The 117919-nt window shown below is 30.2% G+C and overlaps 17 protein-coding genes across 27 annotated transcripts; 9 read left to right on the forward strand and 8 right to left on the reverse strand.

Annotated features, from left to right (window-relative positions):
- Positions 1–15505: 15505 nt before the first annotated feature.
- On the reverse strand, positions 15506–34793 carry LOC119671821 (synaptic vesicle glycoprotein 2B). Its single transcript, XM_038082618.1, has 5 exons — positions 34707–34793; positions 16867–17391; positions 16386–16809; positions 16095–16321; positions 15506–16033 (listed from the first exon to the last, which is right to left on the reverse strand). Exons 1-5 carry the CDS (start codon positions 34747–34749, stop codon positions 15684–15686), a joined length of 1569 nt encoding a protein of 522 aa, XP_037938546.1. The 5' UTR covers positions 34750–34793; the 3' UTR covers positions 15506–15683.
- Positions 17909–31428, forward strand: LOC119671822. Of its 3 annotated transcripts, none has more exons than XM_038082620.1 (2): positions 17909–17996; positions 30038–31428. In XM_038082620.1, the coding sequence occupies exons 1-2, from the start codon at positions 17957–17959 to the stop codon at positions 30742–30744; spliced, it is 747 nt and encodes a 248-aa protein (XP_037938548.1). In that variant the 5' UTR covers positions 17909–17956; the 3' UTR covers positions 30745–31428. The 3 variants fall into 3 exon arrangements, with proteins under 3 accessions (XP_037938548.1, XP_037938550.1, XP_037938547.1); XM_038082622.1 differs by lacking the exon at positions 17909–17996 and adding an exon at positions 24821–24892; XM_038082619.1 differs by lacking the exon at positions 17909–17996 and adding an exon at positions 27954–28249.
- A 1571-nt stretch (positions 34794–36364) lies between the features above and the next one.
- LOC119671823 (BTB/POZ domain-containing protein 17) lies at positions 36365–38777 on the reverse strand. Of its 3 annotated transcripts, none has more exons than XM_038082625.1 (6): positions 38532–38777; positions 38355–38463; positions 37972–38292; positions 37239–37920; positions 37015–37172; positions 36365–36946 (listed from the first exon to the last, which is right to left on the reverse strand). In XM_038082625.1, the coding sequence occupies exons 2-6, from the start codon at positions 38445–38447 to the stop codon at positions 36689–36691; spliced, it is 1512 nt and encodes a 503-aa protein (XP_037938553.1). In that variant the 5' UTR covers positions 38448–38463; positions 38532–38777; the 3' UTR covers positions 36365–36688. The 3 variants fall into 3 exon arrangements, with proteins under 3 accessions (XP_037938553.1, XP_037938552.1, XP_037938551.1); XM_038082624.1 differs by having other exon boundaries at positions 38527–38777; XM_038082623.1 differs by lacking the exon at positions 38532–38777 and having other exon boundaries at positions 38355–38518.
- Positions 38778–39928: 1151 nt separating this feature from the next.
- On the reverse strand, positions 39929–42100 carry LOC119671824 (thioredoxin domain-containing protein 5 homolog). Its single transcript, XM_038082626.1, has 5 exons — positions 41705–42100; positions 41108–41363; positions 40891–41043; positions 40459–40814; positions 39929–40398 (listed from the first exon to the last, which is right to left on the reverse strand). The coding sequence occupies exons 1-5, from the start codon at positions 41869–41871 to the stop codon at positions 40137–40139; spliced, it is 1194 nt and encodes a 397-aa protein (XP_037938554.1). The 5' UTR covers positions 41872–42100; the 3' UTR covers positions 39929–40136.
- Positions 42101–53128: 11028 nt separating this feature from the next.
- LOC119671825 (solute carrier family 25 member 40-like) lies at positions 53129–54843 on the forward strand. Of its 2 annotated transcripts, XM_038082628.1 has the most exons (6): positions 53129–53296; positions 53359–53518; positions 53574–53737; positions 53801–54304; positions 54361–54442; positions 54501–54843. In XM_038082628.1, the coding sequence occupies exons 2-6, from the start codon at positions 53401–53403 to the stop codon at positions 54728–54730; spliced, it is 1098 nt and encodes a 365-aa protein (XP_037938556.1). In that variant the 5' UTR covers positions 53129–53296; positions 53359–53400; the 3' UTR covers positions 54731–54843. The 2 variants fall into 2 exon arrangements, with proteins under 2 accessions (XP_037938556.1, XP_037938555.1); XM_038082627.1 differs by having other exon boundaries at positions 53129–53518.
- Positions 54844–55835: 992 nt separating this feature from the next.
- LOC119671827 (zinc finger protein 791-like) lies at positions 55836–59298 on the forward strand. Of its 2 annotated transcripts, none has more exons than XM_038082630.1 (6): positions 55836–55974; positions 56307–56574; positions 56906–57209; positions 57269–58045; positions 58176–58600; positions 58669–59298. In XM_038082630.1, the coding sequence occupies exons 1-6, from the start codon at positions 55965–55967 to the stop codon at positions 58979–58981; spliced, it is 2097 nt and encodes a 698-aa protein (XP_037938558.1). In that variant the 5' UTR covers positions 55836–55964; the 3' UTR covers positions 58982–59298. The 2 variants fall into 2 exon arrangements, with proteins under 2 accessions (XP_037938558.1, XP_037938559.1); XM_038082631.1 differs by lacking the exon at positions 55836–55974 and adding an exon at positions 56071–56145.
- Positions 59299–59926: 628 nt separating this feature from the next.
- Positions 59927–60639, forward strand: LOC119671828 (coiled-coil domain-containing protein 86-like). The gene is made up of 2 exons (XM_038082632.1): positions 59927–60196; positions 60249–60639. The coding sequence occupies exons 1-2, from the start codon at positions 60039–60041 to the stop codon at positions 60538–60540; spliced, it is 450 nt and encodes a 149-aa protein (XP_037938560.1). The 5' UTR covers positions 59927–60038; the 3' UTR covers positions 60541–60639.
- A 181-nt stretch (positions 60640–60820) lies between these two features.
- Positions 60821–61398, forward strand: LOC119671829 (UV excision repair protein RAD23 homolog A-like). The gene is made up of 2 exons (XM_038082633.1): positions 60821–61186; positions 61244–61398. Exons 1-2 carry the CDS (start codon positions 60913–60915, stop codon positions 61258–61260), a joined length of 291 nt encoding a protein of 96 aa, XP_037938561.1. The 5' UTR covers positions 60821–60912; the 3' UTR covers positions 61261–61398.
- A 927-nt stretch (positions 61399–62325) lies between these two features.
- On the forward strand, positions 62326–63035 carry LOC119671830 (coiled-coil domain-containing protein 86-like). Its single transcript, XM_038082635.1, has 2 exons — positions 62326–62595; positions 62648–63035. Exons 1-2 carry the CDS (start codon positions 62438–62440, stop codon positions 62937–62939), a joined length of 450 nt encoding a protein of 149 aa, XP_037938563.1. The 5' UTR covers positions 62326–62437; the 3' UTR covers positions 62940–63035.
- Positions 63036–63273: 238 nt separating this feature from the next.
- LOC119671831 (ubiquitin receptor RAD23c-like) lies at positions 63274–63781 on the forward strand. The gene is made up of 2 exons (XM_038082636.1): positions 63274–63572; positions 63630–63781. The coding sequence occupies exons 1-2, from the start codon at positions 63299–63301 to the stop codon at positions 63644–63646; spliced, it is 291 nt and encodes a 96-aa protein (XP_037938564.1). The 5' UTR covers positions 63274–63298; the 3' UTR covers positions 63647–63781.
- A 770-nt stretch (positions 63782–64551) lies between these two features.
- Positions 64552–83100, reverse strand: LOC119671832 (heat shock protein beta-1). 2 transcript variants are annotated; one of them, XM_038082638.1, is made up of 5 exons: positions 82778–83100; positions 70939–70974; positions 67775–67856; positions 66802–66897; positions 64552–65434 (listed from the first exon to the last, which is right to left on the reverse strand). In XM_038082638.1, exons 1-5 carry the CDS (start codon positions 82951–82953, stop codon positions 65240–65242), a joined length of 585 nt encoding a protein of 194 aa, XP_037938566.1. In that variant the 5' UTR covers positions 82954–83100; the 3' UTR covers positions 64552–65239. The 2 variants fall into 2 exon arrangements, with proteins under 2 accessions (XP_037938566.1, XP_037938565.1); XM_038082637.1 differs by lacking the exon at positions 70939–70974 and having other exon boundaries at positions 82778–83098.
- Positions 83101–85015: 1915 nt separating this feature from the next.
- Positions 85016–94345, reverse strand: LOC119671833 (integrator complex subunit 6). 3 transcript variants are annotated; one of them, XR_005251844.1, is made up of 3 exons: positions 94014–94345; positions 85316–85426; positions 85016–85260 (listed from the first exon to the last, which is right to left on the reverse strand). XR_005251844.1 is itself a non-coding variant. In XM_038082639.1 (2 exons), the coding sequence occupies exon 2, from the start codon at positions 91652–91654 to the stop codon at positions 88361–88363; it is 3294 nt and encodes a 1097-aa protein (XP_037938567.1). In that variant the 5' UTR covers positions 91655–91840; positions 94014–94340; the 3' UTR covers positions 87762–88360. The 3 variants fall into 3 exon arrangements, 2 of the variants coding, with proteins under 2 accessions (XP_037938567.1, XP_037938568.1); XM_038082639.1 differs by lacking the exons at positions 85016–85260; positions 85316–85426 and adding an exon at positions 87762–91840 and having other exon boundaries at positions 94014–94340; XM_038082640.1 differs by lacking the exons at positions 85016–85260; positions 85316–85426; positions 94014–94345 and adding exons at positions 87762–91840; positions 92088–92734.
- Positions 94346–96635: 2290 nt separating this feature from the next.
- Positions 96636–100667, forward strand: LOC119671834 (regulator of telomere elongation helicase 1 homolog). The gene is made up of 9 exons (XM_038082641.1): positions 96636–97752; positions 97808–98133; positions 98189–98395; positions 98452–98866; positions 98921–99169; positions 99227–99372; positions 99460–99589; positions 99832–100092; positions 100307–100667. Exons 1-9 carry the CDS (start codon positions 96706–96708, stop codon positions 100514–100516), a joined length of 2991 nt encoding a protein of 996 aa, XP_037938569.1. The 5' UTR covers positions 96636–96705; the 3' UTR covers positions 100517–100667.
- A 4192-nt stretch (positions 100668–104859) lies between these two features.
- Positions 104860–105911, reverse strand: LOC119675686. Its single transcript, XM_038086894.1, has 2 exons — positions 105827–105911; positions 104860–105709 (listed from the first exon to the last, which is right to left on the reverse strand). The coding sequence occupies exon 2, from the start codon at positions 105612–105614 to the stop codon at positions 105093–105095; it is 522 nt and encodes a 173-aa protein (XP_037942822.1). The 5' UTR covers positions 105615–105709; positions 105827–105911; the 3' UTR covers positions 104860–105092.
- A 1425-nt stretch (positions 105912–107336) lies between these two features.
- On the reverse strand, positions 107337–108479 carry LOC119671837 (protein lin-52 homolog). 2 transcript variants are annotated; one of them, XM_038082644.1, is made up of 4 exons: positions 108338–108479; positions 108197–108271; positions 107775–107879; positions 107337–107717 (listed from the first exon to the last, which is right to left on the reverse strand). In XM_038082644.1, the coding sequence occupies exons 1-4, from the start codon at positions 108363–108365 to the stop codon at positions 107575–107577; spliced, it is 351 nt and encodes a 116-aa protein (XP_037938572.1). In that variant the 5' UTR covers positions 108366–108479; the 3' UTR covers positions 107337–107574. The 2 variants fall into 2 exon arrangements, with proteins under 2 accessions (XP_037938572.1, XP_037938571.1); XM_038082643.1 differs by having other exon boundaries at positions 107339–107717; positions 108197–108286; positions 108338–108476.
- Positions 108480–108811: 332 nt separating this feature from the next.
- On the forward strand, positions 108812–111753 carry LOC119671836 (N-acylneuraminate-9-phosphatase). The gene is made up of 3 exons (XM_038082642.1): positions 108812–109054; positions 110555–111040; positions 111112–111753. Exons 1-3 carry the CDS (start codon positions 108890–108892, stop codon positions 111496–111498), a joined length of 1038 nt encoding a protein of 345 aa, XP_037938570.1. The 5' UTR covers positions 108812–108889; the 3' UTR covers positions 111499–111753.
- Positions 111754–112907: 1154 nt separating this feature from the next.
- On the reverse strand, positions 112908–115681 carry LOC119671838 (MAP kinase-activated protein kinase 2). The gene is made up of 6 exons (XM_038082646.1): positions 115471–115681; positions 115189–115328; positions 114988–115052; positions 113770–113976; positions 113287–113702; positions 112908–113216 (listed from the first exon to the last, which is right to left on the reverse strand). The coding sequence occupies exons 1-6, from the start codon at positions 115639–115641 to the stop codon at positions 113127–113129; spliced, it is 1089 nt and encodes a 362-aa protein (XP_037938574.1). The 5' UTR covers positions 115642–115681; the 3' UTR covers positions 112908–113126.
- Positions 115682–117919: the final 2238 nt, after the last annotated feature.

Raw genomic sequence — 117919 nt, forward strand, 5'->3', positions numbered from 1 at the left:
CAGATAGATACCCCATTCCACAAATTAATGATGTACTTGCTCAATTGGGAAAAAATAAATATTTTTCAGTCATTGACCTTAAGAGTGGATTTCATCAAATCCCATTAAAAGAGGCCGACATAGAAAAAACTGCTTTTTCTGTTAACCACGGAAAATATGAGTTTACACGACTCCCTTTCGGTTTAAAAAATGGTCCTTCGATATTTCAAAGAACTCTTGATGACATATTAAGAGAACATATTGGGAAGATTTGTTATGTCTACATCGATGACATAATTATTCTTGGCGAAGATGAAGAATCCCACATTGAAAATATAAAAAAAGTTTTTCAAACTCTACAAGCAGCAAATATGAAAGTTCAGCTAGATAAAAGTGAATTTCTAAAGCAGGAAGTCGAGTTTCTTGGATTTTTAGTATCTTCCGATGGAATAAGAACAAATCCAGTTAAGGTAAACGCAATCAATAACTTTCCTTATCCCAAAACGGTAAAAGACCTGCGATCTTTTCTTGGAATGTCTGGATTTTACCGACGATTTATTAAAGATTATGCGACGTTAGCAAAACCGCTGACGATCCTTCTCAGAGGGGAAGAGGGACACATATCTAAAAATATGTCCAAAAAAAAATCAATACTTCTTGATAAAAAAGCCATGGAAGCATTCGATAAATTAAAAAGTTCGCTAACATCCCAGGATGTTATGCTCACTTACCCTGATTTTAAGGAGGAATTTCAATTGGTAACAGATGCTTCAAATCACGCAATAGGAGCTGTTTTGGCTCAGAAGGATAAACCAATCATGTTCATTTCACGAACTTTGAGTAAAACTGAAGAGCATTATGCCACTAATGAGAAGGAAATGCTTGCCATTATATGGGCACTAAAATCATTAAAAAACTTCCTATATGGATCAGCAATTGTAAAAATATTCACGGATCATCAGCCGTTGACTTATGCTCTGAGTAACAAAAATACAAATAGTAAGCTTAAAAGATGGAAAGCAATATTGGAGGAGTATAATTACGAGCTAAAGTACAAGCCAGGAAGAGCGAATAAAGTAGCTGACGCCTTGTCAAGGATTCCACAGAATTTACAGATTAATTCCATGACAGTTACGCAACATAGCGATGAAAGCTCTTCACAAACCTTAATATCGTATACTGAAGCCCCTATAAATGCTTTCAAGAACCAAATAATCATCTCTTTAGGAGAAGTTCACTCTTATCAGTTTCAAATTGTTCACCCAACATACCATAGACATTCAATTATAATAAAGCAAGTAAACAAGGATATTCTTGCAGACCTATTAAAACGATATCTTAATCCATCTGTCACTAACTGCATTAAAACAGAAGATCTAATCTTGGGCAAACTTCAAGAAATCTACTCCTCTCACTTTAGTAAGTACAGAGTACAATATAGTAGAAATATGGTCATCGACTTGACCAGTGAAAGTGACCAAGATAAGGAAATTATAAAAGAGCATACCAGAGCACATCGAAATGACAGGGAAAATAAGAAACAATTGCTAGAAAAATTTTACTTTCCACATATGGCAGCAAAAATAAAGAAAATAACCTCACAATGTAGGATTTGCAGAGAAAACAAGTATGAACGTAATCCAAAGAAAACACTAATTCAGGAAACTCCAATACCACAGTTCGCAGGACAGATTATTCATATTGACATATTCATTACAGGTAAAAACGTTGTACTTACTGGTATCGATAAATTTTCAAAGTATGCGCAAGCTAGAATTCTTAATTCAAGAGCAGCGGAGGATATTAAAGAGCCTTTACGGCAAATGCTGATTTCTTTTGGTGTTCCAGAAATACTTGTGATGGATAACGAAAAATCACTCAATTCATCGTCTATAGCATTCATGTTGGAAAACCAGTTCAACATCCAAATTTACAGAACCCCACCATATACTAGTACGTCTAATGGGCAAGTCGAACGTTTTCATTCCACTCTGACAGAAGTCATGCGTTGTTTGAAAGCGGAGAATGGCTACAAATCATTCTCCGAATTGCTAGATAACTCTGTTTTTAAATACAACTATTCTATCCATTCAACCACGAAAAGAAAACCGGTCGAAGCATTCTTCGGTAGAAGAGTGAATACTGATCCGAAACGATTAGAAATGGATAGAAAAGAAAATATTAGGAATTTGACGAAAAAACAGAAAGTAAATCTTACATTCCATAATAAAAATAGAACGCCATTTAAAAACTACAACATTGGACAAGAAGTTTTTGTAAGGATTAACAAAAGGTTAGGCACTAAACTTTCTCCAAAATATAAGAAGGAAATTGTAAAAGAAAATAGGAATAGCACAATAGTAACAGAATCAAAAAAAATCGTCCACAAGAATCTAATAAGAAATTAATTTGTTTACTCTCGTAGGTTACTTATAGTATGGTGTCATGCTGACACACAGTTACTGGATTATTCCAACTCACAACTGATAACAATAGATGCAGGATCAGCAAGAATTCAATCTGGATCATTTAAAATTATCCATATAATCGACTTAATCGAGTACGGAAAATTAATTAATGATTTGGAAAGGTCTATCGAGTTAAATATAAAACCCCATCATCCTTTATACCCCATCCTATCCTTCGAAACTAACAATATAAAAAGTTATTTGGCTAGATTAAAAATAAAAAAAGGATATAAAAGATCCATTGATATAATTGGCACCACATGGAAATGGTTAGCTGGCAGTCCAGACCGCCACGATTTTGAAATTTTAACAAATAAATTAAATAATGTTTTGGAAAATAATAATAATCAAGTTATTATTAATAAATTAAATGTAAAAAAAATTAATGAATTGTCTCAAATAACAAATGAAATATTGAAAGATATAAAAAATGATGAAAATATTGTAAACCAATTGGTCATTGAATTAAAATTTAAATTACAAGCACTTAAAGAAGAACTTATTAATGTAGAATATGCCATCCATTGGGCCAAAGCAAATATTGTAAACTCTTATATTTTATCAAATACTGAAATTAATATAACTGAAAATGTAATAAATAATGAAAATTTTCCTTATATTAACATCGATGAGGCATTAGAATTTGCTGAAATCAGGATTGCCTCTAATGGCAATAATATCATTTATATTGTAAATTTACCAACTACTTTCAAAGAAAATTGTAAAAAAATAATAATTAGAGCAATAAAAATAAAAGATAAGATTAATAAAATTCCATTTAAAGAAATTTTAAAATGTTATGAAAATAAAATATATGGCATTAAAAGCGAATGTAAATCATACAATAGTTTAATTATATGTTCAGACAATGATATTGTTAATATAAGTAACACGTCATGCATTCCGAAATTACTCAACAGCCGTGTAGCCAACTGCAGTTTAATCAATAACCAGCACATTCCCACAGTAGAAGAAATATCACAAGGAATCCTCCTGCTTAACCAGTACAGCGGTAACATAAGCATAGACAATGAGATAACTAAACTAAACGGTACATATGTAGTGAGGCATCATAACGCCACAATTCACATCAATAATAAATATTTCATATCCAACGAAATATTAAACCACCAACCATTACCAGCAATACTTCAGCCTACAGCAAATTTTGGAAAAATTGAAGAAGTCCTTTCATTAGAGATGATGAAAGAATTACATGTAAATGACACAAAATATATTGATAAATTGGATATAGGAAACAAAATAAGTCTTGCTACAAATATGACACTAATGGTAACAGCTTTTGCAGCATTAGTTTTCATTGGCATTAGGACCCTTCACAGGCACAAAGTAAACTCAATAATAGAAGAGCAGACCGAAACACCAATTCCGCAACCAAGGGCAAATATTGATTCAGTCCTAACTCTAGGAATCGAGAACTTACCATGTCAATTTAGAACTACAACGTCAAACGAGGACGTTTGAATTTAAGGGTGGAGGTGTTAACGATAAATAAGCGGCAGCAACAACAATGCCAAACACGCGCAAATTATAATTTGCTGACAGTGCGTCTACCACAGCGTGAGAACGCTACATTCAACATTCACGTGGCAGTGCAACGCGATCACCCAAAAATTTCAGCTACAAACTAACATTGCAAAATTATTAATGTCAGTTCTAATTATTGCCTTAAATAAAGAAGTAGCATAGCTACGAAAAAAAAGTTATTAAAATTTATTTTTTTTTATAAAAGAAATAGGCAAAGAACAAATTTATACTATACTATACTATATTTAATTAAAAAAATTTCTTGTTTTCGAAAAAAAAAAAAATATATGTATATTTGAAAAACAACAAAATAAGGACATAATGTTATTATACCTACATGCTAGAAGAACTAAGTAAAAGTAAAAGACTTAATACAACAACCGATAGGTGCAACACTATATCCTTACCCATTAAGGTAGGTACTGATTTACATTAGTAAAGACTAGTTCCATTTTATTAAATGAAATCCGAAAAGTTTACATTAGTAAAGACTAGTTCCATTTTATTAAGTGAAATCCGAACAAAATAATTATCGCTTGAGATTTTAAATAATAAAGAATAACATAATATAAGTACAGTATATAGAGACATGTCACATATATACACCTATCTCACTGCGTTGATGAAATTAGAACTGAATTGAGATGACTTGGTATTAATGAATAGATTCTAATTGTTATATACTTTAACGTTTGAAAACTGTTGTAAAGAAGGATATGACGACACGTTATTTCATGCCAATGAAGATGGAACTAATTCAATAGTCCTTAATTTTTTTTTTATTGAAGTTTACTACTTTGTATATGTTGTTATTAAATTTATTATTTTGGGTGTTGAAATGTATATTATTATTTTTATTATAAGTATTAAATAATATATTAATTTTTATGTCAGATAATTTTAAAATTTGTGATGTAGTTATTTGCTAAAGATCACATATAAAAAAAAATTAAATGGAAAACTAAAATAGATCAATAGATATGCATATATCCAATAAAATTTAAGATCCTTTTGACACCAAAAATTAAGGGTTATGACTACACGTTTCATCTTTAAAGGTTTAGGTTCTCAAGATTAATTTTTAACAATTTTTTAGTGAAAATTATACAACTAACACTCAAAGGACATTTCACTGTCAACACTTTTTGAATTAGAAAATATAAATTAAATAAATAAAATTTTTGCTTCAATTTAACATTTTTTTTGTATCTCACATTACTCTTATGCTTTTTGCTTTGATCTGCAGGGTAAAGTATTAAGATTTGTTTTATGTAAAGTTTGTGTACAACGTTAAATTTTAATTAAAGACATTAACACATTTTACGCTCTCAAAGTATCTCAGAACATTGAACTGTAAGTGCACGATTTGTAGAAATTATCATTTAAAGTAATGCACCTTGAACGTTCAGTTTTTAACGGAGTATTTTAAGTAAGTACTTTTGAGACGTTCAAATTTGTTTTTTTTTTTTGAACCGCAAATATTATTGCTCATAATTCGCACCTTATTAGCACTTTATAGGGTATCAGATTACAGATGTTAAAACTCTTAAATTTACTAACCGATTTGGTAAAAAATTCTTTTTACCGCAATTTTGTTTGCACTGCAAGAAATATAACAACAGGCTTTTATGATGAAATTATTCCGAAGATAATTGTAATTTCTTCTGTTAAATTACACAAGCACAGAATAGTTAAACTCAGTCTAAGACGTAGTCGTTGGATTAGTTGGATTACTGAGTGGCAGTATCAGTAATGAGAATACTGACGTAGTGCTTGGAATGGATTGGAATAGAAGTTCCACAAGCATATAACCACTTCACCAAAGCACAACTACACCAAGCACTTTAATAACAATAACGAAACAATAACATCAACACTTGTTGTAAAAATTAAAATTATTCAAAGATTGAACAATCAAATCCAGCGATAAAGGCACAAAGTGAATTTCACACACGTGTGAACTCGACGAGCGACTAACGCGAAATACTTTCTTTGGCCTCGTATCTGGTAATAGGTTCATGTTCCCTGGTTGGCTGCGATCTTCAGCATTGAAAAAGCATTTTTTCTGTTAACAACTTATGCCATTAACAGAAGTTAGCAGAGAATACTCGTCGTAGCAGTAGTTGTGGCTTAGGCTGTTTACATTTGAGCCAGTTTTCAACTAAAGCAGCGAGTGGCAAGAGCTTCAACATCACTTGAAACTGAGCTAAACTTGAATATGGAGTCATTGATTCTACAATTCCAGACTTGCTCTCCTAAGTTCTACTTATGTATGTTATTTCTTTATTTTTGAGTTTTTTCTGCTGACATTATTTCGCTAACGTTTTAGATTGTTGGTTGCCATAAAAAATGTTGTATCTCAGCAGATATTGAAGTAGACAAGTGCATTTCTTTGTGATCACATCAGTTTGTGTGAAGTCCAGTCTCGTGAAATGTGTTTGCTGAGGCGGGGAAAAGAGGGGTATTTAAGAAAGTCTGTTCAATTTTACATATCATGGAATGGAAGTTTTGCGCTCAATTTTTTGTTTGGGCTCTGTTTCTGCATTCGTTGAGTTGATGTCTTGTGTTGTGGAATTGGTGTTTTTATTGCGTTTGATATGTGTGGTATAGTTTGTTGGAGCAGCATTGGAGAAAAGTTGTCCATCGGCACAATTACATTTTGCAATGAAGCAACATTTTTTTGTCTCTGTTACGATTTTTCATCGAGCACACTTTAAATCCGGTTGAATTAATCACTTTTTTCATATTGTATTTTGATGACTATTTTGTTTTGAAAAGTTGCTCCTTAAATGGCCAGTTTTAGTTTGCAGTTCCAACTGTAAATTCCAAAATGGAGTTTAATGCTTTTTAATAGTTTTCGCGCTGATAAGGGTTACTATCTTGCAACCTTGAAAATTGTAATGAAAATTTCTGATGTAATTCCATTTGATATCCTCATTCAGCACATTGCGATGCATTAATACTTAACAAAACACATTTTACAAACTGACACTGACAGACAATACGTCACTATAATTCTTAGTAGGGACAATTAAATCGGATAATTAAATCGATTCTATTGAAACCAACTGTTATATATATGCAAACCTGCAGTTCGTGTACTTACTGGAGTATTAACGGGGCACTGTGTCATTGCGTCTATGCTCAAACGGTGGTGAGTTCCAACAAATGGATTATGTAGGAGTTGCCAAGATGAAGAGGTAGAATCTATCAACCACTTCCTGTGTCTCTGTCCAGAACTGCAGATAAAACGACTTCAATGTCTTGGGGATCGCTTTTTCACTGGCTTGAAAGAGATAAGCAAATTTATCGGATATTCTCAACTTCATCTGGAAAAGCAAATGGTTTAACAAGGACAATAAAGGTTAGCAATTCGCCTTGAGGGCATCACAATGGGCAATATATGCCTCTGAGTGGAAGTGCTGATAACTGTCAGCAGGCGTCTTCTGAACCTCACCTAACTGTAATATATTCAAAGACGAAAGAAAGCTAAATACCGAAGTCAGTAGAAGAATTTGTTTCTGAACACTAACATAATCATTAAAAATGCATGAACGAATTCCTTATTATCTTTCAGACTCAAATTCTGACAACTTACAATTAGAAAACTGATTATTGTGTTATTGATGCTTCCTACTTGTTAAAAAATGCATATATTCAATTAAGAAAGTAAATAAATATCAAGAGTTGACTTCCAGAAAATTTGTTATAAATAAACAAAAACATACAATCGGTATGTACGTCAAGATGTTTAGATAATATATATACATATATGTTATATACTCCAATCGAAAAGGGTTGATCTAAAATTTTAAATGGATCTTAAGTATTCTTTATATTAACTAGAAATAGGTGTTATAAGTTGCAGAATACTTGCACCTATAAGTTGCAGATATCATCATTTAAACGTGATCAGTTTAAACTCAATTCCTTACTAGCACGCGTGGAGTGAATCGAAAAGCTGTAAAAGGAATGACGAGTGAACAATGGAATGAATCTGCAACCACAAATATTCCATTTCGCTCTTGAACTTGAACTTCTGACGAATGTAACTCAAACTTGCCACCTGTGAGTGCTTGAGCAAGCCTCTTCAAGACGCAAAATTTTTGATATTTGCTTTCTTCTCGATTCTGTATTTTCTATATTTTTTTATTTATTACTTGCAGTTGTTTTTGTTGTTATAGTTGTTGCTGTTATTGTAGTTGTGTGGTTGGTGTGGTTGTTGTTGTATTACGATTAGTAGTATCACATGCATATCGTGCTGAATCTTACGTTTACTGAATACGGAATTCGTTGGTTTGTTTGCATTCTCGTTTAAGTTGTTGTAACTGTTGCTGTTGCTGTTGTTGTTGTTGTTTTAGTTACCGTTTTATTTTTGTTGTGGAAAATAAATGAATACCGCTAGAATTCGCATTGATGAATGTTTTTGCGCCATGCAAAGTGGTGTTTCTTTGTATGTATAACAATTCCGTAATGGGTAAACATAAATACCTAGGCACGACGAAGCATGCCCGGGTATTTGGACTTGCACTGCTCAATGCGGCGTACTATGAAGCACATACTATGAAGTTTTTTCTCTAAATGACTAGTCTGTGAACTAGGCTTACGTTTAGTTAAGGCAAATCCTCATTGGTCTTAGTCTTTTTTTGGATTTCTTAGAAGTATTAACATTTTGTTATGTTGATTTAAAATTATTTATTTGTCTCGTGAATCTTACTTTTCTGTTAGCGTTCAGAATGAAGCTAAATGCAGTCTGCTTAAATGTCTGACTGCAATTGCTTCATGCGTTTGTACGTTTCTCAATTCTAGCCAGACTTGATTCAAGTCTGGTTGCTCCCAAGTAAGTCTGACACAAATATTGGGGAAGGGGAATGAATACGCGCGCGGTTCATGAATATTGTGTGTTTGAAAAGTGTTTTCTGTTCGATGTTTGACTTTTTTTCAGTTTACTTAACCGATTTAACTGTTCTTCTCATTTCAAATAGACGAGTTCTTTGACTATTTGACTATTCGTTATTGATTTATATTCTTTAATAAAATTTTAACGAAGAAAATCTGGTTATAAGAATTTTTATTTTATTTTTCAAGTCACAATGTCCTTAACAAAATTATAATCAATTTAATTATAAAAAATTATCTTACTTTAAAATTACATATTACATTTTATATATTTATAGCTGATAAATATTCGTTCCGATTATATTTCATTATAATATTTTGTAATCAAAATCTTTTCAAGAACTATTGTAGAGCTTATTATTAAGATATTTTCAGTTTCCGCAAAAGATATCTTCAAAGCGTTCTGTATTATTCAGGTTTAATCAAGGGGGTCAATCCCTCTTTTGACAATAAAATATAAAGATAATAAACACTTTACATTTTTGATATGTATTTGTATTTGTTTAACTTCTTTAATGTTTAGTTTTACTTTTTGAGTATAGATATGAAAGGTATAGTAAAAATATATAAATAATTATATATATGTTAGAAACTGCTACTAACTCTCATGAAATGAATTTAGTTAACTGCAAAAAACATTTTCTATCGCATCCTCTCTTGAAACAATCCAAGATAGGATATTGTTCACAAAACTTATTCAATTCATACTTTTCAGAATTTCCCTTGTCTGAAATACTGAAGTATACTTCAGTATTTACTTGCCTGAAATTTGTAGAAAGCATTAAGAAAATCAAAGATCGTCGTTTATATGTTCAGTCAGTGATAATTATTTGTGCTCAGGAAGCATTTAAACTGAATTTTAAAAAATAGAATAACATATAATTTTTTCGGTAAGCATAAGATACTATGCAAAAAATGTGGATAGATGAAGAAAATGTTATCTATTAATATACTAACCATATATAATATAATAAAATAAAATTTACTTTTAGATTCGTTAGTACTGATAAACATGATGAAGCTAAAAATTACTAAAGACTATAGTCGTTTGCAATTAATATGAATATTGTCACCTCAAAGTTGGGGAAAAAAACTAAAAACAAAAATAACTTCAAAACAAACTCACACAAAGATATAACCAGCCCATTGGCTAAATGACTTAGTTTTAATGCAATATGCTCTTCATTAAGCTGGAGCGACAACTGTTCAACATAAAATCCGACTAAGTTCGAGTCGGAAAATCTGAAATGATTGTCCACTCCACGGTTGCAGTTTCATAGTTGTTAACTTGATCTTCTTCTTCTTATTTTCTTCTTCTTGTTATTTGTATTGCATTCAAAATTTAACTGCAATTTGCGTAGCTTTTACAATTTTACCATTTATCCGCCAATTTTGTGCGGCTTTTAGACTTTCAGCTCGTCTGATTGTGTCTCTACCACTTCATTTGAAACCCATTCATTCAATAATGATATTACCAACATCTCTCCACTCACAGCACATAAAAAAGCAGCACAACATGAAAACAGTTAAATAAATACAAAGAAATTATTGAAAATAAGCCACAATTTGCAACTGTTGTAAAATATCTTGGATTTTCGAATTCGAATTGTGCCATAAACCGCCTATCGCTCTACCGTATCACAAATAAACAACAAACACACGAGTCTATAGATATTTGTGATACTTGTACTTTTTTGTATTTGGCGCACCGCTGGCTCTGCACACAGCCACAACTTAGCCACTTAGCCAGTCAGTCACTCAGCATTAGCCGCATTTCTACTGGGGTTTTTTTCTGTTTAAGTTCTTGGATTTTGCATTTTTATGGACGATATTTTAGCCCACTTTGATTTTGGCATATTTAGTCTTCAACTGTTCCACTAGTTCTGTTAATGTGAAAATTACCACGAATTCTTGACTGGAATAGAAATGAAGTTATGGCTTCTTTGCTGCTATATTGCGTCGCCATTTGCTGAACTCTTTATTTTACCAGGCGTATGGATTGTTTTGTATTCATTGAACTACTATTTAAAGAGATCATTTCGATTTGAATAGAAGTCAGTAATTCAAAATATTAATATAGTACATAATTAGAATAAAACGATATAAGTAATTAATAATTAATTCATAAGTTAATTATAAAAGCATTATATTATTATAACAAATACAGTAGTTTTTCAAAATCTGATACTAACTGTACTACATCTTTTTTTAACTGTTTTCTATAGGTGATCAATTTCTCAAGTGTTTCTAATTTATAGGCTCTTCGAAGGCTCTTCAAAGTATCATGGTACATCCGCACGAATGACATGCTAAGAGGCCTTAGAATAAATTCTGTCAAAAAATACATAAGAGACAGAGCTCTGAAACTATATGCGAAAACCGACAGGCTGCCTTACTTAGCACTATGTAATCTCAGAGTAATCACTCACTGCATGGGGCGGTACGCAGATTTTAGATCAATCATTCATAATAACGAAGATTCTGAGGAATACTGAAATTAGTCAGTGAGATGGGTGGGACTCTGCAGAAACCCCTCAGCCATCATAGAGTAAAAGTGCCCAGACGAACTAATTTGGAAAAGGCTCATCATAAGACATAAGACTATCAACACTAAGGTTAGGTTAGATTAGGTTACTGGGGCCGTCCGAAGACTCACTTAGACCATGAGGTCCATTGTGATACCCTAAAGAATTTGACACCTGTCCCTATAACCACTTGGTATTGGCTACAAAGTCATTGACACGAGCTATGGAAATAGAATCTAGCTCTCTTAGTGAATAGAAAAAGTGCGACCCTAAGTAGGATAGTCTATGTTTTGCGAAAGCAGGACACTGTAGCAGAAGGTGTGTTGGTGATTCCTTTTCATCATCCTCCATGCAATGCCTACAATGTAAGGAGGTCCTGATCAATACTAAAGTATGAAAACAAAAATATGCAAGAATTTTATAATCTGTATAATTTACACTTTTATATATTTCTAAGAAGCAAAGAAACTCAACACAATCTTTGTCTCTTTAAGTCGATTCTGCATGAAAATTAATTCAACTAAGCAAGAAGTCAGAAGAATCTTACTCTTTTTTAATTTCTTATACTTCATATGTCCGAGACCATCATAATAATCATATAATGTATATAATTTCTTTAACAATGTAATAATTATTTTTTTCAAGCGCAATTCTATATTAAAACCTTCAGTTATTTATAGTACCCCATATATAACTAGTATATTAACATGTACAAGACATTTGAAGATTTTAAAGACGATTTGAAATGTAAGCATTTGACAGGAACCAGCGTTCACCCCATGTCTTTATTATAGAAAGATAAGAATTTTATAGAAACAGAATTACTTAGACAATAGGTTATTGTAATTTAAAAAAAATATTTTTTTTTATCTTTTTTCAAGCAATTTATTTCGAATAAAAAATTAGATAATAATAACGAAATTTTTATCCATCATTCGTGATCTAGAGAAACATCTGTTGGTTTTATTGTATGATAAACCGAAGATTTAATCATATGATTAAATTTTTTTTTTCAAATTACGTCGCTACCTTTATTACCCCCATTTGCTAAAAAATAAAGTTTAATAATAAAACAACTAGTTTAAGTAAATAAATAATTGAATAAATATAAAATATTTTTTTATATTTTAAGTTGTTGCAAAAGTATTTCAAATAATATCTCGTATTATTTATGAAAATGGATAAATTTTACCGTTACTCCTAATAGATGTATTATGCAAGTCAGGTACACGTTATTATGTCTTCTTTGTTCAGATTTCAAATACTGTTTTGCCACACATATCGCATAATGATTTAAAACTATTTCAGGTTCCAATTACAATTGCTGGAAGAAGCAAGTTTTAAACATTTGGCTTGTTTGCTAACACTAAAGCTGATGTGACTAGAATAAGGTCGAACACAGATGGGTAACCTACTTTTTCACTATGTCTAGCTATTGCAATAGTGTAATATTAAGAAGCTTATATAGTTTAAAATTAAGTTATAAATATCATTATTCTTATTATAAAGAAATTGCTAAATAATCAAAGTCAATATAGATAGTAGTGCTGCCCGCATTATTTCAATTATGGCATATAATATGCCGACTAGTTGACGAATATAAATATCCGGAGCCCCACCAAATAGATAGAATGGTTAGAATGGCATGTCCGTATTACATACCTGTGAAACATATTGTGTACAAAACACCAAGAACATTACACAGGACTCTCATTGCATAAAATATAACGAAAATAATACAATTGGAGTATGTAATGTGTTAAAATAAGCTTTAGTCTTTTCAAACACCGGTAAATTATTAGTACTGTCATTCAGTACTGTGGCACAAATAATATTGCAGTGTCTTCAGTTAACTCTCAAATGGATTTTTTATAGATTTGAGAGAAACTGTAATGACCACTGGTTGCCCACTGGAGCATTGATATTGCAAACATCTTCTTCCATCATTTTTATTAATAAATTTGCTAACGTTGTCTGCATTAGTAGAAACAACATTGACTATAAGCAAACCAGCGGGGAGTAATATAATTTCGAGGCATCTTAATTCGCTCATTGCAATGCTGCTATTCGCTTCTACTGCCCATAAAAGGTAAAAATTCTTCGTTAGAAAAAAGTAAGCAAAAACTTTTAAAGACGTGTAACATTTTCCTAACAATCAATGATGGTCATCACAACATTATAAATTGACGGTAAAAACACTTAATGCAGCAATTGTGATAATTATTGCAACTGACGACCGCAATTTTACAACTGTCGAAGTACGAGTATCTGGACGAGTATTTGCCTTGAGTATCTTTATTTATCTTTATAGTTATATTCTTTATGTACTGCAGCACATCTTCATATGTTTTCGTTATAACAATAAAAAAAATTATAAATTGTAAAAGTCCAAACCTCAACATCATTGTGCGATGTCACATAAAGCAATAAAATCTTAAGGAAAACCAATCAATTTAAGATCTTATAAATGCGACGAGAAGCGTTAACTGTTCATAAATATGAAGTCGCTTGAATTCATCATTAACAATGTTTAACGAAAGCCTGTCTAGGTATATAAATAAATAAATAAACAAATAAATAAATAATGAATACAAAAAGATTGTCTACTTAAATTATAGTTGAATCTGTCGCCGGAATTATTGGTTTTACAATTGTTGCTGCTGCAGAGTTGCTGTTGATTTCACTTGAATTGTGTGATCTTGACAGTGTAGACTTCAATGCGACGCCCAATATTTCAATTTTGGTGCAGTTGAAGAATTTAATAGCAGACATCAAAATCAATAAAATCAAGAACAGAAGCAATGAGTATCTGCCAGCAGAAATTACGAACAAGTTTGACGCTTCTGTTGTCTAAGCCGTTGGCTTCAGATAATTATTTTTGACTCATTATAATCGTACCACACCTGATCAATAGGTAATAGTTAATACTCTTTCACAACTTTGTTTAAATAATCGTAAATAATATTAGATAAACAGTTGGAGATAGTAAGCAAACAATTCAAATGTTCATTCAATTCTTTCCAAATCTGTAATCCTATAAAAATACTTTATACAGATTCCTTTCACATTTCTAAACATTAGTTGTCGTGTTTTATATTATTTTTTTTTGGATTTAACATTAACCACATCTTGAACCACATCAATTTCCTTATTAGTTGCCGTAATGATAGTATCAGCAATTAAAGGGAATGAACAACATAATCAATAAACATAAATTATCGTAAACTTCAATAATATATTTTAATTATAAGCAGTGTTGTTAAATGTTTAATAATAATAAAATAAATCTTCCGATTCATTTCATTACACCTAAATCAAAATCAAAAACTGAGTAGTAATGGAGAAAAAAAGCCGTGTAAGAACCGGATACAAACCGTGTACAAACCGGATACTGCGTAACCGTGTAAGTGCGTAAGGATATTGTGCACAAAGTAACGGCAATGCAAAACCTATAATGTAAAAATAAAAATAATGTACTGAAAAACGCGGCTTACAATCCTGTTTCTAGAAAATTGAAAATTTTTTTCATTGGTCTTAGAATGTATATATTGAAGTGACTTGATGTAGCAAAGTTGATTACCCCAGTCTTAGAAGTGAAGTGTTAATAATGGAATTGGAAATCAATCGTTTTTACTTAAAAACATATTGAACTCGTTTAAAAAATACTATTATTAACTAATTTCAAGTTTAAACTAACTATAGAGATTTCTCATAAATTACTTAGTTAATTTATTTGTTTATTTGAAAAGAAATGATAATTTGTAATTTATTATTAAATACAGGAAAAGTACTAGATGTTAACATCTACGATTTGCAAATTTAAATACATAAGCTAGTCTTATCTAAAAATTGTTTTATTGAAGAACTAAATTTAATATAGATCAAATAAAGAGAATGCTTCTTATACTTATTTGCTTATATACATACAATTTGTATCATAACTTAAATTATTATTAAAAAATAAAAAATTATACAAAAGGTCTTAATTAAGTAATGAATAAAAATTGAATGTTAACCGAATTTTGTTGTTGAAGACAATATTACACAAACATTAAGATCAATTATTTACTGCGCTGCGGAACTATAAAAAACTATTTATTTTTTAAATATATATAAGCATATCAAGTTATGCTTTATTTCCAGTAATATATAATATGAATCTTAAAACTACAATGTATTCGTTATAATTATAAACATATATTAAAAAAAAGATTCAATACATTAAGAAATCGTTGTTTACACACTAAATCTAATTTTTAAGACCTCATTTCATCACTGATTTCTTATCAGTTTTTCTCTCAGGTAATACTAAACCCATAAAACATAATATGCAAACAATGCCAAGAAATACCCAAAACACTAAATCGCAATAATTAAAAATTATTTGTCCCATAATGTTTGCACCCACCACTGCACCTAAACGTCCAATCATCATTATGAAGCACATGCCCATTGCATTAATATTCGTTGGGAAGAACTCCATAGCAATTGTACTCACAAGACCACCACAATTGCCAACAGCCATTATAAGAGTAATGGCAAAAACACTAATATAGAAAACCGTTATCCAGTGTATGACTGTCATACAGATACCAGAGACTATGAGCCAACATACTTGAAATAAATAAACAATTAATATTAAATTAAACTGTTAGTATATATGCCATTAGCTTACTAAGCAGATTTTTTTTGCCAACGTAATCAATTGTATACGCAAAAATTAAAAAAAATACTGTAAATGCAGCACCGATGACCATTAATACATTGAACATGAATGTATCTACCTCTCCAGCACAAATATCAGTTGACAGATTTGTTGTGAGCTCCATATTTGTGATTATATAACAAGTTGTTAGACCTAAGCCATCTTTCGATATCATTTCATTCAAAATGGTTGGGAACCTGTAACATATATTAAATATTATTTGAGCCGTGAAAGTTCATAGATGCGTAATCAAATTTTTACCACATAAACAATCCTTGAGATATCCCATACACTACAAACATAATGAGACAAATATTGATTGTATGTAAATAGCGCTCTTTGTAGAACAATGGAATAGTTTGGTTCCATATCATCTTAACGGCATCTTTAAAACCATGTATATCGGTTAAGCTAGCACCACCAGTTTCCAATATAATGTTTTTAACAGCGTAATGACTACGTGGCCTGCCTGTATTTCTCTCAAAGATTGTGCGTAACACCTCTAAGGCACCATCATGATCACCTTGTACTAATATATACTTCGGGGTTTCCGGAATAGTGTAAAGTCCAACTACTGCTATAATAGATAACGCAGAATTCACCATTAACAATATACGCCATGATGAAAATTTCATGCCCAAAACTGTGGTGTCAATTTGTAGTGGCAAAATTATAGATGACATAACTGAAAGTTGATACCAATATAATAATTTGATTTATTTCCAAAGGGAAAAATACTCACATGGCAAGTAAATTAAAGCCAGGGGCAAAAATCCGGAAAGTAATGTTACATAGCGAACACGAGTTTTGTTTCCATGAAATTCACCACATAAACTAAAAACGCATGCTTGCCCGCCAGAAATAAAGAAGCCGGTTAGAAAACGAAATACAGTAAGCATCAAAATGTTAACTGAGAAGGAGGATATAATTGTAGAAATAGCGCTTAGAATTAAGGCATAACGTAGAGTGCGTACGCGACCCCAAGTATCTGCAAGAAAACCCATAGCATGTGACGATAGTACCACACCTAGGAATCCAGCTGAAGCTAACATTCCCTGTTCGGATACTGTTGATTCCAGATCACATTTCATCGATGGCATTATTAGACCTACGCCCATAATTTCAACCATCACTGACATGAAACAAAGTCCGCATACCAGTAACAAGAGATAATGGAATTTCCCTATTCCTGTAAGCGTTATAGCATCTTCAAATGTGTATGCTTCCTGCTGTAGTTGTTCAGATTTTTTACTATTCTTCAGAGTATCTGCAAATATTAAAAATGTAATAAAATATGAACAAATTGATTCTTGAAATATTTATTCTTAATGCACCTCTTCTTAAAACTTCAAATATATACAACCAAAAGTTATTATATTTTGAATTTATTCTTGATAATATAAGGTTCAATTCAAATATAAAAGGTTAAAAGATTATATTCAAATATATAAATCTACTAAAATGTTTATGCTTTTCACTTGACATCGGATTTGTCAATTGTTTTTGTCATTTAATCAATATGTTAATCAAATGAATTTATAAGTTCATTGCAAATAAAATTTCAATATAAAATTAGTCTTTTTGCAACCATTGAAGAGTTAAGAGCATGGATCCTGTAACAACTGATAAATCTTCATTTCAGGAGGATGCCGATGAAGAAATTGCAACTGAAGAACGTCTTACTTTTTTTGATTCAAAACTGTTTCGTTGGATATCATTATTTGTATATCTTGGTGGCATAAGTGGTCTGGGCATGACTCTATCATTATATTTTTTAATATTTTTTGACTCCAACATGCCAGACATTCACAAAAAATTTCCTATTTCAATTGATGGAGAAGTTTTACAAAAAGTTCAGGAACGTTTTTAAAGGTAAGCTTAAAAAAATATAATTAAATATGCGTTATGAGTGTATTATTGAAGAAGTGTTTATAATAACAACATCGGAGGAAAAAATTCCAAATTACATAATGACCTGTAGATCGGTTTAAGACCCGCATAAGAGACCATGTTGCATTGGCATTTCATTTCATATAAACAAATTGGAAATATATTTTTTATTGTACTTATGTGCATTATATTTTTTTAATTTAACATTGGTATAATTACTTATTTTAAAGATTTATTAATATATAGTACTAATTTTGCTTAACAATAATAGTTTTTAAATTACATGTGTATGTCGGTTTTATAATTATTATTATTATGGAGCACTTTTACTCTCTATTAACTGGGAGGTTTCTTCATAACCCCTCTCTATGCCTTGACTGTTATATTGTTTATCACATTGTTTATAAGCAATAACTACCCTCAAATCTGCATACCTTCCCGAGGAGCCTATAACTATTCTAAGATTCGGTAACGCGGTGTTGGTAAGCCTGTCAATATTTGTAAATAATTTCAGGGCTCTATCCTTTATATATTTTTTGATCGGATCAATCTTGAGGTCCCTAAGGATGTTATTCGTCCTAATGTACAATGGGGGTTTTAATTAATTGTACTAATATATTTTAAATATAGTATAATTTTTAAGAAATCAAAAAGTGAAAAAAACTAAAAACTTTTCATGACTCGTTAAAAATGTGAATATCACAACTATTTGCTTAAATATTGTTATAGTACAACTAAGACAACTCCGTTGATATTGTAGATTCGTTTTATTATTGCAACTAATATTTTTCTTTAGGCGTACAACCCATGCATTAAGAAATTAAAGGAAGGCAAAATAAAAACTGAAAGTAGCAAGAAGCAAACCATGCGAGTAACTTTTAACCGCAAATATGAGGTTCGCACCTCATTGCAGTTTCATTGCAAGCCCTTTCAGTTCTATTTGAGACATTTACTTAAGTGGACAAAAATAATTTAAACCGCAATAGTTTCTTACACAAATAGTTATATAGATATTAATTAGTTAATTTGAAGTGGCAACATAACGTAAAAGTTATTAAATAATTATGTCATCTGCACCTGCCACACCTGCTGCCGCAAACAATAAAGATGACGAGATTCAAGTTCCAAAATCTGATGATTTCTTTGAGTCAAAAACGTTTCGTCTGCTAACGTTATTCATCTACATGGGTGGTGTGGGTGGTCTTGGTATGACACTCGCTATGTATTACTTATTCATTTGGGACTCGCGTATGCCGCCATTACCAGAATATAAGCATACACATCATATTGGTTAAGGAACGTGTTGATATATCTTTCATTCTATAATTTCTATGTAATGGTAAGTGAAAATGTAGAATTGCCAGATATTAATATTTTTAATTGGATTTTTATAAGATTCATTTATGAATTTCTATACGCAGTGAAATGTTATAAACACTATTGCATAAAAATTAATATTTTATCAAAAAATGTTTAAAATTCTTTTCTTTAGGGTTATTAAAAGACTATCTATAAATTCATAAATCAAAATCCTTATCTTTATAATCTGACTATCGTATTATGTACAAGATTTGGAAACAAACGAGTATTCAAAATTTGTTTACGAATTTGTATATAACATATGCAAACCTATATCTATCTTTAGATAAAACAACTTTTTTTTGAGATAAAAACAGAATATTGAACAAATGTAATTGGAACTTACACGTTTAATCCAAATCAGAAATGCCTCTTCAATTATTTAAATAATTATTTTGAAGGAATTAATATAAGCAATAATAATAATGATATCAAATTTAAGCGATGCATACTAAGCACTTGTGTCATGACGTGATTTCTACCCCAAGTTCTTAAAAACTGTACATAAAGCATATATAAATTTTATATTGTTTCCTTTATCCGATGAAATCTCTATGATTGGTGTAATTTATATTCTATTGTTATGGATGCCTCCAATATCCTCCAATAATTATTCCAATGCCTCTGAATTAAAATTTAAATTTTTAGTTCTTAAAATCTAGTTTGTTTATATTAATAAATTAATACAAACAAAGGTAATTAACAAGATTGTAGAAGTTGAATAATATTAACAAAATAATGTAATATTATAATACGAATATTAAACACTTTTCTCATTGTTTATATAGATAAATGATGAGAACAACAAAAAAACTCACGGTGAATTAAAAAATAATCAAAGTAAAAAAAAAATAAAATATATAATTTTTTATTTGTGTTCACACATTAAGACCAGTTACGATATCTAGTGGCAATTAGTTTATCATTTTATATGGATGACATAAATGATTATTAACACTAATAAGTTGTTGTTGTAAAACTGCTTTTTAAGCCATCAACCCTTTTGTGGGTTAAACCGGCTGGAGTACTGAGAAGACTTCCCAGGACTTAGACAAAGCAAAGCACTGATAAAACCGTACTCAATACAAAACCATTCTTAAATTCTCTAAATGTAATTTAAGGTTAATAACGGGTTTCATTACAGGTCATTATGCCCTGAAATATCATCTCATAAATATCATCATGATTGTCTGCTAATTTGAAATGCAGATTATACCTTGAATATGAGAAAACTGCTATGCATATTTTTTGTGACTGTAAGAGCTCTTCTCTAGATTTAGCTCTGGACTGGAGCTTTACCTTTAAAGCTTACTCAAAGTCCTTACTTTGTGTAATCAATAGCGAAATTGATAGAATAGGACACTTCTGGCCGCAGTACCGACTGTTGGGTGATTTCACGTTAAAACTTTTAATAATAAATAATAAGTTGTTGTTGGTTAATTAAGTAAAAGTTTTAAATTTTACCGCTTCATATGCCGAGAATCATGTTATATCATTGTTGAAAAAATTGATCAATATGTAGAATATAATTTATTTTGTTTTCTATTAAAGAGGATAGCATCCAAAAAATTTCATAGTATGATTTACTAAAGTAATAAAGTCAGAAATTGAAAATGTTTTCATTTAAAAGTTAACTTATAAATACAATTTAATGGGATTGGTTTTTTTAAGGATCTTGGTTAACTCCAGGATTTCCATCAAAAGAGCATTTGGTTTTACTAAAGATTCAATATTGCAACACAATGGACCAATACGCCTAAGTTAATCCTAAGGATCGTCAGTTTAACCTATCCTAACCTATAAATATTTTTTAATTTCAGTTTGATACAATTTAAAACAAAATTGACAACAATAATTTTTAGATTAATTTCAAAAATAGCAAACACTACATATAAAATGCTGTTATCATATATATATGTATATAGATGTATATACATATATATATAGATATATGTATATAGAAGCAAGAATACTCAAAATGGTAGCGAACTGCTAGTTAGTAGCTGCTAATAGCAATAAAAACCGGTAAAATAATATCCCAAAAGTGTCAGCTAACTGCACTAAAAAATGAAAAACATGTGTTGTAAAAAAATTTTGTGAAATTTTGAATGTTTTCCCTATTCTTCCCTGGGCTCCATATGGTATGCCGAAATAATTTTAAATTTTTTTAAAATTTTGAGTTTAGCGGATAATGGTTACGCTATTAACGTCTCAATAAGTCAAATCTTTACACATTCCAGACCTATTTTTCTATTTATTATATTTTCTGTTCGGCACTTTGTTTCTTTTTATTTATTCGTCAATTTTATTTTATTATTGACGGATTAAATTACGCCATGGAAGCACATTTTTCGATTTCAATACTTTCTTTCAACAGTTCTTCGTTGTTTATTTAATTGAATTCGAGAATCAAAAGTGGCTCATATAAAAGTTGACAATGCATTCTGTTGCGACAATTGCGACAATTAATCCATTCGTTTCGTCTAAATCCTGCTCTAAACTATTAAAATGTCCAATTGGCTAAGTACAAAATTCACAAAGTTGACTTTCAAATTTCATTCCCTCACGCGATTTTGATTTAATTTCAATCAAAATAAAATATCGCCGGAAAACAATTGACTAAATATTTGTGTTTTTAATTTAATTTAATTTAATAAAATTTAAAATCTTGTGATAATGCCTGCGGATATCGCTGATATTGTGAATATAATTGAAACTAATGTGAACAATGAACAAAGATTTGTAAGTGACGCAGAAGAGGTAGCAGTAAAGCACTTCTCAACCAATGCTGGAAGTGGCAGTGGCAGTGGCAGTGGTGGATCGATGCGTCTAAGCAAGGATACGGCTGAAGAAATTTTATTTGCCGAACCAACATTTTCGGAACGTTTCAAACGTTACTTAGTGGTTGTGATATATTTTTGTGGTCTATGTGGTTTGGGTTTCTTTCTCTCAGTATATCATTTATTTTTCTGGGACTCAAAAATGCCACCAGTTTACAAACCCACCAACAAAAAGCCAGTACACATTTACTAAATGCAAAATAACTAAAGAAACAAAAGGTAATTCCAAAAATAAAGAAAATGCCCCATCTAATAGTGACAGTAAGAATAAGAATTCTTAAAAATCATTTGCATTTCTTAACCAATAGCAGTGAAACGTGTTTTTCGAAATATTTCATGTTTTCCTAATTTTTAAAGACTTATTAACATAGTTTTTAATAGTGTATTTCAAGCAGGGAAACCCTTCAAGATTGAATCAATACGGATTACAAAAATAATCAATTGACATGTGAATAGGGTGAGTCTAGTTGTCATACGCATTACACAAACATAACAAATGACAACTTAAGAATTTTAATTCCAGTTACCTTAAAAAATCAAATTTAAATTATACAAAAGTATTCTTTTAATTAGAAGTAATTGAATAATGCAACATTAATTATAAAAAAACTTCTTTAAACAAACAATCCATTATTCAATAAACAAAATCAACAAAATCATTTACTATTTATTTGTGAGAAAGCTATATCTGCTGCTTTTAATATAAAAATACTACATATTATCTAAATTTGGCGAAATTTTGGCTTAAGTTTCTGGGGCCCCCTTCTTCAACACACTCGGCGATATCTTTAGCATTAGCCTTTATGAATGCCTCAGGCTAGTTCTTCTCTCTACTACCCACTTTTGCGAGGTTTTGTGGATTCAAAACGGCTTTCCTAGCTAAATAAAGGAGGGCTCGTTCCTCCCACACTAACTAATTATTTAAATTTACTAGCTGTATACAATAAGTTTAACTAAAAAAATAATAATGGTAAAATAGCTGTAATAAATACGCTCAAATCTGATTGGAGCTCCAGAATGTTGAATTTGTAGAAAATTTTATTATTAAATTATATTTATTATAACCAACAAAAGTTATTTTATTTTATTTAATTTATTTTATTTTATTTTGTTTTATTTTATTTATTTAGAAATGAAAACACAGATCTAGTAATATTTTGTAAATGTCCCTAAAATATATAAGCTTCATAGGCTGGTATGTCTTTACACTTCTTTTCTAAATTTGCTTTAATCTGCTGGTTCTGTTAGTTTTTGAATAATTTGAATAGTGTGAACTGTCCATGATTTTTGAAAAGTTCAAATAGCAAATATAATATTATTATAATACATTCAGTGATTTCAAAATGCTTAAGCAGAAGTACTGAAGTATATTAAATCCAGCAATATTTTATATTGTAATGTAAAGGACATTTAAATGATGTTGTATCTCACACCTAATGGCCTGCTTCACCAGAATTGCTGTTATAGTTAGCGATTATATCAAAAGGATCTACTACTGTAAAATGTCCCGTGGATGATATTCCAATGATGTTGAATGTTACTACACATAATGATAAGATTCAAACAATATATTACAGTAAAATTTGATCGAAATTTCAATCGTAAGTGTGTTTTATATACGTTTACTTTCTAAACCATGGATAGTCCTAAATAACCTTGTTTCACTTGTGTAATAAGTCCCATACTTCCCTTCCCCTTTTGGGTATAAAGCCAAAAATAACAAACGGATTGATTTAAGTTGTTTTTCTTTAAGTTTCTTTTCGAAAAATACTTAAATTAATTGAAATTTTTTTTTATCGCCTGATTAAATATCTAATCAAGCCACTAACAAAAATTCCTTGCAAAACTTTTAAATATAAAATAGTTTTAGAAATTCCATTAGTCGAAATTTAACCCAATTTTTTCTTTTGTGTTCGTGTTCAAACTAAAAAGTCATTTTTCATTAGAACGACACGATTCGATAAATCTTAAATAATAAAAAGAGAGAATTTACCAAAAGCGCCCCTACGATATAAATTCAAAAAAACTCACGTCAGAAACTCACTTTTACCGTAGGTCCTTAAATAGTGCCACTATTTGCCGTTCAAGCACAGCAGGTTAACTTTTCCGTTTCTTTGTTTTAGAGGCCAAAAATGCAATACTATAAGGTAATTTGCGCAAAACAAATTTCCTATCTTAAATTTTACTACCACTCAGATTGCTTTAGTTGAAGCCACATTTATATCCACTGCTATTTCCACATTTCCACATCCTTAACCACTTTGTAGGTTTGAGGTAAACACACACACACAATCACGCACAACCAGAACATAAGAACGCTATACTTGTAAGCCATATGGATTTATTTTTCAATGCTGCCTCTCAACCATTCCAGCGCTACGTGCGCCTTGAATGTGTACTTCGGTGAAAACTATTTGCACACTTGCACTCTTCGATATGTTGTTGTCTCTCTTTTTGGTGTTGTGTAAAAATTGCATGTTGTTCTAGTGACCTACTTTCAGTTTATTAACCTCATATTTCAGTACAAATCTGTTTCAAGCGAAAGTTCAGCGTTGCCAACCCACAGCCAATAACAACGACTCACGCCTTCGTGTGACTGTGTATTTTCTGAAAGAACAACAACAAAAAACAACAACACAATAATGAAGCTCAAGGATGAGTTGAATTGTAGTGAAATAGGTAGGTGGATTACATAAGCTCAAAAGTATTTAAGTTGGTAAGGGAATTTGCTTACATTTAAAAACATTTATTATTGGAATACACACACAAACTTAGCACAATTTCTTCATCTTTTTATATGGATACATGAACCACACTAGGTAAATAGGTAACAGGGTTTCGGATATTGGATTGATAATATAAATTTTAAGAAATATCAGATAAGTGAGATTAAAATGAATTATGATAGTGATCCGGAAATAAAATTTTACACTAAAGATTTATTGTAAGAATCAAAGGTAGAATTAAAGTTTTATACTTTAATAGGTCGAAGCTCTTAGTTTAGCAGAGCACACTCACTACAACAGATATTTTGTTTTAAATAGATACACATATACGGTGAGTTTGGTAACACTAACCGAATGAGTCTTGTCTGTACCTATATAACTATTAGACGTATGCCATTCGTCATCGTTCTAAACTTAGTAGAGCATGTTGACTTACGCCTGCATATAATTGGTCCCACTCTTATTAATTAGTGAGCAGAAAATGTTTTGTCATTACTTTTGAACTTCCATTATTTATACTTCCATTGAAGTATGAAGTTGTTTCATTAGCAATATCATTACTTTACAAGTTTTCAGTGTTAGCTATGAAGAAAACAAACCCCTGTTAAATTAAATGTATGATTCTAATATATTATTTATGAATTTTGAATAAAATCATATCAAAACTAACTGCTTTTATTATTTAATATATTATTTTAATAACAAAATCTAAAAGTACTATAAAACTTAAAAAATGAATATATTTCTGAATACCATGACCAGAGAACGAACTCTAATAGAAAAGTTAATATTCAATATAACATGAATTATTTTATAAAGGCATTACCTAAAATAATTAAACTTTTCAGCCAGGGAATTTTTGTAAATGAATGGGAAAGAAAACTCATACTTCCGTCAAAATAAATATAAATAAAAATAATGTTTATATAAATATTTTTAAATGGCTCTGCAACTGTTTAAAATTTAAATACTGCAAAATATTGTTGATTCACACAAATTTATATAGACAATTGAAATTTTATTCTATTTTGACGCAGCAAATTTGATTGTTTATATATTTGGCTCTTCCGTAACTGATTCAATCAATCCCACATAAACAAAAATGTATAAATAATTTATTTAAATTTCGGAAATAAATTGTTCTTTACACAAACAATACGTAAAGTTATAGTACATAATAATTATGAGATTTAAACCAATAAAATAGTTATAACTTTATAAACGCATATATACTTATTGTGTTCTGTTAAATCAAATTAAAAATCAATTAATAATAGTGGATAATAACATAAACTTAAAAATTTGTCCTAGTGAATTGATTTCATTCAAATTACAAACTAACCCACTTCACTCTACTCATGCACGTAGCCTGTGCTCAATTTAGCAAAAGAAAATATATACTAGCTATATATATAGCAAAAAAAACCAGCTAACAGAAGTATTGTTGAAAAGAAGTGATCGTGCACTGCGACCTAAAAGATCTATTGTGCCCCTTAGTGGAATTAGAGTGTTTCTCCAAGTCCGATTTTTTTAATGAAACACAGTATATAGCCTATCTCTCCTAGTCTTGGACCCTTATGATCCATGAAATACCATCCTAGGTGTTTCTTCCGCTTGTGCATCAGTGCCGGACACTTCCCAAGCACATGGTATGCAGTTTCTCTCTCTTCTCTACAGTATCTGCAGTCTAAGTTGCATTGAATTCATGACTTCGATAGGTGATTATTGTGATTATTCAATCTACGGTCAGTCAATAATCCCGCTATAATTCTTAGGTAACAGCAGTAAAAAACAAAAAAGAAATAAATGCAGAAAAAATAAAATTAATATTTAAATATATAGATTAATTATCATTTAAATAATTCCCGTCTTTGATGAAATTTTTCAAGAACGGCCTTCACCGAATATTCACTTTCCGTAATAACTAGAAATAATATCTTATGTACAGACTGTTATTAACGATGTGATCTTAAGCTTGAGGTTTTAAAACACTTGAATCGCGTCCTGTATATATTTTTAGTCTTTTCTTTTACTAAGAACAGTAATAGAAAGTAATTAATTTTTCCTTCCTTGCATAATTTCTGAGAATATGTCCCATCGCGAGAGGTTAACTTGGGGTCAATTAATTTTTTGTTTGCAAAAGCTGCTAAGTTAAGGTTATTTAAACTTCAACTGTGCCACCACCCACAGTCATAATTTTTATTGTTATTTTTTTTTGTTGTTGTTGATTTTTGCTGTTTAGTCTTTTGAGTTTATGAAGAACTGCAAGGAAACATTGCAGTAACAGCATAGCCAGCCCAACAGAACAGATGGTGTGTAGTGGTAGTGGTAAGCGAACACGGAAGCTTACGAGTAAACGAACGATAACGAGTAATTCCTTCGTAATGTTTTGTGCTTTATTCCTACAAAGAATTTCGACTTGTTTGGGATGTAGATTCACTTTAGTTGCAGTTGCGTGCGGCGCCGGAACGTTACCAAACGGCTTGAACAGTTAATAAACAGTCTATTAGAAAATTAGTCGCAGAGTTATTAAATTTTTATAAGTTTTATAAAAGAACTGAACTGAAATAAAATTGCACAAACTGCCATAAAACGACAATAAAATTTTTCAGCACAAAATTAAAAATTAATTGAAAATATATAAACAAATTTAAAAGAAATTTCAAACATTAGTAAAGCACAATAGAGCCAATATAAAAAATTATATATTTAAGTATGTATGTGTACAACAACACAATAAGAAGCATTTAAAAGCAAACAAAAATTAAGTAAACAAATCTAAAAATCTAAAAATTTCAAATAAAATTGAAAAATATTTAACATATCAAAAGTTGAAACTTTGAAGGCAACACCAACGAATTTTTTTTTTTTATTCTTTATGAATTCTAATACTGAATTAAAAAAATTAAAAAAAAATCATTAAAATTTCCGTTACAACGCCCCACTAAAGACAAAAGGCTTCGTACAATAATAATAAAACAAAAGCATTAAATCAAAAACAAAATAGTAGCAGCAACAATTACAACAACAAACACAACAACAAGAGCAAGGAAAACAAGAGCAACCGTTGTATTAGCTATAAAAATGATTTCCAAAGTTGGCTCACTAGAGGAAAAAGTGAAACTCCCGCCGACTGAGACTATAAGTCGTTGCTACCAACCGCCACAGGGTAACCGTAAGGTCATTCGCATTCTCACTGTTGCAGTTTATGTGCTCTGCGTTTCGTTGGCGGCAATAATGCTTTCCTTGTATTATATTTTTATATGGGACCCTACAGTACGACCGTTTGTGACAAAGGCCAATAATTGTGGTAAGAGCACAGTTTGCAATATGTAAAATTAAATAACAACAATACAGCAATTTGCAGCGTTAATAAAATATTCCTACAAAAACAATAAGAACAGCATTTGCTACAACTAGGACAAATCATGCATGCATAACACATGCATACATGCATATAAATCTACATTTATATATACACACATACGCACATATGTATATTATGTATATAGTATATAGTATATGCAGTTCCAGTTGCCAATTGGTATAGTCTGTATTTTATTTTCAACTACATAGCTTCTTTCGTAGTTAATTTAATATATACACATGTATTATATATATACATAGATGTATGTACGTATTTACAGCTACTTATAGTTATTTACTCACACTTTCATTGAAAAATATAAAATGGTTGCAACACGCTAAAAGTAGAGCAAGCCAGGGTAGCGAGGAAATTTTCAAATGCACAACGCCTTTCATATTGTTTTTTTATATATGCACGGCCGTTTGTTGTTGTTCCCGTTGTTAACTTGCAATATTGCAAAACTAATATGAAATTGGGTCAATGGGGTTTCGTGCTTGGGTGCCTTTGTGTTTATGTATAATTCAATTATGTTTGAATGTGTGTCGTGTGACAAATTTTCATATACATACATATATGTTTATATGTATATAGTAATTATTCATATACAATATTAAAGTAAAGGCAGGTGTAGTTGTGCGTTTTCACTTTCATTGCATCAAAACCATAACAAAACTTTGCTCACAAGCTGAGGTGCTCAAATGCTACGCAAATCAATACCAAAATAGGAAGTATTGATAGAGAAGATAAGTTTCGCAACTAAATATGTCAAAAGCCTTATCGACCAGAGTGCAGTATACAAATTTGTTTAGATTTAAGTAATTCGTTATCTATGAAAGTGTTTATAAGCAATCAGGTGGAACCAAGATGGGAGTTAAGATGCTGAACTATTGAAATATGTACTATGTTTTAAGCACAATATCATATGTATGTTAATTCTTAATAATGTAATTAGGTGGGTTGTAAAGAATTTAAAAACTTTTTCTTTGTACAATTTTGAACTAAATTAATAATATCTAATTTACATCAACACTAATCTGATGTGTAATTGCCCGGCTCTCTCCAGAACTCGACAAAAATACTTGAGGGCTTTCAGTTTTACAGGACTGGAGTACATACCTGAGGTTTCTGTTGGAATCTTAATAAATTTTGCTAATGAAACGCTCATCCTAAGTGATGCATACAATCGCTAAAACAAGACTCTGATCTGGTATCGCAATGGACCTTAATGGTCTACGCGTGGCCTTTTTGGCCTGCCAGCATAATCTAATCTAATCTACATCAACACTACTTTTAAAGATATAAAGGTATTAGAAAGGTTGCGCAACTTGATTTTTGTTTAAGCTGCTTTAATGATCTAATTAACTTCAACTCTGACACTTGAAATAAATACTTAGATTTTAATTACAATGCATTGCAATTTTCTGCTCCAATTTCATTCCAATTATTTTGAGAGTATTATATCGGAATCTAAAGAATACTATGTATGTATTGTTATAACAGATGTTTAGATATCTTTTATTCAGACATCAGAGAATATAATCTATGGACCATTTCCCCCTTACCTGGCTTAATATATACTTTTAGGTTGATAATCAAGGAATTATTTAATTTCAGTTTTAATTCATTATATATCTATTATAAAGCCATATAAAATAATTTATATATAAATTTACAATTCTCATATTTTTGGAACATTTTGTAACAATGAAAACCATTTTTGTACCTTTGCAGAGAAAATAGTAATACCCGAAAAAATAGCAATACGACTACTTAATTCCTCAGAAGTAACCGCTGAACAATTTTACAGGCACATCCTGGAACAATATCGTATTTTAAATCAATTGCAACAGCAACGACAAATCTTTTTACAAAAGCAACATTTACAACTACAACAATTGGCCGCTGGTAACAAATTTCAAGAAGTCTTTGCTACTGCTACAATTATACAACCCAACTCTCATGACTTAAATAAGAAACCAATAACACCAACAAATGGCACATTCCTTTTAGAACCTCCACGTCTACCTCCAATACCTGGTATGGATACAATACATGTGCCGATTTTAGATACTACTCCAATGAGATACAGGCGTAAACAACACAGGAAACACTACAGTCATCACAACAGACACAGCGGTAGCACCAACATCAACAACCAACGCCGATCACATAAAAGACCCTCCACAGATATTAATAAGCCCATAAATGAACCACCGCTAAGTCCATCAACTTCTATTGTTAAGGAAATTGCACCCTATACAGCAATGCCGATTCCTCTGATTTTAAACTCACAAGAGGATAAGCGGCCACTTTACACGCAATCTGAGAAGAAATCAAACAGTTTAGCAATGTCACACAAACGTATCACATCATCTGGCTATGATACACAACCTTATTTGAATCCATTTTTAACAGGAGAACTTATTTTTGAAAAGTAATTTAAGTGCTAAACAATACTAAGCAATTTTTTGTTTTTAAAAGCAGCTTACATCTTTTACGTAGATGAAGTAGTTTCAGAATATAGAAGAGAACAGCTATGAGATGAGCAAGACAATGAATTTATTGAAAAGCAGGCAGAAGTATAAAGCCTTACTTATTGCTGGCAAACTCTGACATTTTGCTGTTTAGTAAACTGAGATTTGATCTCCAGAATTATACGGAATTGAGAAAATATATACCTTTTTTGTAATCAAAGCCGACCTTAGAAACATGAACTTTATGGATCATATCATAAGACACATATTTGAATTAGAAATTATATATGTATGTACTTTTAGATATATTAATAGGTTCTCAGCGACCTACAAATCGTATTCAGTTTCGCAATATACAGTTTAAAACAAAAACGAGATAATAATGTAGAATAAAAATGTTAGTAATTTGAGAAATATATATTAAATGTTAAATGAGATCTATATCCATACCTATTATCCACACACTCTCACTAATATATGTATTTACGAAAAGAATATATCACAAGCGCATTACAAAAAATCGCATTATAATATGAGCAATAATTTATATATCAGTTCATAAGAAAGAAATGTATAAAAAAAATAATAACAATAAATCATAAAGGAGATTATATAAGAAAAAAATATCGCATATTTCGAATAATTCACTAAAAAATGAATGAAAGATTTTAAGAACTTTATTTCTATGACTAAAGCGAAACGATCATGTAAACTAATTCGATAATAAAAATAAAAGCTATTAATGTAAAAAAAATATCAATTTTATTTATATTGATTTAAGAAAATGATTTTTTAAATTAAACCTCCCTAATTGTCAATTTAACTCAGGATGTATAGATAAGTAAGTCTTAATGATGCCTCTTGGATTTGGCTGGTAAAAACATGGTCAAAATTTTTAACAAACAATATGGAATATAAACTTTTTAAAAATATTTACTAGGTATTATTATGAGTTCAATTTAGAGCATTATTTTTTTATACTTAAATCATAATGAGAACAAACAAATTAAACTTGACTGGACAAATTGGTCTAGTAATTTCTATATATCTATGCTTATTGGTTTTTAAAAATATTAACCTTCGCAGATTTGAAATATATAAATAAAATTTGAAAGAATACTGCAAAATGATACTAAACATTTCCTAAAGTATTTAAATTCATTCATCTATATACTGAAGATTATCCTACAATGCTTCAAATTCATGATATTATGCTTTAAATATAAATTTGAAGCATAAGTTGATATACTATATGAATATACCTGCCCTAAATACGAGTTTTGAATTGAATGTTAACAACGACAGCAGTTCTCAGTGGAAGAGGTAGTCTGCGATCATAATAGTCTTATTTCGAATGTCTTTTGCTCAAATTGGACATTTACAAACCTAATGTCATTAATATGTTATGTTATAAGAGATCATCTTTGCATCATTGTTGGGCAGAATCGTCTAGATTTAAATAAGGCGATATTCTACAGGTATGGATCTTAAATAAATTATAAAAGAAATTTATTGTACTCAATATATAATATGAAAATTTATTTACGGAAGTTGCGATATCATTATATAGTCCAAATCTTAAATATCATTTCATAAACAATAATACAATTTGTCTGTATAAAGCATTATATTTGTTTAATCTGCCTAAAAGTTTTTGTTTAGATTAAAACTATTGTCATCGCTGATTATTATTATTATTTTTTAACAATATATTTTAGAGTCCCTGGTATTTTATTGAATTCAACTTACATCAAAAAAAACACTTTGATTTGGTCTTTTGCATTTTTTATATCATCTACGTCCAATAATACTCCGTATTCTTTTGTAAAAAAATAGCAATAACTGTTAAATCTTATACTGACTGATTAAATGTAGTTATGATCCATAAATCCTATTAACAAAAAACCACACATAAATATTCAACAACCACATTAATAGTAAGTTTATAGATAAAAAACAGGAAAACTGCACACATCAGGCGTTCTTGACCTACAAAGTTCTACACATACGATGTTACAGATGCCTATATATGCAATGATGACATCTGAACCGATTTGTAAAAGTTAAAGACCCGAGAATGACTTAGCAGTAGAGTGTCAAGAGAATTTATAAAACTAAGTTCAAAAGACTAAAAATCTGCCCTATCTGTAATATCATAAGTTAACGCAGATTAAAAGAAAACACTTATTATAAGGAGTATCATCTTCGAAAAAGATTTCATCGAAATTAGTTTCATTGTGGTTTTGATTTTATATGTTTGTTTTTAAGATAATATCATATCATGTTTTTAAGATAATATATTGCAGGAAAAAAATATAAGGCTAATAAATATAAAAGGCAACTGTTTTCTTTTTACCAAATTTATGCAATAATAATTAAATTTAAAATAATAATTGTGAAATTATTTAACCGTTTTTTTTTTGTTAAATGCGTATGAAAATATTATAAACGCTAATCAACGCAATAGTTTGCTACTCTGTTGCCGTTTGTGGAGATCTTCAACGTTTGAATATAGGGATTATCATATTTGAATGTTAATTTTGAAGATAAATTCATTTAAGATTACATTCTAATAAAAGCGAAGCATAATTTAAATTGTATACTTTTCAGTAATTTTTAATGCTTAAATATTTTAAATTGAAGAAAGCTCTTCTTATATATATGATTTAATGTCGATCCAGAACCCTGTCACAGAGGTAAACAAAATCAGCAAAATTCTTTTACAAATAGTTTCTTTTTAAATATAAATCTTCACCTATTTCCAACCAAATCTTTAACTACTCTTTCTGGTATAAAGAGGTTGCTATGACTCTACTCATTTCCATCAGAGAATTCAGGGCTTCTATTACCACCAATTCTAAAATCGTTACTTTTGTACTAAGGAGTATACTCACTTTCTTCACACTGCTTTATGCCGTAAGCTGTACAGCTTCAATAACGTACTGAAAGTATTTGCAGACTACAGAGAATAAATAATGAGACTATTGGACTCCCACTGCTCTACGAAATATAATCGGATAAAATTAATTCGTGTCAAAACAAAAGACATTGTGAACTTTTATCAAATGCCAAAGTATATTGCATACGAAATCAAAATACTCCGTGTAAACGAAAACAATTAGGTCTTATCGGAACAATTTTTCCTCTCATACTACACATATAGATATTTAAATGGAACTACGTTTAGTCGAGCCCTCTATCCCCATTGTATACATTGATCCCTTTTCACCAAGATTCTCAATGTGGTTAGGTTCAAGAATGTTAATCCACCCACTTTTTTATACTCTTCCCCCTTCTTAATCTCTAATTCTTAAGTGAAATTTTTTCTCTTTATATGTTCTTATTTTTCATGATAGATATCAACAAGTCATACTAAATTTATTCGTTTCGATGATAATTCCGCAATTACATATTAATGAAAAAATGTATTCTCCACACAGATAAACATATTTATAGAATTTATTCCTATAGCAATACGCACATTTCTCAATTTTTTGCGGAAGGGATATGTGATTTTTAGTCCAATTGATTAAACTCTCTTTCGAATTGAGAAAACCACGAGATCCTTTGATAGTTAAAATACAATGAACTATTGAAATAAACTTCTCGCAGATATTTCTTATGCATTCTATCTAAGACATAAAATGTAATACTTTTTATTAATAAATTACATAAGATGTTGGTTAAATAATTTTGTTATATTGTAATAATGTGTATTATAGTATACCATAAATAGTGATTCCCCTTTCCAAAATCCTATTTAAACTATACTTACTATAAATCAGTTATTTAATGGAGAAATTTCTTAAAATTTGCAAAGAACTTTGTTTAATAATTTAAAAGCGAAAACTAAAATTAAATATATAACTAATAAATAAAATTATGTATTTAAAATTATTAATTATAATATAGATGTTAAGCCAAACCTGATGTTTTCTCGAAGTCTATGACATAAGCAGGATTATCCATTTTCTTTTAAACAAAATAATAAAATGGTGTAGAATATATGTAAATAAATTATAAAACACTTGAATTTACAAAATTATTTAATTGAATTATTTAATTTAATTTTATTTCAAATATCCTTCAAACAATATATATCTTCAATGTCCTTTAAACAATTTTGCGAAAACGTGAATTTTACAACATTTTGCATTAACATTTTTCACCGCACGTAAGTGTTGAACCGTCGCGTGATACTTCGAGACTAATTAAAATTTTTTCTACCACTTCCTATTAAATTAAAATTCTTATTCTTATTTTAATTTTATGAATTTATTTGTCTTATAAATGAGTTATCAGATATCAAGCTACACCTTCTTACTTTGAAACTTAAAAAATCATTGCGAATGCTGAAAATCTTTACTCATTTGGAAACAATAAAGCTCTAGTCATGATTGTAGGTAATAGAGATAATTTTATATGAGTTTATATATAGTGAGATTAATTTTATTTACAATAATTTAAACATTTTCATTCGAAAATTTTAAATTTTTGTTGGTACTGACATACTGAAATATAAAATATTGAACACATAAATACTAAAAAAACGGATGCATTGTTTGTAAATTATGCCTTATACAAATAATATTTGAGACTATTGATTACTTTTGCAAGCAAAAAGATTCTGACCTTAAAAATGCGATTTGATTACATTTTTTATATTATATTTATATTTTGTCACATATTAAAGCAAACGGTACTTTGGTGTAGATTTGTATTTTTTCAACTCATATCTGTAAACAACATATGTAAAAATTATTGTTACTAACTGCTCCATTGCGTGAGATTCTACTTTTATTATATTTTTAAATGTTCATAACACATACGTCATATAATTTAAGAAAACAAAATTGAAGATATGATGGACTTATATATTTATTACAAATGAAATTACTTGCTTAATTGCTTCTAAAAGAAACAGTAATTTTGATCTCATACAATATTGTATTAAAAAATTTTTTAAATAAACATATATTGGCATATTATACTTACATATATATATATATATATGCATAATTAAACATGATTAAGAATACAATAAGTTACAAAAATATTAAATTATTGGTATTCAATGATAATTTTTTAAATAATATATTCAAAATAATATTACACGCTTTTAAGATAACTAGATGAATAATTATAATTGTATAATTGCAAGAAAAGTATAACAATAACTATAAAAATTATAGTAGCATATTTATATATTTACAGTAGGAATTAGTTGAATAAACAAAAAAATTAAAGCTATAATTTTGAACTTGAAGTTAACTCTTATCTCATTAAATATTATTACAACAAAAAAACAAAAAAGAATATATTTCGCATTAACGATTAAAATTAGTATATTGTAATTGAAATTATTAATAAATTATTTATAGTAATTGTCATAAACATAAAACTAAATAATTATAAATTAAATTAAATTACAAATTTTGCACAAAGACAATAACTGAATCATTTTAAATTCAAAGTAATTTAAGTGTAATAAAAAATTACAGAATATAAATCATTAATCAAATTTATTTTATTTATGAATTGAACAGAAATTTTTTGATTTATTAAAAAAAAAATTATTGTGAGTTTAATTACAATTAGTCAATGGTTTTTAGTGTAAATATTATTTACGATTATAAGTTATATGTTTTGGCAATATCCGAGACATATGTACGTTACATTCAAAATGAAATTCAACTTATAATTGCAATAAATTTTTTTAGTGTTATCACTAACATAATTTTAGGTACACACCCATTAAAAACCAAACAATATTTAGATATTAAAAACTTCACTATTACAAAATAAAATATTTTACAGTATTTATATGATTAACAAAAAATTCTTACATTCTAGCACAATTTCAGTTCAACTATCTCGCTTATGGCTAATGATAGTACTTCTTAAAATTTTATTTTAAATCAAATGGTGGCACATCACGACAAGTATATGGACCCATTGGCGCTATTATAACTTGTATTGAGAGATTGTTACGTTCAGGCCCAATCAAATGTGGGCTTAATTTAATGGAAGACAAAGCCAGTTCATCGAAGGGTATTAAATTGTCTATATTAAGTACACGCACCTTACTTGAAAAATATTCAGTGCGTTCGTGTACTGTGAGTATATGGTTAATATTGTTCTGTACGCCAGTTATTAAAACCGCTATCTACGAAATTTAGAATGGAACACGCAAAAATTATAATATAAGTTTTTAAAGATGCTAAACTGTCTTACCTTAAAACGCTCCTCTCCAATATTTGAGTGTTTACATGTCGCACGTAAGCGTACAGTATTTAATGAGAACTCTGGCACATCCTCTCCCCAAACCATTTTCGCTCGGTTATATTTAACACCACGTGGAAAGAACTCGACTTCCCAAGTTATTGCATGATCTAAAAACGCGTTTAAAAAATTATTATAAAAAGTAAAATTAATAACTATATAAATATGTTTTTTACCGTCATCTGTTTCAGCAATATTTCTCAAAGAAAAAAAACACGTTACATAATTTTTATATTTTTCAATTTGATCAAATTTATGCACTTCTATGCTTACACTCCATGTGTCATTAGAATATAGACGAGGTGTGAATTGCAGCTTACCATCTCTGGATTTTCTTACTTCCTCCACACGTTCCTCGTGTCCAGAATGATAACTCATACCTATAGCCAATCGTTCAATTATAAAATTTCTACCATATTCCAGTAAAGGAAATAACAACAAATGTGCCAATTCACGTGGTGACATCATAGCAAAACGAATATGTATTACAGTCTGTTCGATTAGCGATTGAAAGCAAGAATCTTTTTCTTCCAACGTTAGTGTGTCATCATTTTCTAATAGCTCCCGACGATGCAGTAACCAACTTTGCAAAATTTTAAACAACTGATATTCACTTATTACAACAACATCATTTTGTTGTAATAGAAGAACCATAATCGATAAGTCTAACTCCACAAAATCTTTTGATTCACTAACTATTTCCAGGTTCCACTTGAGAAAACGCTTAAGAGATTCTGTCAAATCTACATGTGAGGGACTAAACGCAATAGTATATTGTAACCATGAAACTAGATAACCCTGAGTGGCTGCTTTCGCTATATGCTTCATCATATAGTCAACGCAAAGTTCAACTAAGTCCTAAAAAAAATATTCGAAATTATCTGCTTTTTAGTTGTATTGAACACTTACTTTCACATTGTATTTGTCCGCTAACGCCAGCATTGGCATAACAGTCTGTAGCGTTATTTTGATTTGTCCAACGTACAAATACTTAAGAAATTGTGGAAAAACGGCCGTACAACACGGTTCCTCCACAAGCTCAATAACACGCTTGCGACATTCATTCCATTCGGGGTTCATAAGCATTACTTGAAAAACCTCGCTGCTAGCACAGAGAATAACACGATGTGCAGGATATTGCTCAGTGCCAACAACCAATATAATGTCAGACATTAATTGTTCAGCATATAAATTAGCAATTTTCTCAAGAACGCTCTGGGAATTATTCATCTAAACATATCAAATATTTTATTGTATTGTTATTAATCATAATTTTTTCAAATATTACTTACCAAACTTCCGTCCTGACTAATGTCATCAGTATCCATATTTTCTATTTTAGTAAATCCAGGTTTTTCATTGTGACCGCCAGTAATGTCGGCCATATTGGATTATTTTATACTTAAATAATAAATAAAATTACGAATTACTGCTCTAAAATTATTATTTCACAAATAAATATACTTCACTACTTCATAAATATTTTTTGTTATTATGTTTACTCTAAGGTACTTAGATGTGGCAATTGTCGTCTAAAATTTAGGCAGGCTGTTCAGTGTATGATATTGTAAATGCGCTTTGGTGGAGAAAATGCTCACACCTTATGTTATTCAAACACTATTATGTTTTAAGTTGTATAGTATGTTTAGACTTATCTTGTTCTAATTGAATCAGCAATTTTTACTTAAAAAAACTTTAAATTTTAACTTTCAAACTTAGCGAAAATTGAATTTCAAAACAATTTAAAAAATTTTAAAAATAACAAATAAAAGTTGAAAAGCAATCAATTTGTTTTTTTAAAAATAACTTTTCTATACGATTCGCCTCTATATATTGTTATTGTTATAGAGTTAAATTTCTTAGTGTAAATAATAATAAAAAAAATCATAAAATTTTCGATCATTTCTCCCTCTATTTTGATTTTATTGAATAAAATCGTACTTTTATAATAGATCACTTTAGAATTTATTTTGATTATCAATGTTATTTTATCTTTGTGTTGCACCCAAAAGTGTCATATTGGAATTTTTTTAAAGTTGCATTTTATTGGATTAGTAATCCTGCGTTTTTCATGATGATATAATAAATTTCTGTTAACAATACAAAGCTAAGGACGTGTGCGAGTTAGGCTAAGTTGATGCTAAACCAAATGGGAGATTTTTTGGGATTTTTTGCACTGCACACATTTAGCCATTTATCAACACGTATCGACACATCACTATATTATCGGCACAACTTAGTATTTCCCTCATTTAGAACGCAACTTAGCCTAACTCGCACACGACCTAAATATCATCTGCTAACAATGGAAATGTAAACAAACAAAACCTCTCCTAGAACTTTCACAGAAATTTCAGACTAATAAAAGCTCTTTCACATGCATAAATTAACTTAAGCCAATGGAAACGACCAAATCTTAATCTGATTAATCTGGGATTTACTAGGGTATGTAGTATTAAGAACGAAAAATGTAACTGAGTTCCGCATTATAAGGTTATTCCCGTATACCCCATATATACACGTGCAAAGGTATGCGAACCTATTATGAACTGTATAAATTCCCGCGTTATAAGGGGGGTGCCTGTGTTATACGGGGGATTAAAATCATGTAATATAAAAACGCATTATAAGGATACCGCGTTATAGGGGGATTACTGTACTACCTAAATGTGAAATTAGCTTGAAAGCAAAAAGCATGGACAACAGCGACATATTTGATCTTATTAAAGAATAACTATTTTTCAAAAACAGCTGTTCGATTTTTTAGATGTCGTTGGCTATCCCATCACGCTTTTTCGTATAAGGAATATAAATATTACTGCAAAAGTAAAAGATATTCCTTAATAAAAAGAAAACAAACAATTATTTGTTCAAGAAATTATTTTAATAAATATTTTAGTTGCAACTGTCTTAAAGGGGTACCATATCCATTTATAAACAAAATCAAAATAAATATTTTCAAAAACAAGAATATTGAACCAAATAAAAATAATGAATACCTAAAATTGAAAAATCACTCTATCAGATGTATATGAACAACTTTGATGGCAGGAAAAATTTAAAACTATATTAAATTATAGCTCATCATGACCAATCATTTTGTTAATGTAATGTTGTAAGTCAGCAAGACCACGAGCCCCATCATATTCCGGCTGTTTATCTCCATTTTTGTACAAGATCAAAGTCGGATAGCCTGCGACTTCCTGCTCTTGGCAAACTGCTTTGTTTTCTGACTGCGTACAATCAATTTTGGCTATTTTCACATTTTTATTGCTTGCGTGCATTTTGACAGCCAACTGCTCCCATATTGGACCAAGCTTTTGGCAGTGGCCACACCTGCATAAGAAAAAAATTATATTAGAATTCCTAATATATTAATATTTAATACTGGCTTACCATGGTGCATAAAACATTACAAATAAAACTCCTTCATTTGTATGCTTTTCAAAGTCATCGGCAGTTAGCAATACTGGTTTACTATTATCAACGTTTACCACTTCAATCTCTGCGTCATTTGTATTAACATATGCATCCAACATTTTTAAAGTGTAGGTCTTTAAAGTTTCGAGGTCACGAGTTCCTGAGTATTTCTCAATTTTTTTACCATCTTCAATCCATAATAATGTTGGATACCCTTTCACTTCGAAGTCCTGGCAAATAGGACGATTCACAGTACAGTCTATTTTAGCAATACTTACAGAATCCTTATTTTCGAATACTTTGGCCAACTCTTCCCATGTAGGAGCGAGACGCTAAGAAAAAATCCATTATATATAAGTTAATATTTATTTTCGGTTTAATAAAAAATTTCAATTATAACTTAATTACTTGACAATGACTGCACCAGGGAGCATAAAACTTAACAAAATGATTTCCAGTTGATACATGTTTAGCGAAATTTTCTTCGTTAAGCTCAATTAATTTGCCTGTGGACGACAAAGCAGGCTTTACCTCTTCTACCTCTTTCGTTATCACATTTTCCTTTAAATTAAAAATGTTTGTATATAAATACATATAAACAGTTTTTAAATTATTAAAATTTTACATCTTCACGATTCAATTGTTGATTGATAAAGTCTGTAATAGCGGGCATATCTCGAGTTCCTTTAAACTTTATAGAACCTGTTTCTCCACGTTTAAAGAAGCGTAATGTAGGATACCCAGTGACTTCATGTTCATTGCACAAATCTTGATGCTCTGTGCAATCTACTTTCGATATAATCACTGTTGGTGCATCTTTAACGTTCATTATTTCAGCCAGTTGTTCCCATAGAGGATGCAAACGCTTGCAATGCCCACACCTTAAAAAAAACAATTACAAACGTTAGATGTAGTACTTCCATAAATAAAACCAATTTTATTTTACTGATACTACTAATAAGCTGTTTCTTTATCTTAAATAAGAAACTAACTGCTTTATAAATTGACATAAGATAACAATTGTAGAGGCAGTCTTTATTACTTATTACAACTTTCCGCGACCGAAGAATTTAATTATGATCTTGTGTATTTCCTATCATATATAGATAAGGTTTTTTTAAGGAAACATACGGATTAAAGATGTTTTATGGAATATGGATACATATTCTTATTGTATCAAAAATTGAATTAATAAAACAAAAATAACAGAAAAATTACATACCATGGCGCAAAAAACATTACAAAGTGGTTATTTTTCTGCATTTCCTCATCGAAATTTTTAGAATTTAGTGGAACTGCAAAATTTTCCGTTGCCGGTTCACTGCCCTTAGCTAAATGAGCTAATAATATCCCGAAAACGGAAACACATACAAGTCTTCCTAAATTCATGTTTACCCCAATTTAAGAAAGTTGAATTTATTTTCTAAAATATAGTTCACACTTTAAAAATAATATTTGTGTATAGATCAATCACTTATATCCGCTAATATGATGAGGCCGGCGAAAACATGGCTGCACCTAAAGCAGTGCTGTATTTCAGTATAATCGAAACAGTTGCCAACTTATTCCATTTTAAAGTGTGCTAACAAATTTTTTTACAAACTTCAAACCTTAAATTAATATTAATAATTTAAATATTTTCATATTATTATTTTGACTTAAATTATAATGTTGTTGTAATTAAAACCATATATAATCAGAAATAAGGTAATTCGTACAAAAGTTTCAGTTTTTATGTATATATGTATATATATGTCATATTTGAAAATCGCTATAAACATGGGAATATTTCTGATAAGATTTGGTACTATGAATCCTAATTAGGCTTAAGTGCAAGTTTTTGTTTTAGTTGATTTGCTTGATATAATGGGTCTGTTCCACGAGCTACTCGTAGTAAAACTGAAATAAAACACAAGTAAAGTACAAAGTAAGAGCGTAAGTAAGAGACACAAATAGAGTGACAAATTACGCTTTTTAGACAGATTTTCATGAAACAGCTTTGTGTAAAGTCTGAGAACACTAGTGCAGCTCAAATAAACAATACAAAAATTTGAATTCAAACCAAAACTGCTGATTCACACATCAACACAAATTTTACTTGAAATACAATGTACGACTAAAGTTTGTGTAACATTTTTAAATTTCGACAGGGATGTTACGTTCTCTCATATATTCTCATTTACTCGAAAACTTGCTGGTGGAACGCACTTGTGTATACAAAGTTACTACTAGTAGCTCGTGAAACAGATCAAACTAAAAGCTGTAGTAATTTAAAAACCGTGTTCTCTTTTTAGACTTGCTTTATTGATTGTAATATGTTTTTACAAAGTTCATATTTGGAGGAGCAGTGTGCATTAGCATACTGTGAGAATTTGCTGAATTGGCGTCTTCACACGCCAGCCCAAACACTATCGTCAAACGGACGGTAGGGGCTCATATTGCAAGAATGCAATAAAGTTACAATAAATATCAGCATACTTATTTACTCACATAGTGTATGCTTATGCACGCTACACCTCCTGTTTTAAAAAAATAATGTAATAAAATTTTAAACAAAATTTTATGTAATTATTAATAATTGTATATATTAATGTATTATTAATATATTGCTTATATATTGCATATAAAAGAATTTTTTTTTTTTTATTTAATTACAAATATATTTTCATTATACATATCTACATTCATTCATTCATTCATTCATTCATTACTATATATATATATATTATTTGGATTTTATTATTTATTTTTTTTTTTTAATTAATATATCGTTTTAACCTATTTTTGTGCACTTTTTGTGCTTTACCTTTACTATCTACTATAACTATATTATTACCTATTTCCATATCTTTAACTGAATATGGACCTATATATTTATTTTCTAATTTATGACCTACTTCGTTTTTTAATAAAACTTTATCTCCTATTACTAATTGGAAATTATGTACATTATTGTCATAACTAATTTTATTTTTTAATTTTGATTTATCGAGCATTTTTCTTGCTCTTTCATGAACTACTTCTAATCTGTATTTGCTTTCTTTAGCATAATCATCTATATTGTATAGTGGATCTATATTACCACTATTGAAATCATAGAATTTTCTTGGAATACGTCCATACAGGAGTTCGTATGGACAGTATCCATGTGCTAACGATGGTGTTGTGTTGAAGCAATACGTGAAGTATTTAATCCAAACATCCCAATCATCTCTATTGACAGAGATGTAAGATCTTATATATTCATTAAACGTGCGGTGACTGCGTTCTACAGTACCTAGCGTTTGATGATGGTGGGATGTTGATGTAATATTCTCGATATTGAGATATTTACATAAATCGTTCATAATTGAATTTTTGTACTCTGTACCCATGTCAGTTAGAAACCGTTTCATGGGTCCGTACTGTAAAATAAAATTTTCGAAAATTGCTTTCGCTATAGTCTTGGCACTTTTATTTGGAACTGGAATAGTTACCAAATATTTTGTTAGGTCACATATTAATGTGATTGCATACTCATTGCCGTTCTCCGTTTTTGGGAGTGGACCAATGGTATCTACTAACACAGTGTCAAATGGAGACATAGGCGTTTGCACTTTCGTTAAAGGCATTTTCGTATGTCTAGTTGTCTTGGCCAGTTGACAACTTAGACATTTTTTTACGTACTTGGTAATAGTTCTTGTCATGTTTTTCCAGTAGAATCTTTGTTTTATTTTAGTCAATGTTCTGGTAATTCCAGTATGACCTCCTACTGCTGGATCATCATGATATTGGTGAAGAATAGCTTCAATTGCCGACTTATTATTTTCGTTTATCTTTGTCACCTGTGGTAATAGCGCTATTTGAAGATTTGTTAATATTTTGTTGCCCATTTCTTTAAAAGAATTTAGCGATACAGATTTAAAAATCTTTTCGCAAGGTGCCATTTGTAAATGTTTAATTTTTAATTCACCGGCTTGTTGATCAAGCCTTTGGAATAGCAGACCTAGGTCTAAATTTCCATTAGTGATTAAATCATTAACATATATGTGTTTTAAAATTCTTTTCCCATGCTTCAAGAAACAATTGTGGGATGATAATTTTAATTTTACACATTTTTTAACGTCGTTACTACTAACGACTTCATAAACTTTGGGCTTATCATGATTTTGATGTGTCGGTCTTATTAAATTTGTGTCTGCGCAGACTTTTTGCGTATTCTTCCTTGTTTCAGCTCTCGTTGTAACTTTCAGTATAGCTGAATTTGTGTGTTTCTGGTCCTTCAATTCATTTATGGTTATCCGAGACAAAGCATCGGCTACTGTATTTTGTTTCCCCCTGAGAAACTCCACTGTGAAATCGTATTCCTCTAAATCAAGTCGGATTCTTGTTAGCTTGGAATTAGGATTTTTCATTGAAAACAGATAATAGAGTGGTCTATGGTCTGATTTTACTAAAAAATGTGTTCCGTATATGTACGGTCTAAAATAGTTGATTGCCCAATGAATTGCTGTTAATTCTTGTTCCGTAGTAGATTTATTACTTTCTCCCTTAGTGAAAGTTTTTGATGCGAAAGCGACTGGTAGTTGGTGTCCATCGTATTCTTGACTGAGTACAGCACCACAAGCGTGCTTACTAGCGTCGGTGGTAATACAAAAAGATTTGCTGAAATCGGGGTATTGAAGTAATGTTGGTTGCATTAATGCATTTTTTAAATACTGGAATGAATTTTCACATTCCTTTGACCATTCGAATTTAACATTCTTTTTACAAAGTTTGGTTAAATGACGTGAATAGTCAGAAAAATTTTTGACAAACCTTCTATAGTAGTTACAGAAAGCAACGAACCGTCTAACGCTGTCAGCGTCTTTGGGTGTTGGATAATTTTTAATAATATCATACTTGCTTTCGTCAGGTAAAATACCTTTGTCTGTGCATTTGTGTCCAAGATAAGTCACTTCATGCATAAAGAAACTACATTTTTCAGGATGTAATTTGAGATTGTATTTTCGACAAAGTTCGAATACATCCTTAAGGTTTTTAATCATGTGTTTTTCAGAACATCCGACAACAACAAGATCATCCATGTAAAGAAAAGCTTGCGAAGGCTTTAAGCCTGAAAATGCAAGTGTCATCATGCGCTGGAATGAATTAGGCGCTATTTTAAGTCCATATGGTAATCGTTTAAAACGATATGAGCCATTGCTCGAAGAAAAGGACGTTATGTTTCTTGAATATTTATCAAGTTCAATCTGGTGAAAACCAGACATTAAATCAATACATGAGAAGTATTTGGCACGTCCCAGTTGATCGAGAATTTCTTCGATTCTTGGGAGTGGGAATGTGTCAGCAATTAGTTTTTTATTAACTTGGCGATAATCTACTACTAAACGCCATCTTTTATTATTCGAGTTTGGAAGAGATTTTTTTGGAACTAGAAGTAAAGGGCTGTTATAAGGTGAAATGGATGGTTCTACTATGCCATCATCAATTAATTTATTCACCTGTTTATTTATTTCTTCTTTATGGGAGTGGGGTATACGATAATTTTTTATGTATACTGGTTTTCTATCTTCCATTAACAATTTTTGTTTGTAGAAGTTATTGTGGGTTATTGGTTCAGACTCAAGTCCAAAAATATCAGTATATTGGGAACATAACTCGTACAATTGAGAATTGAATTGTTTGGGGAAGTTTTTTTTTAGATTATTTAAAACTTCTTGACTTCTATTATTTTTTGTTTGTGTGTGTGTAAGTATGTTATAATTTAATAGACTTTCTGACTTTATGTCATTATGTTTTAAACTAGTATCCTTATTAGTACTATTTATGATGCGTATAAATGCATTATTAGAAGTAACAATTGCGTTTGCAATGTAAATACCTGGCATTGGTTCTTGACTGTGTACTAGAACTTCATTTTCAGAGCAATTAAGTTTAATACATTTAATTGTTTCTGATCTTGCGGGTAAAAGAATTGTATCATTTGTATTATTAAAAGTAGAATGTTCAATAGGTATTGATATATCTGTAAAAAAATTATCGGGTCTTAATGTAAGTGAATTTTGATTATGTTTGAAATCTAATATACAATTATATTGTTTTATAAAATCTAATCCTAGTATACCATCACAAGGAATTGGGAAACTTTCATGAACCACCTGAAATTTGTGATTTAGTAGAAAGTTATCAATTCTAAGGTCAAGATCAGTTGATCCTATAGTGTGTATTGTTCCCTGGCCAATACCACTTAGAATTGTAACAGTTTCTGTATTTACATTATTGTAAATAGTGTGAGACTGTTTTATTACTGAAATGTCAGCACCAGTGTCTAATAGAAGAGTGATTGATTTATTTGCATCATTATTATAAATTTGTATTAAGAGGTTTGAATTGGGATTAAAATTATAGATTTTATGATGTTTGTATGGGTTTGGGGGGGTAATTAGTTTTCCGAATTTTGTTGTATTACGCGTATGTTATTACGCCCTTGTCCACGTGAGGTATTAAATGTACTGCCTCTACGGGGGTTTCTATTGTTTTGATATTCATTACCATATGATTGAATATCTTGATTATTATTTCTGTGGCTATTTCGTTGATTGCTGTTATTGCCACGGCCTCTACGACGGTTGTAATTTCCGCGGTAGGTGTTTCTGTTATTTATTCGCGAGTAATATAGAATTGCGTCCGGTCTTCCATGCATTTCTGTACAGCAGTTGACATATTTTGATACAGCTTCATTCAGTGAGTTGAATGTACCTGCTTCCATTATAGTTTTCAACCTGTCATTAGTACAATTTTTAGTCATCGAAGATATAGCTTCTTTCCGACTAAATGTTTCTGCATTGTCCGCATCTACGCCATTATCTATGTATGCACCCTCAAGGGCTTGACATAGATTATTGATTTCGGCAGTATATTGAGTAGCCGTTTTGCCTCGTTGTTGAATATTCATCAACTTGGCCTTTATGACGTCGATTGATTCTCCTTTGACGCATAGGGATAATTTTGTTATTATTCCCTGTATAGTTTCCTCGTCTTTCACCCTATACAGTATGGGTCCTGTTATCTTTGATTTTATAACTTCCACAGCAAGGTCTTCCTGTGTACCTTTGGTGCGGTCTATCAAACGTAATGCTCTAATGAATCTTTCCAAGTGTTGTTTTTTCCCGTCAAATTCTGGAACTGCTATGGCGGTTTCCTTTATGTATGCTCTGTCGAGCTCTACTTGTGCTTGTGCCATTTCTATATTTTTGTGTTCCGTTGTATTTTCAGAGTCTGTGTCTATATTTAATTCTATATTAATAGATATTTTTTCATTTAATGTTGTGGGTATTTCAACATTAATGCCTTTCTTTAGGGTAACTTTGATGGCTTTTTCACGGAGGTCTCCAAAGATTTTCCTCGCTTCCGCTTTGTGTGCGGTTGTGAACCTATCAAAGTGTACGTTCAAAAGTACTCGAATACTCTCTAAACTCTGTATTAATAACGTACAGTGTTTGTGTAGTGTTGTAGCACTAATAGGTCTATCTATTGCAATGCATTTATAGGATTTATTAAACGTTTCTTTTAGGAAGCGTATTTTATTCAATATTGTTTGCCATTCCATCAAACAATATTTTGTTTTTAAAATTGTAAATTAAATTTACGAAAATCTTAACACTTTAATTGCGTAAGTTATAGTAAACTCTTTGAATTGTATAGATAAATCTATAACATAGCCTTAAAATGAAATTCACGTATTATATAGAATTCAATATTAAATTTTCCTATACGACGATTGAGAACTCATAAAAATATTCTACATGTTTTACATACTAGTCCAGTAATAAATTTGTAACTAAATGCAGCAAAGAGAGAAAAAATTACCCAACTGAAATTAAACATTTTAAATGTTATCCGTTGAAACTGCACGATTCATATACTTCCTTTTAACGGAAGCTCTGTACTTTCCTATTAATTTGAGAACTATTTTTCCTATCACTATAATAACAAGAATAAGTAAAAGGAAATTCGTGGTTTTTAAATCACTTAAATCTGTCTGTATTTCCAGTTCATTAATTACATTGGCCTGAGGCCTATCGAAATTGGCTTTTGGGCCGCACATTTCCAAATAATATTAATGAATGAATGAATATAAAACATAAAAATTGAATAGATGTATAAAAAAACATATATATATAGAATACAAATATAAATATATAAATGAAATATAATTAATAAACAACTGTTTGTTAAATATAGTTGATTTTATTGACAACGTAAACTTTTCGTTAACATTAAAATAAAATTAATAAAAAAAAATCACTTATGTATATAGTTGTATTTATTATAACAAATTAATTTTTAATAAAAATTTTTTTTTTGAATTAAATATCAGAGTTATTTAATTTTATTAATTTTTAAACAATTCTATCATGATTTAATTTAATTTGGTATTCGTATTTTATAAATTTGTATTTATTATGATTTTTGTTTTTCTTAAAGTAATTTCCAAAATATAAAACAAAATATTATTGATTTTACATGTTATTTCAAACTAATAAAATTTTTCATTTCTATAAAAATTATTTTTTTTTTTTTTTTAATTTTTAATTTTTTATTTTTAAATTTTTAATCTACTTGCTTGCATCCACTTATATTTGAGATTAAATACACAGCAGCTGTTGTCTTGCTGTAGTTGATGACTGTGCCAGCAGTAATTGAGGTAGGTCGCAGCGACGTTGAAACAGCGACGGCAGTATCGTCAGTATCAGCAGTGGTTTTTTTTTACTCCATACATTTTTACATAGTTTTTCACTTAGTTTAAATTTTTAAACTTAGTTTAAATTTGTATAAATTTTTGTTTATTATTAATTGTTAATTAATAAAAAAAATTTTAATTATTTTATATAAATTGTTTATTATTTCTCTTTAATAATTTTCTTTTATTATTATAACTAATAATGACACATCATTCAAAACAAAATTGTTATTTAGCAATTAGAAGTCAATCGTCATCATATGTGTTGTTTATTATTTCTCTTTAATAATTTTCTTTTATTATTATAACTAATAATAACACATCAATCAAAACAAAATTGTTATTGCAATTAGAAGTCACTCGTCATCATGTGTGCACAATTAATTTAATATAATTTATTAATAATTTATTATTATTAAAACATGTCGTCATCATGTGTACACAATTAATTTAATATAATTAATTAATAATTTATTATTATTAAAACATGTCGTCATCATGTGTGCACAATTAATTTAATATAATTAACCAAATTTATTATTATTAAAACATGTCACCATCACGCGTGCACAATCAATTTAATATAATTAATTAATTTATTAATAATAATTTTATTAAGTTTTAAAACATGTCACGGTCGCCATGTAGTAATTTAAAAACCGTGTTCTCTTTTTAGACTTGCTTTATTGATTGAAATATGTTTTTACAAAATTCATATTTGGAGGAGCAGTGTGCATTAGCATACTGTGAGAATTTGCTGAATTGGCGTCTTCACACGCCAGCCCAAACACTATCGTCAAACGGACGGTAGGGGCTCATATTGCAAGAATGCAATAAAGTTACAATAAATATCAGCATACTTATTTACTCACATAGTGTATGCTTATGCACGCTACAAAGCATTTTAAGGTAGCTGCCAATCAGCCAGCTATTAAGCGGTAAACAGAAATGTTGATTTTAAACATTTTAAAAATGGATGGAGTGAAACTACAAATTGTTTTACTTTTATTGGAAAAGAAAGATATTGTAACAAAAATAGTAGAAAAAAATAATAAGACAATGAAGATTTTAGGAATATTTCGCATAAAATTTACAAAATTACGAAAAAATGCGATTACGACGCTTTAATAAAATCGCGATACTTCCGACTTCCATTTCATAGCGAATTATTTAATAAATTGTGTCCTTTCTATATTTCCTGCCATCCAACAATTTTGCATTTTTTCTTCGCAAATACTTTATTTAAATACTTTCCTTCTCTTTCATCCGATTTTTTCTTTTTATCACCTTTTTTTTTCTCCAAATTTTTTGTTTGTTTTTGTCAACAGTGTTTTTTGTAATGAAATTCAAATATCTATTGACAGTTAACAGCTGAAAATTCAAACTAAACTGCTTTTAAGGCGTTGCTTAATGCTTAAAAGTTATGTTTCTTACTAAAAGTGATGCTAAACTGCTTTTAGTAAGTTAAAGTGTTTTTAAACAAAATTCAGTTTATAATGTTTACGAAACTTTTAAATCGATTTTAAGAGCCTTATAACCAGTGACGACTGCTCTAAGGTGCGGAGGTGTGCGGTGAACACCCTAATATAATTTGCAAAATGTTAAATAACATAGGTATATAAATTTATTAAGTATCTTTACATCAAGAATTATTATTATTTATTACATTTCCATATAAATATATATTTTTAAAGTTTTAGCAAAAACAATTAAATATAATTGTCTATGAAAACTCAATTAATTTGCTTCTGTTAGCCGCTATACTTGTTAGTTGTGCTCATATATTTGCAGCTCAAATCACAGAACATTTCTATTATATTTCGTCTCTCCCCTTTGTGTGCAAAGAAGTTGGACGCACATTCATACGTTACATATGAACAAAATAATGTGCGTGTGCTCCCGTTCGTAATATCAGAAATAGAGATTTATATAGTGGGAATTGTATGAGAGTAATTTCCTGTTCTATTCGAATATCAACTGTATGCATACGAATCCAACATTATGATTTGCCAAAGTGGCTGCATGAGCGGCTGAAGTTTGCAGCTCATCTCACCATACATTTCTATCACATTTCGTCTCTCCTTGTGCGCACATTGCAAGTGGTTTCGATTTTGTTTGATCACTGCACAAACATGTATGTTTCTAAGTACAAACTCATTTGTTTGAAAAAATTTGGTTTGATGTTACGAGAATTATGTGAAAAGTTTTGTTTCTTCCATATTGATATAATATTAAACTTGTATATAAATTATTAATTTAATTTGTTTAATATGTTATTTTGTTAATGAATTGTTAATATAATATTGCGCGAATATATTGTTGCCTTATATAATATAGTTATTATTAATAAAAGATCTCATATATTTTAATATAAGTGGTACATGTAAAAACAACATTAAAGAAGGGCCGCACACCCTTCCAGATAGGGCACGCGTCGTCACTGCTTATAACAATTTTAAAGTTCAAGTAAACGAAGTGATTCATAGATAATTGAACAAAACAATTCCTTAATGCAAATAATGATTTAATTTGGTATGAATTTTACTATTTTTTGTGCATTTTGAATTAATTTGAGAATAATAATTAGTATTATGTTGCGGCTAGTTGAGTCAGTGCACCTGAGCACTTTTACTCTCTATTAACTGCGAGGTTTCTTCAAAACCCCTCTTTGAACCTTGACTGGATTATTGTTTATCACTTCATCAGACTAAGCAATAATTGACCTCAGATCTGCATATCTCCCTGAGGAGCCTGTAACCATTCTGAGATTTGATAACGCGGTGTTAGTAAGTCTGTCAGATTTTGCAAATAATTTCAGGACTCTATCCTTTATGTATTTTTTGATGGGATCAATCTTGAGATCCCTGAGGATGTCATTCGTCCTAATGTACCAAGGAACTTTGAAAAGTCTTCTCAAAGCCTGGCTTTGTGCAATTTCTAACTGGTGAATAGTAGTGTTTGAAGCGTTGCTAAACGCTACACAACCATATAGAAGTGACGGACGAATTATTTGGTTATATATCAGTTTCCTGTTCTTAGCATTGAGGTTTTCATTTCTAAATAGCGGTTGGAGGTAATGAAGAATTTTGAAGCAGCTAATTCTTTTCAGTTGAACATGTTTAAGCCATGTGAATCGTTTGTCCAACGTGATGCCGAGATATTGAACGTTATCCTCCCAGTTTATCACCATATTACCCACTCTCACTCTTGACGGATTCTGTCTCCACTTACGCGTTATAAACAGAGTCTTAGTTCCTACTTTATTTTCTATTTCTGAAAATACTCCAGAATGAGATTTATATGCTCTTGAAGTGGGTTCGTAATGTTGAGAGCACATTTATCTGAGAATAGCATACACGTATCGTCAGCATATAACGCCAGAGTCGAGGGACCTAACATTGGAATATCAGATGTATAAATGTTGTAGAGAGTGGGAGAAAATGGCGATCTCTGAGGAACCCCTGCTTCTATAGATCGGACTGATAAGAGAGCGCTGTTGATTTTCGTGCGAAAGGACCTCTCACGTAGGAAGCTGCCAACGATCTTAGTTAGTCTGCCTGGAACACCTAGATCAGACATTTTAACTATCAGACCATCATGCCAAACCTTGTCAAAAGCTTTAGAAATATCAAAAATGATCATTCCAGTTGATTCTCTTCTACTAAGCGCTGTCTGGATCATTTGGGTCGTTCTAGCCAGTTAAAGCTCCGTGGACAGGTCATTCCTAAAGCCAAATTGTTCGTCAGGGAGTATATTGCGTGAAGCCACTACATCATTTAATCTGCCAAGAATTAATTTAATCTGAATTAGTGTTTCACCTAATTTGAAAAATGAAAATTGTTCAAATCAATATAATAAGTTAACTGTTTTTTTTATATTTTGACATTTCCGTTGTATAATTCTAATACAAATCATATGATATTATACCATGAACAATAATAATTTGTGATGGCAAGCCTGTTTAGAATCAGCATGAATCTAAAATGTCAAAAAATATTATTTGTTTTTTTATAATATTCAAAATATTAATTGAAATCAAATAGTTGTTCGTTCAGGACTCAATAGCTCTATACAGATATAGTTGTACAAGTAATATAAAATACTTTAAACTGAAAGCATAAAATATATGCAGATAATGTGCTATTCTGTAGCAGTGACAATATCGACTAAATAAACGGGAAACGTGATCTGTTATGTCTGCTGATAGCGAAAATCCTCAACAACCAAAGTTAGATGATCCAAAGTTTCGAATAAGACCAACACAGCAAGTTGTATCAGCATGCACCGGTGCTTTAATAACCGCATTGTTTAGTAAATATATCCACAAGATACGTAAGTTTTTTACTTCTAATATTCTTTTATGTAGTGACACCATTGGATGTTATAAAAACACGACTTCAAACACAGCAGTCTACGATGACAAACAAATGTTTTCTCTACTGTAATGGGTTAATGGATCATTTGTGCCCCTGTGATCCAAAGTCACTAAATGCGACAACTAAACCTCCAGAGCATTTAAATGGTACATTTGTAAGTTTCTATGTTCCTTTCATTAAAGCTAAAAAATAAATTGAAAATTTATATATATATCAGGATGCGTTCCTTAAAATAAGTCGAAGTGAAGGGGTAGCATCCCTTTGGTCGGGTTTAAGTCCCACTTTAATTTCTGCGTTACCATCAACAGTGATATATTTTGTAGCTTACGAGCAGATAAAAGTGCGGGCACTTGAAATTTATTATAAACATTTTGCTGCAGTGAAAGGTACGCACTACGGACGCGACATACCATTTTTTATTCCCCTCATGTCTGGTATGTCTGCAAGAATATGTGCTGTTACATTTGTTAGTCCTATTGAGTTGTTACGCACAAAAATGCAGTCACAAAAAATGACAACCGCAGAAATTGCAAGCGCTATAAATCACGTAATTAAACACCAAGGAATATTGGGCTTATGGCGTGGTCTACCTCCTACTATTTTAAGAGATGTGCCATTTTCTGGTATGTATTGGACGTGCTATGAAACTATCAAAAAATACTGCAATATAGTGGAACCTACATTCGGATTCAGTTTTATGGCGGGTGCGATATCAGGATCGGTAAGATGGTTATGTTTTTCTAATTTTAACTTACAAACACGACGTTATGCTTCTAGTTGGCTGCAACAGTAACAACACCTTTCGATGTAATAAAAACTCATGAGCAGATCGAGTTTGGAGATAAAGTGTTATTTAGTGGTATGCATTAATTAAAGCAAAAAATCTCTTACACAATAAAATAAATTTTGTATTTAAGATGAACCCAAAAATCAATATCGGCCGAAGACAGTAGTTCAACGTTTTGCAGCAATTTATCGAATGAGTGGTATACGAGGTCTCTTCGCTGGCTTAGGACCAAGATTGTTTAAGGTTGCACCAGCTTGCGCCATTATGATATCATCTTTTGAATACAGCAAAGCATTCTTTTACCAGTACAATGTAACGAAACACTCCGAGGAAATAGTAGTTGCCAGTCACAAAGTTTGACGCAGGCTTAATAATATTCCATATGAATAATTGATGTATAATCAACTGTTGTTATTAGGCGCATGTTGTGCTTTTAAAATTAGACTTATATTAAAATATATTTTATGACATTTGTGAAAGTTGTTTTTATATGTAAACTTGTACATATAATTATTTTATAAGCATTTACGCTTTGTTATGGTGAATATGATTTTATTGACTCTGAATAAATTTGGTTCAACTGCCTTAACATTAATAAATATGCCTTTGCTTAAAATGATATTCAAATAAAAACTTAGGATTCTTATTTCAGAGAGTTTTCTGTTTTGGTCTTTAACGTTTGGGATTAACAAAAGTAAAACTAAGTATATAACCCTTCAGCTTTACGTAAACACATCGGTTTTTCATAAATGAAACCAATAAACAAATATCACAGACTACTAAACGCAAAACAGGATTCATTATATATAATTGTATAAGAAAAATGTTGTCGTTATGTTTAGTTTGAGATATTTCATACAATTGTATTTCGCATTTTACGTATACATGTGTGCTATATACATAAATACATTTCCTTATATTGAAGTTTATATAATTCTTCTAAATATAATAAATAAATAAAATAAATATGTTACTCTAGTTAGGAAAGTAAACTAAACTTTTTACTCTAGCAAGAAACTGAAAACTCTACATAGGTTAAACTTTTCCTCTACTGAAAAACAAATCGCGCTTTTTGCGCATCAATTACAAATTATAAAAACTATAAATTATTTAAAAATGATTTTTTGTAACAAGACTTTGCGTACTAATTGACAGGAATGTTACTATAATAATACAACCATTACATCTTCTATTTACAAAATATTAACAAAATCATATATTAGATATATTAAATTAGCTTGTCCACAGTGAAATTTCTATTCCATCTGATATTTTTATCAATATCAATAACATTTCTCATCCATAACATTATAACCAAATCAAGAAATCAACATTCCAATTTAATTCGATGTAATTCAAGTGGTTATTAGTTATTCCTATGAAAAATAACACAATATAAAAAAATTTTTTAAAATAAATACTATATAAAATTTCATTTATTTTATTAATGTATTGTTTTAATTTTTTTAAATATAAATGTAATAAAACTATTACTTATAGTTTACTTATAACAACCGAATTTATTTTAAGCATACGTTGGTACATAATGAGACTTAAATGCAAATGAGACGCCATAATGAGACGCCTAATGTAAATGCAATCAGGTATGTTCATTGCGATCTATGTTCACCGTTTTTTTTTTGAAAGACCGATGAAACGTAATTCTTGACTTTAGCAAATTTTTTGCATTTGAGACACATTCTTGATTTAATAGTCGTCAATTACGGTTTATTGCATATTATTTGTGGCGATATATTTCTTGATTAAAGTTATAGGTTTGTGGTGTTTTCTTTTTTTAAGGAGCAAATTTTAAGTAACTTAAAGAAGAATTTTTAATTTTTGAACGATACAAACTTTTTGCAACTTTTACAATTGTAGTAAAATGTGAAATAAAACGCACAATATAATCAATGTCAATTTTTTTTTCTTTTTATAGTTTTAAATATCAAAATCAATATGTTTGGGTTCACTTCTGAAAATCAAAGACTTTGCTGGGCGTGTAAAGTAAACCCATGTGAAATGGACATTCACGTTCAACATAAACTGAATATGGCGGTGAAGCAATTGGTCAATACTGAAGAAATCAAGCAAGTTTGTCCTAAGAAGCTATGTCGTTCTTGTGCTTTGTTGAGCATCGAATCCGCTCATTTTAGTAGTTTTATAAAACATGCATACGACAACCTTGGAGATAATATGGAAATATTGTAAATGAATTGCTAACAAACAATATTCATTGACGTAACCATTAACTGACGGTTATTTTCTTTTTCTAACGTTTCTTTTTAAAACGTTTCTCTTTCTATACTCAATTCAATTAATCTGAATGCGCCTATGAATGTTATTATTTTTAAATCTTTTACAGATATTTTCTCTTTTAAATTCATATAAATGTTTCTTTAATAACTTTTTAAAAATGGTATTCGTTTCCATAACGTGTAAAAGATTTTAAATTTATTAATTAAAATTTAATAAATTTTTTCTAAATTCCCCAGCAGCATTAAAAACGATATTTTTTGTCACAACTGTTACTAATAGATATACAGGAAGTCCCGATAGCTCTGAGATGAATACAGAAAATAATAGTGAGGTGGGAAAGATTATACGTACTGACGATGGAAGAATTAAATGTAATTTTTGTGACAGTACATTTACCCAAATAAGCTCTTTTAAACAACATGTGATGAGCCACTCCGGACTGAAACCTTTCGTTTGTGAATATTGTAACAAAGGGTTTGGACGTCGTACTGTATTGAATAACCATATGCGCTTACACACTGGTCAAAAACCGTATCAATGCCATATGTGTGTCTTAGCGTTTACAACTAAAGACAGAATGGATGTAAGAATCAAGAACAATGTTAATTAATTAAATTCAATTAATTTAATTATTTTATACAGACGCATGTGAAACGTGATCATGTTGAGAATAAAAAAAGTTCGCGAACCTACTCGTGCAGAATTTGCAAACAGAAGTTTGATACTTATTATGACAAAACCCTTCATCAGCAAATGAAAGATTCACCCTGTTTTGAGAAAATTAAGTCCAAATACGTTAACGATAACCCAGACGGATTGAAAACTGCTGCTTCCGTATCATCTTTTATTTGCTTAACTTGTCATAAAAAGTTCTCGACATCAAAGGAATTATTAAATCATCAGAAAGGACATGACGCTCCAACGGTTGAATGTAAAGATTGTAAAATACTTTTCACCAGTGTAACTGAACTGTTATACCATGAAACAAAAGCACACAATCGGGTAGGCAACGCTAGCATAGAGGTGATCAATAATCAAATATTATCTGTTCATGAAATGACGCAACCTGCAGGCGAAAACAACAGCGAACTTCAATGCTGCAAGCGTCAAAAATTGGACAATACCGATGAAATAAACCCAGCTGCTATGTTTCTTGCGAATTGTAGGACTCGTGCTCGTAAAGAAAAGGGCTCAGATGAACACAAATGCCTAATATGTAAGGCTGTATTTACAGCAGGACCGTCATTAAAAATACATTTGCGTTCACACACTAACGAAAAACCATTTCATTGCAAATATTGTTTCAAGCAATTCAGTCGGAATAGTGTTCTTAAAGTGCATCTAAAACGACACACAAAAATAAAAGCGCATAAATGTTCTCAATGCGATATGGCTTTCGATTTTAAGCACACATTAGAAGTAAGTCAATTAAAGGGACGTGGATATACTCGTATTTATAATATTATTATTATTATTATTATTATTATTATTATTATTATTATTATTATTATTATTATTATTATTATTATTATTATTATTTTACTTTTAGACACATATCGAGCGTTCCCATAAACATACCAACGTGATTGAGCTTGTACTCTATTGCTCTCATTGTCCGGAAGTGTTTTCCGATGATTTCCAATTGCAGGAACATATGTCAGTAGAACATGAAAGCATCAATGTTAATTATAAATGTGAAGTTTGTGAAAATGAGTTCGATGACTTCATGAAATATAAGAACCATGTGGTGACACATAATTTACAAGAGCATATCTCAGCAGAACATGGAACCTCCAATGATTCAAATGATTTACAATCTGCTGAATATCTCTCAGAGGAAAACGAAAGCTCTATTGAATCACAATCTGACATCGGTACGATGTCAAATGTGGAAGAAGTTATAGATGAAAATCATTTGAAGGATCGAAATGTGAAAAAAAGTTGCAAAACTTGTAAAAGTTTGCGTAACAAAAAGTAAATATAGTATATAATAACATTATATTAATTAAAAGTTTGAAAGTTCCTTTTTTCTAATATTTCAGAACCGAACTTCACATACACATTAAAAAAAAGCATGTGTGTACTGCTAACAAAAGTTTCAGATGCCATTTCTGTAATGAATTGTTTTACGACGTTATTTTATTCGATGAACACTTGGCTAATGTTCATGATGACAAAACATATGAGAACCAGTGTCCTGAGTGTTCTAAATTATTCAAGAATAACTTTTCATATAGGAGACATATATATAAAGTACACGATGCAGTCCGTTTAATCTGCTGCGAGCGCAACTGTGGGAAAGTTTTTGAATCTCTCAAGGCTTTTGATATACATGTTGTTAACCATTTCTTATAAATTTAATACGCATCATTAGTGCATAAGCATACGAAACATATCACTTTCATATTCACTTTCATATGAACGTTTTTCATTCTCAAAAATCCTTTAAAATACGTGTGAACCATTTTCATAAATAACTTTCATATACACTTTACTAATGCTGCATATTTCTGTTAGTTCACAAGTTACAATATTACTTTCATAAACACTGCTTATGCTGCATATTTCTGTTAGTTAGTAAGTTACAATGTTTATGACAAATAGTAAATTTTATAATTATATAATGTGTATTGTGAGCTCTTTCAGCTGAATATATACTGCAAATAATTATATATGCACTAGTAATATAAATAAACAATATATTTGTTTTTAATATGGAAAATGTTATTGTTTGTTTTCAATTGTAGTACCTAAGTGCAAGTTACAAGCTCTCAGCTAGCACTTTGGCTGTAGTTTATTTCAATATAGATATTTTAGTAATTTTATAAATATCTCTTAATGATTACACATTTTAACATATTTTTAAAGCTTTTTTATATTTATTTTATTAAACTTGCTATCAGTTTTGATGTTACAAGCAATAAGCAATTTATTTACTTAAATTTAAGTTCTGACATTTGTTACTGATTTGTTATACTGTAGCAGGCCTTTTGTGCCCGGGAAATGAGAATCGTGATGAATTTGAAAAAATATGTTTAGAAAATTTGAAGTAATCATAGATTCTACCAGTTCTAGTAAATTGATCTAATATATAAATTTCAAATCCAACAATTAATCTAGTGCTATTAATGCACTTCGATATAGCAGCGAAGCATTTGGTACTCATAGCATGAAGCCCATATTTTTACGTTGTCATCTCATTAGATATGCCAAGCCTTCATAGCCTTTTAAATGTATTTTAAAACAGTACGTTCAGTGCATGTTATATGCATAAATTTGCCATCAAAAACTGTTACATCTAGTACTCTAGAGTTGTCTGTCAAACATGTAAATAAACCACACGTGCAAAATAATATCAAATTAGTTTTCATTCTCTTCTACAAAAAAAGGTTGGGCTGACTTTTGTTTTAATATGCCTAAAAGAAAGAAAGAAGTGAAAATCTTAGCCGATAAAGAAGCAACTAAAACTGTTCCACAGCTTAAAAATAAAAAAAACGCTGGAAAAAAATCAAGTGAAATACCCCGCGGAATGCCGAAATCTGGTAGACCATGGAAGACCCCAAAAACGAAGTATATTTTGTGTAAACATTTAATTGTTTTATATTAAGAAATTATTTTTTAGATTTACTAGCATTAAAAAGACTGTTAATCGTAATTCATTTGAAAAGAAATTAGAGCTCAGAAATCAACTGCGACATATAAAAGAAATGTCAAAAGAGATAAAGGAACAACGCAAAGAAGCTGCCGTAGAGAAACATAAAAGGCGTCAGGAAAATGCTGAAAGACGCTTGGCAAATGAACGTCGTTCTGAAGTTGTACAGATAATCAAAAATCCATCCAAATTGAAACGTCTGAGGAAAAAACAAATGCGTCAGATCGAAAAACGCGATATCAGTCAAGTAAAAGTAGCTTAAAGCCCCGTATCTATGTCACTTTTAGTTAATTTTAAAAATAGTAACTAGTTTATAACTCTAAAATTATATGCACATACTATTATTATTAATAAATAAAAATAAAATATGTACATACATATAATATCAGATGCAAACCTACTTTCTTATATTATTTGAAATAAACAAAAGTTAAATATTAAATTATATTTATGAACAAGTTTGCTATGAAATTCACTTTAAATGGTTTTAATTAATATTAATATTTCAATAACATAAAATATCAAATATTTTTATACAAAAATTAATATTTCTGTATATATTCTTTAAGGCATTTCAAGTAAATAAAATATGCATACGTTATCATCTTAATTATAGTCAAATTAAACACAAATCATGAAAATTAATATAAGGGATTTCGAAACTCGTACCTATTCAGTTGAAATTGAGCCAGTTGATTCAATTTTGATGCTTAAAGAAAAAATATTTGAAGTACTTGGTCATGAGTATCCTGTCCGTCAAACGCTCATTTATGATGGGAAAATTATGAGCGATCAACATATTGTAAAGGATTACAATATAAGTAAGGATAAGTACGTTTTAGTGCTTCTCAATGACGAAATAACAGCTTCTATATTAAAGCCCTCATCATCATCATCATCGTCAATAGGTATATTATTTTCAGAAATACTTTTTTAACGTATGTTAAAGTTTTTAAATTGCATAGATGAAAATTCTGACTAAACGTGCCAAGAACTAAATAGATCAGCGAATTGAAGCATAACTAACTGAATAGGTCTGCATTTAGTTCGAGCTTTCTTTAGAACATTTAATCCAAATGCCGGTGGAATTTATTTATTTATATTTTATTTCTTTTTATTAATGCAGCCATTGCATTTTTATTAATGTTTATAATAAACATATTATTGTATAAAAGAATAAACAAATATAGCCTTTTTATTTTAATTTCAGAAACTATTTTGAAGTAATATTATTACATTGTAAATCCTTGTTCTAATGGACTAAGCGTCTATCTGCATATTTACTTTTCTCTCTCATGTGTTACAAGTTACACTCATGATCGTCTAACTTTTGAAAGGTTCTGCAAACCTTGTTCATATGTATTATTTGACAAAATCTACTTTAAGATCCTTCTGTTATCTGTTATTGTGCTATATTAATATTCGATGTTTTAAGATACGACTATATATATATATTTAAATTATTTTATTACTTTACTCTCTCTCTTTCTCTTGACATAATAAATTCCGCGGTAACAGTTGTTACTGCATGTGGAAGGCGTTTTCTATCTTAAGAGGCTTCAGGCTAAGCTATGTTAAGAATTTTGTTGCAATACCGACGTACTTTGCTACACTGGCGAAGGAGGTTATTTCCGTTTACTGATATTTGCTCCGTTGCAATAGATATTGAAGAAAAGATCATGATTCGAAAAAAAAATCGATGGTGCTATTATAATCTGTGTTGATTAATTTGATTTGATTTCTTATTTCACTTGACATATTTTCAAAACTTTGTTTTATATAAATTAGTTTTATAAAAATATTAATCTCTAAAAAATACCATTTCTGACACTCCAATATTAACTTTACGAAAAATAAACTTGAAAAAGAAGACAAAGAATTTTTTTAATAATATTTATTTGATTCACTACGTTTGATTGAAGCCCATATTTTTACGTTGTCATCTCATTAGATATGCCAAGCCTTCATAGCCTTTTAAATGTATTTTAAAACAGTACGTTCAGTGCATGTTATATGCATAAATTTGCCATCAAAAACTGTTACATCTAGTACTCTAGAGTTGTCTGTCAAACATGTAAATAAACCACACGTGCAAAATAATATCAAATTAGTTTTCATTCTCTTCTACAAAAAAAGGTTGGGCTGACTTTTGTTTTAATATGCCTAAAAGTAAGAAAGAAGTGAAAATGTTAGCCGATAAAGAAGCAACTAAAACTGTTCCACAGCTTAAAAATAAAAAAAACGCTGGAAAAAAATCAAGTGAAATACCCCGCGGAATGCCGAAATCTGGTAGACCATGGAAGACCCCAAAAACGAAGTATATTTTGTGTAAACATTTAATTGTTTTATATTAAGAAATTATTTTTTAGATTTACTAGCATTAAAAAGACTGTTAATCGTAATTCATTTGAAAAGAAATTAGAGCTCAGAAATCAACTGCGACATATAAAAGAAATGTCAAAAGAGATAAAGGAACAACGCAAAGAAGCTGCCGTAGAGAAACATAAAAGGCGTCAGGAAAATGCTGAAAGACGCTTGGCAAATGAACGTCGTTCTGAAGTTGTACAGATAATCAAAAATCCATCCAAATTGAAACGTCTGAGAAAAAAACAAATGCGTCAAATCGAAAAACGCGATATCAGTCAAGTAAAAGTAGTGTAAAGCCAGATACGGGGCTTTTCACTTTTAGTTAATTTTAAAAATAGTAATTAGTTTGTAACTCTAAAATTATATGCACATACTATTATTATTAATAAATAAAAATAAAATATGTACATACATATAATATCAGATGGAAGCCTACTTTCTTATATTATTTGAAATAAACAAAAGTTAAATATTAAATTATATTTATGAACAAGTTTGCTATGAAATTCACTTTAAATGGTTTTAATTAATATTAATATTTCAATAACATAAAATGTAAAATATTTTTATACAAAAATTAATATTTCTGTATATATTCTTTAAGGCATTTCAAGTAAATAAAATCTTAATTATAGTCAAATTAAACACAAATCATGAAAGTTAATATAAGGGATTTCGAAACTCGTACTTATTCAGTAGAAATTGAGCCAGTTGATTCAATTTTGATGCTTAAAGAAAAAATATTTGAAGTACTTGGTCATGAGTATCCTGTCCGTCAAACGCTCATTTATGATGGGAAAATTATGAGCGATCAACATATTGTAAAGGATTACAATATAAGTAAGGACAAGTACGTTTTAGTGCTTCTCAATGACGAAATACCTGCTTCTATATTAAAACCCTCATCATCATCATCATCGTCAATAGGTATATTATTTTCAAAAATACTTTTTTAACGTATGTTACAGTTTTTAAATTGCATAGATGAAAATTCTGACTAAACGTGCCAAGAACTAAATAGATCAGCGAATTGAAGCATAACTAACTGAATAGGTCTGCATTTAGTTCGAGCCTTCTTTAGAACATTTAATCCAAATGCCGGTGGAATTTATTTATTTATATTTTATTTCTTTTTATTAATGCAGCCATTGCATTTTTATTAATGTTTATAATAAACATATTATTGTATAAAAGAATAAACAAATATAGCTTTTTTATTTTAATTTCAGAAACTATTTTGAAGTAATATTATTACATTGTAAATCCTTGTTCTAATGGACTAAGCGTCTATCTGCATATTTACTTTTCTCTCTCATGTATTACAAGTTACACTCATGATTGTCTAACTTTTGAAAGGTTCTGCAAACCTTGTCATATGTATTATTTTACAAAATCTACTTTAAGATCCTTCTGTTATCTGTTATTGTGCTATATTAATATTCGATGTTTTAAGAGACGACTATATATATATATTTAAATTATATTTTATTACTTTACTCTCTCTCTCTCTTGACATAATAAATTCCGCGGTAACAGTTGTTACTGCATGTGGAAGGCGTTTTCTATCTTAAGAGGCTTCAGGCTAAGCTATGTTAAGAATTTTGTTGCAATACCGACGTACTTTGCTACACTGGCGAAGGAGGTTATTTCCGTTTACTGATATTTGCTCCGTTGCTATAGATATTGAAGAAAAGATCATGATTCGAAAAAAGAATCGATGATGCTATTATAATCTGTGTTGATTAATTTGATTTGATTTCTTATTTCACTTGACATATTTTCAAAACTTTGTTTTATATAAATTAGTTTTATAAAAATATTAATCTCTAAAAAATACCATTTCTGACACTCCAATATTAACTTTACGAAAAGTAAACTTGAAAAAGAAGACAAAGAATTTTTTTAATAATATTTATTTGATTCACTACGTTTGATTGATTTATAATAAATAAGCTTCAAAATGTTAATATAGTTCAAGAGATATTCTTAAAACGAACACATCGATGCGGTGTAATTGAGATTTGCGTTGTGTTTTTTTAATACTTATATCAAATATACTTTTTTTTAAACATATTACATGTTTCATTAAAAATTGTATAAATATTTATTTTTTTTTTATTTCAATACTCTTATAAAATCGCAACCTTAGTTGTAAGAAAAGCTTCTTAATTTTTAGTGTATTTTAGACTACAAAGCAACATTCAAAGCGTTTAACGTACACATAATAGATAATAAATATTAAAGAAAAATAAAACACATTTTCGAATATTTTAATAATAAAGTAAATAAAAATTTGTATTTTAAATAAAAATTTTGGTTTTCCTACTCAATTTGGAGTTACATTTGTAAAACAAATATGCTTAAAAAATTCTTAAACAATTATTTAAAGAAAAAAAACTAAAATGATGATCAAAGTTACAGTAAAAGTTAAAACGAATTTAAATATTAATTTTTATTTTAAAATAGAAATATATAAGCTTTTTGATATTTTTTAACTTATAAGAATTTAATTAAATTTAAGGGTTATAATTTTAGATAGAAATTTTATTTATTTTAAGTGTTGCAGTTGCGGTTCTTGCAGTTTAGTTTATTGTCTATTTGTGTGTAATTGGAATCATTGTTTCACCCGCAGTTAGTGCTGGTAATGGAGCATCCACAGTCAATACACCGTCCTTGCTTAATGATGAACGAATAGATTCGGGATTTACTCCTTTGGGCAATAAGAACTCACGATTATATTCCCTGTAAACACTCTTTGTGTCCGATTTTTCTTCATGTTTTGCATGCACCTTAAAATAAAAATAGATTAAAGATATATATTTTTAATGAATTTATATAAAATTTTAGATTATTAATTTATCTCCATATTTTTCTTTGTGCTCAAAACTCTAGTATATAACCATATCATAGTCACAAAACCGTGTCATCAATATATTGTTTGATGACAATATCTGGACCAGTGGTGGCTAGCCACTGGAAATTAGCACCGTAAATATACTTAGCCCGACCACTCTCTAAAAATTAATTGCATATCTTATTTATTCAAGCATTTTAGAATAGTTAAGGTAAAATTAATAAACCTAAACATACTGGTGAAACAATACTTATACTACTAGGTATAAAAAAAGATATAATACCCAAAATAGACTGATTCTCCACAGAGTTGAAGATTTGTAAAGTAAGCAAGTAATGGCTTATTTGATTGTTGATTTACGAGCGGTGTTATAACTGGGTCACTGAGATATTTACTAGATTACTGGAGAAAACACATACGTATTCCGACTGATTCTTACAATAGTCGGGATTTGCTAAATTACCGGCTCTGGTTGGATTTCTATCTTTCTATCCATTTATATAAAAATGCAATATTTTATAAATGATGTATTTTTTTTCTTTAAATACATAATTAACTTTATTCACCTGTGTGGAGGAAACAGTGTAACAAAATTATTTATTATAGTTTTTAAAATACGTCAGAGACATAAAATATAATTATATTGTATACATATATATACAATATCTCATACATTTATTCATGTGTTCTCGAAGAAAAATTTTCATCTGCTGACACAAAAAACAAAAAATTTGTTGGCAATTGTACAAAAAGTTTCTGTTAATATTTTTCTATTTTCCAATTTGTAATGAATTTTTGCGAAGAAATTATGTACGTAAAAATAAACAATTTCACATCCATATGCCATAGATACAAACTCAAAGTAGAAATTTCATTAATATACTATATAAATCAATTTGCAAGCGCTGCCAAATAATATCAGCAAATTCAGAGATCTCATCGAAAAAATATTTTTTTGTTTAGTTTTCTCAAAGTAGAGTTGAGTCATTTCTAAAATAAATAGAAGAAAATACCAGAACCGAAATGGATTATCTTCAGTCTTACGAACGAACAAGGCATCATTAATATTCGCTAAATTATAGCAATGTATGTGATAATATCTACTCTTCTACAGAATATCTACAGAATGTTGATGTATATATGATAACTTTTGGAATGTTTGGATAATCTATAAGATACAACTGTCACTGTTAACTTAAGTGGAAGATTACTTTACATTTAAAATTCATATTCCGCAACTGAAACAACAGTTCTCTATAAACTGAGTAAATTTTTTTTAATGTTTGTATGGAGATTACTTACCAATAATTTTTGATCAACAGTTTTCACAACAATTTCTTCGGGGGCGTATTGGCTGACATCGAAACGTAACTTTAATACTTTGTTGTCTCCATCCTCCTACAAAAACAATAAATGCGATAAATATATATAAGTAATAAAGAAACATATTGTATTTTCATATATGTAAATGACTAATTTTTTTAATTTAAATTTTTTATGCAAATGTCTAGTTAAGGATCTTCTACAATAATCTATTTTACGTCATAAGCAAACTTTTGATGGGTGATTTAATTGAAAGATATTTAAACGTGAGTTTAAAAGAATAATTGCTCGGAATGTTGATGACTTAACTTGAACGACAATGAATGACACAATTGTGTCTTTGCTATTATTTAAAACTATTATCAACTATTTTGTAAAGAGTAGTGATGGTTAGTTTTGTTGTAGTCCAGATAGTTGACACTTGACCCTTCAAAGTTACAATGGAATGTGAGAAAAGAATAGAAGTAAGAAGAAGGGTTCTGTGAGATGGAAAAAGAATGAGTACGGGGCAGGGAGCTAATTAAAACTAGTCTTAGTCAAGGGTTAGGAGGCATATGAATCAATGGAACAGATTCATAAATCAGTAGGGCTAAAATTTGTATATGCATTTGGACATAAAAAAAGATAAGCGATGTGATGTGAAGTAGACCTGCCGTTAAGGTATACATTGGAAAATTAATGTATGTGGCTATACCCTGAGATTACGTTTGTTAGGACAATTTTTGCAGCACGAGCAGGTCATCTTACAAGCATAGTTATTTCACCCGGGGGCCTATTAAGAAGTTTACTGTAATGAAAACAAAGAGCAAATACTCTTCTCATTGGCAGTCCAATAAGCTCTTCTTTAAAACTTCAGATCCGGTCACTTTTGAAACCCTTTTATAGCTAAGCTTACTTGTGATCCTTCTTTACAGTGATTCATGATAATCTAGCTTACTTTAATTCTACTTACCTGAATTAGAGGCGAGCTTATATCCGCAGCGTAATTTTGTTTAGGACGAGCAGAGGCCAAAGCTGAAGAATTTGTTGATGCGCTATTCAAATGAAACAATAGATTAAAATTAAAAAATAATTCAATAAACATATACAAAAAATAAATAATAAAATATATTAAATCATCGCTGTGAGATGAAAAACATAGAAATTGAAAACGTTTACAACAAATTTGTCTAGATCATAGCAGTAAATTAAAATAAATTAAGAATTAAATAGGAATTAGTATAATGTGTACCTGGTGGTTGTGGTTTGAGAAGTTTGAGTCTTAGAATGTGTTTGAAAGAAATTAGTAATGGAATACATCTTCTTATTTTAAAATTATGTTATGTATAATGTATATTAACTGCTTTGATGTTTTGTTATAAACGTAATAGGAATAAGAAAAACCGAACGAATAATACTGGCCGCTTTTAAAAGTAAGACTGAGCCTTACTGACAAGGTACACCACTATTTATAGCTAGTTTTCCAAAAAGAAACTTAAATAATTATAGTTCCAGACACAATTGTCTTTCAGTGCAGCTGTTTAGAATTGAGCCAACCCTTGAACTCCAACATCCGTTTTCGAAATATTTACATATTGGAGCATTTTGTGGTTTAAAAATAGTTTTTGAAATGAATAAAAACGCAGATAATAGTCGCAGCTCTGCAGAAAAGATAAATTGAAGAAGTACGAAGAACATGATGCTAAATTTAGGTTTTAAAATTTGGGATCAAGAGGCAGCTGCGCTTATGTCTATCAACGCTAAATTTAGAAATTTATGTCGAATGTAAGCATCTCACATACTCTCACATAAAAATAGAAGAAAGCAATTATTTAAACAATCTTCTGGTTTGTTTGCACTACGCTAAGAAAAACATTTAATATATATATACCTATATATATTCGATGTATCTTTTTTTTACGCTTCGTTTATAGCAAAACAATTGTCATTTCTACAAATAAACCTTTTAGAAAATATGAATATGTAAATAATTGAATTCATTTTGATTTTAATTTTAAAAAATAATTAAAATCTAGTCTTCATTTATTTTAAAGAAAATTATTTGTTAGGTGGACTAGAGAAAATAATATTTAATAAAGGTAACATATTATTGCAATTGAGAACAACTTGCAATATACTTATAGACTTATTTTAAAAATAAATTGAATTTGAAAATATAATAAGAAATTCTTAACAACATCAAATTGAGTACTTGTATTAGATATGAAAAGTATCCACTTTTAGGTTATACCGGCGATCTCTAGTGGATCCATTTACGCCTATTGGCCCATTGTGTTATACACTTTTTGTTTTATTGAAATAGAATTCGAAACTTTATTAATAAGTTCACAATTTGTTCTAAAAATAAAAAAAAATTCCATATAAACCTCACAATAACTGAACTGCTAATTAACTGCTTTAAAAAATGGTAGAAAAAAAATTAAATACGGTAAAGTGCCGGCTAACAACACCAAAAAATCTGAAGAATGATTTTACCAAATTATTTTTAGAAAAGTTTTTTTTTTACAAACTCCTTTCATATTAAATAATATTTTAAAAATTATCATCGAGATGAAAATTTGAAAAAGTGCTAGCTAGCAGCAATAAAAATACGGAATATATATAACATTAGGGTGCCATTAATTTTCGAAAGTCGGAAAATTGCCCGCGGCACCAGATCGGTTCATTTTACTAAAAAAATAATCTGTGTAAAATTTTAGTTCAATTGGATAAGTGGAAATGGTGCCCCAAGAGCCTCAAAGATTGAAAAATAACGATTTTTTCCATAAAATTCATCTTTGATTGCTTATATCTCCGACATATTTAATTTTACATAAAAACTGACTGACAGATGCTAAAATATTAAGCTAAAATCTTCGGTAGACTGAAAAATATACTTAAAGAGGTCATATACATAACTTTATTTTTATTACTATTTTACTCTCAGTTCTATACATTTTTTTTCTATTAAATATGAGTTTTTTATGATATAACCATTTGTTAGTTGAAACAGAACTACACAATAATTAATTGAATGTGCCTTTACCAAAGTTTTTATAAATCTGTAATTATGATAAATACGTCTAAAATGGTTTTTTATATAAGAAAATAAAATTAAAAATAAATTAACTGCACAAATTCTCTTCAATTGTGCTAAAACCAAAATATTTTAAAAATAATTAAATGCAAAAAAATGTTTTTGTAGTCTTCAGTACTGCCGTTAAACCATGCCTATCAGCTATGGGGGCGTATGAGCAACAATTTACGGTTTGTCTTAAGCTAAATGTGCCATAAAATAAAATAAATTCTCAATTTTGAAACTTTTTACATAAATAAAAATGTATAAAATTTATTTGTGAGTTTTAAAATGAAACGAAATGTCATTTGGCAAAGTAGTTGTTATTGTGCAAGGATGGACAAAATGGTTAGGAATGCCATGCGACAGGGTATTAGGTTCCCAGTGGAATGCAGTACTATAACCTCAACTCCACCTCAACAGCAAAAATTTGATCTTGCAAATGAGGTCAAATATATATTATATATAGCTATTCCTAATATCATAAAGAAGACCGAAGCTTTCGCCGCAGTGTTTTATTCTTGGCCCAAATCAGAGTTGAACTGGGAAAAAGAATGTGACTAATAATAGAAAGTATGAAATAGATTATATACTTTCATACACTTAATGGGTTTTTTCTCAAAAACTGCGCGTGTTTTAAGAGGATCTAAAAAAGAAAGATATATGTAAATAACTATAGAAATATTTTTTTGACACATTTCATAATTGCTTATTGAAACAAATGAAAAAACAATAAATATATACGCAAGTACACTGCACATGTAAGTAATTGACAGCTGCCAAAATTTTAAAACTAAATTTTTTTTTTATAATAGAATAGAAAAGAGATAGTATTATTAGCAAATAAAAAAAAAGAAAGAAAGATCTAATCATTTAAAAAATACGTGTATATTTTTAAGTGTGGTAAACTCAGTGTTCAATAGTTGAGTGCTTTTCATAAAAAATGCTAATGATATATTAAATATTTTATGAAATATTTATTAATTTTGTGTATTTAGTCACATATATTGTCGAGGCATGCAACACAACATCTTGACTATAAGAGCATAGGATTTTAGTACCTGCTGCTGGTTGTTGTTGTAGTCTTTTTAGTAGAGCTATTTTAGAAATCAATCAAACCAAAGAAGAAACCAATGTTACCAAAAAAAAAGCATTAACAAAATTATTAAAAAATTTTATTTTAATTTATTAGTTTAATTTTTTTTGTTTATTTTTTTTTTTTTTTGCAGATCCGTTAAAAAAGTAGCATGGAAATAAGAAGAAAGAGCATTAATTTAATAATTTTGTATTTTTCATTTATAGTATTATTATACAGAAATATATAAAACATTATACTAACATTTTTATACTTTTTATAATTTTTTTTTTTGATTTTCATAATATAATCATTCACTTATATCAAAATTAATATTAATTTATTGCATATGTTATACATATATTGTATATTTATGTTTCAATTAATATAGTGACAATAATTTTGTTTTATTTGTTATATATTTATGTATAAAATACAGTAATATAAAAAACTTATATATAAAAAGGATGCCGACATAAAAAAACGCATTCTAGTTAGGACAGACTTCCTACTTTACAGTTTTAAAAACCACGTTAAGATCAGAAAAGTCATTTACAAATAAGTAATTTGAAGCATTTCATATTTTTTATACAGGATGGGGGTGATACCCCCTTTTAATATTTACTAGCATGATACAGTTGGTCAAATAAAAGTCTAGCAAAGACACACTTTAATCTTAAGTGTCAGTTCGCAGTTAAAGGTTTCTATTCTAATATTTTTTTTTGACTTTATTCTAGAACTCAAATCCCTACATTCTACACACGAGCCAAGCCTATTTAATTGGAACATTTGGTCAAATAAAACTCTAGCAAACACCACAGAGTACCTCTTGTATACACTATAATCTTTAATGCCAGTTGGCAGTTAAAGGTTTCTTTGCTAATAATTTTTTTTTGACTTTATTCTAGAACTCAAATTCCTACATTCTATACACGAACCAAGCCTATTTAATAATTTCCGTGAATGAGTACAGATCAAAACTTAAGTACAACCTTACGTTTAAGTTGTAGTTAATCTAGTATTATGATTGGATTTTTATAATAAATGATATTATAACATATGTATACCTATGTATGTACGTAATACAACTACGTATGGAAACAATCTTAGGAGATTTTTGCCAAATTTTTTGTTGTATTTCACATGTCATATTTTCGCAAATTCTGTTAATCGTCCTAAATATATTTTAAATTTTTACGAGAAATTAACGGTTCAAAAAAAAAAAACTATAAAGAAACGGAATGTATTCGACAAGTTAATAACAAGCCATAAAAAATTGAATGACACAAATAAGAAGAAAAAATAAGAATGTCTGAAATACAAAATTGTGATATTTAGCAATTTTAGTTGAAATAATTTTTACTGAATTTTAAATGAATTTAGTCATAGCGAGCTTATATATATCTCAATATATACCTTAAGGTAACTTTACAATAAAAAAATATGTTAGCAACCAAAAATACACAAATGCGTGTATACAGAATTATAACAGCAAGAAACAATTAAGCAAACAGAATAAAGCGGAAGACATAGCCGATTTAACATAACAGATTGTATATTAAACAAAATATGGAAATATTTTATTCTAGCTTTTTCAATAAACTTGTATTTTGTAATACAAAGAATATTTGGTACAGGTATTGTTTATATTTATAAACATGTTACAAACATAATTAGAAACTAATGTGAACTGAATTAACCAGCAAATATGGTTAAATTATTAAGTTTCTCAATAAATGCATGCAAATAGCTGACAAAAAAAAACTAACCGACAATTAGGTACAAAGATAACTACATGGAGTTAGTTTGAAGCGGTGACCTTGTGCCCAAAGCCCACTTGAGCTCAAATAATGGCCTGTTGTGACTCCATGGAATGGAAGGGTAACATTAATTAGTTGACTGAATCTAATTTCGTATATAAATACGTGGAAGGAAGTGAATATCTCATAACTATTACGATGCTGCTATCAATGTTACTACTTGTCTTAATGCCAACTTAGAGATATACATACATATATACTGAGAAATTAATAAATTGGGAGTTAAATTGGGAGTAGTAGGTATATATTTATTATTGGCTCTAACTAAATGCCATGATATTAAATGTGTTATAGTGTCTTTATATTTGACAATATTGGACATTATCTGCAAAAGTCATGAAATGTGAACGACCAAGCCAAGAGATGCGTGGAATACTATAGCACAATATGACTGTGAAACCGGCTAGGCTATTTGTTAGAAGTATACTGGTGTCAACATAATCTGAGGTTGGTGAATATAGTGGCGAGATTCTATTTCAATAAATTTCTTGAAATATACTTTATTTGCGTCACATTATCTTGTGTGCCATGCTAAACTGCACCAACCGCAAATGCATTACTTGCCTCTATGTAAACTTTAACTGCTGTTAACGTATTTTTATGTGCATGACTGACCTTTATTGAATAACAGAGAATATTTTTTATACGTAGTTAATGTGTTTTTTGTTTGAGCACTTTGTGTCTGTGTGTGTGTGTGTAGCAATTCGGTATTTGCGCTTGTACACATAAATAAATATATATTATTCCCTTTCTTTAAGTTTGGCTCGCTCTCTCTCGTACGGTACTCTTCATGATTTCCTCACATTACAGCGTGAAATGCTGTTGCTGTTTTTTGGGTTTTGTCTCTCTTCGATGATGTCATCGCGCTTTGGTTAAAAATATCAACAGAATTTCACTACTTGTTTATCTGTATTAAGCATATTTATGTAAGTAAGTATGTGATGCGACATATACACTACAGTGCTATATTGTAAACTTGCTTATAAGCACTGGAAGGCTGGCTATGTTATTAATATTTGCCGAAGATATGTTGGCAGTAAATGACAGAATGAAGAATAACAGTGTTTGTTTATAAATATGTTATCTCACTTAACGGTTACAATTATAAATATTTCTGATCTTTTTTCATTCTATAGTTCACTGAAAATTGCGTCACAATTTTTGTGATTATTGATTATTAAACTTTTATTGGATTTTGTTTACTTAAGCCATTACAAAACTTCGAAGTTATCTATTTTAATTGAGGAAATAGAATATAAGAAGTTGATGAGATCACATGCGCAGTAAACCATCGAATATGAAAAATCTTTTTCCATTTCGACAGATTTTATCTTAAGCCAAAATATGTATATAAATCGACCTAAAATAACAACTTAAATATACTATTAATTAAAGCAGTCAAAGGCTGAATTTAAGCAAATAATCTTTTATTATTTTTTGTTTATTATTAATAATAAAGCAAAACTTTTTTTTTCTACTTTTTTGGTGTTAATAGTAAAAATGCTTCAGTGAGATATTAAATTCTATATCTGGTATAAAAATATTCTTTGATATCGCAGAGTTTATAATTCTAGCCGTAATCATTACTGTTGGGATTTATGTAGAATACATAAGCCGTGTGCGAGTTCGAGTAAATTGAGGTAAAGTAAATTAAAATTTCTTAGGGATTTTTTGCACTGCATTTATGTAAATATATATTTATTTATTTATTGCAATTATTTATTATATTTGGTTAAAAGTTTACAAATCTATTTATTTATTTATTAAATTTACCCTACTCGAAATTCTGGTAAATACTAACATTCGCTGCCATACCGACAAAATTTACTATTTCCCTCAATTTACCATTAATTTACTCAAACTCGCACACGGCCATAATAATCATTTACTTAAAAAAGGTATTATTTTCCAATGCAAGGACGTTCAGTTATATTATATATATGGCGGTATAAGACCTCATGACGCCCAGGGACGAATAAAAATCGAATCTATAACGTTATAATTGCTTTTCCTAAGCTATAATATACATATATATACATACATACTTTTCTAAGTGTATTAACACTTTTTTAAGCATTTATATATACAATTGGGACAATTTTAAGTTGTTCTGTTGGGAAAAGTTTTAATCTGTATCATACCGACGAAATATTTATGGGTGATTAGCTTAAAAAAAACTATTAAACTATTAACTATTAGAACCATTAAAGCAAACATGTAAAATGTTTTTTATATTCAATTAAAAAATTTTTAATTTTTAAATAAATTTTTAAATCTTTTTAAAATCATATTAAATATTTTCTAGTGTTGTATTGAATTTTAATTAAATATTTACTCATTGAAAGAAATAGCGCATGTTCGATTTTTATAGTTTTCACTGACTTTTTTAAAAATTAATTATTTCAATGATCTCATCCGGAGGTTTAAAAAGTAATTTTACTTTTTTATTCAATAGAAATTCAAACTGTTTGGGTAATAGAAAAAATCAATACAAATTAAATGAACAAATATTTAGAATCAGTATATGTTATACATACATATTTATGTATGTACTTATTTTTGATTTACTTATGATTGTTCGTTAGATAATAAATAACAGATTTAGAATAGAACTTTAAAGGTAAAAATATAGAGTAGCTAAAATGAAGAGAAAATACCATGGTAGTTTTAAAGAAAATTAATTTTTTCCAACTACATATATATTATTTTATATCTTTATCTTTTGCTCTAAATCGGAGATTATATAAATTATATACAATTCATCTATTTAGACATATTAATTCTTATTGTTAATTATTATTATTATTATTTAATATTTATTTATTTATTATTATTACAAGATTATTTATAATTTAATTAATATAAATATATTTTATTTAAATCCCTGTCTTTCGCTCTGAATTGGAGATAATAGACTTCACATACAATTCATCTATGGTTGTAGTCATATCAATTTTGTCTTAGATAATTGACAATATATGACAAGCGTTTTGCATTTAGCGTACATTTAAAAAATTAATTTAATCGAATTTTTTTTAAATAACACAACTAAACACCCACATTATTGTTGCTTACTCATAAATTATTCATATATTTATTTTCAATTCATTATTAAATTAGATTTAATGATCATCATAAAGCGATATATGAAAAAGGAAAGCTGTGGAGGAAAGAGGCAAGAGTATTGGCAACCATGACTACAACAGCTCTTAATTAAAATGACTTTAATGAAATGTAATACTTAAGCCACATATGTAAACGTTGTGATTGCCATTTTTGGTATTGTTAATGGCCGAACACAAACCACGAATGAGAACGGCTTGAGTGAGAAGTTAATTTGCATGTCGGCATTATTAACGACTGTTTAGTGTAAACAGTGTTTAAAGTAAATAATTGCACATGCTTTTTTAAATATTATTTCAATTGTCACACATGCCAATGCATTGAACTTGAGCTTAATTATCAATTGCCACTTAACGAGCATGTACGAGCTGAGCAGCAGTTAACAGACGCCTTGGCTCGTGAGCTATCAGCAATTTTACAGTTTTTTTTCATTTTTTTTCCAGTGTACAGTGCGAGTGTGGGAGCAGGAGAACTTTTATGGCGTTAAACATATCTGAAGCTAAGATTAGCGCTGACGAAATAGCTATTTTTGAATTTTATTACATATTTCAGTACGAGCTGTGGTTGAGTGCAAGTACTCAACTCAAGTCTTGCTACGACGAGTATCAATATTATTTCCTAAATACAAAGCAAACTGACAAATTCGTTTAAAGGTTTTTATTTTATTTAAGTTTTTAGTAGTAGCATAAGTAAATAACAGCGTCCTAATGGGAATGAGATGTCCACCTCCTTCCATCCATTTATACGAGAATATGTGAAATTAACCAATTAATATTAATATTCCACTTGATTTGTATTATACAGATTTAAAAACAATATCTTCAATTCTTCATCTGAAAACACGAGTGAAGACTCTAGAATGTGGACTCGTCTGCTCTTCACCCATGTATTGGATAGTTTGCCAATGGTAAGCAATTGCAGTCATTTATCTATAAATGGAATTTCTGACGTATTTCTATTAAAATGCAAATTATTTTAGAGACAAGGAAGTAAGTTGCATTTAAGTTAAAAAATGTAATAACAGTGAATAATACATTTTTCTTATTCAGAAAGAAATGAAAACATAATTTATACAAAACTGACTACAAAATATGCAAATTCAGTGAATGACTTTTTTAAGTAATCACACATTTATGTTAACTAATACAGAAAATAGTATAGAGCTATGCATAAATTTTTGCATTATCAAGAGAATAAATCATCTTTCAGATTTTTTTGGCTTTACACAGATGAACACTAATTTCTAGAAATTCTAGATTTCAAATTCATAGAAAATACATAAGTAGTTTATTATAATTAAATGTCCATTTTTGTATATGCACGGATAAGACAAATGTTCTGTGAGTCACTCAAAACTGAAGTTAATACTTCGTCATCGATATATGTATAATAAGACATATTGTGTCATAGGTCAAATGAGCCAAGTCCTGCTTATTCATTATTAACGCTGAATCAAGTTATTTGTTTGGAGTAGTTTCCATAAAACATCCCCGAAATATTCCGCATACCGTGAACTACAATGTGTTTCCGTATCGATTTTAGAAGTATGCAACACAAGCTTTCTCACTAATGAAAAGGATATTTTTACGAGAATGCAAATAATCGTAAAAATTGGGGTCAAGTCAATTTTCTAAAGCATTTATAAGAAAGTTGGCAAAACTGAATATTTTATGAATAGCTAAGAAAAATAAAGCTTGTTTCTTAACAATACAGTGTCTGGCATATCTAGAGAAGTTTTGCATGACATTGGAATGAAATGTTTATTTATGAGTCGTGTTCCAGTTCCTGTGAAAAACTTCTACGTAAACATGCAATCCATGCAAAATGGCATAAATTTTATATATAAAAGTTTACACTAGATACAATCGACTTTTTAGGAAATTTATAGTGTGTTCCACATACATTTCAGTCACTTACGTGCAGTTATTTAGGGTGGTAGGTATATAGGTAATACAGGATTAAGTCTAACAAAAAAAAAACACTAGACAACCTTATGATTTACACTTATTCTTAGGAAACCACTTGTTCCTATAAAAATAAATAGTTTTTGCATGTGTTATTAATTTACAAACTTTTCTGTAAGAGGTTTTTTTAACATATACCGTTTTACTACAATATCCATATTCAATGGATACTGAATGTTCACATAATCATAGTACTATTGAATACTTTACAAGAACTCAAGTTGTTGATTAAGATTTCTTAAAGAAGATAACTGTGGTAATCCCTCAAAATTTCTTGTTCTGGACTCTATAAGAAAAAGATGCAGTCGCACAATTTGAGCGCCTTTCTTCTACTCTACATTAACATTAGGTCTGTTCCACGAGCTACTCATAGTAAAACTCAACTAAAATTTGTAGGAAAATACACGAAAACTTGCTGGTGGAACGCACTTGTGTAGACACAGTGTTACTCAAAGTTAGTATGGGTAGCTCGTGAAACGGACCTAATATAATACTTCACAAAATTATAAAATACTATGTTCTCACCCTTTATCAAAGATACTTATATAATCATTTAAAGGCACTCTAGTACACTGTAACTTTTAAGATATTCTTAAAGAAGGTCTTCTACACAACCATGGACAATTCAAAGCTATTGATAAACCTAACAATATCTTTACGTGAAAGATTATGGATCTTATTCGGTTAATTACTAAACATATACACATATTGATATGTGAGATCACCTTGATTTTTCATATCTTGGCATTAACTTATTGGATCAGGTTACGAGAAAAAATCTGCAAAAAGTCTATTAATACCAAGTAAGTGTATTGCAAGTAAATGAAAATATTTTTAATATAAAAATTGAAGAAAAAAACAATTTCAATGTGTAGTGTTTATATGCAATATTTGTACAAATCTACACTTATTAATTATAAATACATTCACTTTTGCGTTGAATGTATATTTTCGCCTACACGAGGTCATTTCAGCCATCTTCACTCAAAAATTCTTAATGTAAACAACAAATTTCGTTAATCGCTGTGCTATTTACGATAATTTATTTTTTTTTTCACTAAGAAACTAAATTAAATAAAATTCATATGTATAGAGTTTTTGTTTATTCTAGCATTTATGTTTGGCATATGCCATTCATCTTAATATAGCTCACACATTTGGAGTCAAACGTGAACCAATATTGGTGCTTGCTAGTGAATTTTTAGAATCATAAGATGCAACTGAGCACTAACTAATTCCATCTGACACAGATCATTTGAAAAATCTTATTTTGAATTTATAGTATTTTTTCAACATTAGGAGATATTCTCCTAAAGAGAAAGTTCTTTAAATGTTTTTTGCGATTGAGATAACAAACTTATAATAGTACAAACTTTAATCTATTATAACGTCAAAGCTATTTATTTTACAAAAAAAGTTTACTCTATTTTATCAGAGTAATAATTAATTATTGTCACTAGTATCAAGATAAGGGAGTAGATAAATTTTCTTAAAAATTATTAAAAAAATATATTTTATTCAGGTTAGATTTCAAATGACCTTTAAATCAACTATTAAAAAAATATAATGTACCATCCATTCCAGAATTGGAACACATAATCTTCGCCTTTTAAATTAAAAACTAATTAATTTTTCATTTGCTGCTTTCATTCAGATTCCTAACAAACGCTTAGAATTCACTTTTAGGCGCAAGCATTCAATCTACACTCTTTTTTTTCTGACAACAAATCGCTTTTAGATTCAAGCATTCACTCACTCGTAATTCATTCGTTTTCTTTTTCTTCAACAACGACTTTTCAGTGTACGTGTAATTTATTTTGGGAGTGCTTGGATTGTTTGTTTAAAAATTATTTAAAATTTTAGTAACCTTCATATCAAGAATGCTTTAGCGAAACAATTAAAGATCTAAAATTTTACCTTAGAATAATCATTGGTTCGAACAATAGTTTGAATGCTTTATAAAGTTTCAACATATTTTATCTGGACTAATTACTAGAGTAGAAGGGCTTTAAGATAATACTTAAAGATATCTCAATATAGTGAAGATGTATTATCGCTTTGTATTGTTGTATGTATTATATACAATATTATTTCTCTGCTTTTGTAAACATTTCAGCTTTCAGCTCTCGCTTACGAATTATACAGGTAAACAAATTCTTCTAGTCATCTAAAACGTTTTCTATTCTTGAATTGGCGCCATTTAAGGGGAACAAAAGACTGATATGCCAGGTTGGTAAGATTTGTTATCAGACTTGATAAGAAACTTTATCAGGTAGAAATTCAAAAATGTGACAAAAATTTAGTCAAATTGATATACTCATTTAAAATTTGCGTTATTAGGTGATTTAAATGACAAATTAAAAATTTAAGATTATGGGGTATATGCTTATGCAAAATGGATCTCTTATGCCGCAGGATATCATAGTTGATCCCACTGACGACTTTCCTACTGACGACTTGCTTCGATTGTTAATAATATACAATTACATTATTAATAACAATATTAATTGTTATTATTAATAACAATAGGGAAAAATATTTGTAATACATTTAATTTGGTCCACTCATCATAGATGAGAACTAAAGAGTTAAAGAGTGATATACACGATTTGTTAATTATGCGATTGATTGATCTTCTCTAAAAAGTATATGCTCTATCATTAGAATGTTTATATTTTTGTTAGTTTTTGAATTAACAAGATTCGCACAATTTTTTTATTTTATTACAAAAACTTTAGAAGTAGAAATTAAGATCCTAAATTAAAAAAAGGATTAAATATTTATACGGAGTTAACAAAATTTTTTTTAAATTTTATTCGGTAAAATTATTGAGATTAATAATATAAATAAAACTGAAGAAAGTTGATTTTCTATTTATGGTATAATTCATAAATTACTGTGGTAGTCCGTCCACAGAGAGACGAAACTTACTTAAGGTCTTAATAATAGGGAATGGTGAAAACAAATTAAACGGAAAACGTTTTTGGTTCCTTGAAATTGCCAAACAACTGCTAAATAATACTGTGTTTTTATTAAGATGTCAAGAGCATCCGGTTCTGCGTTTCGGAACCACCCACTGCCTTACAAGTGGTTACACAGAACATATGCCCGACCAATCCTATAACTTTGAACACTAAAATACCACCCATACCTAATCCACTTTTGTTCACAAACAATTCCCTCTTTCATTACACTTCCTTTACCCAACTATATCCCAATCCATGTCCTCGTATTTGTAATTTCCTTCTTATAGATCTGTACGGGTTACTACACAACCAAAGTGAGACACACCGCTCCAAACAGGGACGCAAAACAATAGGATAGACTGTGTCGGAATATCTGTAACACAGTTGTATACATGCTTTGGGTGTGAATTTAATTTCTCAATGACTTATTGTGCCGAACGTTGACTATGGTCTTGCTTGCTACAATGTTCATAAATACATAAAATTAGTGATAGGAATTTAGGAAAAACTCTATTCATCAAAATATAACCGTTATATTTATATATTGTTATATAAAATCTTTAAGAAATATGCATATCATACATATATACCCACACAACGAAATATATACATATATATATTTAGTCTTTTATGACTAATAGCAATTGAAATATGATTTTAAAGCCATGTGTAGATTAACATAAAATATATCACAAGTGCTCACGAAATTTAAAGAACATATACATATGTATACGTATATATAAAGTAAACATCAGAAATTTATTTAATGGTTGTGTTGCTATGCGCCTACCTTTGGATCATAGCTTATACCTATATCTATACCGAGTGTAGATTGTTTTAGTTTCTTTCTTATATAAAAATGATGCTTTCTATTTATAAAAGACACATGTCAAGTCAAGAGATTTGAAGAAGGCGGTTGTCTGCAGAGATAAATTCTGTGGAAATGTTTGGAAACTAAATACAAGCATGTATACGGTAAATAAAGCATGTATGCGGAGATATTCCATCTTCCATCTTTATAGTTCATATAGTTATGAGAAGAGTTTCAAGACAGACGACCTGACAAGACAGACGACCTGACAAGACAGACGACAAAAAGTACTTCAAAATCGATACGAAGGAAAAAGAGAAAATTGAAGTTTCGTAAGTTCTGGTCGCCGCTCAACTCCAGTCACTTATTTAGCATTCCAACACCTTTCGGCTTGATTTGTTTATATTTTCTTAGAAAGTAAAAGAATGTATTTTATAAAAATTAAAATTAAAGCGAAATATGATAGAAAGATAATTTTGCTTTTAATGCAAAAGCGTAGTGCGACGTGGGAGGTCGTTATTATAGAAATGCAGTCAAACGCGTCACTGGTCTTTGGGCCAAACAAATGTTATGTTCCTGATCATGAAGTCACATAATATTGACTAAATAAGTATATTATTTATTCTAATAAGAATGAATATTTTAGCAACTCCAAATAGAACTTTTAAAAGTAATATTTATGGTTTCTATGAAGTGCATAAATATTTTGTTATATCAAAGTTCACATTTAGTTTTTATGTATGAAAAAATTATTAGCAGTTTTTCGCGGTCACTAATTCAATAATTCCAGCAAGAAAAAAAACCTATTTACGCACATGTGTCATGTGGACTTGAACTTCGGGCTCTTATCACGGACCCTGCAGCGGCGATTGCATTTGTGAGCCGCGTTGACACATTTCACAATATTTTAAATTATTTTTATTAAATCCGCAGCTGGAGACAATCGTAAAAAACAATTATTAAAATTAAAAATTTTAACCGCAGTAAAGTAAATAAAATGCCACCGAGTATCTGATTTTTCAAATTTCTACCTTGATTATTTAATTAAACACTTTTTTTTATTATTCCAAAGTTTGCGTTTTAGGCCGGCATCCTTTTTTTGTTATTTCTAATATATCGCTTTTTATTTAAATAATTTTACCTGGTGGATTCAAAGAAGTTAGCTTCACGGTTCATCAATTCATGGCGAAATTTAGCCATTTCCTCTTCCATTTTACGCATTTCAGAATCGAAACGCTCCCTGATACTTGAGAATTCTGTGTCGATTACACTGAAATCGCCTAATTTAATTGGGATATTTCTTTTGTTAGATTCCATTTTGTATTTAATTGACTATTTTATTTGAATATGTCAAAAACGTTTAGAAAATTTTTCACTTTTCACAAAAACAAAGTATATTTCACTATGTTCCGGTACTCCGCAAATGTCTTATCTTTCTGACGTTTAAATTAAAAATATCTTTCGTTTCACTCAAGACCAGTGCTTTTATTAAGCCAAAAGTGAAATTGTGTGCAAAACAGTGTTGTAAAACGTATATAAATTCATTCTAAAATACACGAGTGTTTTTCTTCATCCTCTTTTTTCATATCACAGAACACCGAGCACAAATTAATTGAGTGAATTGCATTTGAACCCAGTAAGCAAAATAAGGAAAAAGCTTTCCATGGATTACGGTATCGCTTTTTTAAATATTTACTTTTTACTGGTTTTTATATAATTTTTACTCGTTTATTTTTATTGCTGTTATATGCGCAACTGGCGGTACTTCATATTTGTTTAAAGCTAAAAGATTTTTATCTTTATTTAAATAGCGTTTATTGCAACAAATTGAAATCGGTTAAGTACTTTCAACATTATTATTATTTATCATTAATAAAATTTTGTGTTTAATATATATTTAAATATATAAATAAATATATATGTATATATATATATATATATATATATATGATTATATATATTATCTGCACTGAGAAATATTTTCCATATTTTTGGCAAGCCTTCATTATGGATCATGTTATACAGACACTTATGGTCACGCCGTTTGTGCTCTATACATACAATACATAATACCATATATATATTTAATATTTCTCTGTCGAAATAAACATATGACATATTAAGTAATACTTACTCAACATTAAATTATTTTCTGTAATAAAATTTTGTATTTATTTTACTTAAATATATGATAATATATATTTAAATAACGCTTACTTAACAGATTAAACAACGAATATTTGCAGAATTGAATATTTGCAGAACATTTAAATGCGACAGCCATATTCAAGATTTTCAAGAAAAATTTCATAAGAAAATTGTATTTCTTTCTAGTAAATTCAGAGATTATTTTGTATTGAATCAGATATAACAACAAGCCAACATACTTGGATCGACAAATCGATTCATCTCATCGTTGTTATTAATAAAATATATATTTTACAGTTGATCTTCGATATCTACTTCACTGAACTACAAGTATCTCGAGAAACTAAATACGCATCAAGGCAAAAATGTTTCTATCATATTTGTGTGAAGGGTATGAGGAAACCCAACTTCACTCAGAATTCTACTTTGTGTTCTCTTCCACTCAATTATTGAAAATATTAACGCTCAAAAACAGTGTTGTGTATATTAAAAATAATAAAAAAAGAATTGTCAGCGTGTAGGAGTAACCGGTAATCAACCCGAAATGGGATGATAAGGTAATATATTTTATATGGTGTATGGCAACTTTTCGCTTATAAACAAATATTACATTTAAATATTTTATTGATGAGAAATAAACAGACTGAACAATATTTTATTGTAGGTAGCAGCGGCGACAGCAGCAACTATAATATTTATCACGAAACAATGACGTCACATGTGTAACAGCAAATAAGTTGGCGAGATCAAACTGTCTGTCAGGTTTGAATGATTCTATAATTAGAAATAGAGCAACCTACATATTTTTTTATAATACATCAAATAAAATAAAAACTATATACGCATAAAGTATTTTTATGAATAAGAATGACAAAAAAGTTTTTGTTTAGTGGAAATTATTTTATAAATAATTAAAATATTGCCATAAAAAATACGCAGTCGTAGTCATAAGAATATTTTTATATTGAACAATAATAAAATGTGATTCAAGAAGAAGAGTGCGGTGCCCCTCACATTTTTACATCACGACAACAAATCGTATTTGGTTGTGGAAACGAGGCGAATTATAAATTCTTCTAGAACAGCCGTTCGATCCACCACAGCGCGACTATGGAGACTCAGACTCAAGAGATTTAATCAAAAATATCTAATTTAATTTTATAAAAAAATGTATTTCTTGCTAATAAGTAAAAAAATAAAAAAATATAATATAATTGTTATATTTGCTTTCTCCTCAACAAATCAATCAAAATCACTGCGAGTTAAGCAGAAATTCGAATTTTGTGTTTTTTGCTGTGTGGTGTGGGTGGAAAATTGTTGATGACATTTATTTCGTACAGAATTTGCCAAAATATATATTTTTCATATTTTAAATAATTTCAGTGTTAGTCATTTACTTGATTTTTATTTTTTATAACAAAGATTCCATTTTTTTTGAGCATTTACGGCCAAGAGGCAATAAAAATTTCGGTGCAACTGGAAGATTCACTTAATAGTAAATTTTTTTTTTGAAGAAAAACTTTCAACTTACTTGGATTTGATTTTACAATAATAGTTAGTAAGAATAGTTAGTTCAAGAACCAAGGAATTGTTCTCATTAACATCTCTGTTGTGGTAATCATTTGCTTGATTCTTTCCAGAACTGCCCTTCAACGAAATAATTGATTAATAATTAATATTTCAAAGCTGGTAAGATTATGTGTCCAAAATTTTTGCTTAGACACAGTTAACCTGAAAGTGGCACAATCCAATATACTAACTATACTACTATAATCCTGCAAATTTGGTTTGTCTATTTGTCAGTAACTTGACAATTGGTACTGTTAAAAGGGATAAAGCAATTGATCTTAACCTTATTCACAAGGTAGATGTTTCATTTATTTTAAAAGAATAGTAATACATAAATTGTTGAAGTCCATTTGGTATGGCTGTTACACAAAATATGGGAGTTAATACAGAATAGAAAAAGAATTTTGACCTGTAAAAGCAAGCAACACAGATTAAAGTAATAACATCGACATATAAACACATAGATTAGAAAATGAATCTTGCCAAAACTCGTGATTAGCTTTAAAAACGCTAATGAAGTTAAAATGATCTGAGTGCTGTATTCTAATGTATATAGAACCACTAGTTATTCTATAGAGTATCATACTGTCACATTATAGAAAAATATTATAGTTTGAATACATCAAATAAGGTAAAATGTGAACGTTAATTATTGTTAGGATAATTATAGACGTCATTTATCTATTTGCTTAGAATCAGATTAGGTTGGAAAAGATAAAGCAGAAAAAAATTGAAATCTACTTAAAGCTTATGGTCCTGCTACGATGATGGACATATGAAAATGCGCATCTGTTTTTTTCATAACCTCTCTCCCAGTCCTTATTCACATATAACACAATTATCTATAAGTAAATTACTAGCAAAACCAAAGTAACACCAATGGAGTTTAAAAGGACTCCTCAACAATTTGGAATTTTCTCCATCCTCCCTTTAACTGCCTAGTATTACTATATTCTGCTACTTCAGTCAGAAGTAGAGTCCTAGAGGCCAGAGCTTATTAAATTTGTATGTTATCTACAGTTATGTTTAAGGATCTTGGTATCATTGATTATTTTAATTAACATTTCATATACTAGACCTTGCAGTAATCCTTAAAAATATATTTCTTTAAGTGCAGTAGCTGCTACCAAACGAAATAAATAAATGAGCACGATTATTTTTTGTTAAAGATAGTTTATTTATTCGCTTTAAATAGCGATAATATGAAATATTAATAAATGAAGTTAAAAAACAGAAAAGAAATTGTCCAACAGAAGGTGTGGGGCATTACTTACCTGTTCATTATTATCATTATTATACATGTATGGATGGGCATCCCAGGGATAGAATTTCATATTGTGAAAGTGTTATAAACACTATACACAGCAAGATTCATTCTCTGCTGTGATAACTGTTAAGATAGCTAAAGATTATAGATTGATATTTGATATTTGACATCTAACACCTAAGATCTAAGCTGTAAGAAGTGGTTATTATACCAAAGATCGTATACGATATTGTAAAACGGTCTCTGAAGGGGAAATGCTTTGAAATTCTATCAAGCACACAAACCATACAAGTATGAGATGGCTTTCAAATTCTCGCGCAAATTTAGCAAAGTACAACGCAGCGTATAACAGTTGACGTGCAATATAATAGAAGAGAAAACCACAAAATAGAATAAATTTAAATCTAAAACAATGCTATGTTTCCTTATAAAAATTTAAAATGTTGTATTATTTATTTATTATACAATAAAATATGTAAGCATTTAAGTTTATTTATAATTTCGAAGTAATTTGTTTAGTAAAGCATTTGAAGTTTTGTATCAAATCAAAAAGGTTTGCTTGAACCAAGCAAATATTTGTTGCGAATAAAATTGGCAACTTTGAAAAGAATCTTTTATTAGAAAAGCTGGAATTACAAAACGAAACCCTAATGTGATTTATGTACCGTGACATTTAAAATACTGTATAGAAACCAAATAGTACTCCATTAGATGGAGAAGGTGCTCTCTAATTTGAAAATAAAATACAATATTTCTTTTTTCTAAAATTAAGTCTATTCCAGAGAATTCGGATCATATCTATATCTAATCCCCAATAAAACATTTTAGCCCGTTTGAGCAAAATGTATTACTTAAAGTTCAATATATTTTTCTATATTTGCATTTAACTTTCATTTTCATTTAGTATAAAAGTAATTTAATTAACTTTCTTTATAAAAATAAAAAATAACGCATGTTTTTTAAAGTAAAAATATTCAAAAATTTCTTATAAATTACTTTCAACACAACAAAACAATTAATTTAATTGGAAAAATCATTTTTTAAGGATTTTACAAAATATTTAATTAAAATTTAATTATTTTATGCTATCATTTATTTCTACATTTTTTTACACTTACTAAAAATTTTGATAAAAATACTTTAAGGATTAAATATTTTTAAAATATCTAAAACATTACTTATTCTTATTTATGTTATTTACAAGTTTATTAGAAAGAAGCGAGCGAGTCAATCTTGTGCTTAACTTAATACCCGGCATAGAACCGAAACATCGCCATTGATAACAAAAAATATGAATCAAAAGGAACCGTTTAAATTAAGAAATCAAATCCTACCGAAATACGAAGCCGTTGAGGATATGAATGAACTGTGTGTGTGTGCTCTGTGTTGGTTTATTAGTTATCAGTCTGACGTTACGTTCGAGTGGTCTGGTCTGGTCTGATATGGGAGCGTATGATCGGTTTGTGAGAACATAAACAAACAAACAAGCAATAATTTTGGTATGTGAAGTTCAATGGTGGAACAGAAATGATTGGTACCAAAAACAAAAAGAAAAAAATAAAGCAAGCAACCACGTGTAGTCTGTGTTCTAGTCTCTGATTAAAACATTCTATCAATGTGTGTTCTTCCAGTGACGTGTAGTCAATGTAAAGAGGAGATCTAACTGTGAACGTGTCGGGCATTGTTGGAAATTACGTATTTCTAATACGAAGCTTTAGCCTAATTCCCGCAGGGTAGCTGTTAACTTTTTGACTGACATTGTTTTTGGTTTTTGTCCCACCAATCTTTTATGCAGTTGACCATTTGTCTTCTCCTAAACCGTAATGACTCGCTGATGCACATTTGCACAAAGTTTGATTTCATATCGTTGTCACCCTTGACAAGATTAAGATGTTCTATGAGTTGTGCATAGTTACGCCCGGGTCTGCGAATATCACTAAACACCTGTGTACGTACTTCAATGTTATGCTTCCGCGCAATTTCTCGATCTTCGACTGTGAATAATTGTTGCGGAGTAGCAGGAGAGATGGAACGGGACTTTCTACGCTTTGTGTTGTGGTTGTTATTTGTTATATGGTTTGAATTTGAATTTGAATTTGAATTACTTGTTGTTATCGATACGGGCTCTCGCTTAAGGCTATCAAAGCTTTTTAAATGCGTTGTAGTATTGGTTACTGTCGCTGCGGGAGGTGGCATCAGCGTTTCGTCTATATCTTTTTTAATTTCTTTTTTGAACACCGTAGACGTTATCTGATCTGTATTAGAATTGACTGTAGATGATATACTTGGACTGCCATTATGGCACTGTTGCAGTATACGTGAAATTTCTTGCGCGTCATTTATATCGTTATGTGGATAAAACGTAACTGGTGTCGTTATAGGTGCTGGAATAATAGGTGCCGGCGATGCCTGTGGAATAGAAGTTACGTTATTGAATGTTGTACCATTACCATTAACTTGATGTAGCCCAAGTGGGATTGCTGTGCCTATTGCAGAAGGTGTCGGTACCACTCCCGTATGTATCGTCGGTTCGGCGACAAGAGTTTGCTGACCATAAGTATTCAAATATGGATTTATTAATAAATTTGATGTCGGAGCATGCAGAATTGGTATTCCATTATTATTATTAAGTGCTAATGATGTTGAATTAACTAAGTTATTAATATGCGCTGTATAACTGCTACTACTGCTACTGCTATTATTTAGAGCAATGCCTATTGCTGTTGGAGCACCAATTTCATTATCACAGTTTACATCATCATTAATGCCGTTGATAAAGTTTCGAACAAATCCATTCAGGGGGAAATCTGGATCGGCTGGCTCCTCTTCATTGAAATCAAAGCCCACTTGTTCAACGTCATCTGGTAAACCGGAGGAAATCGAAGAAGTGTCCGACATGCTTTCATCATCGAAATCTGACATCGAAGCAACAGAAGAACCTGCTAATGATATGCTTGAACTAGGCGTATTAGGCCGAGAGTCGGTTGAAGTACGTCGGAACACAAAATCCTTACGTATGGGGCCTGCTTTACGTTTACGTGCTCTTGCACCATCTATTTTTTTGGGACCAATTCCAGGCATACTACCAGACGGACCCGGACCACCTGCTCCATTGTTTGTTTTTATTGGCGCCACTTCACCCAAATCAGCTTCATCTACCATAACCATGTGCTTATCTTTCTTATAGGGATTACCAAACATATGCTGCCTTACATTAGTTGGTTCAATTTCACGCAGTGGATTATCTTTATTTTTCAAATATTCTTGGTAATTGCCCATTTCAGCAATTGGTAAACAATGGCCTGAATCCTTAGCTACTAAGCTTGTTGGTGTGGGCCGCATTAGCGTTTCTCGCATTCGTCCAATATCCTCAATTAAATCGCGTCGAGGTATATCAAAAGGATTTCGATATGATTTAGCAGATGGCATGCGTGTGAGTTGTGGTACCAACAAAGTGGGATATTCAAAAAATTCTATATCTGCATGCATCTTAGCAAAAGTTTCTCTTAAGCCTGGATGTCGTACGAGATCTCGCCGGAGTTGTACTCCAGTGTTTAATTTTGCTGTTTCCAATTGACGATAAGGCGGTTTTGGTTGCTTTAATTGTTTATACACTTTCATGCATAGATTTTCCTGTTCCTGCTTTGCTGTGTTCTTGATGTGCTTCAATTGGTTAGCTATGTTTGGTGATAAATAGTTATCAACATTTTCTGGCAGAAAGAACTGGATTAAGGGATATGGAACACTAATATTCATCAAAGCTTTACGTAGAAAAGGACAATAATACGGCGGAATTGAACGAACGTATGAGTTGAATTTGTACATGAGATCGTTTGGCGGGCTCATATTATATTTATGTATTAGATCATGTAGAAGAGGTAGCAGCGCGGGATAGTTATAAGCTAAAACATACAAATGCACACCATTAAAATTTGGTGCTGCTTTTAAATATCCGAACGGTAACTCAAACCCATGCATCCCATTCGATATAATAACTTGCCAGCATTTGTTCGGATCTCGTTTTTGTAAAATTTGCATTGTAAGAGGACTAGCTTCAATTTCGTATTTATCTACTGGAAAATTGCGTACCATTTGAGGCTCTTCAATACCTGGTGTTACTACTTTGAGCTTGGGGTGTGCATCACGAGGTGGAAGCGTAACAGCTTTTGAGTCGGGCCAATATGGTTCCGGCAGTGGCCAATAACCGATTGGGAACGCTTTTTGCGCCACATGCTTATGCACTAATATCATTTTCTTCACGGGTGGAAATACAATATCTTGCAATGCCTCATTCAAAATACTTTCTTTTGGTAACATGGGTTCAAATTGTAATACAACACCAGGTTGAACTTTCGCCACTAGGCTCTCAATGCACTGATTTAATACAAATTGCGACCGTATGCGATAAGAACGACCACCTGTAACCTCGCACATACGTTCTATAGGCGAATCATCATGCTGAACTTTACTCTCTACACGTTCGTCTATTCTGTTTCCTGGCATGCGCAAAACTAACGAAAATAAACGTTGATCCCAACGAAATGGCTCCTTAGTAAATTTGGTACCAGGGATCTGAGTGTTAAGAGGCAAAATAATTTCTTGGTGCACACCATTTCTATATGAATATCTTCCTCCATCAGTTATTACAATTATTACTGAAGGTTCCAAATAAAAAGGACATCTACCCTGACCATAAGTGTCTATTCCTGATTGCATGCGATTTAGATTAAGTAAATCAAACGCGTTTTTCAAAGATTCCCCCATTGAGGTAAGGCCTGTACTCTGAAGATTCTTTAATTCATTCATAAACGTTGCATGGTTCTCTTTCCAACCTGCTTTCACATTAGATGGTGGTTCCTCAAAAGTCAACAGCATGTATCGGTCTCCTAGACAATCTTGTGTACGCTGCCTGTATTTCAAAAACGTTTCCACTGCGCTCTTCGCAATATCCAAGTACGACTTCTGTACGCCATTAATATAAGCTCGTTGGCACATCGATGCCGAGGTGTCGACCAAAAATAGTATAATTGTCATTGCTCCCAAACAATACCACCGGGAGTATATCACAGATTTTATGTGATTTCGATTAGTAAATGTTTTTTTTTCTTTTCTTTTGTTTGAATTAATTTAATTTTATATAATTTTATGTTTTACTGTGCCTATTAAATGAAACATTTGAGTTACTTCTGTTGTCATCGGAAAAAAAACTGCCAAAATAATCTGCAAATGTATAAATAAAAGAAAAGGATTTTTAAGTCTTGAAATTACCTTGATTAGTTAAATATAAATGGGTAAAAAGGAGTTGGTGAGGAGATCTGCAGTAAATAGTTATCTATATTTACTGAAAGAAATTACTTTTTAAATTTAATTAACAATAAATAAATATTAATCATTTGAGTCAAATCCTGCGAAATATAACTTTTGGGTGAATACTTCCAGTATTTATACTTTATTTATTATCACTTACCGGTCCAACAACCGATATAAGAGCTGAACGTATTAATAACGACGTGATATATTTGATAACATAACACAAAACTTTTTAAAAAATAATTTAAAAATTAATTGAATTTAATTCTTCAATTCACAAATCAGATAATGTTGAACTTTGAGAAATTAGCACGGTTTTAAATGATCACTACAAAGCACTCCTTTTTTCTGAAATCTGAAATTCAGAAATTTCATCTGAATCTGAAATCCGCCTGTTGATTTGAACAGAACAGCAATCGTCACAACCTCCGCATATAAACTGTACACATTTGATTTTTTATTGTTTATTTTTATGACGTAGCAAATACTTCAAGGTATTTTTAAGTTCGTTAGAACACTAGTGTGTTAAATTGACCGAAAGTAGCAGAGTTCTGAACACTATTGGAGAATAGGTACGTAGGTACGCAACTTCATATATCATCTCTCCAGCATCCAAATTTGATAAAACACATTCGCTTCAAAAGTTTTTAATTTAGAATTCATATCAACTGAAGTGATAATTAATAATTAGTTTTTCTTATCAAATTTTTTACAACTAATACTGTTCTACTACTGCATCTTGTCCACCTAAGCTTTCCCTATACCTTGGCCTGGCCGTCAGTCAACAAATGACACAAATTTCAAATGATAATTTTTCTACTTCAGTTTTTGACAAGTACAATTTTCACGAGAGTAAATAGCTAACAATTGAGAGAAGAAACCAATTGAAAGCACAGTTACATATGTTGTTTAGAGTTGCCATCATTGCATATTCTTTTAAAGACTTGCTTATGTATCAAAATGTATATCACATCATAAACTTTTATATATATATTAAGTATTTAATTAAAAACATAAGCCATATTTAAGTGCTTAATTCTTATTTTCGGACTATTAACAGAATAATTACCTATACTACATGTAATTAAAGCTTACTGCAATCTATATTTAAACTATGCTATACAAAGTAAATTTTCGTTAATGACGTAACATATATCACTACATTAATAATTTTACACTGAATTATATACACAAATGTTGTCTTTAAGTATAACCATTACCAACCAACTCAGTATAGCTTAGAATTGTTGGTATTTCCATTAATATACAAACAAAACAATTAGTCACAAACTTAGGGATACAGTAATTTCTAATCAGTGAATAGTAATTCATTAAATTATGATTTGATTATTTTTATATGATCATAATCTTAATTGAACCCTATGAGTTCACATTTCGTTAATTATATATATCTATTACTTTTAGAGCTGTTGGCAGCTCTTCTTTAGAATTATAGGAGAACACATTTCACGTGCGTGGAAGCGAGATGACCCATTGGCTACCAATGTATTATTTGACAGAAGATTGCATTTGAAAATGAGAATGCAAGACGCAAAGCTACAGGCGACGTGAAATGTCAACGCACATTAGTATAGCAGGATAACGTTCCCGATTTAAATATTTAAAAGTTACACATTCAAATTGCCGTGAAGCTTAACTGCATCACACCGCTTTTAATTTTTGCACTCATGTTTACAGTGCTGTAATTTAACACAAATCACATTTTTTGATATAAGCACGAAATGTAAACAAACCCTTTACTGTTTGGAGTTGAAGTGAAGTTCAAAGTATTTGTTAAAAAATCATACTTCAATTGTAACAGCAGCCGTGTATTATTTTAAAATAATAGATTTTGTTTGCTTTAAATTTTTTTTAAACTTGTATATCACTGATTCGTTTGTGCTGATGGCAAAAAAACTTCTCTAGGCTTTCCATATGACAACACTACACAGTGCTAAAGAGGCGTTAAAAAATTTCTGTCATGCAGAAGTGGGGGCAAGCAAATACACAACTCCAACAACAATACAACTTAAATAGTATGAAGAGAGCGGGGAACACACAGAAGAGAGCGAAGAATACAAACCTTGTTGTTGTTTTTCTTTTTGTATGCTCGATTCTTTGATTTTGCTTACTACAAAATTTATCACCACCGGAGCGCGAGTAATTTGTTTTATTTTCTGGTTCCACTCTTCTTCTACGACTCAATATTATTAAAGACACAACCGCACACTACAAAGACGAACAACGAACTGAATAATCAAACTAATGAAAAAATGTTGTATCTCGTTTTTATCAGTTTCCTTGCATTATTTACTTTCCAGCAAAATATGCGCACTGTATACGTAAATTGTGTGGATATATTTTTGTCAGAAAAATAAATTCAAATATTTTATTATACCTTATCAGAGTTAAAAAAGTAATTGTTATTTAAATTAATGCAAATAAAAACCTTGTTATAATTTCAATGTAAAATAATTAAAAAATACATCTTAAAATTTTGACATTAAATGGTACAATACAAAATTTTGTAGTTTGATGTCATATTTATATGGGTATTGTGAGTGTGATAAATTTGTTCTTACACTGTGGCTGCATTGACTAAACTATAGCAAAAATTTTGCTTACACTTTCACATTTTGACTAATCTAAACGAATTTTTATTTTCACACAAAATCGAAAATAACGCATTCGGACGTAAAAATTTTGTCTAAGTCTAAATATTAATCACATATAATTTTTAGCAGTGCGGCTTGAAATTAGATATTTCCGATGGTTGAGGTGCAAGCTCTAATATACCGTATTATCTTTATATATAGCATTTAAAATAAAATAAAATAATACACAAATTAATCATTCTTATTCTTTTACGATTCTGACGACGGTTTTATTAATTCTTTTACTATCCGAATATCTTAGTATCCGAGTATATGGTAACAATAATATACATACCCGCTAAATATATTTTGTTTTACTCGGTTATCGAGCTCGTTGTTCAAGATTGTATATTCCACTAATATCTTACTAGGTTAGGTTAGGTTATACCGGTGATCTCTAGTAGATCCACTTAGGCCTAATGGTTACCGTATATGTGGGAGAAATATCTTATTAAGTCAGTGAAAACATTTTTGTAGCATATGAAATATACACGAATGAAAATTATTTTATGTCTATTTTTATAAAATCATAAAATTGCACTTTATAAACTGGCATATAATACTTGTAATTTCTTTGCATGATTTAAACGTACATAGTTATTATATTATAGACTTACACAGTAATTGTGTTTTAGGTTGGTAGACTGTGAGTAATGTCAAGTAATGTTATTATTCAGTATTTACAAAATATTTTAAAAATGAATAGCACCACTATATTACACATCTATTAATAAAGAATGAGATAATGTTTACTCAGCTTTGCTACAAGTACAAGATCTATAAAGTACATATATGTACAATAACATATATTGTATTTCTCGTATGACAGTTGATCAAAGAGTTTACTAACAACTAATTATTTCCAAAGATTCTGTTTCACATTTTCTATTCAATTTATTGATATGAAAATGATTAAAGAAAAAAAATTGTTTATTGATTATTTAATAGTACGAATAATGTTCAATTAAATAAATCTTATAATCACTTACAATCACTGTTCAACGCACTATTAAGCAAATGGATTTCTGTAGTACTGCGTATGATTGAGCAAAAGTCGCTGATTACTGTAGCCTATATATTAGAACTGCAGTAATAATTGTTAGTTACTGATGTCAGAAACTATAGCTTAATGTTGCTTACATTGATTGAACTGTTAATTCAAGTATTTGAATAGTACTCCTCACAATATGTCATTAGAAGTTGTAAGCTGTCGTACGTTTGTATTAAAGGGTTGCTTATCTTTTATGTATTATTATTTATTATATTATTATTAACAGAGTCAACTGCTGTTATTATGCTTACAACACAAATTTGTCCACTTTTTCTGCAAACGTCCTTGGTCGAGTCATCAATCGAGTCTTGTATATGTACTGATACCTTGCTTATACACGCTTTCAATAAAAAATCTATTCATATATATTATTAAAATTTAAGAATCAATATTAATGATAAAAATTTTCAAATACACCAAATATTATTTAGAATATTCCTTACGAACAGTTTTCATGTGTAAAAATAGACATATCGCACTTACAGCATTTTAAGATACATCCACACCAGGGATTACCTGCGAATGTTCACTCGTTCGCAAGTGATTGCTTTAGTGTGAATGCACCTTAACGTAGGTGATTGATGGATTAATAAAAATGATATGCTTTAGATAATAGATAAGAAGTTAAAATGTTTTATTTTTTATTTTATGATTTATCCTTTATTATTTATTAATTAACCATATAACTATTTGTGTGCACTTTTTACAAACACAAATGAATTTTTGTCATGATTGAGCTTGACATTATATTAATAAGATTTTTTCGAATACAGAAATTTTAGGTTCCAGCACTTTAAATTTTACTTATAAAATCAGTATGATTTTTCCTATGACATATTAACATAAATATTACTAATATAATATTAATTTTATATCAAAAGAATGCATTTATATTAAATACATAATATATCATAGTTGATGTACCCTGTAAGAGAAGCAAAAATCATATGTTCAGAAAACATCAAATATAAATATTGTACAGATCCCGCCAAAACGTCTTTGTGATAAATAATATTTATTCTATTTAATGACTTTTATTAAATATTAAAAAAATTAATGAACATTGAACAATGCCGGAGTACATGATTGGTGATGTTTCTGTCAATTTTCCGTTTGAGCCGTACGATGTGCAGAAAGCTTATATGGAAAAAGTTATTATTTGTTTAAAGGATGGCACAAACGGTGTTTTGGAGTCTCCGACGGGTACAGGAAAAACGTTAAGTTTGCTGTGCTCAAGCCTGGCATGGATATTATCACGAAAAAATGATTTAAAGCATGAATTAATAAAGCAATGTAAAGAACCAAATTTTAAAAATGTGAATAATGAAATAGCTGTGTCCTTTATGGGTGGCAGTTCGAATGCTTCCAAAAAAGGTAACTGGGGCGTCCCAAAGATTATATATGCTTCACGCACACACTCGCAGTTGACACAGGCAATGCAGGAGTTAAAACGCACTGCTTATTCATTTATGCGGGCCGTAGTACTTGGTTCGAGGGATCAGCTCTGCATACACCCAGAGGTAATGAGAGAGCAAGGGAATTCAAATAAAGTACAAATGTGTAAGTTACGCGTACAAACTAAAACATGTTCATTTCATACACGAGTAGACTCGAAAAAGGATCATCCGGATTTGCGTGGTCCCACCATTATGGACATAGAAGATTTAGTAAAAGTTGGGCAAAAGCTTAAAATTTGTCCCTACTACGCATCGAAAGAGTTAGTAGATGATGCGGACATAACATTCATGCCATATAATTATTTGTTAGACCCTAAAGCAAGAAAAGCAAATAAAATTGAACTAAAGAATACAATAATCATATTGGATGAAGCACATAACATTGAAAAGATCTGCGAGGAGTCTGCTTCAGTGCAAATACGTTCATCCGATATTGCACAATCAATTGATGACGTTACTCATATAATGAAAGCGTTTAGTAACGGAGATGGACAGGACATGGAAGATGAAACTAAAGATTTTACTATTGAAGATTTAGCATTGCTTAAGGAAATGTTGCTAGGTCTTGAACAAGCTGTCGACGATATCACTGTAGACAATAGAGTAGATGGACAAACATATCCAGCTTCTTATATTTTTGAAGTACTTGCCAAAGCAAATGTAAGTATTAAAAAAGATATTTAAATACTTTATCTTATGGATAATTATTTTTTAGTTTGGTCAGAGCACGGCTGGCACAGTTGCTGCTTTATTAGAAAAGCTTATACAATTCCTAGCAGTTGAAACAACTAACTCTGTATTTCGCAAGGGTGGTAGTTTTCAGATACTATCAGATCTGCTTAACGTTGTTTTTATGCACAAGGAGGAAAATATGGAAAAACTACTCCGGAGTTTTAAATTGCATGTACAAATTGAAGAGACAAAACAACAAACAGCACGTGGAGGAACCAATAAAGATGGGTGGCTTTCGAAAGTAGGTGCTGCCAAATCTTCATCGAAAGCGAAAGTAATAAACTTTTGGTGCTTTAATCCGGGATTTGGGTAAGATATTTCTATCAATTAAAATACAGTTTGTTAACCTGTAGTAATAAAATAGAATGGAGGAGCTTTTAAACAAAAATGTTAGAAGTATTATACTTACAAGTGGTACGTTAGCACCTTTGAAGCCACTCATTGCTGAACTTGCTGTTCCAGTTGCGCAACACTTAGAAAACCCACACATAGTAAACAAATCACAGGTTTATGTAAAAATTATTGGTACTGGTCCTGATCGAGAGCAGTTGATATCTAATTTTGCGAATCGGTGAGTTTTATGTTCGATATGAATTACGAATATATTTCATATTTTTAATATTTCAGTAATAACCCAAAATATATAAGCTCCTTGGGGCAAACCATATTAAATGTGTCGAGAATTGTACCTGATGGATTATTAGTATTTTTCCCTTCATATCCATTATTAAATCAATGTGTTGACTCTTGGCAAGCTAGTGGTTTATGGTCAGACCTAAGTCGACATAAACCAATTTTTGTTGAACCACGAACCAAAGAAAGTTTCACAACTACAATGGAAGAATTTTATCAAGCTATACGCGACTCAAAAGGAGCATGTTTTATGGCTGTTTGTCGAGGTAAAGTATCTGAAGGTCTGGATTTTGCGGATCGTAATGGACGTGCTGTTATTATCACCGGTTTACCATATCCTCCGTTTAAAGATCCAAAAGTTATTTTGAAAAGACGTTATTTGGAGGATAATCGAACAAAAGAAAATGAAGTAAAAATAAAATTTAAAGAACATAATTCTTAAAATGATATTCAAATTTTGCAGCTGTTAAGTGGTCAAGAATGGTATGGCTTGGATGCAACGAGGGCTGTGAACCAAGCAATTGGACGTGTTATAAGACATCGACACGATTATGGTGCTATATTATTATGTGATATGCGGTTTCAACAACAATCTCAAGTTCAACAACTTTCGAAGTGGATACGTGGGCACTTGGGACCGTCGCCAAAAAGTTCAAATTTTGGTCCCATATTGCGCGAGTTGAGAGAATTTTATAAAAATGCAGATAAAAATGTATTGTGCAAACAAAATTTGAAGAAATATATATATTGCTTATGTATTAAATTTTAGACACCAAAACCTGTAGAGCGCAGTGTGGAAAATTTAGTGAAAGAATCGCTTGAAGATGAAGAGATAGTACGGAGTAAATATTTTTCAGATCCCACACAAAGTATGGAATCTAAACAAAAATATCACACGGCACAAAACAATGCAATGTACGTAAATTTTTTGACTGTATATAATAATAATAAAAAATTGAAACAATAACAGATAATATAAGAAAATATTTGAAACAATTTCAGAAAACTTGAGAGCACCAATTCCATACAAAGTTGGTCGCCTGCTGATTATGCTGCAGCAGCGGGACGGACTAGCAGCAGTCAAGCACCAACAGCCATGGATTTTATAAGTCGTTTAGATACAAACGTTAAGGTAAAGGTGAAGTTACCAGTAGGAAGATAATATTAGTTAAAAATAATATGCAAATTTGAAAGTAATTATATGCAGATATTAATCTATAGTTTAAAACTGACTATTGGATATAGTAATAGATATAAGATATTTTCACATAATTGATACAGCCCTGTGATTTCTGTATATAAAGCATAGTTACTATTTCTATTATTTTTTAAGTTTAAAATCGATCATTTCTTTATAATAGTACTCTTTTGCAGACAATTGATTTTAATAGTAGTTCCGATGCTGGACTAGTTAAAATTCATAAACGCGAAAGAAGCTCACCGTCGACTTTGAATAACAATTTAAATATTTCTGAAATGAATAAAAAAAAACGTTACAAATTAGTCGAAAATTCTAGTATTACGACGTCGCCATCACTATTTTCTTCCTCCTCTTCGAGTTCGTGTGCTTCAGAATCGTCTTCTTTAGATAATAATAAAGAAGCGCCGGAAAATCGTGTTGAGTTTTTAAGAGTGGTGAGTGAAAAAGATAATATATTGTATTGTACGGTTTGTTTGTAGTTTCAATACATTGTATTGTATTGTATTGTATTGTAATATCAATACATTGTATATCTCATACTTTGTCTTGCTCCTTAGTTACAAAAGAAAAAACAAGGAAAATATGGTTTTATATTAAATAATTTCCTACTTGAATTGAGTTTGTAATCTAAATTCTAATAACTTTCAGCTTCGCAGCTCACTTTCTCCGGAAAATTTTGCTGCATTTACTGCCGCCCTTATCTCTTATAAACGTGATAACACATTCGATGCTTTAATGACATTGCTAATGGATATATTAGGAAAACCCCACTTGCTGTATATGCTGCGAGGAATGCGACGTTTTTTGAAAAATGAACATAAATCTCAGTTCGATGATCGATTGTCGTGTATATCATAGTTGTTGTAATATTTTATATTGTATAAAGTTTTTAATGCACTTACAGTTATTTTTTTTTTATTATATATAGCGCGATACTAGTGCTAGGTGCTGTTTGCAACACCTAAAATAGACTACTTTTGAATGTAAATAAATAAAATTAAATTAAAAATTTTTAAAAATTAAAAAATTATTTCATTTCTCTTGCATTCAATAATATTCCATAAAAATAACATCAAAATTTGTTGAATAAGGACTCCCTACACAAAATCTCATTTATATATATGTCTTACTTACTTATGTGGCCATAACAACCCGTTACCGAGTTTCGGCCTGACGCAGCATGTCTCCCCAGGCGCCTCTGCTGCGTGCACGCCTTCTCCAGTCTCGTATATCAAGTCCAGTTAGTGCTCCCTCAACTTGATCACTCCACCGGAGACACGGTCTACCTCTACGTCTTCTTCCGCCAACTACTGCTTCAAACACCTTTTTCGCCGGAGCGTCTTCATCCATTCTCACGACATGACCAAGCCAGCGAAGCCGCTGGATGTTAATGCGCTGAATTATATCAATGTCGTGATAAAGCTCGTACAGCTCGTGGTTCATTCTAATGCGGTAGTCGTCGCCAACTCGTAGAGGACCAAAGATCTTACGAAGAACTTTTCTCTCGAACACTCCCAGTGCTGCTTCATCATTCTGTGATAACGTCCATGCTTCTGCGCCATACAGAAGCACAGGGAGGATGAGCGACCTATAGAGCGTAAGTTTTGTTTGTCGAGAGAGAGCTCTACATCCCAATTGCCTACTGAGCCCATAGTAGCACCTATTAGCAATGGTGATTCTTCGTCTGATCTCCAGACTGACATCATTTGTATTCGTTACGGCGGTGCCAAGGTAGATGAAATCCTTGACAGAATCGAAAGTATAGTCGCCAGCCACTAGCCCGGCGTCCGAGCGACGCACATTTCTACCAGTAGCCGACATATACTTCGTTTTTCCCTCATTCACCGCTAAACCCATTCTTGCAGATTCCTTTTCGATAGCAGCAAAAGCAGCTGTAACATCACGCTTGCTACGCCCAATGATGTCAATGTCGTCGGCGTAAGCAAGGAGCTGGACACATTTGTAGAATATTGTTCCATTACGATGAACACCTGCCCTGCGCATGATCACTTCCATGACGAAATTGAAGAGGTCACATGATAAGGGATCACCTTGTCTGAAGCCTCGCACGGTATCAAAAGGTTCAGAGAGACTCGATCCTACCTTGACGGAGCTACGGGTATTACTCAGCGTCATTCTGCAAAGTCGAATTAATTTTGGAGGGATACCGAGCTCAGACATTGCGGCGTAAACGTGATCCCTAATGGGGCTATCGAAAGCTGCTTTATAATCGACAAAAAGGTGATGAGTGTCGATGTTATGTTCGTGGGCTTTTTCCAGGATTTGTCGCAGTGTGAATATCTGATCAATGGTGGAGCGACCAGGTCGAAAGCCGCACTGATAAGGTCCAATCAGTGAGTTGGCATGTGGTTTCAACCTTTCACACAGTACAGTTGAAAGAACCTTGTACGCGACAGGTATCTGGCTAATCCCGCGATAGTTGGCGCAAATCCTCGGGTCACCTTTTTTCAAGACAGGACAAAGGCTACTGAGATTCCAATCGCTGGGCATACTTTCATCTAACCATATTCTGCAGATAAGCTGATGCATGCACCCTATCAGCATATCGCCGCCGGCCTTGAACAATTCAGCAGGCAGGCCATCTGCGCCTGCCGCTTTGTTGTTCTTAAGTCGCTGTATAGCAACACGCACTTCGTTATGGCTAGGTGGTGGAATTTCAACATCATCATTTTCGATTGGGGATACAGAGGGCATTTCTTCAATGGCAGAGTTGATGTTATCATCGCCAGATAGTAGTTTGGAGAAATGCTCCTTCCATACTTTCAGTACATTCTGCGTATCTGTAACCAGATTACCATTTTCGTCCTTACAGGTTGATGCACCAGGCTTAAAGCCTTGAGTCAGACGGTTGACTTTTTGATAAAATTTACGGGCATCATTCCTATTTCTACACACCTCGATTTCCTCTCGCTCGCGCCTTTCTTGATCTCGTTTCTTCCGTCTGAATAGGCACCTCTCTACCTTCCTCATCTCCCGATATTGTTCATGCACGGTTCGCGTTGCTGCTGACTGCAGGGTCCTTTTATAGGCCGCGTTCTTCGCAGCAGTAGCTTGGCGACACTCTTCGTCGTACCATTGGTTTCGCCGTGGGGGACGTTTGAAACCAAGGACATCTTCCGCTGTTGTGCGTAGGGAGTGAGAGATATGTCCCCACTGTCTACCGGCATTATCGAGACGGGAGGGTTGGTTGTTTAATCGGCTAGAGAGCTGAGCGGCGAAGGCTTCGGCTGTCTCTCGTGATCGCAGCTTATTAACGTCTAGTTTTTTCTGAACATTGGAGCGTACGTTGTTGGCGGTACTAAGCCGCATGCGTACCTTGGCTGCGACAAGGTAGTGATCTGAGTCGATATTTGGACCACGGAATGAACGTACGTCCAGCACACTAGAAGCGTGCCTTGCGTCAATCACGAAGTGATCAATCTGGTTTCGTGTTGCTTGATCGGGAGATAGCCATTTATATATATGTCTCTAAGAATAATTAGTCCCGATGTACACAACATCACTTTTATATACCATATATGTGATATATAAAAATATCAATTTGATAAAAATGTACTTTCTGAAGCTTTATGTTCTAATTCACAAATATACTAAATACTAGATTTTAACAATTAACAATCGATTGGCATTGGATGACCAAAATTTTGCATACATACTTTTTGATATTCCTTGAAGTAATCGAAATCGATGATCTGTTGCGCACTATGGAATATAAATTGAACCCAAAACTGATGAAAAATTAGATTTATTTTGATCAGAACCACAAAAATCACCTTATATAGTTGGTATAATATCTGTTTAACTGTAGTATGGTCTAAAACGCTGGGTCGGTAGTTATATATAAAGCTCTAAATCACTACAGGTTATGTATTTTACAATGTTCACGGAACTAATTATTATAAAATTAATTATTTTTTTATGATTTTTTTAAACAACTAAACAAATAATTTGTTTCCTCATTATATAATGTCTATTTGATATATGTACATACGAACACCGATGCGGTACGTTATGATAGTTTCAGTTATACGATATATCGGATTGCATAAGTTGATCGCGTATGGTATTGTGGAATGTGACGATTAAAAGTTGAACTGTATTGGTACCGTACTAGACACATGACTGTACAAGGCAGCTGTTTTCATTACGAGAAATAATTGAGAAATTAAGATCAAATCTATATTATAGTTTTTTATATAGCTCTTATACGTAGTAAGAAAAAATAGATAAAAATCATATATAGTAATTATAAAAAATTTTTGTGGTTTATATCTTAACATTTGCAATTTTTAAAACAGATGTGAATTTCACAATATGAGCTATAATTCAATTTTGCCGGTTGAGGCAACTGCCAAAGATCAGTGATTATACAAGTCTTTCACTCAGATATAAATATAAAAATCTTAATTTGTTAAGAACTTTTACTTTATTTTCTTACTTTACTAAGGGGGTTTATATCTATTATGTAAGTTAATGTTGGCCTATTATTTATTATTACAAATATATTATTTTTATATATGGATCTAATAGATACTAGAAGTAGACTAGGTGTACTTGCATGCTGTTAATGTTTATTGCAACATGGTCCTCACAAGATTTTAAGTAACGTCGAACCATCGTTTTGTGCCTTTTTATGTGCTTATTTTCGGATCAAAAGTTTTCGTTCATTAGAAGAAAGAATTAATTCAAATAACTTTGTTATTTCATTGTGTTTCTCTTTTCAAATTTGAACCTATGCATTTTCAGCACCCCAGCTCACTCTCTTACTAAAATTTTGTTGCAGTTACTGCAATTAATAGACGGATAGTTCGGATAGTTTACGAGAACCCAACTTGCTGTGTGTGTTGCGAATGAACATAAATCCCAGTTCGATATATGAATAACATTTATATTATTTATATTATAGTTATCTATATTATAGTTCTTCTAATGTCGTATAGTATATTTATATATATATATTTTAAGTATTTAATGCATTTACAGTTCTTTGTTTTAATATCTACTCAGCTTAAGTTTAAACTTAGGTCTGTAAACTTTGAATACTCTGAAAATTAAATATTAGTATTTATAGGTTTTACTATATTGCTAAATTTAATTATTTATAACATTTAGAACATATATGACTTCATAAGTATTTTACAATATATTATTTATTATATATATGTTTATATATTGGGTTTTAACATATTTTAAGTTTATCACTTTGGCAAAGTACACATACTGCACGAAAAAGGTTTGCATGTTGAAAGGCACAAATTTTAATTTCAAACATTTGTTAAAAAAACTATAAGTATATATATATACATATATACTATTGAATGACAACAACAGGTTGATAAACATGCTCTACTTATTGTTGTTAGCTACGTGTTTTTTTTTATGCTGCTTCTCTCCTCTCTAACATAAGTTAATATTACTCCTTCCACTGAAGTCCGAAACGCTCTTCGAATGTCAACCGATTGTACACACCAATGTCAGCTAACTGCACTGGATCTGTGAAGTATGCAAAACGTCTTATATCCATCATTGAAGCATCAAACATTTGCTTCCAGCTTGTTAAATCAGTAACACTCATATGTATTGGCAGTTGTGGATCAGGTATATCAATGGCAGCTTGCAAACGATCAAAAGCTTCCGCAATTGGTCCAACCGATAGATTCACCCAGTACTCCTCTGGAAAACGTTTATTCTCACAAAATGGTGCACCCTTCCGCATGATGAAGAGTAGCATTAAAATCTCGTAACGTTCGGAAGTTTCATAAAAGCGCTTAGTGCGCGTTTTTTCCACAAAGTCAATTAACAATATTAGCGGTGTGTAGTTTTGTAAATGCATTAGCAATTCCCTATCTGTCCACACATATCTGCCGCCCTTGACATTCGCAATATTAACTACTGATGCGCCCTTTTGTCTCAGACAACCACCTTCCTCAACCATATCGAAATGTGTGTTCTAACCGAAATGAGGGCAAGGTTAGTTTTGTTTCTTTCGTTGTGATGACTTTTTGGCACAAGTTATTCCAGAAATATTTGCTGAGAGAAAAGAAAAATAAATATTTTTTCTTATTGCTTGTCATATTTATTTTTTATTATTATTATCATTATTATTATATGCACAATAAATGCAATTTAGAATTAATAAACTTTTACCTATTCTATGCAAGTAGTTACAAGTGTTGTTGCCTGCGAGTAACAAATGAGATTGAAATCATGGGCATTACCCGACCATGGGTAATGCATTTTATGTTGTTTATGTTGGATGGGGAGAGCAGCTGAGAATTACTGGTGCTAATGCGCAATGACCACATCCGTGCCTTAACGCATTTTTGATTTTCGTTGTGAGACGTTAAATGTAAATGTGCATTTATAAAAATTAATTATTAATAAAAAATAATCGAATAATTTATAAAAAAATATATTTCCGAAAATATTTTAAATATATTTATTTACAAATAACATATATTAAATATCAAAATAACATACACTAACTGTCTAGTGAAGCATATTTTCAAATGTGATAATTAACTAATAACGGAAATAAAACCTAATTTTATAATATATATTTATTTTTTGCTATTTAAATAGCTCGCATTAACTATCAATACTATTTATAACGTTGTTATATATTTATTTTTAATAAAAGATGGAAAGACTCAACGATGTGCAGGCTATTGTATGCAAACTGGTCATGTTCCGATAAAAAGAAATCCAAACTTCTCATTGAGATACCCCGTAGAGATATAAGTCTTTTAATAGGTTTACTTACAGATCACTATAAACTAGGGAAGCATGCTAGAATTGGTCCTCTTTTCAATCAAACCTGTCGCAGCTGTGGAGAAGACGATGAGAGTGCCTCTTATCTACTATGTTTTTGCCCAGCTCATGCACGGCGCCGACTCAATACTTTAGGAGCACCTTTTCTTGAGGATCTTGGCCAATTACAGAATTTGACACTAAATAGCATAAGGCTTCACCAAAGGTTCTAGGTGGTTTTAAACGCTGAGTTTTTTCTATACATACGGTAACACAATGGGCCAATAGGCCTAAGTGAATCCAGTAGGGATAATCTAACCTAATAGTTTTTTAATTTTAATTTTTTACTGTTCAATATGTCATTTTTTAAATCTCTTTATGAAGCCCCAAAGTTCCAAAGAGTAAGCGTGCTTCGGAAACCATTTCGTCTTTTAGAACAATCAAAGATATCAATAGTCTATCTTTACCATACAAATGCAGAAGCAATCTCCTGGAAACTAAAGTCGCATCGACTGTAGTCGTGGATAATGACATAAAAAGCGATTGATTGATTGTATTTCATCTTTTTCTAATCATGACAACTAAAACTCGGACGGCTTGTTGGAGTATTGCTGAATATGCTAAAGCCCATTTTGCTATTTTCATATCTAGTTTATGTATATGTTTTACATAAACGATTTAAAATTCGTTTTTCTTCAAAATGTATACCGGTCTTCTAAACAGTGTGAATAATAGGAAACTTAAATAAATTACGAGAATTCTACTTAAAACGATCACTAGTTATCAAGTGTTTTGGCAACCAAAATAACTTTTAATTAAAATGCAGTACATTTATTTTTTAAGATTTTGGTTTTATATTTTAAGAGTAACTTTTATAAATACTAAAATATTTTTGTTAAATATTCTTAAACATAATATGAATCAGTTCAATTTGAAACAACATTTTGCGTAGTAAATCAGAAAAATTTCTAAATCTTTAAACAATCATTAGATATCAGAATATACCAAAAGTAATAATATTTTTGTTTATACAAAATTATGAACTTATAGATATATAAACACTCGTCAAGGACTCGACAAGCATATCCATTGTTCTGGTTGCAATGTTTATATCTGTTACTTAATTTTATGACAAACGATTTTTTTTATTTTTTCTTTGCATTACTAAATATTCCTAAGTACTTTCCTCGTGTCATTTCTTTTGCTTCATGCACTCCCAATTGATACGCATCGTCATAAATGTTTTTTACCTCTAATATGACACCATTATGGCTTAGTTTGCTCAATTCTAAAAAGAAATAAAAATAATCAAAATTGATTACTTCGAACATTTCGCACTACATACCTAACATAGAAGTAACATCTTCTCGTGATAAACCGTTTGTCCACTCTGGAGCCGGTGTGCAAATAGGTGTGTCACTCATTGCTATGAAATCCGTTATGCCAGGTACTGAAATGAGTAAATATAGTTAAGAATGCAAAATATTTTTTTTAGTCAAATTAAAATAAATGAAACGTTTTTCTTTGCTATACTCCAACAACAACAGACATCTGTGTTTTATATTGAAGTTTTCCGTTGCGTCGTACTTTACAAACAATAAATATATCACTGAATTATTAGTTGCTTTTTTCTGTTAATTGTTAATGTTTGGTTTTTTGTAACAGGTTGAACTAAAAACAAGTTTATGACTTGAACAACAATAAGTATGGTATTAAATTATTCTTAAATTGCTTGTTGTTTTTTACAATTTAAACTATAAAACTCACTTTTTTCAGGCCACATTTCTGGTGAGGCTCTGTCCAGTTTTTCCAATGACAAGAGGCCATCGTCACACAATTCTTCTTTTAGCGGTGGACCTTAAATTATATTTTTTAAATACAAACATATAATTAAATTATTATAATTACTTTTAAAAATACGTTCCGGACTAGACATTTTGCCAAATTCTTTGTTCACTACAAATTTTGTATTACGAAGCTGTCAAAAAATAAAACGACTTCTATGGAGTAACGAATAATACCAAACATGCAATTAATCTAACAACCGGTAGTCGGTATATAAAGTAAGTTTAAACATACTTGTGGTAACAATTATCAGTGGTTAATTTTATTTTACAGTTTTAATAATAATTTAATAATACAAATGTAGTATTTTTTTATTAAATATGTTATGAAATTGTAAGGTTAATGCATAAATAAAAATTTCATAAAATATTTAGTTTAGATAGATTTATTTTATAGTGTGGCAACACTACAAATTGTAGGCAGGTTATTTTCATTATGCACATTGCTCTACAACTGATAGTACGTGTTCCGTGTGTTTGCTAAATTGCATAAATTTTTTTTTTCGTAGAGTACATAAAATACTTTTACAACAAAAATTAAAAATAAAATTAGATTGTAGTTTAATATTTGTAATTAGTGAAACTATATTTGTGTTTATTATTTAACTATTAACTGATGGCAGAGGGTACAACTGGAGCGATTCGCAAAAAGGAAATTTCTTCCCCTTGTGTTCCTACAACCGTAGCAGATAATATAAAAAAAAATATTACATCTTTATTTTTTGATTTAGATAATACTTTAACACAAACTAGAGCTGGGGACTTGAAAGCATGTCGTAAGGTAAGAGAGAAAGTGCAAGTAATGCTTCTAGCAAATATGAAAATTTTCCATTCGCTGCTAAAAAAACGTGAACAAGTTGTTGGTGTTCGCGCTGACGATGGAGGAAACAATGCAAAATGCCACATTACATATTCCCAGAATTTGACCTGCAGTGTGCTAGACTAATTTTAATACAATACTCTGTAACTGTCTACCACAGCCTGTCGTCTGTTGACTGTCGACTGTCGACTGTTTTTTGTTCTTATATTTAAAAAGTGCAAATGTATTCGCATCTGATTAGTTCCGGGTTTCTCGCGAGGACTTTTCAAGGATAAGTGTAAATTCAAGGGTTGCCAACGTATAATTTAAAGTGTTGCGCAATGCAAGTTACAGCAAATTCAACGCCGAACCCGGAAGTGTGGAGGAACTCATTACGGAAATGTAACAAAAATAATATTATTATTAATATTTAATTCTGTATGAGTTCTGAGTATATTAATTAAAATATGGATTTGACATCTGTTATGATAAGTTATGATAACAGAATATATATTTTTATATAGGGTTCATATCCATTATAAATGTAGAGTCGCTTATCGTGCATACGATGTGTAACAGATATACGTATATGTATGTATGTATATATATTATAAATTTTATGGCCACGGAATGATTCGGTAATGCAATAAACAGATTGTATCTATAGATACAGTATTATTAGGAAATGATTAATTTTCGAAATATTGCAACAATTAGTTTGAATGCGATGTACGTGACATAAAACAGAATTTTCGTTGGAAATTACTCACTTGAAAATCGAGTTGGGTTTTGTATAACAATGCTTTGCAATAGTTTGTAGTTAGTAATTATTCGATATTTAAGTAGATGTAAAATAAAAATATCGAATTATATAATTTTTTTGTTCTTATATTTTGAAACAGCAGCACTTTTGCCCCTACAGCTGGCTATGAGTTTGGCATATAAGGTACATGGCGCATCACAGCAGTAGAATTGACGAGTCCGATATTGGTAAGAAGTGGCGGAGAGTCTCTGATTTTTCGCAATTATACTTTTTTATATGCCAGTGTATACAGTATACTTAGTAAAGCAACATCGCCTGTTTAGGTATTGGCTCAATAGGTTATAGTCGTCTTCAATGTATGGTAGTATTGATGAGATTGTTTGAAAAATAAAAACTTGCTTTCGTTTACCCTTAAAATATTAGCAAAAATGTTTCTGTCGATGGTGAGGCTTTCCTCTATGATCATCTATAATCTACATACTTTTTCGAACCTAAAGTCATCCTATTTAATTTTGCTGCTTATAGTATTATTTTTATTAGAATTTCTTGGCAATATAAAAACTAATATAAAACTCAAAATTCTTTTTGTTGGTTTCAACATCAGAACTCTTGAAAATTTTTTTGAGAGCAGACATTTATAAATTCTAGCTTTATATCTCATATATTGTAATTAAAAATTTTTTTTACTTGAATTTAATAAATTTTCTATGTATTTACAGCTTATTGAAGTACTCGAAAATCAGTTTTCATTCACGAAGGAAGAATCCACTGTTGCTACGCAATCTTTTCTAAAGGCATTTCGTCGCTGTCCTGATAACTCACAGACTTCATTAGATTCATGGCGAACTTATTTATGGCGTGCAGCTTTACCAGAACGTTATAAAAATTTAGCAGAACACATTTATCCAAAATGGTTGCAGCTACGCTACCGTTATCTGGCACTATCGCCAGAATATATTCAAATGCTGAAACGTTTTCGTGAGGCAGGTTTTTTGTTAGCACTTATTACAAATGGGCCATCTAATGCGCAATGGGAGAAAATTAAAAAACTGAATGTTAGTCAATATTTCGATTGTGTATTGGTGTCTTCAGACTTGCCATGGGAGAAACCAAATCCAAATATATTTTATGCAGCTTGCAATTTTCTTGGCGTTAAGTCTAGTCAATGTGCAATGATTGGTGATAATTTGGAAACTGATATTAAGGTATTAAATATAATAAGCAATAAGTTATTAACAAAAACAAATAATAAAATATATTTAATAAATTATTTTAGGGCGGTCATTGCTTAGGTGCTACATTTTGGCTACCATTAAATCATGCAGAAATTGATTTAAGTGATGTTACCCATCCACCAGACGTTACACTTCGCACGCTTTTGGATCTTTATAAATATTTTCCTGCTGTTTACAAAAACAATGTAAATACTAGCACAACAAATATATCTAGTACACAAAGCAAACGTAGAGGTAGTCATATTAGCTATAGTTCAACACTGAGTACCTGTGATAGTGAGATATTTTATTCTAATCATTATCAACAACACAATTTCCAAGTTCCACAACAGAAAAAAGATAATGAATACTGCAACAGACGCATCAATAAATACAGACGCGGTGGTTCCTTACCAGCTATTGAATGTTTCAATAGCTTCTCCGATTAGTTTGTGAATTTATTTTAATTTAATTTTAATGAGTGAGTATTGCCAATATTCTACACACACACAACCGAAATGAATAACTAAAAGAACCAGCTTGGGTTCTATAATCACTTTAAAGGCAATATAGTTAAATGGTGTAAAATAATATGTATGTTTTAAATCTCATTTGTAAACACATGTACAATCTATGAGGACTTTTTCCTATGCAAAATATATCGTTGCACATTTTCTATATTCTGTATATACATTTTATAGAAATAAAGTAAATCTGATGATTTTAGAAGATTAAATCTTTATAATAACACAATCTTTTAATTTAAGCTTTAATATATTTTAATTAAATAAAGAAATTTTGTTTAATAGATAAATTCCAAAAATTAAAGAACTTTTTTTCATAGACAAGATTCTTGCGGCTTTAACTGAAACATATGTACATTAAGTATTATTTAATTTTTTTATTTGAGGACTGCTCCCACCTTTTCTACAATATGTGATAATTAATTCATATATTAATTCATATATTAAATCTAATAGAAATTATACTTGTATAGAAATCTCGTATTTGAGATGTCGTGTATGTAACATGAACTGTTCTAGTCCCGTTGAACCATGTGTAACGTTGAGTTTTTTGTACTGAAAAAATGAGGTATATTTTCAATATATGTTCGAAATTTTTGCCCTATTGATTTATGACTTAGATGCGGTAATGGGAAACTTCGTTTAACCGAATACCGGTTACGTTCAACATTTTTTATACCCCATCCCTTTTCCTATCTATAAAAGTTGTCACCTTTTTATATGCTGGAACATAGTTACTGTTCTTAAAAATCAGTGAAAATCAAATTACAACAAATACGCAGTTTATTTATTTATTAAATAAAAACTGTTTATTGTTATCCTGGAAACCATGTAGAAAAACTTTATTTTCACTACACATGTTAACAATTAATTGATCTCTGTTTATAATATTTAATAATTTGTTTAACAATAGCTACAAATACTTTGTTTCATATACATAATTGAATGCGTTTCTACAATTAAACACAATATAAATTTTTATGCATACAGCGGGCAGCGGGGATGCATATATTTTTTTATGTTTTTATATATTAAAAAGGAAATAAGTTCAGAACTGCTGAACATAGATTTGTAAAAGTATACATACATATATATTGATATATTAAAATAATTTTAAACAAAATACAACCTCGACATAATACAATATATAGGAAGGAAATTCAAGAACTTTTAGCACAGCCCTCGTGCTTTGCTTTACTAAATTAGTCTATTCTATGCGAAAACCGTTGCCCACTATATTTATATATATAATATTATTTTATATATATGTACATATCTTATAATAATTTATTAAATCGTCATTTATTAATATTTTGTCTTATTAGAGCTAAAGTGTTTTGTTTTGTTTTGTTTTGTTTTGTTTAGTTAAAGTTATTTTGTTTCCGCAGTAATTGATAAAAGAGCACTTCCGTTAAAAATTATACTTTAAGTAAATAATATTAAAAGCATATATAAGTTTACTTCCTTAGCAATGGATATAAGTATAAAGTATTACTAAATCCACTATTATTACGATCTTCAAAGTTGTTGACTTTTAGTTGCTTATTGGACTTTCATTTCTTCTGTGCTGCAATTTCCTCAATCTTTTTTCGTCGCTTGCTCAATAAAGCATTATTGGATTTGTCTAAAGCCTTAATATGAGTCTGAAAAATGTAATTAAAAACAATTAATTAGTTTAAGTTGAAAGTACAACAGTCAGTTATAACACTTAACCTGATCGTAATCCACTCGCATTGTTGCTAATGAACGCATCATTTCTTCTTGAACTTCTGGCCATGTTTCTTCACCCTCCTTTAGCATACGTCCAGTGCACAATGGTGTCATTGGCACTTCTGCATATTGCGCAATCCATCTGTTGCGCATCACGTCTTCAATGCGTAGACGTTTGCTTGGATCGACATTTAGCATGCCTTTGATTAAGTCCTTTGCAGCCTGACTTACATTTTCCCATTCTGGATTTGGGAAATCATACTGACCGGTACGTATACGTTTCTTCATTCCTGGTGATATAGCAAGACCATGGTTACTATAGAATGGCGGAAAACCACACAGTATTATATACATTATAACGCCTAAGGACCAAATATCGCAACTCTTGTCATATTTTTCAGGGCCTAAAACTTCGGGAGCTGCAGAAATCAAGAAAAGAATATGTATGTTATGCAAATACAAATAGCATCGCTTCAAGATACTTACCGACATAATAAGGAGTATAGCAAGGAGTTTGCAGTGTATCCTTTATTAAAGTTTCTTTGGCAAATCCAAAATCTGTTAATTTTAAAATGGCATTCGGATGTTGAGAAGTATAGAGCAAATTTTCAGGTTTTAAGTCGCGATGTGCAATATCTCTGCTGTGTAAGTAATGCACAGCAACACAAATGTCATGCATTATTTGTGCAGCCTCTGAAAATGGCAGATAAGAAAAAATTAAATATTTTATGAACATTTAAATAGTCCGATAAGAGGTGTATCGTCTAATATATTTGGTAAAAATAAGGTAATAAAGTATGTTCACTGATGTTTGAACAATGGAACATATTCTTGTAATACACTTAGAAACATTTTATAAAAATTTGTAGGTCATGAGTATTTAATGTAGCAATCAAACAAAGTACAGTGCTCGCTCAAAAACACTAACTAATTAAGCCATAAATTTTTAGTTCAAATTTCAGAGCATTATCTATTAAGTTTAATAAATATAAAGACAAAAGTATTCGAGTAAGAACTGTATATATATGCATTCTTTATATTAAAAGAGAGAAAGACTTAAAGACAGTTGAAATTAAATAATATTGTTAGATATGCTTACTAAATGGTTGTAATTTCTATATTTGATTTTCAATTGTTCGATTTATAAAGTTAATATTCAAGGATTGCCTTATTAGAAGTGTGCAACCTAGAGCCCTATAATACACAGAACTTATTAACGTCATTTACTAAAGTAATGTGATTAAGTTGTATTTTGAAAATGTCGCCTACTACATATAATACACATCAATTGTGAAAAAACCTCTTTATTCCACCTTCGCAAATATTCTATGCTAAAACAGCTCATAGACACATACTCATGACCCTTGTACTTATAATTTTCTGAAGAAAACCTTTATATGGACTTTTAGTTCACAACTATACTTAAATATCAAAATTTTGAAAGTTCGAATAGTTTCTAAAGTACAAAACTCACTTGAATCTTGTGGTTTAAGTACTTTAAGTTCTGGTACATGCTGTGAAATTAGTTCACCAACGAAATACAAACTGGAGTTAATGTAATCAAATAATACCCTATACGAGTATGCACAAGCGTCTATTAATAAAATTATCTTGTCATCGTAAATTTATTACATTTGTAAGCCTTGATTTATCGTTAAATAAACATACGTATAATGTTGATGGAAGTAAATCTCTATGACATACCTCTTTCCGTAAAAGCACCATCAGCGTTATCTTGTATACGTTGAAAAAGCTCACCACCCTCCATGCTTTTTATCGAGTCCAAAAATAAAATAAATAAATACGAAAGAAAAAAAAATCAAAATAAAAAAATAAAAAAGGCAGAAAAGAGTTCTTAATTAAACTGTCACACATGAAATCTTATCTCCAGCGGAACGCACTTACCATTCCATTACAACTAATAGACATTTATTTCCACTGTATGTGTTCTCATAAACGTCAATGATGTTAACAATGTGTCTGCAGCCACTGACGCGCCAATGCAAATCAACCTCTCGTCTGGCCTTTGGATTGTCCAAAAGCACCTACGAATAAATATTTCCGATGTTAATATGTTAATCAAGTGCAAATAAATTATTTTGTTTTTTGTTGATATTTTGTTTGAAAATAAAAGGGCAATCAGTTTGCAATGGAAAACTGAAAACGGAAATATGTAAATAAGAATACCTTAAGTGCGAATTTCTGATTCGATTTGCGATTCGTGCATTGCACAACTTTTCCATTGATTCCCAATCCTAAAACGGTATTGGATATTTCATAATCGTCCACTATGGGAGTTGTTTTGGGTTGATTGTTTATTGCTGGACCAGCAGCCGTCCGATTATTTATTTTAAACATGACGATAAATTATTATAACTTTAGTTAGGTAATTCTGAAAAATTTTAAGATATTTTTTCTTTAAATATATACAAAAATATACAATATTAAATAGAGATCATAGAGATTATATGAAATAATATTTTTATTACTACATAAACAGAGTATCCCATCCCAGAGTGGTATAAATGTAATAGACGATTTCTTAATCAAAAAAATAAAGAAAATATATAGGATACGAGGGACTATAGTACTGTTTCCTAACCCTTTTAGGCGTATGCTCCATCTATTAGCCTTTGTAGATTTCTAACCATCTGTCACAACTGTATCATGATTCCTTTTTTTTCTTTTATAAAAATACCTTCTTTTATAACTTTAAATTGCGTTTTAAATAAGAATTTTTTTTTTTTGATAGACAAGTAATACCGTGTAAGCATCGTGTTGGGAAAGTATTGATCTATAGTATATTCAATATATTGGAGATGAAGTGCGTGAGTGGTAATATTTTTAAGCTTATTACATATCCTTTAATTCAAAGCTTAATAGATTTTAATACCTAAATGGATTAAAACATTGTGATGGTCTAGATTCAATTCTATTAATTCAGATAAAAAATATAATATAGAAACATCTTTTTATCTATCACACATTATTTTTCTACCTCTAATTGGACATCTACTGCTTTTTTCAATAAACACAAACAAATATATTTATTGCTCATACGTTCTACCAATTTTGTGAATTTTTGTCGAAAAATGTAGTCATGTAAAAAGCCGATCGACAGACAAACAGATCTATGGTAAAAAGAGTTCTTTCATAAACTGTTTTCGCAGAGCAGAATAAGGTACATATAACCTTATAACCTTATTATATCTACCATAATAGATATTCAAAAAACAAGTAAATAACTTTCTTTTATCAAATATCCTCAAACGAATAATATTTTTAACACCTATATTTTAAGAAGCAACCTAAGTACAAAAAGCGACGATTAATATACGTATAATTCGCTATTAGGAGAGTGTTTCCGAGATAGTTGGAGTGTTTGCATTTAAGGTTTTTTTTTCTGTATATATAACTTTTTAATGGCCTGTATCAAAAACTTAATAAACTTTTTTTAAATTTAAGGTTTTTTAGTTTTTAACATTGAGGAAAAAAACACCCTGTATATTATTTTGTTGTCATTGTGATATAATATATAATTAATTATTATAATTAAAATTAATTAAGATATAATTAACAACATTTATGACAGTTAAAATTTTAATAATAATGACCACTTCACGAATTCCAATAGATATAGGCAACAATTTCTTTTGTATCTATCAACGCGTTTGGGATGAACTGATATAATAAAGGGTAACACTTTTTTTAATTCAGAAAACTTTCTCTATAATCCAATCTAATATTTGCTACTATTACAGTGTACAGTTTTCGAAAGTGGATTCTTTTTGTCATATATGTATGTATGGCAATACAAATTAGACTTCATTACACTCGGAACTGTAGATGGTAATTTTACCAGTTGAATATAATTTTAATATATGGACTACATAAGTATATGGTTCTAATTCTGTTAACACAAAATAATTTGCATTTTTAATTATGTATACATACATTATACATTAATTAATAATCAGTTTTGAATTTTGAGTCTTATCTGATCTGATGGACAATGAGCCACCAGAAAAACTTCCAACCAACCATATTCTGTTCCACCTTTTGCTGTCATATATATTTGTATAAAAAAAAAGATAAATAAAATATGTACAATTTACAATAAAGCAGATTTCTTATTTGAGCAACTTGAAAATCTTCAAACAGCTTGAAGCTTTTCGTATATTCAAGGTGTTCGATCCAAATGATCGAATTCGAGTACATGTTCGAACTGCTTGAGTAGCGAAATGTTCGAACACTTTGAAGTGCTAATTAATGCAGTTACTTCATATATTTGCAAATATTTTTAGTTGCTTTACGTCTGTTGTTACATTGTGCCGAACCTTTTGACATTAATTAAATAATGAATGCTAAATAATGATTATATCGTACCACTGTATGTTATGAATGTTGGTTTTATGTATGAGTTCCGGTGTTTTGTTTTGTTTGAGGTCAATTACTTACAAATGCGTTGTAGAGCGCCACAAATTATGCACTGATCAGGGCGGAAAGTGTGGTACTTACTAAAGCATCGTTTTTTTTTTGGTTTAATTATAAGCTTAATTTATATAAATTGCATTAATGTAAACCTAAATGTGATTTATTTCTAGGTATAAATTGTGTGCTTATGTTTTTATTTTTT

This window comes from Teleopsis dalmanni, chromosome 1 (assembly GCF_002237135.1).
Source record: "Teleopsis dalmanni isolate 2A chromosome 1, ASM223713v2, whole genome shotgun sequence".
Taxonomy (NCBI): domain Eukaryota; kingdom Metazoa; phylum Arthropoda; class Insecta; order Diptera; family Diopsidae; genus Teleopsis; species Teleopsis dalmanni.

Excerpts from the sequence above, each read along its gene's own strand:
- LOC119671822 (XM_038082619.1), top strand. The coding sequence starts at position 28,024 with ATGATTTCCAAAGTTGGCTCACTAGAGGAAAAAGTGAAACTCCCGCCG. Across the intron at positions 28,250-30,037 it reads GACAAAGGCCAATAATTGTG|AGAAAATAGTAATACCCGAA; the intron begins GTAAGAGCACAG and ends GTACCTTTGCAG.
- LOC119671821 (XM_038082618.1), bottom strand. The coding sequence starts at position 34,749 with ATGGATAATCCTGCTTATGTCATAGACTTCGAGAAAACATCAG. Across the intron at positions 17,392-34,706 it reads AGACTTCGAGAAAACATCAG|ATACTCTGAAGAATAGTAAA; the intron begins GTTTGGCTTAAC and ends TAATATTTGCAG. Across the intron at positions 16,034-16,094 it reads TGGCAAAAAAAATCTGCTTA|TATGTTGGCTCATAGTCTCT; the intron begins GTAAGCTAATGG and ends ATTTATTTCAAG.
- LOC119671823 (XM_038082625.1), bottom strand. The coding sequence starts at position 38,447 with ATGGCCGACATTACTGGCGGTCACAATGAAAAACCTGGATTTACTAAA. Across the intron at positions 37,921-37,971 it reads CGGACAAATACAATGTGAAA|GACTTAGTTGAACTTTGCGT; the intron begins GTAAGTGTTCAA and ends TATTTTTTTTAG. Across the intron at positions 36,947-37,014 it reads TTGGAGAGGAGCGTTTTAAG|ATAGCGGTTTTAATAACTGG; the intron begins GTAAGACAGTTT and ends TAAATTTCGTAG.
- LOC119671824 (XM_038082626.1), bottom strand. The coding sequence starts at position 41,871 with ATGAATTTAGGAAGACTTGTATGTGTTTCCGTTTTCGGGATATTATTA. Across the intron at positions 41,044-41,107 it reads AACAATTGAATCGTGAAGAT|GAAAATGTGATAACGAAAGA; the intron begins GTAAAATTTTAA and ends TTTAATTTAAAG. Across the intron at positions 40,399-40,458 it reads GTAATGTTTTATGCACCATG|GTGTGGCCACTGCCAAAAGC; the intron begins GTAAGCCAGTAT and ends TTTCTTATGCAG.
- LOC119671825 (XM_038082627.1), top strand. The coding sequence starts at position 53,401 with ATGTCTGCTGATAGCGAAAATCCTCAACAACCAAAGTTAGATGATCCA. Across the intron at positions 53,738-53,800 it reads AGCATTTAAATGGTACATTT|GATGCGTTCCTTAAAATAAG; the intron begins GTAAGTTTCTAT and ends TATATATATCAG. Across the intron at positions 54,443-54,500 it reads AGATAAAGTGTTATTTAGTG|ATGAACCCAAAAATCAATAT; the intron begins GTATGCATTAAT and ends TTTGTATTTAAG.
- LOC119671827 (XM_038082630.1), top strand. Across the intron at positions 57,210-57,268 it reads CAACTAAAGACAGAATGGAT|ACGCATGTGAAACGTGATCA; the intron begins GTAAGAATCAAG and ends TATTTTATACAG. Across the intron at positions 58,046-58,175 it reads ATTTTAAGCACACATTAGAA|ACACATATCGAGCGTTCCCA; the intron begins GTAAGTCAATTA and ends TTTTACTTTTAG.
- LOC119671828 (XM_038082632.1), top strand. The coding sequence starts at position 60,039 with ATGCCTAAAAGAAAGAAAGAAGTGAAAATCTTAGCCGATAAAGAAGCA. Across the intron at positions 60,197-60,248 it reads TGGAAGACCCCAAAAACGAA|ATTTACTAGCATTAAAAAGA; the intron begins GTATATTTTGTG and ends ATTATTTTTTAG.
- LOC119671829 (XM_038082633.1), top strand. The coding sequence starts at position 60,913 with ATGAAAATTAATATAAGGGATTTCGAAACTCGTACCTATTCAGTTGAA.
- LOC119671830 (XM_038082635.1), top strand. The coding sequence starts at position 62,438 with ATGCCTAAAAGTAAGAAAGAAGTGAAAATGTTAGCCGATAAAGAAGCA. Across the intron at positions 62,596-62,647 it reads TGGAAGACCCCAAAAACGAA|ATTTACTAGCATTAAAAAGA; the intron begins GTATATTTTGTG and ends ATTATTTTTTAG.
- LOC119671831 (XM_038082636.1), top strand. The coding sequence starts at position 63,299 with ATGAAAGTTAATATAAGGGATTTCGAAACTCGTACTTATTCAGTAGAA.
- LOC119671832 (XM_038082638.1), bottom strand. The coding sequence starts at position 82,953 with ATGGAATCTAACAAAAGAAATATCCCAATTAAATTAGGCGATTTCAGT. Across the intron at positions 70,975-82,777 it reads AACTTCTTTGAATCCACCAG|CTCTACTAAAAAGACTACAA; the intron begins GTAAAATTATTT and ends TTTCTAAAATAG. Across the intron at positions 66,898-67,774 it reads TAAGCTCGCCTCTAATTCAG|GAGGATGGAGACAACAAAGT; the intron begins GTAAGTAGAATT and ends TTGTTTTTGTAG.
- LOC119671833 (XM_038082639.1), bottom strand. The coding sequence starts at position 91,654 with ATGACAATTATACTATTTTTGGTCGACACCTCGGCATCGATGTGCCAA.
- LOC119671834 (XM_038082641.1), top strand. The coding sequence starts at position 96,706 with ATGCCGGAGTACATGATTGGTGATGTTTCTGTCAATTTTCCGTTTGAG. Across the intron at positions 98,396-98,451 it reads ATATCTAATTTTGCGAATCG|TAATAACCCAAAATATATAA; the intron begins GTGAGTTTTATG and ends TTAATATTTCAG. Across the intron at positions 99,590-99,831 it reads GTTTAGATACAAACGTTAAG|ACAATTGATTTTAATAGTAG; the intron begins GTAAAGGTGAAG and ends ACTCTTTTGCAG.
- LOC119675686 (XM_038086894.1), bottom strand. The coding sequence starts at position 105,614 with ATGGTTGAGGAAGGTGGTTGTCTGAGACAAAAGGGCGCATCAGTAGTT.
- LOC119671837 (XM_038082643.1), bottom strand. The coding sequence starts at position 108,365 with ATGTCTAGTCCGGAACGTATTTTTAAAA. Across the intron at positions 108,287-108,337 it reads TCCGGAACGTATTTTTAAAA|GTCCACCGCTAAAAGAAGAA; the intron begins GTAATTATAATA and ends ATATAATTTAAG. Across the intron at positions 107,718-107,774 it reads AGATGTTACTTCTATGTTAG|AATTGAGCAAACTAAGCCAT; the intron begins GTATGTAGTGCG and ends ATTTCTTTTTAG.
- LOC119671836 (XM_038082642.1), top strand. The coding sequence starts at position 108,890 with ATGGCAGAGGGTACAACTGGAGCGATTCGCAAAAAGGAAATTTCTTCC. Across the intron at positions 109,055-110,554 it reads ACTTGAAAGCATGTCGTAAG|CTTATTGAAGTACTCGAAAA; the intron begins GTAAGAGAGAAA and ends ATGTATTTACAG. Across the intron at positions 111,041-111,111 it reads ATTTGGAAACTGATATTAAG|GGCGGTCATTGCTTAGGTGC; the intron begins GTATTAAATATA and ends AAATTATTTTAG.
- LOC119671838 (XM_038082646.1), bottom strand. The coding sequence starts at position 115,641 with ATGTTTAAAATAAATAATCGGACGGCTGCTGGTCCAGCAATAAACAAT. Across the intron at positions 113,977-114,987 it reads TGGTGCTTTTACGGAAAGAG|AGGCTGCACAAATAATGCAT; the intron begins GTATGTCATAGA and ends TGCCATTTTCAG. Across the intron at positions 113,217-113,286 it reads TGCGAGTGGATTACGATCAG|ACTCATATTAAGGCTTTAGA; the intron begins GTTAAGTGTTAT and ends TACATTTTTCAG.